The sequence below is a fragment of the Dermacentor albipictus genome, chromosome 6 (assembly GCF_038994185.2).
Source record: "Dermacentor albipictus isolate Rhodes 1998 colony chromosome 6, USDA_Dalb.pri_finalv2, whole genome shotgun sequence".
In the NCBI taxonomy this organism is placed as follows: Eukaryota; Metazoa; Arthropoda; class Arachnida; order Ixodida; family Ixodidae; genus Dermacentor; species Dermacentor albipictus.
The window spans coordinates 72,211,205-72,355,383 of record NC_091826.1 but is presented as its reverse complement, the minus strand read 5'-3'; the positions used below and the strand labels follow the sequence as shown (position 1 = coordinate 72,355,383).

Sequence of the window (144,179 nt, the reverse complement as noted above, 5' to 3'; positions counted from 1 at the left end):
GACTTGTAGAACTGCTGGCTGGAGCACTTTGGCACTGGCGACTTGTCACTTTTTGTTATGTCGTGGTTGACAAGTGTATCACTGCTCTCGGTAGGCGGGTGGTTGCTGTCTTGTTTTCATATGGCGCAAAGTGCTGAAAGATGACGTTTCGAGCAGTACTCGCACTTAAGCCATGCTGTGTTGCGCGTGGCACTTTCTTGCGTCGTGTCCCTCTCTGCCGCACGTAAAACAATTTTTTTCCAGTTAGTCGGCGTCTAATTTCGTCGGATGCCACTGTGATGTGGCAGTCTTTTATAGTGTGGTCACGTGGAATGCACAGTAAGCAGCAAGGATGGTCGTTCGATGCAGATCCTGCGGCCAGCGCTAATGCTGACGGTACTGGTGGTGATAGACAAGGCTGGCATCGCCCTTCTCCCGCGGGGGTGTTTTTCGGTAGGGACCTTGAACGGGAGGCTCGGTTCTCTTCTCTGCTCTCGACTTGCGCCTGCAAGAAATTCATGACCTTTCCACTTCCTCATGCCGCAACATCGAAGTAGCCTAGTCGTCGGTCTCAGTTTCCTCCATGCGTTGACGGTAGAGAATGCTGATATCTTCGAGAACCGCGAATTCTGACGCTAGGCTGGGGACTTAGGCCAGGCAGCTAGGCTAGCCACCGAGGCACTTATGCTAGGTAAGGTAGGCACCTCAAAACAGGAGGTCCCCTTACAGCCTTGAGCTATGGGACCTCCTTCTGTATATTCAACACAGTATTACCACCTTTGTAAATAACAAACATTGATTGATTGATTGATTGATTGATTGATGGATTGATTGATTGATTGATTGATTGATTGATTGATTGATTGATTGATTGATTGATTGATTGATTGATTGATTGATTGATTGATTGATTGATTGATTGATTGATTGAGGCAGCTCGTACGAAAGGGCACCTTTTCGTAGAGTTCTCGCAGCTGCGATAAGGGCGCCTACGGGCGCTATGGCAAGCAAACTGTGGATTGGTTGTCAGTGAGCGAACTAGGACGATCGAGCTTCTCCAGGAGCATTTTCACCGCTAACGCGTAGTTCACTTCCGCCAGGCGCACACCTTGATGTGCACGTTTCGCTGTTCCGGTTAAGTTTGAGCTTAAATACGATAACGTTTCTATGTCCGACAGCTCGCGGTTGTTATGGATGGTTGTCTCTAAATGTTTCCCGGAACCTTGCCACATGCGAAGCTCAGCAAACAAGGGTACCTGTAGTTTCGGTGGAGCAACTCGCGTGTCGGTTATCGGCAACTTCCTTGAGTTAAGACACCTTGGGTCTACAAGGCTCACGGACAACATTCGCGCACAATGGTATGTGTCGCGCTATCTGCAGCCCTTGCATCAGAATCCAAAAGGAAGCAAACCAGGCGCATGTTATCGCGGATCTTGCCGTGGTGCTCGGGCTACGGTGGCTTCCACCTCATACTCGCCACCTTCCTTCATGAGGTTGACAATCTTTTCCTTAAGCGCTACAAGCGGCGAGTTCTTGTCCTGCAAGTCACTCAAAATAACTTGAAGGTCGGACGGCGAAGAATGCTTGGCTCGTAACGCTTAGGTGGCGAACAAGATTAGTCTTGTAGCAGTCGCTCGAAGTACGTCTTTGCGGCGTCGCAGTAGATACATCGTCGGTATAGGATGCCAGTCTTCTCCCGGGTTTCAAGGCACCAAAATTATGTTGTACACAGAGGCTGATGCCTGTCGGATGGAATTTATTAATTCAACTGCCAAAGATAGCACTGGCACGAGCCCTTGCCTTCCGCATTTTAAAACGCCTCGTGTTCTGCAGTTTTCATCAATGATTGAGGACCTTAACCAAGAAAGTGGAAGAGTGGGGTTCGAAGATTAATATGCAGACGACAAATATAACGTTCAATAGGCTGGCAAGGAAACTAGAATTCGTGATCGCCACTCAGACTGCATATCTTGTACAGGTGTACGTTTATCTAGGTAGATAACTCACAGGTGACCCTGACATGTGAAGAAAACTTACAGAAGAATAAAAATGGGTTGTAGTCCATACGGCAGGCATTGTAAAGGCCTGAGTGGGAGCTTGCCACTGTTGTTGCAAGAAAAAGTGTACAATGACTGCGTTCTACCGATGCTCATATAGGGTAGAAACTTGGAGGTTAACAAAAAAAGAACTGGAGAACCAATTAACGACCATGCAAAGACCGATTTAACAAAACATGTTAGGCGTAACGTTGAGAGACAAGAGAGCGATGTGGATCAAAAAGCAAGAATGTATAGCCAATATTTTAGTTGACATTAAGAGAAAGAAAAATATAGCTGGGCAGTCCATGTAGTACGTAGGGTAAATAACTACTGTACCATTAGAGTTATAGAATGGGTGTCAATAGAAGCGCAGCATAGTCCAAGACGGCAGCAAACTAGGTGGGGTGTTGAAATTAAGACATTTGCAGGCGCAAATTGCAATCACCTAGCGCAAAACAGGGGCGCTTAGTAATCGTTGGGAGAGCCCTCCATAGTGCAGTGGACAAAAAAAAACAAGCAGAAATAGGCAGATGATAATTTCTTTATTTATTCAGCCTGCAAAATGATACTGAATTATAGGAATATTGGAGCTCTTCAGGGGAAAAAAAGCCGTAATACTACGTCCTAGTAACTCGGCTTTATTCGAAGAAAAACTAACGGTGTATTTGTAAGTGGGGACATCTAAAGTACGTGAACGATACCCGCGAATGTGCCTGCGCTTGTATCTTTCGCTTCGCGACAGAATGCAGTCAGTTCATTGCATTCTGTTGTGATTTGTTCCGTCGTCATGTTCGAAGTGGTTCGCGCACCTTAAAAGAGGTTTTGAAGTAACGGAGCTATAATTAAAGCAGTAATCGTTGCTGTCCTTTAAACTTCTGATACTCACGACCATCGGTAATTGGAAGGTATACAGATTAAAAAGCGTTAACCTACCTCCACGCCAGGCGGCAGAGTCACGTCGTGATACGTTGGTGAACCTCCTATCTCCACCGAGTAAAAACCTTCATCGTCTCCTGCAATTTGAAGGCTTTGCGGTGAGGTGGTACATTCTTTTGTATGGTGCAAGGAGAGAGCGCACAAGGAAAGAAATCGGATATACGTGTACAAGTGCCTTTATGCCAACTGTTGAATGAATAGGAGACAACAGAACAGTGCACATTCTTCACCATTTAGCAACCTGCCTGCAATCAGCTTGCGTAAGTTTTAGTAAGGAAATTACGTTACTTATGTAAACTTCTTGTCTAAAATCACTTTACGTTATTTTACTGAACAGCAAGAGTCGCTAGTACTTTACAGAGCCGCTGACCTACCTTCTGATAACTTTTTCACGGAAGCAATTGTTAGAGAGAACTCTGACTCTATCGTCTACTAAATAACAGCCCTTCAGCCCACACAGAATTGCTGGAAAGCACGTGAATTTTTCTATACGTCCTCTTTATGGCTTCAAACGGCTTTGTGACTTTGTTATTGCTAATTTTCAACAGTATATCACGTTATAAACCACACAATTAACAATGATTGCGCGTGTATGCCGAGACTAATTGGCTTGCTGTGGTTAGCAAAAAAAAAGATAGTTTTTCTTGGAAATTTAGAGAGATGAAGCGTAACGGGCAACGCCACAAGAACGTCCGAAGCCACAAACACGAAGGTAAGACCAATTCAATGTACTAACCATCATTGCCACGTCAGTTGAGCGATCGTTGCCCCAGAGTTCTCTCTAGTCTACCTACTCTGACCAGAGTACGTGCACCTGAGTGCTCTCGGTTTCTTTGTTGGATACATTCATTTAAAGCAGGCAGACAACGAGTCCCAAGAGAGCATATACATGTTGTGTCTAATTGAATTGAAGAAATATGAATGCGAATAGCACTCTCGGAATACTTCATGCACTTTTTGCGGTATCTATCTCCTCCTGATCGAACCATTTTCCCTTCACGCCAGCATAGGCCCCTCGTTATCTTCCGCTCTTCAATTATCGTCTTTGACGCCAACTTGAGTCATTGGGTATTTGTGGCTGAATAGGTGCCGCTCTTCTTAATAATCACCAAATCATATAAAACGTATCATCACTAATTACACATCAATCGTAAGATAAATTGATAATCGCATGAACGTCGCCAATCATCTCTACAAAAATGGTTGCGCCAATCATTCTTATTTATTCATTTCTGTAAACGTAGCACAAGAAGATTATTGTTATTTCTTCATTTTAGTAAACATAAGCCAGTAAATACTGTTTCCTTTCAATTAAAGTCAACAGTCAATTTCTTTTCGGCTTTCGTAGGCTTCAGGATGAGATAGTTCAAGTGGCTGAGGAGTTCTATAGAGATTTATACAGTACCAGTGGCACCCATTACGATAGTGGAAGAGAGAATAGCCTAGAGGGATTCGAAATCCCACAGGTAACGCCAGAAGAAGTAAAGAAAGCCTTAGGAGATATGCAAAGGGGGAAGGCAGCTGGGGAGGATCAGGTAACAGCAGATTTGTTGAAGGATGGTGGACAGATTGTTCTAGAGAAACTGGCCACCCTGTATACGCAATGCCTCATGACCTCGAGCGTACCGGAATCTTGGAAGAACGCTAACATAATCCTAATCCATAAGAAAGGAGACGCCAAAGACTTGAAAAATTATATACCGATCAGCTTACTGTCCGTTGCCTACAAGCTATTTACTAAGGTAATCGCAAATAGAATCAGGAACACCTTAGACTTCTGTCAAGCAAAGGACCAGGCAGGATTCCGTAAAGGCTACTCAACAATACATCATATTCACACTATCAATCAGGTGATAGAAAAATGTGCGGAATATAACCAACCCTTATATATAGCTTTCATTGATTACGAGAAAGCGTTTGATTCTGTCGAAACCTCAGCAGTCATGGAGGCATTACGGAATCAGGGCGTAGACGAGCCATATGTAAAAATACTGAAAGATATCTATAGCGGCTCCACAGCCACCGTAGTCCTCCATAAAGCAAGCAACAAAATCTCAATAAAGAAAGGCGTCGGGCAGGGAGATACGATCTCTCCAATGCTATTCACAGCATGTTTACAGGAGGTATTCAGAGACCTGGATAGGGAAGAATTGGGGATAAAAGTTAATGGAGAGTACCTTAGTAACTTCCGATTCGCTGATGATATTGCCTTGCTTAGTAACTCAGGGCACCAATTGCAATGCATGCTCACTGACCTGGAGAGACAAAGCAGAAGAGTGCGTCTAAAAATTAATTTGCAGAAAACTAAGGTAATGCTTAACAGTCTCGGAAGAGAACAGCAATTTACAATAGGCAGCGAGGCACTGGAAGTCGTAAGGGAATATACCTACTTGGGGCAGGTAGTGACGGCGGATCCGGATCATGAAACGGAAAAAATCAGGAGAATAAGAATGGGCTGGGGTGCGTTTGGCAGGCATTCTCAGATCATGAACAGCAGGTTGCCATTATCCCTCAAGAGAAAAGTATATAATAGCTGTGTCTTACCAGTACTCACCTATGGGGCAGAAACCTGGGGGCTTACGAAAAGAGTTCTACTCAAATTGAGGACGACGCAACGAGGTATGGAAAGAAGAATGATAGGTGTAACGTTAAGGGATAAGAAAAGAGCAGATTGGGTCAGGGAACAAACGCGAGTTAATGACATCTTAGTTGAAATCAAGAAAAAGAAATGGGCATGGGCAGGACATGTAATGAGGAGGGAAGATAACCGATGGTCATTAAGGGTTACGGACTGGATCCCAAGGGAAGGGAAGCGTAGCAGGGGGCGGCAGAAAGTTAGGTGGGCGGATGAGATTAAGGAGTTTGCAGGGACGGCGTGGCCACAATTAGTACATGACCAGGGTTGTTGGAGAAGTATGGGAGAGGCCTTTGCCCTGCAGTGGGCGTAACCAGGCTGATGATGATGATGATGAGGCTTCATTGCCTAGCTGTTTCCTTCATATGGCTACAACTAACCCCGTTTCATTCAATGTTTTTGTAGCAAAGTCAGTGGCTATTGGTAAATGGCAACATGTTTCAACCTCACTCCAACGTTTGCCTACCATTATTCGGAGAAGTGAGAGGGCCGCCGAAGAAGGGAAGGAAGAAAGCGTTGTTGATGTCGCAGAACAGAGCCAACAGAAGCAGCAGCGTCCAGATGGACCAGGAGTCCATTTCTTTCTTGTCCAAAGAGAAAGCCACGTGGTGCGCGTCCACAGTTTCAGGTTCGGACTGTCGCCGCACTGTTCCTTGGCAACGATTGTGCTGTAATTCGGGTAAAAGCATTCTTTTTCCTATTTTCTTGGAGTGTTAACTTCATGTTGGGCTGACGGATGTGAGCAAACCAAAGGGATGGACGCAACGATAAGAGCTTCGTCCGCCAAGCATCACGCTATTTTGTCGTCGGAGGAGCAGTGTTCAAGCACCGGCACAAGCACAAGCACTCACAAAGAAGCAGAACATCCGCATTGTTCAATCAGCAGATTCGAGGCGGTAGTCGGGCTTGGTTCTCCGAAAACAGCTCGCGGTCCATTTTGTCCACATTCAGAACGGGCGGCTGCCCTATATAACCGACGAAACGCGAATAAATGAGACGGCAAAGTTTGGTCGTGCGACCCTTCATGACTGGCGTGTTGATTCCGCTCGCGTCAACGGCAATTTGCGCGACAATGGACTGCATCCTATCGCGGATGGTTACCGACACTTCCTGTGCACGTCTTGCTGAGCCGCCCGTACTGTAGAAGCGGCCATCTCAGAACGCAAATAAGGCGGCCATACAAACGCACAAGCGGGGTAATTGCCAAACCCTGTACGAGAGACTCCGAAGCAAACGGTAGTGTCGACGATGGTGGTTAGCCATACGCAAGAGGGATCGGCGCTTGACAGGCGACTCGCGCCATGAATCTGCGGCTGGTCGTCTGAAAGAGCTTCTGCGCGTGATTTATGTTTCAGGCATGCAGACTTAGTTAGACTGCATGCGCTGTATTGTGTGTGCCGAGCCGCCCACTTCAGGGGACTGTATAAATCGAAACGAAGCAAGCGGGCGATAATGGAACCAAACTCATTTACGTGTCAGGTCGCCTTCTGTCTATAGATTATTCCGGGGCGGCATTACACAACCCTAGCTTTACGAATGAGTAATGGTTCTTGTAATGTGGCAGTTGCATCAAACGTACGGGTGTTCAACAAAAAAAAAGATAAAAATGAAGACCTGCATACGTCAAAGTATGCATACAGCACGTTTTTGCACAACTACATATGCTGCCTAACCGCGCAAGTGTTATACTGCTTTCACAGATTACTTTTATTATTTCTTATTGCGAATGCCCTTTCATCAAACAAAAATCATGTTTTTTTATTTAAGTTTCTCTTCATATGACTCTTGCGTGAGCACTCTGCGAGATGGACTGTTATTACATTATAAAGCTTTGGCTGTTTTCACGTGTGCGTAAAATTACGACAAACCAAAGGAAGTTTTCACACCTACATCACTACAAGGCATTTAGCACATACGCAATAATGAGAATGTATAGTACATCAGTCTAACTTTGGCGTGAACGCAGCTCTGGCTTGTTCGCAATTATGTTAAAATTGTGTTTCTTCTACCTATATCTTCTTTCTTATTACGGGATAAATTGGTTCCTTGAAGACATCGAGGTCGAAGATACATCGACTACATACTTTCTTTTTGCTGCGCGACAAGACAAAAGTTAAGTGAAAACAATATTCAATCAAAGTGTCCTTTACGAAAATTTAGTTTATTTTTCATGACAAGATGATCATATTACGCAGTTTCCAGTGCAATAAATTCAAAAATTGCAATGTACATGCGCCTCAAAATCCGGATCTACCTCAATAGAAAGTAATTTGGCGAAAATTTGTCTTTCCATTGAAAATAATTGTTCGCGTTTATAAAGCTCGAAAAACACTTCAATGGAAAGAATACCTTGTTAAATTTGATTGCCCTTCGGCATGTAACAAATCTTACTAATTTTTCGTGGAAATATGGCTTCAGAAAGGACATCAGACGTAGGTCATTGCTGCGAAATAGTTATCACCTACAAGACGTTTTTGAAATCGTGTTCACTTTAACACCACTCAGTCCTACTGCGCACCGCGACCATTCATTGCCAGCAAGCTAAAGAAGTAAATTATGGGATTTTGCATGCCAAAACCACAATATGACTATGAGGCGCGCCGTAGTGAGGGACTCCAGAAATTTGGACAACATGGGGTACTTTAACGTGCATCTAAATCTGAGGTTCTCTTAGATGGGAATCTTTACGTGAAATGTGAGGGAAAAAAGGTCGAACTGCTGGGTTTCTTGGGAGGCAACATTAACCTCTTCCCAAAACCATGCGTTTCTTAAAATCCGTCCTTAAATATGGTTGCATGGTTTAGAATCCTTCAACTCGCATATGTGGTCAGAGGTTGTGCGGCCAGAGGTTGTGTTTTGTTGCTATGGCCAGTGGAACTGGCCTACGTTGTCTTTCTATTTTTCTTCTTTATGTTCTTTTCTTATTGCGAAACTTCTGCATATGAATGTCGAAGAAAACCTCTCATAAGCGGCTGACGACGTGCTAGCTTCAATGATGCAAATATATACCAGCATTAAATATTTTCTGTTGTAAAGGTGCTACCGCGTATTCTTAGAACACTGTCTAAGAAATTTTTGCACAAAGCTAAATCTTGCTATCACTTTTAATGCTTAGCCTAACCAATTTTCTTTGTAAATAGTGCATCGTACTAGAACCCCGGATAAGCTGGGGCTGGCAATGCGCTTTTTGGCAGGCTCGGCCTATATCCAGGATAGCAGTTGTGGGTCCGGGTCGGGCACAGGCCCGTCCATTGAGGGGCCTAGGTCGGACCTTCTAACATCCGCGAGCCTGGACCGTAGATGCAAGGCATTCGGTGAGAAGCTTAGGTGAGAAATCCAAGACACGAAATAAGGGACGTTTGACGTTTCAGTTCTTTTTCGTTTACACACTCTTTCCAAAAAGTAAGAAAGTGATAATAAAATACGCTGTTGATACAATTTGAACATTCCCGTGTTTGATAGGGTTGTTTTATCGACGTGGCTAGCATTACGTAGCACACTACAATTTAGAGGCGCGTTTGGTGACTGCATCAAGCGCTACGTCAATGAAAACATCGCTTTTTACAAGGTACATTACCACTGCATCAAAAGCGGCCGGACCTTCAAAGGTCGCCATGACGGCGAACGAGAAGGCAAGTAAGTATCGTATTTACTTTCTCCCATTATTGTAGAAATCGCAGCGCTAGTCTGGTTGTTCTTAGTCACGTGCCAGCTTTTCACATCGTGTCGCGCTGTACCTTGCGCATCTTAGCTGGAAGGTGGCAGAGACGCTAATATGGAACTTTAGAAACAGCATCCCCAAGCCGGTTCGCGGAACCAAAAACCAGAACTCTTTTGTACGTCTTTCGCGTTCTTTTCTATGTCCGACGGCTTGCGTCGCTTAACTTTAGGGGCGCGAAAGCTAACTAATGGTACAGCAGCAGCGCACTGGGATAAATCTGCTTTAGCGTTGAACAGTTTGCCCGAAATACGCAAATAGTGCTCTACAAGCTGTTTTTTATCTATTCACTGCAACTTCAATTCGGGTTCTTTCTTTCCTTTTAGGGGGTGACATAGCATGAGTCATTTTTCTTCGCAGTGCAAGAGGGCACACCATCACTTGGAAGTCCCATGGTGTTAGGAGGAGTTGAAATAGTGGCCAGTAAGAAATATTTGGGGATTGGGTGCCCCTTTAGAGCTAATATTGATAATTCATATTCTGCTCATATCACTGGAAACTCTTAATAAATGTGTTGCTCTGCGAGTTGGTTGCAAACTCTTACTTCATTATGCTGTAGGACCATTGTTGCTAGATGTTCGACCTATTTCAACTACTGTGCTTCTGCTGATACTAATCAGATAGAGGTTATGTCCAGCCAAACAGAGCACAATGGCCCCGTGCTACAGGTGCGTGTTAGCCCACAAAAAAGTCTTGCTTTATGTTTGCGATCATTATTATTAGTTAGTCAGCCTTTAGGATCAATTATAAGTGATGACAATGACACAAATTCATGGATCTGTGCAAGCCTGCCGAAGACCCTCATTCTGGTATCAAAGCGTGAATTTACTGCATCTTATATATTTTCCAGACCTCATATGAATAACTCTCGGCTTTGCACTGCCCGGTAATGAAAATGATGAGATTAAGAAACTTCTGGAAATGAAACTGAACAAAAAACTTGTCAAACGATAGATTCAGACAGAGAATGGGACGATTATGCCGCTCAAGGACCTAAGCAATGTGGCCATTTCCTTTAAAGTAGCAACCCAAAATGATCTGCAGAAAAGAGTGAAAATACATCAAAAGGATAGACGTCCGTATCACTTGTTTAATAGCGCTGAACTTAACTTACTTGTTTAGGTGTAAAGTGATTTATTATGCCTATAATAATTGGAAAATGGGGACTTATATATAAGTGACATAGCGTTTGATCCGCCGTAAAGCTATTTGTTGAATTTAAGTGCAGGTTCTGACTGCCACATCCTTGTGGACGACGAGAGCAAGTTCTAGGGCCTCTTAGTTTCCAGTCAGTAATTGAGGCATACAATAGCTGAATATCCAGAATTCTGGAGACTCGATGCTACATACAAGCTTCTGGACTTTCCACCAGCTATGTACGTCATGCACCATGAAGACAAAAATGGCTCGACAGAAATTGGATGCATCGCCATTCTCATAATAGAATGCGAAAACCACCTGGAGTGGTTGATACAGAAGTTCCACAACCTCAATCCATCTTGGACGGAAACTAGATGCATCATGGCTCTTAATGACTTGCTGGAAAGGATTGTGCTCAAAAAGAAATTCCCTTAGGCAAATATATAATTATGTGTTTTTAACAAGTTAACGATATTCTGGCGTGAAATCACTTCCTCTAAATGCAATCTCTGCAGCACAGCGTGAGCAAACCCTACAATATCTCCAAAGGAGTATGTATGGAGGGTCGGAGGAAGACTTTAATAATACAGAATAACAGCTTGATGCCGCAGTGCCTGGATGTCTAGTAGGATACTACATCAAAAACTGACGATACACTGGGAATTATTGGCACAAGGGGCCGCAGTTCATGTTTGGTAGCTTTAATAAAGCAACAAAAAGCCACATTCTGAACCTGAATGCAAAACTCAACAGTGTTGTCCAACGTTACTGCTACCTTGAGCAGTTTGTGCCAGCACAGTTCAGTGTGCTCAGCATTTTACACGCAAGAGTGGGACCACTTGGCAGCCAATTTAGTTTACAAACGCCCCGCAGATTTGGAAGTGAAGGAACCTCTGCAGTTTTATCAATGCTACCTCACTGCTTATGAATATTCACACGTAAAAAGCTAGAAGAGCTCTCAAGGTCAGCGTTCATCAAAGAAGACAGCCCACGTCTTCGAAAATACCAGGCGAGCTCTGACGAAACAGCTAGAATTATGTCGAGTTGCACATGCTCTTTATGGATCTCTACGCTGCTGCCCTGCCGGCACATTCTAGCTGTGAGAAGATCCGAAAACGTTCGCCTTTGCGAAGAATAATGATGCAGCCAGAGATGGAGCAGAAACTACTATCACAGTAACCACCGATTGTTTGCAGTACTGGAGCCTAGAAGAGACATGCCTGCGATGTCAGGGATAACAGCTACTAAATAGCATAGGCATCTGGCCCAATAACATAAATATAAGCCTGACTTTTTATTATGCAAGTATTTGGTCAAGCTAGCGTCGAAAGATACGAATGATGGATGGTTCGATCATGTAGAAACTTTAAAAGCGGCGATCAAGAAATGGAAACGTGATAAGTGTGCTGGCAATGCACAGAAAAATTGTCGAAGACTGCAAAGCAGTCATGAAATGATTGTCTCCGCATTTGACATCTCGCAAGTGTAGATGCATGGATTAGTGACGTAAAACAAATTACCTTGGAGTACGCTGAAGTGGTAGAGCCTATTCTCACAAAACACGTCATCTCCAAGCTGCATGAACAATTGCCGCCAGTTGCTCTTGAAAATGGTTTCCAGTCCCGTCCCGTCATCGCGAAAGGCCGCAGAAGAGGCCATGATAGTCACAGTGAACCCTGTTGCGACGGTCACAGCGCTCAATTGTCCTTCATTAATAACCACGACACAGTTGAGCCTTCACAGCATCATCCTGCCAAATAGCATAAAACGACGCGGCTACCTTGCAAGGTCCATGAAAGATGAGGTTCCCGAAATCTTTTGTTGATGTGGGTATGTGAAAGAAACAGAGGATGATGCTGGTATGGTTAATTGTAGACAGAAATGGGAAATCTGCCTTGGACAAAGAAATCGCACTGACTGACTGAAATTTTAATTTTGCCTAATTTTCTTTAAACACCTTCTTACTTGCAAATCATTTCAACAGGAAGGTGCAAGTTGGTCAAGCAAAAAAAGGCTCCAGCTTTTTCATGAACTGCCCCCCCCCCTCCTCTTATAAACTCGTAACTGTCGTCTGTGATAATTGATTCCCCGCTCATGCATGTTGCAGATAGCAGAACCATATGGTGCGAGATGGAGTTCTCAAAAAGTGTTTGTGAACCTACATTTCATCACATGGGCATGATTTCCAGTTCGCTTTTGCCGGCAAAGAGTTGTCATTGGGCAGTCCGAGTATACATCTAAACTATCATGCCAACAACACTACGAAGAAAGAAAAAGAAGACTTTCCACCAGGCATGCATGGTGGTATTGCAAAGCACAAAATATTCACTGGCGCCTGATGGCAAGCTTTCCAGTCACTAGAAAGTAGTTAAACTGCAACATACGTGCGAATTGTTACGATTTTTATTGTTCAATGCTCACTTTGTTCGCTTATTTACCATTGTCCTAATGATGGCGAGAGTGACTGCAGTGGTTTAAAAAAAGGTGAAGATAGAAAATGAAGGCAGCGGGCATTGCAACCATGTGGACAATTGAACAGCCTTGCAGCCATTGGAAAGATGCAGTTATAGAATATAAAGGGGAAATTCAATAAGAAGTATCGTAAAAAAAATACATATCTGATTCTAGCGAGTTCTGACCATTGCCAACGCATGGGTTCATGACTGCTGATGGGTCTCGGTATAGCTTCCCGCTCGAGTAAAAAACTAACGACATGGATGCCGGGGGAAGCGTGCTCAAATAACGTCACGTGCTTCGACTGGGAGCACAACGCTCAGTGGGTGAAAGTGTGCGGCCGCTGGCAATCGGACGCGAAGGAGCCGAGGTGGCGTTGTGTAAATGACTTCACCGTGGTGGGGAGAGTGTTGGTGCCCAACTTGGATGTGAGGCAGGTGTTCAACTTGGACGATAACCTAAGAACTTTCTTGAAGTCCCATGTAGACGGAAATGTATCAGCTGTTGACGTCTATTACGTGTTCGGAGGGTACGACAACCACATTCCGTCAGGATGGAAACGCTAAGTAGGCAGTTCGATTACGTTCGATTGCGATGCATCGCTACAAAGAACGATCGCCTGAAGATCTATGACTGGCTGAAGCACTATTATTCGCTGATGATTGGCAGCTGTTCTATAAAACTACCAATAGCTCAAACAACTTAAACGAAGCCCGCGATAGAAAGCGAAAGCCAGGGTAGGGAATAGAACCAAACGTTACAGGCCTGCGCGGCACATGCACCATAGTCACAGTGTAAGCTGGGGAGCGGCTCCGTAGGATCTGCATTTTCGGCACCACGCCCTACAGGGTTTGTTCCCGTAGTTTTCACGAGAACGATCTGAACTGTCAGCCCGCCGTCGACGGTGAGCTGCGGCTTGTGCTGCTCTCTGCACAGTGGTCTACTGAACCCGATGTTGCCTTGTTGCAGCCGCACGCGTAGGCCTACGATTCGCTTCCTCAGCAGCGGTTGGTACCTTGCAAGGATGCTCCGTAACGTGTGCCACAGTATTTAGGCTAAGTGGCGCACATGTAACGTCACTTGACCCCTGGCATAGTTCTTTGATGTTGTTGATGATGCTGCTGCTAATTATGATTGTTTATTGAGATCCTTTGAAACGGGGTGGAGACAAATAGTCGCCTAGCCTGCATGAGTTAACCAGGCGCAGCTACATGCAGCATACAACTGTTGTATGCAAATGCTACGTGTTGGGGCATCTGGTGGGATATAAAGGAAATGCAACGTAAAGTTTGTACGTATCGATGTTACGCGGCGCGCATGTCACATGGCAGGTCAAAGGGCATACGATGGTAATGATGATGATGATCACAGTCCCTTTGAAACGGGACGGTGACGAACAGTCACCTAGCCTGCATGAATTAATCAAGGCATGCCATAGATGCTTTTCATTACACCAATATTTATACATATTCATAATCTTTTCTTTTTCCTCAAGACTCATCTACATTTTACTGCTGTCTGTGTATCGGCTACATGGCGTACCACCTGCTGTAATAATATGCAACTGCAATGCAAGGGTCCGTTGCAGGGTCCGAGGGTCCCGTTGCAGTCTTTGACTTTGCGACCCTCGACTGTATATTGTCTCTTATGAATTCATTGTATTATAGATATAAAGTGAAAGTAATAATAATAATAATAATGAAGTGTGCACGTATGGACGCTATGCAGCACGCATCTCGCATCGCAAGACAATTGGAACGATACGATAGCAATGAATAACGGTGATTTATTGGCATCCCCTGTCACACCACCACGTTTCAAAGCCAGCTTGATATAATTAGTTACACCATGTATGTTTCTTTAGCATTCTTCTGTACATCTCAATGAACTTCTTTTTCGTCCTCAAATCTTGTCTAACTATATTCTTTGTACCGCTACCTGTACCTCTGCTACGTGGTTGTTCTACCTGGTCTAATGATATGCAAAACGCGATGCCAAATGTGCGCATATCGACACTACGTGGTGCGCATGTCTCATGGCGTGTCTTCTCGCGCGTTAGGACGCGTTCATAGGGCATTTTCCCCGCTGCATGCTAGCAAGCGCTGGCGTGACTTAGTAGTAGAGTAGCTGACTCGCTGCTGAGCTTCGATCCCGGCGACAACTGTGCATTATTTTCTCTTTCCCAGCAATGGCTGATGCTAACAACAGAAAACGGTGGCGGCGACGGACGCCATCGCCAATCCAAAGGGCTATGGAATGATCCCATAGCCCACAACAGCTTACACTGTAAAAGCTGTGTCATTCCAATTCAACATCACCACTGGTGTCGCCGTGTGTATATAGCAGCACGATGACATCCTTAGCCCACTGTGACCATATGACATGCTCGAACAATAACTTGGCAGAAACCGGTGGGAAAGAGGGACATAGTTTTTACTTGCTTGAAATGTTGAAGTGTCCAAGGACCCTTAACTTCTGCAGCCTGGGTTTCACACAACACATTCTTTTAGCACCATAAAATTACTGAAACGCTCAACTAAGAGTGTTCTGATAACCAACCTACCCATTTTCACAATCTTCAGGGAAGGTAAGGGTGAAAAAAGTGTGCTTTGACTTACAATCCAGCCTCAAGTGTGTAATTTCTCTGAATGTGCACATTGAATATTAATTAATGGTGCCTGCTGTACAGAATGATAGCCAGCATCCAAACTGCTTTCGCAGTGTTCCCCTCGGGCCTCAAATTTATTCAGGAAACATTCGTTGTCGACTGGGTAGGTTCGGGGTGGAAGCTTATTCCCCACCCACGCGCGTGTAACTCTATGAGAAGCTTGCGAAATTTGCTGTCTAATTTGAAATATAGAAGGAGACATTGCTGTTAGCTGCGATTGCCAGATCACATTGTGATAGCTTGATCATACTGCTCACGATCATTGCCTCTTTTATTATTTTCGTGCTCAATTGTAACATGCGCTTCTCAAATTTCAGATCCTTTCGTTCGGTGTGCAGGTAACAAAACAATGGCTTGAGTGGCGATCGCTAACACTCCCCAGGGTTAAACAAATATAAATATAGAAGATTGTTGACCTGTGAACAGCCCCTGCCACAGCACAATTTGTCGTGCAATGCACGCGTGCAGCGGAGGTTGTGGGTTTTGGCTACCACTTGTGGCAAGTTGCTTTTACTTCCACTTTCATTTCCCTTTAATTTAAAGTTTCTACACTTTAATGAAAAATACTAATACTCACCCTTTGCTTTTCTGGGCTTCATTCTCTGTTGGCTTCATGTCGTTGTCATTAACGAAGAAAAACAGGCCCCTCAGTTTCTCTTCTCATTCATAACGTATTTTTAAGCACTTTGTTGTGCTTATATATTAATGAAAACACCTTGCCCAAATGTGTATAAAACATTATAGTGTTTCCAACGTTAAGTTTACGCAACAGTTTTGTATAAGATGCCCTACAAGAAATATTTACCCTAGCTTTCACTTTTATCGGCTTTTCATGCTAGCTGCACACTTGCTCGGTTGAAGCAAAGTTTTAAGTTACGATACTTTATTTTCACTGCAGATTAATTGTAATATACTACGTAAGCTATTACATGTTTGTCATTGTCCACACTGAGTCTTTTTGACGGATCAGATCAGGTTGAGCCGGGCCCGGTCGTGCAAGCGCGGTGCCGGTCCGGGCCTAGGCGTGGAGCCGCGGGCCCATCCTGAGTTCGGGCTTCAGACGACGGGCCCGAGCCGGGTCCGAGCCAAAAAGTCAGGCCTGTGCAGTTCTCTACAGGCTTTTACTCTAGCGAGGGTATGTTAAAATAAAACATACCGTGACGAGACAATCTTTTGTCTTTGCTAGTGCAAGAACGTTGCGCAGAGTTTAGAAAAATATCATTGGCAGAAGCCGCAGAAACATAGCTGAAACAACGAATGCAGTTGTGCAAGATGTCAAGTCACCAATAGCAATGACATCCCGACCCGTACCTTGTTCACTGACGTCGTTGAGGCAGTGATAGTTGTCGTTCGCTTCGAGTTCACTTGATCAATATTTCGTGGGCTCTTACTCAAAATGTCAGGACAAGTCTGTTCTCTGGATGATCACTGTAATGTGTATTTGTTGAAACTCATAAAATTTATGACTACGCCTATTTTCAATTGTTCTTTTTTTGTTTCATTTATTTTCTCAACAACGAAGAGATAAACCTGCGCTTCTATTTTTTGTTCTTACATTCTTGTTCTTTTATTACGCGAGCTCAGCATCTGAGTAGTAGTATGCCAGGTTCGATTTATGGACATGAGCGGGGTGCTTCCGCGGGAAGTGCAGAAATATAAACGCGTACTAGAATAATTTCACTTTGGCCTAGTTGGTGTTTACTGCATATCATACTGACCGCAAATAAAGGCGGGGACAGAGGCAGAGTACACATAAACAGCACGGGCGCACTTGCAAATGCGTATTTTATTTATTTATGCACGTTCACACGTGCCCAGTGCGAAGAAGTGTACTGTGCTTATTTTATTATTCTCGCTTTCGACCTTTACTCTCTTCTTCAGTGACCAAATACAACACTGCCGAAGGGTCTCCGGAGCCGCCTTCGATTTGTAATGGTGTCGATGGCTAGCTTGAACGGCTCGAACTTGAGCTTGAAGACGTCGAGGATACCCACGCCCAGGCGGGCCAGTGCACCGGACATCCCGCGCACGATGCTACGTAGAGAACTGGCCGACTTGCTGGCCAGGCCGTGCAGTGACGTGCGATATCCTGTCGACAGGCCGTGAAGCAGGCTGTGACACCTTCGCTCGGAACGGATGTCACCGGACAGGATTCGCTTCAGGAGCTTCCGGAACCGCTTTTCCGACTCGTCCGTTCTTTCACAGAGAAAAAAAAGAGAAACTCGTCATTAGCGTTGTTTACTGCAAATTGTTGTGGAGCGCTGTTTACAGCTGATAGGGTAAGGACCAGTCTTTCCCTGTGCGTATAAAATTGTGCTTTCCCGAGAGGCAAGGTGTTTTTACGAGCCACAACCACAGCGTAAGGCAGTATAAGGTGATCTTGAGTTTTACAGCACGCACATTTCGGCAAAAGGCTGAAACCTTCACAAGCCTGCATAGCTCAGACATTTTTTTGAGAGCCGAAGAAACCACTTTGAGGCCATCCCGGCTGGCCTATTTTTTCCCGTCCATGTAAACGTCGGGCATATGTGAATGCACATCACATCGGTTCTTTTCAGTTGTGGTTGCTTCGCGTCTGGGCGTTGTCAATATGTCTAAGCTACTTTATCAACTTTTACACTACCGCTTGTACTAAGACCTAAAGGCAGTCGCCACAACAATGAGTGGTTCATACGTGAAATGAAAGTCAGTAACAGTAAGATTGCTATTCTAATTGCAGTGTCGATGAGAGATGTTTGCAGGGCATTTATCGCCACTTTTATCAGTGCCGAGTAGGAAAGCTGTTTCTCACTTTTTGGCTTCCTTAAAAGCTTTTTCATCTTTGCGGTTCGAACCCACACGAGGGGTGGAATGTGCCTTGTATAGTGCTCGGCGCTTGTTCTGATTATGTCCGGATGGGTTAAGTTATGCTATGGCCATATAGTCAAGAAACCAGATCAGATATAACAATTCTGGTACAGAGCACACAGACCATGAAAAAGAATAGTTCGCTGTATTCTCATGTCAGCAGGATGTTTCTAATAAATTGAAAGAGATGTGGCAGTAAGCTAGTGTCATTGTTTTCTCTGCTTGCAGGAACTCATTTCGGGATACTAAATAGAAACGTAGTAGCTTCCCGCCGAATAATGTGTTTTACAAAGCACTGGACACAATTTGTACAGTCAACCATAAACGTTTACGGGCCACGGGATCTCAGAAAACGTTCAATTTCAGAGCAGCCAGTGACAGTAGTCAGTAAATGTGAACATCACAATGCTGTTCACACGCGCTGGTAGAGGCTGTAAATGCGAATACTAGGTTGCGTTGTGAGGCTGCGCAGATATTCAGCTTTTTCTGAGATCTCGTGTTCCGCAAATTTTTGTGGTTGGATATACCCTAGGCCGAGGGACCTACGATTCCTTCGATTTGCAAGGAAAAAATCGGCGAGGGAGAACGATGCCTTGAGTCCATCCGATTGAGTCTTTTTCAGCGGAATTTCCCCCATCTTAAGAGAAAAAATGTGTAACCTTAGCACATAACGTTAGCCCATAATCATCTAGAGAGCCCCTTCAGTGGCGGATTATGATGCACTGCTGATATATTATATCAGCAGTGCATCATAATTCACCACTGATGGGGCTTTCTAGATCATTAATGAATGCATCACTTTTTTAATCCTTCAGGGTGGATGGTAGAGACATACTGGGCATCGACATATTTTTGTGATTTGCTCAGCTTCCTCTCGTAGTAAATTTCTCAAAATATTTATTTGTTTAGTAACGGCATTTCTCTTTATTGATAAGAGTTATTTAAACATATTGTTACGGGGGGTATTTACTCAGCAGTAAACTGCTTGCACTTCACTCGTCACGACTGCACAAGGCACACCGGCTTTAGCAGGCCTTTCAGTCCGACAGGAGAGACTCTGACCCAGCCCCATTACAACGTCTTTGTCATCGCCACTGTTTGCCGCAATATTTTGACGATTTGAAATTGCAAGCCTTTATATGTATTTCTGTCTTTGTACTTTGGTTAAGGAACATTTAAACAAAACATAATGCAAGGAGTGCGTGGAAAATTCTGTGAGATATTTTTTTTTCAGTATGGGGCTTTTTGACGGAATTAGAGGGTTAGAGTATTCACTTTCGAATGTTTTTCAAGATAAATTTTTCAGCACTTACATCCCAATATGACAACAATGTGCCAAGTGAATTTATGTTCATAAGAACGTTCTGTAAGTAACATGATTTTTAGCTCCGTAGATGCAATAAACAAATTACAATTATTTAGGAAAATTTGGCAGCCAAAAGTTTCTTTGTTCTGGAGATGCTGTTCAATTTGTGAACAGTGATTTTCCTAAGCTAGGCTTTTGTCTTCGGTGTGAACCATATATCGTAAATTGCTTCATGGACATAATTTCCTGAATTTCTTGTCCGACATATAATTTAATATTCTTCCTGGTAATTACTTCAAGCTTCTTTTTTTTCGTTTCGTTGTTTGCGTTTGACCAATGGAGTGAGACTCCAGTGGTCTTCATGGGTGTCGCCCTCATGTGCGCTGGCTGACCATGTTATTGACGGAGAATATGCACATTTTTTTTTCATGTTTGTTGAAAAACGACGCACCAGTGTCTTGTGAGTGTAGCACACGTAAATGAAAACATTGTTCGTATTGAAAACGTTTGTTCATTTGAACGGCAATAAACGCAATCACTGATCTACAAACAAGCGCGCCTCCGCCTATGGTGAGCAATGCCATTTCCGGCGAATATTCACAACCCTGAAAAGCTAAAATCTATTGCGAAGCCTGTTCCTCAATTGCTCAAGCAACATAACCTTTTGCAAATTTCAAGCTCCTTTGAAGAAGAAGAGTGCTTTATTTTTCTCAGAAATATTGCCTACCATCCCCCTTTAAGTCTTTAGTCTCACTGGGCGCTGCAAACGCGGATTCGGATGGCCCATCCGCAGCCACAACTGCGACAATGGTCGAAATCTACGCGGCCATGCACCCTTCACGTACAGCTGCAAACACATTCTCTCCCATATTTCTTGATACGGAAGGCATTCAATTCGTTTGGTAGCTCAGTAGCGAGCTGTACGTGCCTTGAAACGGAGCAGCACGTCGCGTGCAAATGCTTACCGCTACAACCGTTCAAGCCATAGCCTCTGCTGGAAATTAACGCTCGGTTTTAGAATGTATAGCACGCAATCGAAAGCCTTGCATTGATTTTGGTTGCGTGGAACGGCGTTGCTTACACTACAACGATCACATCAAAAAGAGAGATAGGGAAAGGAAAAGACCACACTAGTGCTTGGCTGCATGTGATCATTCTTCGTTATCTAATTTTGTTGCATTTAACTGTTCGACTTCTCGTGTGCTTTGCTGTGATATCCAATTTTCACCATGAGTAGCCCCTAAATATTGGTCGCGCGCTTACTCTCCATTACGCACGATATGAAAATATTTGCAACATTTATGTCATGCTCTTAGTAGGTAATGTAAATTTCTTGTGAACAATTTTCAAATATTTATCGGCACTATTCTCTTCTTTAGTCTTGCTTCTTTTGTCACCTAGTTTCGAGATAGCCGACTTTTTTCAGTAGCCAGACTTCCTCTACTGCTGCAGTTAATAAACAACAATAGTACCTGGTTTTCACTTCAGTGAGAATTTTGTCAATCTTGGCGATCTTCTTTTGGAAGTCGAGCATCTCGCGTCGGGTGTGGCTCTTCTCCATCTCGGTGGTGATCAGCTCTCGCATGCTGGTCAGGTTTTGCTCGAACTGTCGACCCAGCTGGATGTGAACCTCGAACTCGTGGATCACGTGACGCTCCGCACGCAATATCTGCGCCGGCCGCGCCGCATTACATCTGTTACTGCTCGTGCGCGTGGTTCAAGCTATATAATGTTGCTAGAAAAAAAATGCAATAGAAGACTCTGGCGCTGCGAAAGTTCAGCTACCATGGAAATTGTGGTTAGTGCATGCATTTGTCCACTCGTCGTTCTTGTCGCTTCAACCGTTCTTGTGCCATTATTTATTACGCTTTCTCTTTCTAAATTTCCGAGCAGTCATAGTTTGCTAAACGTAGCAAATGCAATTAGTCTCCGCACACACTCGTAATTACTCAAATTGTTTCATTTGTAACGTAATATTCTGTTGAAACATCAATTTGCAATGTCACAAAGCCATTTGAAGTTAGACGGACGAAGTGCATTTCATGCATTCTTCATCATTGCCATGGTGGCTCAACAGCCACACCTCTAGCTATCCTAAACACTAGTGCCAGAGTTTCCTCGAGTAACCTTTTAGGATGCTCTGTGGTTCGAAGAGATTATTAGTGTGCTCTCTATCGTGCTGTCTATCATTTCAACGCAAACTGAGCGGCGAGAACACAGCACGCACAAAGGTATGAGACGTCCGCAAATCGCTTTCAAGATATGGCGCGCGCGACCGTGCGCCCGCGCAAAGTTCGCAGTTCGTGGCAGAGAATAAGCTGCCCCACCTCCTCCCTCTCGCGCCTCCTCCCCACTTTCCTCCCTTTCGCGCGCGAGGTTGAGTCACGATCATCAGTTCCCCTTGCCCACGGTCGCGAAATACGCAGCTCCTGTTGTGCTCCAGCAGGAGAAGTAGATTCTTGGTAATGGGAAGGAAAGCTTTACCCCAACCTTTCCTTCCCATTATCAAGAATCTCCTTCTCCTGCTGGAGCACAACGTCGCCCCCCCCCCTCCTTCCTCCCGCCCATCTCCCCACGGCCTCTGGCGCGACGGAAGACGGCACGTTCCCTCTCCGCCTTCCTTCCTCGCGCGCGTCTGACTGAGCCGTGGTTGACGGCTCCCCTCGCGTGCTTTCACTCGCAGATACAGCATGTGGCTCGCGGCGATGTGTTGTCGCCGCGAGTCTGGAGTGTCATAATTTATATCGCAATTATATTTAGAACACACAGTGCTATACACGATTTTAATACGTAAGGTGTTCTGTCAACGTACCTCTAAAGACCGAACATCGTAGGTCTTTTAATTGCAAATTCCACTGCACTTTTTAAATATTTTTCATGTGTTGAACAGATTCATTAGCGTTAGCTGGGACACATGGTATATCGTAACTTTATCCACGTATATAAAGATGTTGCCTTTAGCATTTAAATAGAGTAATAAACAAAAAATTATTTTCATATTTATAGCATAGTAGTCGATAGTATAAAACCAACTTTTTAAGATGTCATTGATATGTGTTGCGGTGTTAGGAGGACGTACGTCTCGCTTGCACCCTAAACGCATGCTCGTACTTGATAGAGTATCGCTTATACAAAATAACTACACATGCTACTTGTTCAAACAACAATCGATGCGATCACCACGGGTTAATGCGTGCAACCAGTTTAGCGATCTAGACCATGTTATTTATATTTACGCGCACTTATCGGCTTCGAGAATTGATCTAAAATCTGCTTTAGACCAGGTTAGATCACGAAGGTTTCGCTACGGAGTTCCGGTGTGGGAGTAACACCGGAAGTGCTTCGCGTGCGTTGTTGGTGGTCTTAGCCTTCCACCGCAGCACTGTGCTCGACCAAACTCTCTAGTTTACTGCCACTGTGTGGTCACCAGAGCACGGTCTTTCTGTACCAGCCCACGTGTTACCCTTTTTCATCGGCAGTAGCATGATCAACACATAAGCCTTCAAGTATTTCCAACATCCATTACAGAATACCACTCTCTCTTTCTCGCATGCTGGTACACCTAAACTGTATATCCCACCTCCGACGATATCGGTGCTCTGTAGTGGCTTTAGCAATTATTTCTTGAATGTGTGTCTTCTCTAAACGACCGGCCCAATACGATGTCCGCATTGAGCAGGGAGAAGCTCGACCAATGTTGCTACATTTGATGGGTCCTTGCGTTGATTATCGAAAATGTGCGAATATTTGAATTTCTTGTTTTTCTCCCTTGAGAAAATGGGCTTTCTCTCTCGTCATCTCTCAATGTAGTGGTTGAACTACTTATCAAAAATAATTTTCTGATATTAACCTCCAGCACTACAGCTTCTGTAGTAAATATGTGCCTTCCTAGCTAGCAGTAGCGAGAAGATCGCAAGTTCAGCACATATAGTTGTTGTTGTTGTTGTTGTTGTTGTTGTTGTTGTTGTTGTTGTTGTTGTTGTTGTTACCTTATTGACGGTTTTCTTGTAGAAGTGGCGTGTAGGAAGCGATGCACCTACACAAGTTTTTCTACTAAAAGCTCTCTCCCTCTCTTTCTGTCTCTAAGTTTTTCGGTGACACCTCAATCAGCCAAAATAGCAGCATCAGCTGCATCAGCCCGTTACATCCGCTTGCAAGTCGAAGGCGATCTCTAATCATCCTTGCCTTGCATCAGCTGACTCTTTTCCATCCTATGCCTGCAATTTCACAATTCTGCCCCTCCACTTAAACCCTACGCTGCCATCAACCAAGTTGTACTTCCATTGGCACCCGTTCTATTGAGTCATCTGCTCTACCGTACATAGCTTGCTCAAATTGCGCTTTTTCTGACATTTAATCTCATCTAGAATGCAAATGCCCAGGTCGGGGCGGCGATCCATACTGTATAATCCCATAAATGGACACTCGGTGCACCCGAAGAAAAAACCGCCACAACCTTTCGTCAAGGGTGTGCCGGCCACATTTGAAAAAAATGTGCGCCTCCTGCTCAAGTGCGACAACACACTTTTGCAGGTGTTAATGCCTTGTTTCTTTCTGTTTTGTCACGTTTATGCTGATATTGCAGTTTTAGTAACGTGTGCGTCTATTTTTCAGTCCTCGAAGAAGTGAGTCCTTGCACGCACCGGCGTATCCCGAGACTTGCATTGACTCAATGCTGAGTGAATGCAATTCGTGATGTGACAACGAGTCAACACTCACATTTTTATCAGCGACTTATTTTTGAAGTATACGTGCCACCACTGTCAACATTACGCGCCGAAAGCCTATTAACGTCATAAAACTAACACATCAAGTATGGCCAACATCGCCTTTTACAAAGCCGTGTACGTGTCTTTGACAAAGCTGCACATGTCTCTATTTGCACTGTTTCTTTTTATACTCCCGTCCTCAATGTATTGATTTTGGATTGCTTGAACCTACGCAAAAATAAATTATGCCTTACATGACTTCATTCACGCTGAAGAAGTCTCGCGGAAGACGTGCTACAAGTTGCATCACTAGCTTTTGCATCTAATGAGGTCGTGTAGAGTTTGGCCACACTGCACATAAACCAGGCATTGTTTCATTTCACTTGATAGGCTGTTTAGTTCGTAAAATCCTGATGGCAAGTGTGACCCGATCAGATGGCACCGAGGCAGCCTAGCCGACACGCACCGTCTCACCACGTCGAACGGTTAGTCGGCCCCGAGCTCTCCCGTGAGCCTTTTTTCCCGTACTCTCCTCCTTTTTCTCTTCGTCTGTTCCATCATCTTCCACTTCATCTTCTTCGATTCCATCTTCTTCCGTTTCTTCCTCATCCATCCTGGGCTCTTCTGTTTCCTCTGATGGCTCGTCGACCTCTGTAAATTTAAAGTAGTAAAGTTCAGTTGAAATAACACTATGGTGATGTGAGTGGCGTCCGCACAGGCTATGCATAAAAAGCTATCCTCTCAGAATGTGAGACGTCAAATATGGGCTAATTCCAAAAAAGCAGGAAATCGTCAACTATTCCATTATGAATGAATGATGGATTGTTTATTGGAATGTTGTTCAACACGTCACACTGCATCTGTGTCAGTCTCATTTCTTGTTGTTGAAGGCATGGCCTCTATTTTTCCTACCTTATCCCTCCTTTCCGCCTCTCTTTCTAAACCACTATGCCCTCCTTTTAAAAAGGAAAGCATCCCCTGTGCCCATTCTGGTGGAAAGTGCCAGGCCGTCACTTCCCGTGGTTCCTTTATGTATCCTCCTGTATCTCTATACATATATCATTCATAAGACAATGATTAATCATTGTGTTTCTTGAGGCACCTACGAACAATCTAGAGGGTCTTTATGCTCGCACGCTTGGTACAACACTCAAAACAAACTAAAGCAATGACAATATCGAGACACACAAAAAGCAATAAATCGGGCTACTCAGTATACGTTCAATGTACATGCACTATGTATAGCACACACTAACGGGAACAAGAGGGACACTGACTAGGAAGGAAGGCACAAATTGGCATGAAGAAGCACAATTACTACCAACTACGAACCACCAGTTCTTAGTTTGCAATTGTTTGTGTCACTTTGTTTTCCTTCCTAGTTGGTGTCCATCTTATCACCGTTAGTGTGTGCTCTACACAGTGCAAGCACAGTGAACACAGTAGGGATATGCAGATGTGTAACACGTCAGCTGCTGTGGTTTTCTTGCTCAAACAATCGTCAATTTTTTTTTAATCGCATGGGAGTGAAATCGTTGTTCCGCCGTTTAACGTCGATTTCTTAGAGCAAGAAGTTACCTCAATGCCGATGTTCACATAGATAAGTAGGGAGTCGCGAAATTTTTATTCGTTGGTTGATTTCTTAGAGCAAGAAGTTACCTCAATGCCGATGTTCACATAGATAAGTAAAGAGTCGCGAAATTTTTATTTGTTCACTCTAGGACGGATTTCTCAGTTCTGACATAAAGCCGAACAATAATGCAGTAACATCTGTTCAACAGAAATCTTAAAACTAGCAGCATCTTTCCATTCATCCGTCCTGTAAGCGTACTTTATGATGAGTTTGGGTTAGCAGTTGCTGAAAAGCGTCCATTTAGTCTTTTGGAACAGCCTTCTTCAGATGTTGATGTGTTTTACAGCAGATTTTGCGGATAGATATCTCGAAACTGGAGCTTCTATTATGCTTTCTTGTAATCAGGCGGTAATTCTCTAATCTTCGACTCCAATTTTGCAGTTTCAATGTGTGCCTTAAGATGAGCCATTAAAATATTAACACTTCCTAATTACCCATCTGTGCATAAAGTTATGCTATGCGAGTGATGTCCTCCTCTTTCGCTAATGCCCCTAACAGGTCGGTTTCCGCTATTTGCTCCATGCGAATTCTCAAGAGAAGCTTGTATTGGCTCACAAGTGGCGTTGTCATGGTCACGCAAAAAAAGCAGTTGTTCAAGGAGCAGAGCAGCTGTGCCGACGCCGGAGCGTGAATCAGTAGCAAGGATTCCAGCTGCATAGGCGCGCGCTCACGCCACACGCGCAACCAATCAGAACCGTTTTGCTTCCGCCGGGGAGGGAAAGGGCAGGACAGGGTTCCGCGCGCGCTGCCTCCAACTTCATTTTCCTTCAGTCTCGCAAAATGGATGGGACTGCCACGCGTTGTGCGTTCCCTCGAGGAACGAAAAGCCTTAGACGAGCGGCGGCGAGAACTCGCCCGTGAAAGGGCTCGCCGTAGGCGCGCTGATCCACGCGTTAGATCCACCCGAGCACAGGTAATCTGACAGCAATGAGAAGATCCCAAGCTGAGACAGGGGAGGCCGAAGCAATCCGGCACCGTAACCTGTGGGTTACTTAACCATGACGAAGGTCTGGTGCACGCAGGACAAGCTTCGCTTACCCCCATTTTCCGGTAGGGGAAGGATTGTTCATTTTTAAAATTACTTTCCAACTAAAAAATCACCTTGTACGCGCATAAAGGACAGACGAATAAGGAATCTTAAGAAAGCTTCTCACGCTTAAATAATACAAAACCATAAATAGCAGAATACAAAAGAAAAGTGTAATCAACAAGAATAAAAGGAAGACATACATATTCGTGATTCAATTATAGATCAATAGAGAACCAACCACAGTTGATATGTAAGAATTCGTTTAGCATATGCCTTGGTAGGTATATTTTTCGTTTCTTTTTTTGTGTGTGGGACTACGTTGCATTGTGTGGTATGCGAGGCGCTCCCCTTAACACCTTGCCTTACCCGTACGCAGGGGCCAAATGGTACCTTGATCGCCACTTGATCAAGGCCCAGTTCGGAACTTTATGTAACGTCTGCAGACAGAGGCGCGGCGTCTGAAAACGCTAGCCATAACAGGAGAACAAGACTTCCCTTTGCACTGGTACTACCGGTACCACCGATGCCACTAGTACCCCCTCAAAATGGTACGGTACCACTGTGCCGCTTGTACCGCTGTCTTAGACTGTACCATATTCGGGATCGGCCCATGAAGACCGTTAGACACTCACAACAAATCAAGGACGGCATGCAAACATGTCTTTTGTGTTAGAGATAATTGCAATCAATATTCAGTTTTAACTGTTTTTCTACTGCCATCGCTCGAAGTTTAAGAATTATCACATAATATGCACAATTTTTCATCACGGTGCAGTGTAGATGTCTGCTGTTGAAGTTGCGGGAATCGTGCTACTGATGCTGGAGGCTCACCTGCTGCCAAGTAATAGCGAAATCGTTTGACATATTACAGCCAAGCTGTATATGGTTACGGCATTTATGTATTCCAGGAACAACCCGCGAACTAGCTCGTTGGCAGCTCGGCGCAAACGCGCTTGTGCCGAGACTCACGCGTTCGTCCTCGTCGTCTCCTTCCACAGCTGGCTCAGTGGCCGCTGATTGCTTAAAGCTATGTAAAAGGGATATTCGAAATTATAACGTGAGATAGACTGAGGAAACAGTAAAAAATTGACGCATCATGAAATCAGTGAGAAGGAAACTTGGCGTAAGACAAGCCAAGATGGATGCACTGAAAAGCACCCAGAGTAATAATAGCATCAGCAATTTCTAAGATGTCGTAAAAGAAGCGGATGACTTTTATGCTGACCTATACAGTACCTAGAGCAGCCAAGAGGAAACTATCGTCATAGAAAAAGAAAGTCAACAAGAGGGGATACTCAGCGAAAACTGGCAGCATGAAACACGTCACGCCTAGTGTCAATCCTATCCGTTAGGTGACGCGAACATCGGAAAAAAAAAGGAATGTGAAATGAACTTATAGATAACGTTTTCTTTTTTTATTCTTTCCCGATAAAACTGAAAAGATTTGCGTGTAAATGAACTTAGACTTCACCTTGCGTCACCTAGCAACAAGCTAGCGGCACGCCAGACGGGCCATATGCATGTGTCATTTGCCAGACATGCCACCAAAGCGAGCGAGGCCGGCTGCGCATGTGAATCTCGCCTGCTCGGCGACCCGTCCCTTTTGGATGTAGCCCGTTTGTCGGGCTCCCGGCGTTCTCTTGCGTTCCGTCTGCATTTCGACACGGCACCGCTGCACTACTGGACTACAGCAAGGTGAAGAATTTTGTTTGACAGTCTGCGACGCACTTCAAGCACATTTAGCCTTACTGCACAAAACTGAACCTATATAGTGATGCAGTTATCGAAAAACAGCTCCGTCGTCTAGGCCTACTAATTCGAGTAAAGTACTCGCACTGGGAGATGTTTGCGACGCTTTCTCTGAGCCCAAACATTAATATAATTTATATCGGTAGTTTTTGGGCTCGCTCACCGCACCTGGCTTTGAGAGGAAAAGCGCCTAGGACGTGTGACGCAGTTTCGCATGTACAGAATCTTAGCCAGACAAGTTTTGGCGCTTTCTCTGACCCCGGACATTATTATAACTGATTTGGTTATTTTGGGGGTTCTTTACGTAGTGATTCAGTTAGCGAAAAGCAGCTCGACTGTGTGCCGCAGTTTCGAGTGCGCTGAGTTTTAACGCGATAGCGTTAAGGAGCTCGTGTCGCAGAAAAGCCGGTGTCGTCGGCGTCGGTGTCGGGTGTCGGCGTCGGCGGCGTTGACCGTGAGCGATAAATCACGGCAGGCGCTTCATAAATAAAAAGCAACTTCCAAGATTGGCCCGGTGGGAATCGAACCCGGGTCTCCGGAGTGTGAGACGGAGACGCTACCACTCAGCCACGAGTTCGATGCTTCCAAGCGGTGCAAACGCGCCTCTAGTGAATGCGGTGTTGCCTTCGAAACGAGCCGTGGAAAGTTATACTGCGGTGTATATCGGTAATTATGAACATGTAACGTACAGAAGTCACAATTACACGAGTTGCGAAGTGCGTTTCCGCTGCATTTCTTCTGCGCTTTCCGCACACGCAGAGCCATCTTGCGGCAAACACAGAAGACCCCCTCCTCTCAATGTATGGCGCTGCCCCGACAGGAGGCGCGCCGCGCGCGCATTGGGACCGCTGCCAGGCGCGTCGCGGGACTCCCTCTCCCCTGACGACGCTTCGCCGTGCTCCCAGTTTAGATTACTATCTATCTCTCTGCCCGTGCCGATCACGACGTTTGGCTGGCGTAGATCGTTTCCCCTCCGAGACACCGAGTTCTTTGGTTCGTTTCGTTCGCTCAGGCGCACGTTTCGTTGCCGCGCCGAACGCTTCGTTGCTCGACGCTCACCGCGTGATAGGTGGGCGCTAAGTCCGATGCGGGGCGCATGTGCCGTAGCGCATTGTCTTATACCCCTTGGCGGGTCGACGGGAACGCTGTCGCGTCCCACTCTTGAAGGCGAAGCTTAAGCGTCCTCCAATTTTTACTGGGACAAGTTCGTGACGCATTCGCTGACTTCGAAAATTATTGTAATTAATTCCGTAACTTTTTGGGGTACTTTGGGAAGCTCTTAGCAAAAAAGCAAGCCGTCTAGTGTGAGTTTTGCATGCACTGGATTTTAGTGGGACAAGTTTGTGACGCTTTTTATGGCCCTGCAACAACATATACCGTATTTCGGTGCTCACGCTTGTCGAAAACGCGACGACCGACTTGCCGAGAGTGATAACACGGGAGTGTGTTGCTTGCGCCAGCAGGACGCGTAAAAGATAACGCCGAGGAGCTCAAGAACTTGACATCTCCGTTTTCTGAGCGACTGAAAACAGGCTTTGCACCCACTAATTTATCTTCAGTGCGACTAGAAGGCATTCTGCGAGCGTGTAACATGGACTGGCTGAGAGTCTGTGTTGTAGCCACCTCTGTGTACTTGGCGTACCATCGCGTTGACTTAGGCCAAGTTGTTTTGGAAAGGCGCAGTCACCCGTGCATGTGTTCTCTTGAAGTGCAGGAAATAATTCCCGCGAAGGGAGGGATGCTTGAAAATTGGATGTTTCCGTTATATTTATGGCATTGTTTGGGAGGAGTCTATATGCTACGAAATGTATGTAAAAGTGAATTTATCTCTAATGCCACTCATTCCCCACTTACGCATGTTTCGCCACTGCACGCAATATTCCAGTTTGAGCAACATACCAAAACGATACATGCTTGTTTGTAATTTACTTTTTTTTCAGCTAGTGGCATCCGATGCAGCTTCGTACGGCAACGACTGCTGCTCACCTTGTGCCACAACTTTAGATGAATGCACAAGCCCGGAACGAGCATTTATACAGAGCAAAATAAACATTTCATTTCAGAAAACGCCTTGCGGTTACTTTGTGAAATTTCACGTGACAGATTCAGTGGAGGCTTGTAAAGATCGTTCGCAATCATTTTTACTAAACGAAGCGATTCCGCGCCAAGGCCGCACGTGGTTCAGCAGTAGAAGCGAAAAAAAAATGGCTGTGGCTTAGGTAAGGTTAAGCCCAGGATGCGAAGCATACTAGCCTTTATTTTAGTTGTTGAACCACTGTTTAGCTTGGTGAACTGCTGTTGCTTGGCTATATTTGGTTCGGCTAGACGAAGAAACAACTCATGCGTTACTCTGCTTCGCCTTGGACGCCCCGCATTGGACGCGGTGAGCGTCGAGCAACGCAGCGTTCGGCGCGGCAACGAAATGTGTGCCTGAGCAAGCGACGCACGCCTGAGCCTTAGAAACAGCTCGTTTCTAAGGCAACACCGCATTCACTAGAGGCGCTTTTGTACCGCTTTGAAGCATCGTACTCGTGGCTCAGTGGTAGCGTCTCCGTCTCACACTCCGGAGACCCTGGTTCGATTCCCACCCAGCCCATCTTGCATGAGTTGAGCCAAAGCCACTTCTCCTCTGTCGTGACGTCACGGTGTCACGTGGTTTCAAGGCGACACCGCCGCGCCTGAGGAGCTGGGTTGAGCTCTCGTAATATGCTTCGCATAAAAAAATGCCGCGCCGATCAGCGGAGCCGCCGTGGCGTGTACTACGCGGCGTTCAAAACGCGCGCGCCCAGAACCGAAAAGTGTTGATCCTTTCCGCTTGGTGCGCTACAGTCATTTCGACATCTGTGTTCTTTGGGAGAGTCCGCTCGTTGACTTTCTTTGTGCTATCATAATCATCAGTTCAACCCCCGAAACGGCTCGCGCATCCTCGTCGAGGACAAACAAGATCCTCCTACCCTTTCTACAGGACCATATTGCATACCCTAGCTACACTCAAACAAGTTACAAAAAAATATTGCTTCCGCGTTCTTTCTAATCTTTGGTCACAATATCACTCAAGCTATAGCATCTAGTGCGCTGAAGTTTTATTTGTAATTTCCATTAGGACGACGTTTTAATGACATACAGGGTTCCGTACAGATCAATTCTGGGAAGTGCAATTTGCTGCGGATCTGCTGCGCTCGCCGACGTGCGGTATGGTGTGGCGCCGGAAGCGTCTGTGACTCTGCTTAGTCTTCATGGAGGAGGGAAAAATGTTAAGGAAGAACATTACGTCACGCAGCTGCCTTGGCAAGCGAACGCTCCGTGAAGTCGGCTGTTTGCTCAGAGGCGGCCCAATATGTGACCTCCGGCGTCGACATCACGGAGCAGGAATCGAGATTTGCTGAGACGTATGGGCGCGCCTCCTTCAGGCGCTTCTAAGAGCTGGGCAGTGCGCCCGGTCTGCCTGGTGTCTTTGGTTACCTGTCATGTCGCCTTCAGCCAGTTTTCTTCTTCTAGCATGGCAGCGTCCGTATAGATCAGTGCACAGTATGGCGTGGTGTAGTGTGGCGTGCTGTTGCGAACATGCACAACACCCATTATCAGATTGTGGCTAGTATCAAATCCAACCAATGTGCTTTGCCGGTTGCCATTTCATGGTTGCATTACTCTCGGTTACGGAAGAACCAGTAGACACAAAACCCCCATACCTGGGCCGATCCCGAAGATAGAGCAATACCGGGCCGACACGCGGCGGAGGTTAAGCAGGCGTTAAGCACTGCCCATACGTGGGGCGATCCCGAAGACGTACAAGGCCGGGCCGACCCGCGGTGGACGTGACGCAGGCGTCAATCACTCCCCATACGCGGGCCGATCCCGAAGGTAGTGCAATGCCGGTCCGACCCGCGGCGGAGGTGCAGTTCGTCATTAAGTGGCCCACATACACAGCTTCGCTAGTCAACCTTCTTCACAGAGTGGAAGGGCACTGAGTGTTTATTTATTTACGATGGTATGAAGCATTGCTAATGCGGTATTAGCCATTCATTGCCTTACGTTACGGACGCATTTAAAAACAGAGGAGATACGAGAATGTGTGTGCAAACCTATCGTAACGATGATCACCGATCAGGACAATAAATAAGTTCGCACCCTGGTTGACAGGCGCAGGCCTTTTGTATATAGCGATTCAAAGTCGGCCGTTAGGGCCTTCGGGAAGGGCTCGGTGGCAAAGGTTGCTTTTAAAATAATGCAGACATGTGAGATCTCTCAACACTATTTATGTTGGTTCCCTGCTCACCTTGGGAGGATCGAGGGAGCCCTTCCAAATCTCAATGAGTCCGCTCATGAGGCAGCGCGAGATCTTACCCTCCGCTCTGCCCTGCACTCCCCGAGAACATAGACTCCCCTTCCACATACAATGAAATCATGAGGTATTACCTTCTTAATCGCAGGGTTTATAGTTTGCCGCATCCTAAACTAAACAGGGCTCAGGCACTTACATTACGCTTACTACAGACTGGTACTTATCCTTGCCCACGGAGAGTGAACATGTTTTATCCGGAGACGTATACAGAGCCTTACTGCCAAGATTGTGGTGCTTTAGCCACGCGCGAACACATGCTCTGGTTTTGCGAAAGAATCGAAGACTCTGCGATCAGGGATGTGCCCAGGTGGGAGGCTGCACTTCGCAGCCCGCACCTGGATGAACAATTCTGGGGCTGTCCAGCAGGCTCACGACGTGGCCGTGAGGCTTGGCCCTCCGGTGCCGACGTGGGAGCGGTCCGCTTAGTGGTTCATTATCACTACTTGCAGGACCAAATAAAGTTTTCCTTCCTTCAGCATTCAATGTCACCTCTGTGCCGTGTGCTAAACAGCTTCACTGGTCATCCACCTTCACACAAGGGAATGGCCCATGAGTTTTCAAATAATTCAAATAAATTTTTCACCTAGCAACAGTGTAGAATAAACGGAGGTTGGCTGCATACGTTTACGTAATGAGACAACTGTTTTCAAGTTAGAGGCGAAAGAGACGCGATAAAGCAGAATAGCGAGTGCCATCGTTTCTGCTATTAAAGCTTTTAAATGTACAGAGCCAAACAAGCCGAATCTAAACACTAGAATAGACGCTGTTGCTGCGTAAAGGGAAAAAAATTAGTCACATTTGCATACGCCAAAGAAGGTGAAGGCGAAAGCCTCTACGCTCAAGACATTAATTAAATTACGTGACATTCTCATTGAAATGCGTTGTTAAGCTTTAAAAATTAACTTATGGGGTTTTACGTGCCAAAACTACGATCTGATTATGAGGCACGCCACAATGGGGAAATGGGCGATGCCGGGAATTAGGACCACATGGAGTTCTTTAACGCGCACCTAAATCTAAGTGCACGGAGGTTTCGCATTTCGTCCCCATTGAAGTGCGGCTGCCGTGAGCCGGATTCGATCCCGCTACCTCGTGCTTAGCGAGAAGGCCTTGTTACTTACTACTTCTTTTGTCCCACCAAAGCTCGCGGTTTCGAATGTCTTACTTGAGGCTACGCTAATTGATTGTGCTCTGATAAACTTCGCCCTAATTACCACAAAAGGTCCTAGGTTCGACTCCCACCAAAGTTCGAGGGTTCGACTGCCTTAATGAACTCCATATTACTTATATGTGCCTTAACTCCTTAACACCAACGGTTGTGGGATTGACTTCCACATGAGCTCGAGGCTGCGACGGCCACCTAGGTAGTGGTTCGAGTGCCTGAATTAACTATATCTTAATTACCTTTCCCTTTTTTTGCATGATTAGTGGCATCGAAACTAGCTGTGGAAGAACACGACGACCGAAGAATGCGCGTGCAGTGGCGCGAGCACGTGCCTGCACGAGGCGACCTCGCACGACTTTCTGTACCGCAGGCCACGTTTGCCAGACAATCGGGGGTATTAGCAACTTAAAGCTTTCTCCTTAACAATGAAAGCAGAGGAATTGAATAGCGTGTTCTGAAAGGCACACAAACCGATATTGGAATTGCGTATGCCTCACTGGAAAAACGATGATGCTGTTTTGTAAGCATGACCATGCTCTGAAGTTCTCGTATTTCGTGGGATACAATAATCCCTTTGGGGCATGTGGACATTGAACTTTGAACTAATGTTGACGCTGTGGGATTTCATCCTGTACGTGGGCTGGCTCTGCGAGTGTATGCTTATTAACAGAGAGAAATAGGAAGAAATGAGGTGGATGATCACCGAGGCCAATGGCTGGCTACCATGTGTTCTGGAAATTGGGTAAGGTGACGGAAAGATAGCTGAAGGTACAAAGAAGAAGAAAGGGGCAAACTAACCTGTACGTTACATCTTCGCATTACGCAGATGTAAAAGGGATATTCGAAATTATAGCGTGAGCACGACTGACTAAGGAAGCAGTAAAAAATGGACGCAGCATGGAATCTGTGAGAAGAAAACTTGGCATAGGACAAGCCAAGATAGATGCACTGAAAAACAAGCACGGTAATATCATCAGCAATTTCGAAGATATAGTAAAAGAAGCGGATGAATATTATGCTGACACGTACACTGAGCAAAAACTATTATCTGTTCTGCTTTGGAAGGTTCTCACAACAAGTCTGAATTTAAGATTCGTCTAAATAACAGTAACTCATACAGCTCCTGGTGGAATGAAGAATGCGCTCGTGATTATAGAAATAGAAAAGCCACTTGTAAAAAAATAATACATAACTAGAGTCCCAGAAATTGGACCGAGTATAAGTTTTTTCGAGCCGTCTTTAAACATACAGTTTCAAAAGCCAAAGACAAATATGACTGCAATCATTTTGACTTCCTATCTAACAATAGAAATAAACGCGCTTTGTTCAGTTTTTTTCCGCAGTAGGAAAGCTCTTCCACATCCAATTAATATAGACTCCATAGTACTAATGAAATGAAACAGTCACTAGAAGAAATCGCGAAGGGATTCGAAATTAGATTTTCTTCAGTTTTGCCACACTGCTCCAGCTTACGAAGGACATCAGATGATTTTATAGAAATTACCATGTTAGAATTGGCTTAAATCGTGGAGCGACTGCCAGATTCAGCTCCCGGCGCAAATGGCGTAACCTCTGCCGTGATCAAAATTTTATTTAAGGAAGCTCTTGCGGTCCTTTTAGCCATTATAAATCACTGAATCAGATTTTTATGGATTCCGTCTGCATGGAAAATTGCTAAAATAATTCCTGTTCTTCGAAATCATGGGGAAGGATACACAATAGATAACAATAAACCAACCGAGCTGACCCCAAATTTGGTGAAATTAAGTGAAAGAATACTATATGTGCGTATCCTAAAATTTATAGAGACCAAATACTTGCTTAATTCCTGCTAAACTGGATTCCGACCATCATGTTGAAACTGGCATGCTCACCTGGACTTAGAAAGTAGAATAAAATTAGCACAGCGTCAAAGACAGCTAGGTGCTATTGTGACTCTAGGCATCTCCAAAGCCTACGACAGTGTACAATACGTAAATTCATTGGATATATATATATATATATATATATATATATATATATATATATATATATATATATAAACAGGTTTCAGAGTATCCTACCAATAGGAAACAATACGTAATCTACAACGAACACTGTTCTGACACTTTAACTGTAGATCCTGGTCTTCCCCAGGGGTCAGTGCTTGGTCCTCTCCTTTTCCTGATATCAATTAATGATATTGGTAGTAATATTCCTGTTAAACTCAAACTTTATGCTGACGAATGTTTGATTTATTCTGAGGTTGATAACAGAACCGATCAATGTTTTTTTTTAAACAGGGCTCTTCAAGATATTGCTGCTTGGTGTGCATCTTGGCAAATGTCAATTAACTTTCGAAAAACCACTTCCGTGACAACCACACATAAACGAAATTCTTTGAAATTTGTATACAGTGTAATGGTACCCATCTATCTGACGTGAATGCTTATAAATACCTCGGACTCTCTATTACCAGCGACCTGAGCTCGACTAAACACATTGACTGCGTAACTGCAACTACAACATTCAAGCTGTTCTTTCTCAGGCGTGCTCTAAAATTTTCTACTTCCTCAGCTCGTATTCTTGCCTACAAATCAAGTGTTCTTCGTACTCTAGATTACGCTTCTATTATCCGGGACCCTTACACTAAAACTAATATTAAAAGGTAGAGAGGGTGCAGAGAAGGGGGGTAAAGTTTATGTATAGCTTCTTTAAGAGAACTTCTGTTAATGATTTAATAACAAGCGATAACATGCCATCAATCAGTCAAAGAAATCACCTCAGATAACTGAAGTTCTTATTTCAACTAATTAAAGAACGCTCTAAAACCGATCTTTCCGAAATAATCCCCTTCTCAACCGGATATTCTACTAGGCAGAAGCATGCTTTAGCACTAACGTAAGTAATTCACCAATTTCCTGGAAATGAGGCGGACCTCCTTTTGGCTCTCAAAGCCCAGTACTTCCCCACACAGCCATCGGAGCCTCTGCCACCCTACACCGGCACCCCTAACGAGCTCCTAGATGAGGACATTCATCTACATGAGGTAACAGCGGCGATAATGGGCTTGAGACGCCACACAGCCCCGGGAATGGACCAAATTACCAATAAGGCACTCGTAAATCTTGACAGCCCCTCGCTACTAGAGCTTACCGCTCATCTTAATGAAGTATGGAGGAAAGGAAACCTTCCCGAGGACTGGAAAATAGCCGAGGTTCGTCTGATACCGAAGCCCGGCAAGCCACCAGCCATTGAGAACCTACGACCGATCTCCCTCACTTCGTGTGTAGGAAAGCTCCTAGAGCACATCGTTCTCAATCGGTTACAACCATTCCTGGAGGACTCGGGGAAACTTCCAACAACGATGATAGGATTCCGTCCACACCTCTCAACTCAAGACATCCTACTTCAGCTGAAAGAGGAGGTGATTGTACCAGCGACACGCAACTCCCCCACGGCTATCCTCGCCTTAGATCTTAAAGGGGCGTTCGATAACGTCAAGCACACAGCAATCTTACAGAGGCTAAACGCGCTGGGCTGTGGGGCCAGGACGTACTCCTATATCAGAGATTTCCTCTCAGATAGAAAAGCCATCCTAAAGGTCGGGGACAAAGCGACAAACCCCTTCCTACTGGGCGGGCGCGGCACACCACAGGGCGCAGTGTTATCCCCTCTCCTTTTCAATATCGCCCTAATAGGCCTACCGCCGCTCCTCGATAACATCCCAGGGATCCGGCATGGCCTATATGCTGACGACATTACCATCTGGTCGTCCACAGGGTCCATCCGGGAAATGGAGAACCGCTTGCAGGAAGCTGCAGACGTGGTGAGCGACTATGCTAAGTCATGCGGGCTCAGCTGCGCCCCCCAAAAGTCGGAGCTACTCCTGGTCTCACCGCGAAAGAAGCACAGATGCGACTCGCCCACTATCAACATACAGCTGGAGGGACACACCATCGTTCCGTCTCGGAGCGTAAAGATATTGGGAATGGTTTTCCAGTCGGATCGCACCAATACAATATTAATTCAAAAGCTTAAGACTACAACAGCCCAAGTTACGCACATGATCCGGCGAATAACAACCAAGACAAGAGGCATGGGGGAGGCGGACACGCTTCGGCTTGTCCAAGCCTTCGTCGTGTCTCGAATAACTTACGCTATTCCGTACGCACTACTCAACGAGACGGAACTCAAGAAAATCAACACAATGATCAGAAAGGCATATAAGCAGGCGATGGGTCTGGCAATCAGTACGTCCACAGAACGCCTACTACGACTAGGTGTGCACAACACGGCCGAGGAGCCGATCGAGGCACATTTATCCAGTCAGCGAACAAGGCTGGCGATTACGGAAGCAGGGAGGTCCATTCTCTTACGCCTGGGGCTCTCTGCCCCTATGAGCCATCCGACGCCTCAGACTGTGAGCTTACCCCATGCCATCCGGAGAAAAATCACCGTACGTCCTCTGCCTCGCAACATGCACCCAGTGCACCACGCAGAGCGAAGGGAGGCCCGCGCCCTGGCCATACACAAGCGATACGGAACTTTACCCTCTACAGCCTACACTGACGCGGCTTCTTACTCCAGACGCGCAGCCACAACAGCCACCGTAGTCGTCAACACAGAACATCGGAGCAGCATTTCGCTCACACGAAACAATCCCCTCCAGGCCGAGGAAGCGGCCATAGCCCTCGCTCTCTCCCAAACAGAGGTTGAAGTCATAGTGACCGACTCCCAACAGGCGTGCCGTAACTTTGCTAGCGGCAGAATTCATGCCACTACACTCCGGATCATCAATCAAAAGCCGCCAACGAGATCAGTCATGATCATCTGGGCGCCAGCTCATCAAGGCATTCCTGGCAACGAGGTCGCAAACCACGTGGCTCGAGATCTGACCCACCGAGCCGACGCCGAGGAATCTGAACCCGAGCGCATGCACCCTCTAGTCTCTTACCAAGACATCACACAACACTACAAGCTAACCCGCAGAACATATGCACCCCCACACAAGTCACTACCTAGAGAGCAGGAGCGATTCCTCCGGGCTCTACAGGTCAATACATTCCCCCACCCAACCAGGAATCACCTCATAGACCCTACAAAATTCTCTCCGCAATGTCGCTTCTGCGCAGAGCCCGGGTCCCTCAGGCACATAGTAGGAGGTTGCAGAGCGGCACCATTAAATCATCCGAACCCTTACCCCACTAACGAGCTTTGGGAGAGAGCCTTGGCCAGCTCCGACCTCGAGGATCAGCAACGGCTGATTGCGAGGGCCCAGGACGCGGCACGAGCTCAAGGCATTCTGGACTGAGGACGCCTCTCCCTAGCTGCTTCACCTAATAAAAATGTTTATTCTCTCTCTCTCTCTTAGCACTAACGTCATTTCTGCCGCGCAACAACTGTTTTACGTTTTCCTTATTTCCTAGAACAGTGATTGATTGGAATAACCTTAGAGACAATGAGGTTTTGTAGTCATCGCTCTCTTAGTTTGCTTCCCTTCTTAGGTAAGTGTTTGGTATGAATGTTCTTTGCTTGAACATGCCACTGTTTTTTTTTACTTGCACTTTGCTGTGTTGTATTGTGCATTTGATTGTTTTTCTCACCCTGCTAAAATTCCAAAATATGCGATTGCAGTGACTGTATATAAATAAATAAACATTATGAAATCTAGAGTTTCCAAATTACCTTGTACATTGGATATGTGAATTTTTAAATGGGAGGAAACTCTACTGTTCTCTAAGAGGTTTTTTCTTCGAGCAAACATAATCAATCACGAGGTATTCCTAAAAGAGCTGTCACTTCTCTATTATTATTTAACGTTCTAAAGAATTCCATTCCTCGGCATGCAGATGTACAAACATATGTATATACGCGTACGATATTGCTTTCTATGCATCAGACAGCGATATTCACTCACTATATTATCGACTACATGGCTATCTCCACGCCATATAAAGCTGGATAAACAATATTCGCCTTTAACTTAACGTAAGAAAATGCTCGATATTGGTTTTCCCCCTTAACAATGCCGTTAATATATCGCTATCCTACCCTCTCGAGACTATACCTCAAGTGGAGTTGGTGACGTACATAGGTGTAGTTTACGACGGCTTCCTAAGTTGGCTTGACCATATTGACCATATAGTTAAGAAAGGAGCGAGAGCAGTTGGCATGCTACGTAAGCTATACAACAGTCGGTAGGGGATGTAGAGAGACCCACTACTAATGATTTATAAAATGTATATGCGGCCCATTTTAGAATTTTAATGCGTGCTTTTTCCTGCTGCGCCAGCTTATGAATTACGCCCCCTTCTTCTGATTGAGTGGGAAGCCCTGCGATTGTGCTGCAGATTACCCAAATTTGTAATTATTAACGTCTTGCATCAACAAGTCAGTTTGCCCTCAATATTCTGCAAATTTCGGTTGCTGACAGTGTAAACATTCGTAAATAGGTACGATCGAATCCCTTATTAGAAGATTGGAAAACGCATTAATTTCCAAGCCTGCGTCATTTTTCGGAGTGCACTGGCCTCGGTTTCATACGCCACAGGTGGTCTTTGTACAAACATTGATTAACCCATTAAATGTATGTATTTGGGAGTTGCTGCCTATTTGTGATGTGCCAAAGAGTTTACAAATCAGCTATAAGGACATCTGCCCTAACAATGCAAAACTTGTCTCTGAAAATATAATAAATGGACTGTTGCAAGATCATTTATTGAGCATGGAAGAAGATTGGGCGTGTTGGTGGGATACATACAAACGGGGATACATAGCGCAAAAAAAATGCCACAGGCACAAGCAGGAGTTTAGGTCTAAATACGGCCATCGCAACAGACGCCTCACAACGTGGCGAAAAAACTGGAATTGGCATTGCGGCTCCTGCTCTAGATTGGTCATTCTCAATTAGCATTTCGGACTACTTATCCGTATTTCTGGTCGAATTTCTAGCTAAACTGTTAGCCTTACGTAAGCTAAATATATCAATATAGACGGTTGTCATAATAATGCATTTCTTTATCTTTATGTACATCGCTCACAACAAATAATGGTGCGAGCCTTTTACGTACAGCTAATTTTCTAGTGTCTCACCACATAAATTTAATCAGATTACTTTGGGTGACTGGCCAGACGAGATGGTTGACAGTCTCGCGAGAGCGGCCCTCAATGGCTCTGTATTATCATTACTTCCGGTATCAACTTACCTAACTTATACTAGATTCAGGAGATGCGCAATTGCTCTAGACTTTTTGAATCCAGTGATAGCAAATTTTTGAGAATAAATATACCTCCTATTTCTTGGGCACAAAAATTCCTTTCACACCAGAACAACTGAAGTATTTTTTACCCGGTTACGCTATCGAACACCATTATTAAACTTTTATCGTCACAGGGCTGGTCTGGCACCCTGCCCTCTGTGCCCATTCTCTGCAGTAGATGAAACCATCAATCATTTTTTCTTATTGTGTCGCCGTTTTTCCGCTTTAAGGAAAATCATCTTAGAACCGATGTTGACACAACTTGGTTCAAATTTCTCTATTTTAAATGTACTTTCTCTAGGAGCCTCCTCTTTTTACAACTACCACAAGGGATGTCGGCTAATCCGTGAATGAGTTCATAGTTGTTTCACGGCGTTTTTCTTAAGTTCTTCACCCATTATTTTTATCCATTTCCTGACACTTTTACCATGGCATTTTACCAGTTTTTGTAATACCAACATCTTCACAATACCATCCAGCTCTTGGCCGATCCCCCGCAGTGGGTACGCGCCATCGAAGAAGGATATCCAATCCTATCTAATCTATACTGACCTGTACAGTATCCAGAGCAGCCGCGATACTTCCATTCGAAGCAATAATGAACAGGTTACAGGGACTCCTTCTATAACTATCGATAAAGTTAGAAGGGCCTTGCAAGACATGAAACAGGGAAAAGCGGCAGAAGAAAATGGAATAACAGTCTATCTAATCAAAGATGGATGGGACATTATGCTTTAAAAGTTTGCAGCCCTTTATACAATATGTCTCCTGACTTCTAGCGTCCCAAAGGAATTGGCAAATTCCAACATTATACTAGTACACAAAAAGAAAGCTGCTAAAGAATTAAACAGTTGTAGACCCATTATATTACTTCCAGTATTGTATAATTTATTCAACAAGATCAATTTCAATAGAATAAGGACAACAACTGACTTCAGTCAATCAAGATAACAGGCTAACTTCAGGAAGGGATACTCTACAATGTCTCACGTCCTTATCATCAACTAGGTAATACCGAAATCTGCAGAGTACAATCAGCCTCTCTACATGGCTTTCATAGAATACGAAAACGCATTTGTTTAAGTAGAGATCCCAGTAGTCATAGAGACATTACGTAATCAAGGAGTACAGAAGGTTTATGTAAATGCCTTGGAAAATATCTACAGAGATTCCACAGCTAGTTTAATTCTACAGGAGAAAAGTATGAAGATACCTATAAAGAAAGGGGCCAGACAAGGAGACACAATATCTCCAATGCTATTCACTGCGTGCTTGGAAGTATTCAAGCTATTAAACTGGGAACGCTTAGGAGTAACGATCGACGGCGAATGTCTCACCAACCTTCGATTTGCAGATGGCATTGTCCTGTTCAGCAACACTAGAAACGAGTTACAACAAATGAGTGAGGACCTCACCAGAGAGTGTGTAACAGTATATTTTAAGATTAATATGCAAAAGCAAAGATAATGATCAATAGCCTAGAAAGGAAGCAAGAGTTCAGGATCGTCAGTCAGCCTCCAGAGTCTGTCAAGGATTACATTTACCTAGGTTAATTACTCACAGGGGACGCTGATCATGAGAAGTAAATTTACAGAATACGAATGGGTTGGAGTGAATATGCAGACTTTCTCAGATCCTTACTGGAAGCTTACCACTATCATTGAAAAGAAAGGCGTACTATCAATGCATTCTACTCGTGCTAACATATGGGGTAGAAACTTGGAGATTGACAAAGAAGCTCGAGAACAAGGACCGCGCAAAGAGCGATGGAACGAAGAATGCTAGGCGTAACGTTAAGAGACAGGAAGAGAGTGGTGGGGCTCAGAGAGGAAACGGGAATAGCCAATATTAAAATTGACATAAGGAGAAAAAGATGGAGCTGGGCAGATCATGTAATGCGCACGTTAGATAACCGGTGGTCCATTAGTGTTACAGAATGGGGTCAACGGAAGAGAAGCGCAGTCGAGGACGGTAGAAAACTAGGTGGGGTGATGAAATTAGGGAATTCGCAGGCGCAATTTGTACTCGGCTGGCGCAAGACAGAGGTAATAGGAAATCGCAGGTAGAGGCCTCCGTACTGAGGGGACATAAAATATGCTGACGATGATGATGAATGCGAAGTATTCTGCGAATCGTTACTTTACGAGGCGCCGACTCGGGTCGAGCTGGTCTGGCCCTAGCGGTCCAAGAGGCACTCTGTCGTTTTCATAATTACTGTTAGTCAGCGACAACCTATGAATTAGGAACAAGCTTCATCCTCAAAAGCACAGTGTGCCTATTTTTCGCCTCCGAAATATAGCCTAGCCAGCAGGAGCCCATTCCCATTAGACAAAATTTATATACAACAATAAGGTTATCTTATTTCCCTGACTCCAAGTGGTATGTTTAATACAGCTGCTTTCTTTTAGTACAAATTTCTCTGTCACTGCTTTTCGTATGAAATATGACTGTTTAGTGCAAATTTTATGGGTGGTCCTAGTATCACGGAACCAAAGGTAATATTGTAGCTTGGAACAACGAGCTTGTACAGTCCAAACATTCCAGAATTTGCATTTTCAGAGCAAGGTGATTAAGCCGTGAGCGGACTCCAGCTGGATCGGCTCTATTACAGAAGTGAAAGTAAAGTGGACTGTGTTTTGTGGGGGGAACTTGTTGGTAATTCTTAGCCTGGCATCAATAGTGTCTTAGGACGCGAAAGAACGAACGAAACGAAACGAACTGAACTGAACGGAACTTATTCCTTGCCGAGTGATCCACTAAAACATATAAACCTTCAGACATACCATAGCTCAAGCGCAGTAGCAGGTGACGAATGCGATGCCACCAAAGCAAACATTAACGCTCACTTCTTGCCACGCATCAAGGCGGTGCGTTGACACCGCTCGTATGGCTGGTTCTGTACCAATCGTTCCGCGAGCGGCCGCCAACCGAAGCGTCAGCAACTTCCCATCTTTAACTGCAGATGGCCGTAGTTGTCTGCTCGTTGACTCATGAAAGCAGCGAGATACACCCCAAAAGCTGATTTGACTTGCAGAATGCTTCGCGTTAAAAAAAAATATTTTAGAGCGGCTTCTCGAAACGCGAGACAGTGTGCTACTTAGGGCATACAACATGCTTAACAAATCAGGTTCGGAAAATCTGCAATACTGAACAAGGACTGTGAGGGCATTCACTGTTCATTTATTCTGTACATCCCATGAATAAACTACTCTTCATTCTCTTAATATCTACCTGCGCATCATCTCTTACCAGCTATCTGCTTTTCCTTTCTCTCTTGACGTAACGCCTATCAGTTTCGTTCCATCGCTGTTTCTGAAGTGCTTAGCTTCTTGTCATGAATCCATGCTATTCTACAAGTTTCGACCCCTGACATAGGTACTTTTTTTTCTCGTTACATTTAAGAACGTATCTACGCTGCCCACATTCTATCATACAGCTTTTATCTCGTCTCGGCAAGTGCCGAAACCAGAGGATTCGTTTTAAATGTAGATATACCTAGAATTACGCCAATCTATCGCTAAATATTCTGGTATGGAATGTTGCGAACACTTACATACCAAAGCTTCAATGGTGGTCACTTCATTGGTTGGAGTGGTATACTTACCTCTAAACTACAATTTTCTGCCATCTGAAGGTTCTCTCAAATGAAAACACTCACGAAGACAAGAGTATGTCTGATACTACAAGTGCGAGCAATGTCATCCCCAAAAAACCAGGGCACGTAATTTCACAACTGGCATGGTTAAAACGCAAGCCAAAAAAGATTAATTAGTTGACGCAACTGCCTTAGTTTTCTACAGTGCGAGAATAGTGCACCATGCATACACTGCTTGAGCTCACTCCAGGTCTAGGGAAGATCTTGTTTTTATCTTCAGTTCTCATTTGCACGCCTAGAACTTGGGATGTCAGTTCTCTTACGGGTATTACACAGAGACTACGTACTGAGAGACATTGTGCTGTGGTGCTTCACAATGAATTTTCTCAGCAGGCGAAATTCAACATAGCATGTTTCCTACTTCTTTAGCAATGAATGTGTGTTTTTAATACTCGACTTTAGTCCAGGTCTTCACCAATCTCTTCATAAAACGGACTTCAATTGAGTTATTTCTGTTTGAAAACTGTTTGTCGTTACCTTTAACATGGAAGAACTGCTTATTGTTGAAGAAATGTCAATAGAAATGTATCTTTTATTCTAATTTCTCTCCCAAATAACTGCACAGAGAGGGCACGGTGATTTCGTAGAGCTCACAAAACTGCTGTTCTTTACTGTCGGGAAAATCCCAACGCCAAAAGAATCAGTTGCCTTATTGCTTTCTTTTCGAAAACAATGCAATGTCATTAGAATAATGAACCAATGGCTTCTCTTAGAATTACTGAGCAGTGGTGCGAGAACATCAAGTTGGCGTCGCTATATGTACTCCGTCCTTTCATTTTCGAATTCCAAACATGCGCCCCTTGCACGTCTCTGCTGTTCTAGATTTCAAACAATTTAGTATAGTCTAACTAGTCAAATTTCTTTTGTTTTGTCTGAAAGGAGTAACCTAATATTTGTTATTTATATTTATTCTTCTTTAAAGAAATTTGGCAGTCCCTTTAATTTGTCGGCCTTCTGGAAGCACTGCTGGGATGGGCTTCAGCATGATCGCCAAGATAAAGTACGAAACACATGTCCGTAAAAAGCACTGGACAGGTAGTACAAACAGTCGAACCAACAAGTAGAACAAACAACTTCCCATTAGGTTCGAACAGTACCAGCACCGACCCTTCCGACACGCGCTCGCCCTACTGATGGGACTGTTTCTTTTGTGCCAACGTATTTCTAGACTTCAAATTTCACATACTGATTTCTCACAGAGAAGTATCACAGCCCTAACCAGATGAGGCAATCATGCTGCTCGAGCATAACTCTCCATGCAACATCATGCCTAGCATTCCTAAGCATGCGTACCGTCCTCCAGGCCAAAGTCGTCTGGTTCGTCTTCGGTTTCCGCGGATTGAAGTGGGTAGGAGCGTGCTTCGCTGAGGCTGAAGCTTGTTGACAACAGCAGTACAAGTAGCAGCAGCCATCCACGCGGCGAATGCATCGTCAGCTGTCTAGGGAAGCACCCGGCTGAACGTGTCTGCCCGTTGCTCTCTTCGCGACGTCCGTATTGTATACTTCCGCCGAGCTCATATTTTTTTTCCTGAGCTTGTTCTGTTCTTGTGCTGCATTCAGTTAGGAATCGATTGGCAGGAGACTGAAAAATGAGTTTAACCGTGCACTCTTGCCTATTTTCTTTTCTTTCAGTGTACCTAGTCGAAGAGGGAAACGAGGCGGTTAACGCGCCTGCCCTTCATCAGCAAGCAGAAAGGTTCGGGGGCTTTCTGCGTGGTCCAATCACGAAACTGTGGACCGTCGACCTCGTTACCTTACTGCGCCGTTCATCTCACGAAATTTTCATGTTTTCACACCGCGAGTCACAGGAGCCCAGAAAACACTAAAGGTCCACTCTGGCCTCCCCCCCTCCCCCTTTCCGTCAACGTTGCGCAGTCGGGTCACGCACGAGATATATAGACGTCGTTGTTTCTGATCTACTCAGATATAAATCCCCAACGAACTGCGTTCGGCCGCGGAAAATCATTGACGCCTACTCACGCACCGTGGCTACGACACGGGCAGCACCGGGAATCAAGAGCGTGAGCTTGAGACTCCAGCAAACGAGCACACACGGGGTTTGTAGACAACGGCCCGTACGATAAGACAAATGTTGCCATCGGCAGTCAGATTGATGACGAGGTTCCCGTTGTTTGGCTGGCTAGCTGCGCCTTCCGCCCCCACCTTCATCATGTCGTGACGCTGTTATGTCAGTGAGTTGGGACACCCCTCAGAACCATTTCATGACAGCAGCCGCAGCAACTAAATAAAGTTTCCAGTTCGCGAACAAGCGTGCTTTTCCGAAACTCACGAGTATGCGGAATTACTTGCGATACGACAACAGCGCAATAAACTTCCGTTTCTCGTCCAGCTTCTGCGGATTGCCCAGATCCACGCAGCCCCCTTAATCTTACTCGAAGGCGCGGTACGTTGAGTTGGGTACGGCAGAACTCCGCAGTTTATAAATAACCCAGCAACTTCGGACTTGAGGCCCGATTGAACAACTTGGTCGCACGCTACATGCATTTTCCCTGAGACTCGCACTGTTTTAGGGGCTCAATAGCATGTGGCGTCTGGCGAGTATTAAAACCAGCTGTGCTACGCTTACCGACATTATACAAGCTGCATAGCTTACGACTTAGCCTGAGGTCAGATTACGCAAAGCTTCTGTACTGCGTTGCGTATTTTCTGTCAGTATTTTCGCCACCGCGTCGGCAATCTCCTTCCACGCCAAATGACGCCTACGCGTCAATCAGGGCCAAGTTGTGTTCAGTCTGGCTGTCACTTGACGTGGCCACGCGAGCGAGTACATTCGCATGAGAAAGAAGAGTCGACGCATTGGTCGAAAACAGGGCAAGAAAACGTGACATATAGTTTGGCTGCTAAGCGCGAACTCCTGCTATATTACAGTTGCTTTTCACAGCTCACATAATAAGAAACTAGTTTCATCTCCTTGGGCTCCGGAGTTTCAGAAACGCCGTTCAGAACCATAGCGTTGCAGGAGTTGTGACGAAAGGTGCATGGGTCTTAGTATATTTAACAAATAGATGCTTTCTTCCATCGATGGCAGGAAAAAAAAAGACAACGAAGAGAATGCAGGCACGTTAAACCATATTGTTTATTCAATACTGTTTTCTTCCTCTTGCATATAATATGAAGCACATCGCTGTAATGAATGCTATTCAAGATTGCATTATTAGATTCAGAGCCTTGACTTACATTCCCTTACCACTTCCAGTGGCGAGGCACTGGAAGTGGTAAAGGAATACATCTACTTAGGGCAGGTAGTGACCACGGATCCGGATCATGAGACTGAAATAATCAGAAAAAAATTACCGACGATTACGTTACTTCCTAATGCGAAATTTGAGTGCAGCAAATAAGCTGTTTCACCTTTTCTATAGATTGAGACAAAGAAATCGAGCAACACATGTATGCGCTATCACAGAATTTTTTGTTTATTTTTCACACGTATTCCTTTAACAAAGACTCCACTAACAGTTCTTGACAGTCATGAAGGAAGCTTTGTGGTCGGAGAAATAGACTGATATATGTTCGACTTGGTACACCAATGCTTGATTCTCAAAGACGAGATCTATACAAGTGCCTCGCGAGGTTGTCACAGCCGGGGGACGCGTTACGAGCGAGAGGAACGGGATGTTCTCCCGCATAAGTGTTAGGAAATTGCTGTTTGTCTTTATGTCAACATTAAAGTCCCCCACTACTAACATCGGTTTGGATCGATGGACGGTTAATGCGAGTTGCAGGAAGTGCACGACGTCTTTCGTGAGTGCGGTAGCGGACTCACGAAAGCGGTATCAGTCGGTCGCTGCTAGCGCTGGGGGGATGAAAGGGGGGCGGAGCTGGTTACGAGGCCGACGACAACGTCGACGACGACGCGAAACCCAGGAACGGACGCCAAAGAGCCATTTGTGTAGCCAGCCCTCCTCCACAGTCTCTCCTCCTCGCTTCCATCATCCTCCCTCGCCCGGAGAGCCGACAGCGCGCATGCGCGGCGGCGGAGCAGGTTACGAGGCCGACGACAACGCCGACGACGACGCGAAACCCAGGAACGGACGCCAAAGAGCCATTTCTGTAGCCAGCCCTCCTCCACAGTCTCTCCTCCTCCCTTCCATCATCCTCCCTCGCCCGGAGAGCCGACAGCGCGCATGCGCGGCGGCGGAGCAGGTTACGAGGCCGACGACAACGCCGACAACGACGACGCGAAACCCAGGAACGGACGCCAAAGAGCTGCGCTCTAAAATAAGAATGGGCTGGGGTGCGTTTGGCAGGCATTGTCAAATCATGAACAGCAGGTTGCCACTATTCCTCAAGAGAAAAGTATATAACTGCTGTGTCTTACCATTACTCACGTATGGGGCAGAAACCTGGAGGCTCACGAAAAGGGATCTGCTTAAATTGAGGACGACTCAACGAGCTATGGAAAGAAGAATGATGGCTGTATCATATAACCTATACCAAATCGCCTAAATTTCAGTCTTTTTTTTTCAGGCTAATAATTCTTCAGTGGTTGTCGAGATAAACAACGATTAATCTGTGAGCATTTAAGAATAGTGGCTCGATTCTTTTTTGCGCTTTTGTCACTCATACATTTAAATTGTGTTCTCGTAGGAGCAATATATTTCTTGCCTTTTTTTCTCTTTTTCCTTGTTTTCAGAAAAGCTGGCGAGTGGTTCGATCTTCCAGTCCACTCCTACAAGCTTCTCCGAAAGTTCTTCACTAAGACCTTGAGGCGTAAGCTTCACCGCCTCTGTTTATACTTTAGTTTTTATAAACTATTACTTATTTATTTATTTATTTATTTATTTATTTATTTAAAATACCTACAGCACCTGTGTTAGGCATAAATGTAGGGGGGCGGGGGATTATTGACATTCAAATACAAAGAAATTCAAGCACACAAGAAAGCGGAGGTTGGTAACACGTCATTTTGAATTGTCTAAAGAACAGCAACTCTGAAATGTGATTTAAAGATGATAAAAGCTAAAGGATCAAAAAGAGCCATGCACAAATGACTAGGAAGAAGAAAAGAAAGCATAAACAGTAATTTTCAACTGTGCCACGGCTGACATGAAATCAAACTTTGCAGCACAATTGGGAATGTTTTGTGAGAAGCCCCGACAATTTCTCGACGGAGCTTATTCTATTGTTGAATTGTTAATAAGAAAAATTAATATTTAATGTGGTTTATTCTAGAAGCAAACTCGCGCACATTTAATGTGTGATCAGTACGGGCAGGTATACATGTAGGCGTCAGCATGTATTTTTCTTTTTGAAAGCAACACACGACGCCTTTCGGGTGTTGTTTTCTCGCTAAGTCCTGTCCCTGCGTCACTTTGGGTAACAGTGTTAATTATGTCGAACCAACTAGCCCACTGTGGAATGTCCCTTGAGTAAAGGGTCCCAAGCGCTACACGCGTATTCTAATAATGGGCGCACTTTCGACATATACTGAGCTTCCTTTGGACTGGCCGGTGCTTGCTTAATGTTGCGTCTCACAAAGTTTAATGTGTTACTAGCATTCGATACAACGTAACCTAAGTGTGCATTTTATGTTAAATTGCTTGAAAAAAAATAACTCCTAGGTACTTACATTCCTTCACAAGAGACAACTGTGTTGCCTTCATGACACAGCTTGCCATCAGGAGCTGTTTTTTTTTATAAACCTTAACAGCTTGCATTTGAACCAATTGAGGGTCCTGTTCCAAGTTCTTTCGCAATTTGGCAATTTTCGCAAGGCTTAGTCAGCCTCCTTACTCCTCACAGCCTGCAGGCGCAGAAGTGCCCGCCATTTTGTGGCCTCACCGCCTCCATTTTGTCGCTCGCCGCCACCACACTCACCTATATCACTGCCTTGGTGAGTCGCCAGTCGTTCACTTGGCGTTATGCAGCCGACCAGCTCAGCACTCGTCACGAAAAGCGGATAACCTTACTTGAGTATCGTGAGTTCCATTCTCACGCAATAACGTCGCCAAAATGCGAGAATGTCAGCTTGACCCCTATAGTTTCAGTCTGCCATTTCAATATTCCGACGCGAGAGAGAGAGAGAGAGAGAATCAACTTTTGTGCTGAGCCCTTAGTGACGGGTGGTGCGCGCTGGCACCAGATGGGGTGGAACCTTATTCTCAGGTCCCATATGTGTCCAGCAGTTCCTGGCCCCTAGCCGTCAGCGCGAGCTGGGTCGGTAGGTCGGGGCTGGACAACAAGGTCTCCCATCGCTCGGGGGGTTAGGGCTGGGGAGGGTGGGGGGTAGGGATGGTGGGGGGTTCTTGAGCTTAGTGCACTCTGCAAGGATGTGTGCTAGAGTGCCTTTTGACCGTCTGCAAAAAGGGCATGAAGTGTCATGCTCTGTTGGGAACATCTTATGCAAGAGCACTGGATTCGCTAGCGACCCCGCTTGCATGCGTCGCACGATCGTTTGCTGAATTCGGTTGAGTTGCGGATACGGACGGCGAAGCCTACATCTCCCGCTTCTGTACATTTGCGTGATTTCTTTGTAGCTTGTCACGGGGTGCGGTAGCCCTGGCTCGTCCTCGGCCCGGATCGATAGTTCTCGGGCATAGTGGTCGGCGAGTGCGTTGCCTTCCACTTGCGAGTGAGCCGGGACCCACACGAGCTCAACGGCCCGCCCCGGTGATTTGCATTTGTTGAGGATCGCTAGTGCCACGGAAGAGATGTTCCCCTTGCGGTAGCTTGCGTAGGCGGTCTGGGAGTCTGTGACAACGGTCCTCACTCCCGGTTGTGCGAGTGCGAGGGCCACGGCCACTTCTTCTGCTTCGGCTGTATTCGTCGTCCGTATCGACGCGCCTGTGACAAGTTTATCGATGGTGGTGACGACCGCCGTTGCTCTGGTTCCGTGCTTGGGAAGTGAGGCGTCCGCGTAGAGGACCTCGGGGTCCTCTTCGAGCTGTCGAGCCAGTGCCTTGGCCCGCGCAGAGCGTCTCTCGTTGTTCCTCCCCGGCTGCATGTTCCGGGGGAGGGGCTTGGTCTTAATAATGTCTCTCCACGTTGTGGGGAGCGGCTCCGTTGTCGGTAGCTGTTCAATTTGCCATCCTATCTTGCGTAGGACGGCCCGACCGTGCTCTGTCCGGCTCAGCCTTACCCTCTGGTGGGATAGGTGTGCTTCCACCAGCTCTTCCACCGTGTTGTGGGCACCCATTTCCAGCAGCTTCTGCGTTGACGAGTATACTGGGATGGCCATGGCGAGTTTTACTGCTTTCCTTATCGTCGTGTTCAGCGTTTCGCGGTTCACCTTCGCAAGCTGGAGGTACGGGGCGGAGTACGTTACGCGTGACACGACGAATGCCTGCACCAGGCGCAGTGCGTCTTCTTCTTTGATTCCTCTGTTCCGGTTGGTGACTCTCCGGATCATGCTGAGGACTTGCTCGGATGTGGTCTTGATTTTGTTGACCGCTGCGTGCGCCTTGCCGTCGCTGCGCAACAGCAGGCCCAGTATCCGGATCTGCTGCGTTGGTTTGATCTCTGTGCCGTCGATGGTGATGATTATGTTCGGCGGCGGCTCTTTCTTTGGTCTTCCGGGCTGTACCATGAGCAGCTCCGATTTCTGTGGAGCGCAGCTCAGGCCACAGGTCCTGGCATACTCGTGGATGGTCGTTGCCGCTCTCTGCAGAGCTTCCTCCGCCCAGGCATCGGAACCCGCGCGGTTCGTCCACACCGTTATATCGTCGGCATAGAACGCGTGGTCCACGCCCTCGATCTGATTGAGTAGTTCGGGCAGGGGCAGGAGTGCTAGGTTGAAAAGCAGAGGCGACAGGACAGACCCCTGTGGGGTACCCCTGTCTCCGAGCTCCACAGGCTCTGACCGTTCATTTCCTATCCGGATAGTTGCTGCTCTGTTGGTTAGGAAATCTTTGATATAACCGTAGGTCTTGTGGCCACACCCCGTCTTGCGCAGGTTCTCGAGCACGCTGGCGTGGGACACCTTGTCGAAGGCCCCTTTGAGGTCCAAAGCCAGTATACCCCGGGGCGCGTGCCTCGTTGCTTTTTTAATCACCAATTCGTGTAATTGGATCAAGACGTCTTGGGTGCTCAGGTGCTGGCGGAATCCATACATGGTCGCCGGCATCTGATTTTTCTCGTCCAGGTGTGCTTGAAGTCTTCTGAGAACCATGCGTTCCATGACCTTGCCCACACAGGACGCGAGCGAGATGGGGCGCATGTTCTCGATGGTCAGAGGTTTGCCGGGTTTAGGTATGAACCGTACCTCGGCCTCTTTCCATTCTGCGGGCAACTTCGAGCTTTCCCAGGTTCTGTTGATGTGACCCAGGAGCCCACGTGCCGCCGCATCACTCATGTTATTGAGCAGCTTGTATGTAATGGCGTCCGTTCCTAGTGCACTCGCCTTATTACTCTCGTCTATGGCTGTTAATAACTCCGTGATGGTGAACGGTTCATCCAATGCCGGATTTTCCGGTCCCCCGTACTCCTCCGGTATCGGAAATCGCCCTCTCTCCGTCTTGAGGTAGATCGCCTTGAGGTCTTCAATGAGCCTTTGGCCGTTGCCATCGTAAGCGTTCAGAACTTTGGTGAGGTTGCGGTTGGTTGCGGTCTTGCTGCTCAACGGGTCGATCAGGTGTCTGAGCAGGCACCAGGTCTTGCGCGCCGACAGCTTTCCCTGCAGCCCGTCGCACGTACTCATCCAGTTCTCTCGGCACAGCTTGGTTGCGTATTCAGCGATCTGTTTGTTGAGGAGCGCGATGCGTTTGACGAGCTTCTTGTTTCGTCGTTGACGCTTCCATCTTCGCGTGAGCGAGTGCCGCGCCTCCCACATGTGTGCTAGTTTGGCGTCGACAAATGGCGTCTGCATCGTTGTCATAACTTCTTGAGTAAATCTGTCGAGCGCGATCTTTTGTTCTCGCGCCCATTCTGCGTACGTTTGATGTCTGCCCTCCTCCGCGTTTTCTCCGGAGGTCTCGTTTTCTTCGTCCATGTGCTTGCGCATTCGGTCCCAGTCGGTGATCCGGGCTTTGCTGAGGGCTGTCCGGTACCTTGGTCCCTTGATCGTTACACTTATGATACTGTGGTCGGAGCCCAGGTCTACGTCTTCGTTCCGCCAGGCCACTTCTAGGGAGCCCGCCATCCACGACAGGTCCGGGGTGGTGTCCCTGTTGACGCTGTTTCCCTTTCGGGTGGCGACGCCCGGTTCATTAAGGAGCGCCATTTCTTGGTCCTCCATTGCCTTTGCTAGAGCATTGCCTCGTTTAGATTGGTATTTGTAACCCCATGTAGTGTGAGGGGCGTTGAAGTCGCCTAGGACCAGGAGCGGCCTGTTCCCCGCCAACCTCTTCGCCTGGCTCACTGTTGTTTCAAAGTCGTACTGCCTTTGTGACGGCCTGCAGTATGCGCTCATCACAAACAGGTTTCCGGCACTGCCAATAGTCCTTGTGTGAACCTCGACCAGCGTGTGTTCGCAGCCCTTTTGCGCAGTGAGGTGCTGGGTGGCTGCTATGTTGGTGCGCACCAGTAACGCCGTCCCGCCTTCCGTCGGATCCGTGTACGTGATGTAACCCGGGAGTCTGGGTCTGCCGTGTGTCTCATGTAACGCGATAATATCCGGTTTCTGGTCGAGCCCATCTAAGTGAAGTTGTAACTCCGCTTCCTTGGTGCGGATGCCTCTGCAATTCCATTGGCAAATGATCGTTGTTTCCCCCCCGCGGATTTGCTTTTTACTGTTCGGCGTCTGCGCCATCTTCCTTTGACGTTTTGATGCGACCGCGCCTGTACGCGATCGATTCCTTGGCTTTATTGGCGCGTTCTTTCCTTAGTGCTGCGAACTTGTTCTTCACGGTTATCGTCGCTGTCTTTGCCGCCAGTCGTTCGTGCTTGACTGACAGGATCTTTATTTGACCCTCGAAGACCTCTAACCTGGCATTCATATTGTCGAGATTCTCGTTAATTTGATTGATGGCTGCGAGTATCGCTGCCAGTTTGCCCTCTTGCGGTGGTTGCTGTTGTTGATTTGACGTCTGCGGTGCCGCTGCTGCCGTCTTCCAGTCAGCTGTGGTTTCAGCGTCCATCGCTTCTTGAACATTCAATGCTTGGTGCATGGGCTGCGCCTCTCCTCTCCGCTCTCGGCGCGGCGAGAGGGGGTCCCTCCGCGGCACCTTGCGTTTCTCGTTGGCGTTCTCGGGCGCCGGGCTCGTTTTGGTTATTTTAGTCGCTGAGCTGCCGCTAGCTAGCGCGTCTGTTTTACTCATGAGTGCTCTGATCTGCACATTCTGTTCCTGAATCTGGGCGTTTTGCCTTTCGATTAGTCTTTTAAGTGCTGTACATTCGCCGCACTCTTGGCGTGTTGCGGCGTTTTGGCTAGAGGGGGCAGGTGGGGTAGGGTTGAGAGGTGGGAACTCTCTGTCGTCCCCTAGAGCGACGGAAGACCTGTTGGTCCAGCCCACCTTTTTCTCGGCGAGTATCCCTCGTTGGTTGGACTCGACCCGGGTTCTTGATCTGGTCCGGGACCTCGAACGGGATCCCCGGCGTCTTCCGCTCGAGCTACGACTGCCTCCTTTCCCCATCGTCTCCCAGCGGCGGCCGTCCTTGGAGCCAGCCGATGGCGCCTGGTCGGCCCTGTTCGGGCCATCCCGGGAACGGAATCTCGATCGTTGGCGGCTTTGGTGGCTGCCCTTGCGGGCCGGCGTTCTCGAACGGCTCCGCGAAGAGGTGCTGCATTGGGCACGGCCTGCAGGACCTCTATCTTCTTGGCTACTGTCGTCGATGGCCCGGCGCCGTTCCCAGCGCCGGCGCCGCACCACGTACGGCGTCTTGAATTTTGCCTTACAGGCCCGGTCGGCGGTGAGATGCTTGCCGCCGCACAGGCCGCACTTGGGCACACACGCGTGCTCTTTGTCCGGGTTGGCGATGCCGCACCCCCGGCAGATGCGATTTTGGGGATTGGGGCACACGTCCATTCGGTGTCCGACGCGGCCGCACTGGTAGCAGACGTCGATCTGCTTGCGGTGCAGTGAACATTCAATGAGCAGGTTCCCGTAACGCACGTAATTTGGAACCTTGGGTCCCTCGAAGGCGATCACCACGGATCTGGTCTTGCCAATTCGTTTCGCCTGCAACGCCGTCGGGTTGTGCTTGTGCACCACTAGGTCTTGAATTTCTTGGGCGGTGTCCTCTAGCGGGATGCCTCGTATCACTCCTTTAACTGTTCCGTGAGGCGCCGATTCGTAAGTGCTCACCTCGTGGGCCGTTCCTCGAATGTCGATGCGTTTCACCATGGCGCACTTGTCGGCGTGCTCCCTCTTCGAGGTACTCACGACGATTATGTTCTGTTGATGGTTTGGACAAATAATATCTTCTCTTGCTGCAATTGCATCGACTTGGGCCGCCCCAGTAATGGCTCGGCTGATTTCGACCCGGGCCACATCGCTCACTTGAAGCCCGCCGCGTGGCCGCATTACAATCTTCACGTCTTCGCGCGGGAGGTCCGGCATTCTCGCGCCCTTGAGCAGCTTGCCCTTGTTTACTCGCTTCATCCTGTGACGAAGGCTCTTGTCGGTGGTGCCATCGATGTCATCGCCACGTCTGTTGCTGACGTCAACTGTGGCTTCGGCGCCATCTTGGCTTGCGTGGCTCCTTTGCTTCAACTTCTCGCCGGCGGTTTTCCACCCCTCGGCTCTCGTGAGCTGATCCGGCGAAATTTCTTCGCCATCGACCTCAATTCTCATAGCGGTCGACATATTGGGTCACTGTCCGCTTGTCAAATTAGCGATTGGTCGGTAATTGGCTGCGGCTCGATGCGGCCTGAGAGTAGGCCTACCGCTTCCCTCGGCCGAAGCCGAGGCCGGTGGGCGCTCTTCGTGGGTCACAAAATCGGTTCTAATTGCCGAATAAATGGACGCCTACCTCGGAATTGGGTATCCCGGTGGTCCACGTAGGTTCATACAACCGATCGATGCACTTTCATGAAGATCCGAGTTGAAAAATCGGCGCAATTAGTGAAAATTCAGAGAGCTGACGTGGAACACGTTCATTCAGCCTCCGACGCGACGCTCAAAAATATAATCACTCTGAAAGTAATGCTGACTAGCAATTATCTGCTTTATAAGGCACTCACTCCTGCCTCTAAATTATTTTTGGTTACTCAGCGCCTACTTACATAACGTAACAATAAATCCAGAGTTCGATTCTTGCATCTGATTTTTCCTCTCGGGGTTCTCACCTAAAACGAAACCACAGAGTCCTAATTGAGGTCAATAATAAAACATTTCGCCCCAAAGAACTCCGCAAGCGACGTGTTTCCTTGTCCGCATGTGGCAGAAACCTGTCAGCCACAGAAATTTAAGTTGACAATTTTTTCGTTTTTATGAGTGTTACAGCGGCGTGCAAAATGCAGATTACACTGAAATGTGTGTTTAAGAGTCCATCTAAAATCCCACAAACGTGAACATATGAGACTTGCACGAGACTCAATTATGTATTTTCTGTACATAAAAAGAGGCTGTTTCCTGCAAATGCCGCCGGCAATTCTTGTTGTCTGACGTAATAATAATGTTAAGAACAATAAATATTATACAAGAAGAAATAAATAAATGAGTAACATTGATATTAAAGTTTACTAACATTTACTAAAAAATATGCGGATGCCACACTGTGGAAATCGATGTAAGCGAAGCATTCTATGCTGTTTGCTTTGAGGGGCGACAATTAACTGTGACGTTGAAAGCGAATATTTGATTTCTTCAGTGTGTAGTCCAATACAAGATTGGTGAGTTGATGTTACACGCTGCTTTGCGTGCACCACTGTTGCTTGTCTACGCAGTACAGAGAACACATAGGGAACCTCCTTGCTTGAGGCGCTGTTATGCGCCATTGTTTATATTCTCTGAGAGGTTTGAGCATTGTCTTTGCCTTGCATTGATCCTCGCATTGTGGCACAAGTATTAAACTTTAATTGAGCTGTGGGGCTTTACACACCCCAAAAAACATGGGATTATGAGGCACGCTGTAGTGACTGGCTCCAGATTAGTTTTGACACCCTGATGTTCTTTAGCGTGCACCAAATCTAAATGCACAAGCGTTTTTTTTTGTGTGTGTGTGTATTTAGCTCTCGTTGAAATGGGGCTGCCGCGGTTGGATCGAACCCGTATACTCTAGCAATGCCATAGCAGCAAAGCTACCGTGGCGGGCGCAGAAGTGTTGATTTTACGTGCGCGGAGGGTCGCCTACAGACTACCTTCGGTGGTCAGGCGGCGCAGCGATCGGCTCAGCCATCTACGCCACCGTAGATGGCTGAGCCACGTATAAACGCTACGTATAAATAGTATGAACTTGCACTTCGCGTCCGCACCGGTGAACGACAGGCAGTTCTCATGCTTTCGCTCACGCTGACAGTTCGCTAGCGATGCAACACGTATACGTGTGCCAGCGCGCGTCATGCCTGACGCTCACCTCTGTTTTTTTTTTGCGTTCGTCTTCTTCATTCACAGCTGTCGATCACTCCTCAAGCAATCCTAAATTGTAGATTTCATGTCATTACGTCGCCCTCGGTGATTTTAAACACTGCGCTGCGGTGACGTTTTACATTAACCTTCACGAGCGCACGCCGTGTACGTGGGGCCCGAATTCATGGGAAAAACCATCTCCAAAGCCCGACCATGACGGCAAAGTGCCACTGAGACAGCTGTTTGGAGGAAGGATGCCCAGGCTTTCTGTTCTATATGCTTTCGCTACATTATTCCACCCTTTTTATCCTAGCTTGTACTACGTACGCGCTCCGAATTTTTGTGTGTGCAGTCTACACGTGAGGAGAAACGGCTGAATTTTTCGCTTATGCATTACTGCAATCCAAATTTATGAAAAAAAACATCTCTTAAATACTCATGCAGCGTTCATTACTATTCACACGCAGCATAAATGCTATTATTTCACAAGTTGCAATTAAAGCATGCCTTCAGACGTTTCTTCTTCAACGAAAGATTGGTCACTTAGGAAGCAGAGAGGGACATTTTTGCTGTGCAACCTGACATAACAAAGTAAGCAATGTTTTTCTTCCCGCTTTTCTTCTCAAAATCTACTCCTGTGTGAAGTCAAATCAGTCTTTCTGTGTATTATTTTAATGAATCGTGCTGTTTCCTGTCCTGTTTGCAGACAACAACAATCCCTTTGTGGGAAACAAGCAGCCTGCAGAGCTGCCACCTTCCTGCGTAACCCAAAATTTCCGGGGCATTGAATCCTCTTTTAGCATGGTACTTGAGAAGATGGAAAAAAGTGAGGCCGACATCAGGCGTGCCGAAATTCTTCGTGGCATCATTGCCGAGGCTCGAAGAACATTGCTGCGGCAAAAGCTCAGTGCACTGCTTCAGCAACCACACAGACCACCTCACACACTGGGAGCGTCAGGTGACTTCCCCAAAGAAGCCATAGCCCCAACAAACCACCTATAAGGGCTGATATCAGAGAACAGGGGCCTTTACAGCGCGTTTGTTGTATGCAGTGAGTTAACGAGCTCTGCCTTCTGACTGCTGGACAGCCAAGTCATCCGAGGTAACAATGGTTCAAAAAGCATTACATATGTATATTTCTGACATCATCTTTTCGTTATGTTTATGTTGTATATATACGTCTATGCAGGTGGCACAATGAACGTAAAGTGCGCATCAGCAGCACAGCAGCTCATACTATTTTGCGCACCCGCAGAGGCCCCAAAGAGATCCTACACAGCCTCTTCAAGTCCAACTTTTTGTTTCATTCGATGCTACCACATATGGTATGAAGTCGAGGTTTTGACGGAAGCCCGTCTGGTCGGGATGCATCATGAAGAAGGGTAAAACAAAGGACACGTACCACTTGAATGAATACAAGAAAAAACTTTTCGGCTCCCCTGACGGGAGTCGAAACGTCTGGTAAACGTGAAAGGCAAGCTTCGAAAGAAAAAGTTTCCTGGCATAGTCTACGAGATTACATGTGAAGACTGCGACTGCGTATATATCGGCGAGACAGGCGATTTCGAACATCGGTTGAAGCAGCATGTCAACGATAGGAAAAAGAAAAAAAATCGCATCAGACGCCTTGGCAGAACATGCAGATGACTTGGGCTACAGGGTTGATTGGGATAACGCCAAGATATTAGAAAAAGAAAGAAACTTGACTTCAAGACACCACTTGGAATCCTTCCCAATCCAAATGACAGATAGCACCCTCAACCAGAATGACGGAACCCTCCCCCCCATCTACACGCGCTGCTTACGTCAGATTTTAAAGTCATATAAACATTGCATCGCGCATCCTTGATTTCATTGTGAACAAGGCTCCGGTAAGGGGAGCCGAAACGTCTTTTCTTGTATTCATTCAAGTGGTCGGTGTCCTTCGTTTTACCCTTCATCAACATATGGTATGTTTTAAGAGTCTTGGATCTAAGTAATATAAATTACATGTATGTTTTCTATATTAGGAATACGTGTGGAGCCGATGGCCAGGAAAGACTTTGAGCAACAGCGTGGTGCTACGGTGACAGAAGTGAGCACTTGCGTTTTATCTTAACAGCTAAGTACAACCTACTTTGTGATGACAAATAAAAATATAACACAACCATTGCAACCATTTTCAACGACACAATGTTTATTGTTGCTGTACGTGTCGCTTTGTACCCTGCTGCATATGTTCCCAGGCAGCCTTTAGGTGAACTCACAACTTGTCAAAGTACATTGTCAGCTTTTATGCTGATGTGCATGGTGTGACAGTGGACCGGAAAGGAAGGAGAGAGACAAGCGCTTGTCTTCGTCTTGCCTTTTAGTCCTTTGTCGCACTGTGCACCTCGTGATAGATAACCAACTAGTCCTGCTTCTTTCGTGCATCTCCATCAAATTCGACAAATGTTATAAAAACATATAGTCTATTACCCATTTTTCTGTCACCATAAGAAAACGTGAGGAAGTGTTGACAATATTTAAATAAGTAACGGGTAAAGAAATAATCTGTGCAACAATTTTTTCCTGCGTAACGCAAGTAAGCAAAACAAATGGCATTTGAGGTGGTCCTACAGCTTCATCCACAACAGCCCTGATGGAATTTTCCTCTCTCTGGCGAGGCATGCTTGCTGGAGATCAAGTGCCCATATAAATGCGTAGACAGAGGGATTTTTGATGATTCAGGCCACAGCGTCATTGACTATGTGCATCATGTTGATGGAAGCCCCATACTAAGAAAATCACATACATATTACACACAGATCCGGATTTTGATGTATCTGCTTAATGCAAAGCAGTGTTTCTTTTTTGTGTTTCCAAACAAGCAGAACGTGACCATGCTTGTCTGTAGGGATGAGACCTTCCTTCAGAAGTTATTCCAACTCTCGAACTATATTACTTTCAGTGGATTTTGCGTGAACTTGTAAGGCAGCAAAGTTAGTAACATGAAAGATGTCCCACTCCAGAGTGATACTTTATTTATTGACTAGGGTTTTCCAGTGCTTCGTATACAAGTAGAATGCATTTCATTTTATTTAAAGAACATCAGATACTTCTACCACATTTACTAAAGGTGGAATATTTCGGGGTAGGGAGTTCGGGCAGGAAACAGACGTTAAAGAGACAGTACAGTATAAAGACTAGTACAAGTGACCCGTGGCCTCCTGGCAGCTATATCATACTGTATTTCTGTGAATATAACGTCAGACATTTTTCTCGAAATTGTTGGCCTCGGAACGCACCTGGCAAAACACTCAGGTTCACAAAGTGAATGTAACAAATTTCTTTTGTTTTCTTGATTTTCCCGGGCTCTTCAAACTTCACTGAGCTCAACTACTAGTGCCCTGGCAATCGCTAACGTGCACGAAGCCGTGTTTGATTATGCCGCAGACCTTTCTGCAGTGCTGCCTGTTCAACAACTTTTGCAAAATGGAGGCTGAAGTTGCTCTTGCCGATATAACTAAGACGTTAACGGTGATGAGTAAATGATGCCTGCGCTCACCCTTTCACCTTATTTTGCCACGGTAGTGTATAGTAACAATGACCTTAGCGGGCACCATATTTTGTACGTTGTTTGCTATTTTTCCCTCTGTAATCACTTGGCGTTATGTGTGCAGTTATTTTTCTTATCCCAAAAGACAGAGAGTCCTGGCTCACGTTATTTACGTCCAAATATAGTGCACCTTATAGCATGAGCTCTTTGCTGCTATCAGTGAATCACACCCATGACTTTGTGCTCAGCAGCTGCACACCTTAGCCACTGAGTTACTGCACTTTGTGGGCAGCTTAAACATATACTCTTGCAACATGCCACGGTTAGAGAGATAAAATATATTTACAAGCTCGCTACAGGGAGCTGCAACACAGCCAAGACGGTGGGAAGACCAGCATTACAATTCTTGTTCTCTTCCAAACAGTTATGTCTATCGCAATGCTTTAGTTATGCTGTCGCAAGTCTGTTGCAATGCTTACTGTCTATTGGTAAAATTAACCCAACCGACTTAAAATAGCAAGATTTGCTAATGCTATTACAAGAACAGTCTCTGGCTAAAGCCTAAAAGCAGGTATATTTTTACAGTGACTTACAGCACCGCCTAGACAAGAACCACGGATACCCGAGATATCACACTACATAAAGGCTCTAGGTAACTTGATTACTCCATAAAGGGCTAGTAGTTTCATATTGTACAGCTAATATTAGAGATCAGTTGTATTGTTTACTTGTTTATACCTGTCCACATGTACATTTCACAGCAAATTTTTATCATCCATACATCATGTAAGCCTCCTGTGATACAAGTCACCATGGTCAGAGATATGTGGCACTACACTGTCTTTTTTATTCAATGGTATTCTCGGTAGACTGAGGTGAATGCTCATCTTAACCTTCTGTATGCATGCATCTCGTCACTCATGTTAAGTTGGTGTATTTATTCTTTAACGGACTCAAGCAGACGAGTATCTTATTGTGCAAACAATTATTTTTTGTCAAGTCTAATTATGCATACTGTGATCCTCTAGCTTTTGCGTTTCACTTGCGTATTTCCTAGTAAAGCATTCTTACACTTATCAACATTTTACGTGCACATGTGCGTGTAATAAGTATTAGAAAATTTGCGAGGCTACCGATAGCATGTGGAAGTGTGCGCACCGAAATTTCTGGTCTGAGGCAACACCTTTTGCTTTTACATGGTCAAAGAAAACTGTGCCCACATATTCATGCTTGTGAAAGTAAGTGGGAACAATAAAGAGTGATTCTAAAATGTCCACATGTGTCAACTTTTATTGGCCGATTAAGAGTGGGTTCATCTTTCTAATGTCTTAAATGTGTGAACACCGGTGAAAGAATTCAAGCAAGGCCGGTGTACGCTCTTCGACTAGAGCAGTTGCTCAACGAAAGTATCAGCCATTGAAATTCGTTTTTACTGTCCAAAGGTACGCATCTTGAAACGTGCTGCAGACAAAATCCGTGAATAGTGATGTACCGTCCCCGTAAATTTGACATGCGAACGGAAAACAACAGGTCATAACACCTGTTACGTGTATTTACAAAGAGCAACGTGTGAGCGTACTCCTGCCAGTTTCTAAACATGGAGCAGTTCCAAGTGCACTTTTTGCAGTGAATTAAGCTTATTAAAAATGCAGGTGACCTTAAGACAGAACAAGACCTACCGATCTTGTTTTGAAGTTGTTGGCAATTAAATTCATTCTGATAGCGCACATACAACTTCTTATTGTACAAATAGAATACCCTAATTCAGATCCAAAATAATAGAAATATTAAGCGACACACGGTGGAATGTACATACAAAGTAAATCAAAGCGAGTCAATGAAATTAAGAAGGAATAACTGCGAAATCAAGAGTTCAGAACTGCTGGACACCAAAAATTCTGTTGCGAAACTGTACAGACAGACAGGTGGTGGTGGTGATTTTTTGCACCCCCTTTTTAAGCGGAGAGGTGACTAATAGTCCGGTAGTCCGCTTGATTTATTCAGGTATGCTGTACCCATTTTTCATTCTAGCATTTTTGTATACATCTCTTAAACTTCTTTTTCTTCCTTGTAACTTGTCTGTGTACCTTGTATCGCTACCTATGAAACTGGTGCATGGCATGCCAGCTAGTACAACAATATGCAACTGCAGTGCAAAGTGTGCACGTATTGACGCTAAGCAGTGCGTATCTCTCATAGTGTGAGTGACTCGTGCGCTAGGACGCATGTATAAGGCATGTTTTCGCTGCAGCTAGCAAGCGCTGGCGTTACGTGATGGTAGAGTAGCTGACTCCCATGCAGTGTCCGGGTTCGATCTCGGCGGGAAGTGGGTGTCTCTTCTCTCATTCCTGTCAATAGCTGCTACGGACACCGGTGGTGGCGTACACCATCGACGACCGAGACGGCTATTGGAATGAGCCCCCATAACAGCTTACGCTGTAAAACTAAGCACGAAAATGGCGGTGCAGAAACAACTCGCAGCAACTGAAATGATGGCTAGTGATGGAACGAAAAAGAAATGCTACGCATAACCCTGTGAGACAGAAAGAAAATGTAGCTGTGCACACCATGTAATAGGTACATGGTGCGAAATTACAGAATTACAGAAATTACAAGTTACAGTTACACCGCAGACAAGGACGACCTAGAGCTAGGCGGTGTGATGTTGTAAAATTTGCATCCAGGCTTCGAATCAACTAGTGCAAGAGAGGGATAATAGAAGATAGCTGGGAGATGCCTTCGTCGTACAGTATAGACATAATAATAGGGTGATGATAATGGTTGAAAGAGAACTGCCGCCCACCCAACTGTACGACAATGCTACAGAAGAAACTGATATATTTTTTTTAGAAAGCTTAGTAATTGAAGAAAGATGGTTCTCGTTTGGCGACTGAATTTTTTTTCATTTATTAGGCCTCACCAGGAGTATTTTCCGCAGAAATGAACTGCAATATTCAGTGTACATGTGTTTTGATTTTTCAGTTAATTCGGCTTCCTCTACGATCTGCTGGCTTCCTGGTTAACAGATAGAAAATTGACTTCTTCAGAAAGGCGTTGTGGATTCGATCCCAAGACTAGGAATAATTTTTCGTTATCGAAAGCTTCACAACAAGGTGACCAGAATCGACTGTACTGTGTGTGTCGGATACACTTCCCCCATATTCATCTGAGTGGATACAAATAAACCGACAGGATATAACCATAAGAAGGAATTTCGAAGTACACCCGCTTTTGTATTGCGGGTAAAGAGTCCTCTACTTCTGAACAGTTGGTGACTGCTCAGTGCGAATTCCTGGGCAGTCAATTATCATTGAGCAGTCCGGATAATGTGCCTTAAAACAACCTGGCATGGTAGCCAGGATAACTCTAAGTGGAGGTAGAAAAATCTATTGCTCTGTAGCAAATTTCAAGGTTTTGAGGACACTTTTAAAATGCCGTGAGACTGAAGTTTTACTAATGCTCAACAAGGTAGCTAGAGCTTTGTAGCTGATGCCAAATTTCAGTTTCTTCAGGAACAGCAACAGTCGGTCTTCTTTAGACACGTTTCGTTTGCGCTCAGTCGAGATCGGAAACACTCAAGAGCAGGGCGAACGCCAGCTCACTTAGATTACATGAGTACTCATGAGCACTAGTATACTCCTTGAAACACTTTCGTCGCTCACAAAAGCTTGTCCAATGTTCTGGACCACGATGCTTGCTAAGGAAGTTGGGAGTGTGTTGCACTTCACAGTCGCGTGTCTTGTGGTGAGTTATCTGCGTTGACAGGTGGTTGCCTTCGGTGCAGCAAATGAACACTGAAAAGCTTGTAATTGCGCTGCTCGTTTCCGTTGTTTAAGTTTCCCAAGAAGAATTTCATGATGTATTGAGTAACTGCAGCTGTCACAATTTTAGTAATTGGCAGCAAGGGAAGTACAGATTTTGACATGTACTCGAGAGATTAGTTATGTGTCAAATCTTGCAAGGATAACTAGGGTAAAGAGTTGCAACAGTTGATGTACCAGTATCTATATCACTGTATTGCATTCATAAAGCAATGGCTTTCATACGCAGCAGTTGCATTTTATTGTAATGATACAATTTGTTTTCAGCTTCTACAATGACTACCAATCGCTTCTATTTGTGCAAAAGCACAACCCAGAAGACTGAGTACTTCAGAAGATACCCTCATTATTTTGAAATGTGCTTCACAATTGGAGCAGTCAGCAAGGTACTAAAATCACTATCGGTGCAATCGACTCCATATTTTTAGATATGACAGAAATTAGAACCTTAAACAAAGACTCTGAAACAATTATGTAGATCCAAATGCAAATGCTGGAGTAAATATCAAGGAAAATTTGAATGGATTGGTACAAAAGCTGTGCAACTAATGGCATTGCGTGCGATTGTTTACTTTCATCCTATGCAATGTATAATAAAGATATGTTTATGCACCACAAACATCACAATTTTTTAAATCTCTTGCGCCATGTTGCAACTTAATTGTATATGCGTTTAAGGCATGTGTTTGGGGGAGGGGGCGGGGGACTCGTTGCATATCGCTTCCTTATTGTCTTGATTAATAATGATGTGAGTTCGAAGTCACTGACTCTTTTGCGAATGCTTTCAATGTCATAACGAGAGGTAATGTGACTTATCGGACGCACTCGATGCGTTGCTCCATTGACCTCCAGTCTACAGCTTTATCCAAGTTCGCACAATAATCACCGACAGAAAGTGTCCCGAATCTGGCAGCTCGTTAGACGTAACGCGTCGGAGCGTATTTTTCGGAAATGCTCGAGTGCGGGGTACAAGTTATGGTGCGCGGGCTATGTCTCTTTAGCTGCCAAGGCTAACAACGCGCGCAACGGTATCAGTCGGGGTACAGCTTTCAGGTGACAGAGGGGCACGTCGCGCCTGAGCTCGAGTTCGTTACGTGCTCGCTTGATCGGCTGATTTGATACTTCGTCAGCCGCCATGTTTGCGCCGCCGACCTCGAAAGCGCAGAATAACGCAAGCAAAGAATGCGAGTGAAAAAAAAAAAGGCTTTCTTTTCTCGCAAACACTTAGACTCGCCGCTTTTTCTTCGTGCTTTCGTTTTTTTATCCACTTACCGTTTTCATGCTAGGATTCTTGGTAAATGAAAGAGTAAGGCTGAGACACTTGCTCTGGTTAGATCACGCTAAGTACGGAGCCATTAAGGTCATAAGCACTGTGCTACAACGACATTGCAAATCTTCGTGTAAAAAGAATACCGTGACACTGCTTTTCTTTGTTGTTGTTGTTGTCGTCGTTGTCGTCGTCGTTGTCGTCGTTGTTGTCGTCGTTGTCGTCGTCGTCGTCGTCGTCGTCGTCGTTGTTGTTGTTGTTGTTGTTGTTGTTGTTGTTTCTATCTTCACTTTCTCAATATTGGATGCCGCGTTGGCTTTTAGGCGTAGGTCAAAATCAGAGTTCTCTTTTTCTCAGTACTTTAACCACAATCGAAGATTCAGGTATTCTATCGTAGTGCTCGTGGGCCTATAGGAGCCCAATCAGGCGTATGGTAGAGAGATACGAGCTTTAGTAATATGCTAGGGGGGGTTTTAGGCGTACCCGCCGTGGTTGCTTAGTGGCTATGGTGTTGCACTCTAAAGCACGAGGTCGCGGAATCGAATCCCGTCTATGGCGGCCGCATTTCGATGGGGTCAAAATACCAAAACACTCGTGTATTTAGATTTAGGTGCCGTTAAAGAACCCCAGGTTGTCGGAGTCCCCCACTACGGCATGCCTCATAATCAGATCGTGGTTTCAGCACGTAAAATTCAATTATTTAAATTTTTAATTAGGTTTCAGGCGTACGATATTTCGCCTTTAGCTCCAGCGCCATGAAAATCGTGGTGACTCATGCATTGTCAGAATTGTAAACAATTTGTTTAACTTCACTTCTCTGGAGGCAGTCGATTGCAGCAAGTAGAGCACGGATTTAATCTTCGGTTCTGCTTGATCTTGTTTTCAGAATATTTAACATCAAATGAGGAGATCGTCGCAGTAGCCATCATTAGTTATTGCTTCAAAAAAAACCATGCCTGGAGTGTCTCAATCGTAGATAACGTCATAATTATTACGTAATCAATGTTGTCATCAATATCACCGTTAACGTCCGCCTATTCCATGTCCACCGCAGGGCGATATTCATAGGCAGTGATAACAAGTTACATATGTTTTGAGTCGGGCGATTGCATCTTATGCCTATGAATTTGCTAACCACGTCATAAGCACTGGTCGTTTGCCGGTAATACCATAGTGACTCCGTGGCTGAGAGGGACTGACAGGCATCAGTGGCAGGGAGCAGTAGTAGTCCCTGAATCAGCTGCATGCATTTCGCTTAATTAATAACTAACTGGGCATTCGTTGTTGTTTGTGTTTCCTTTGTCTTTTTTTGTTTTTTGAATAACGAAGCAAGCGAAGATGGCAAATTCTTATTGAATGATGTGGACCATAAAGTGCGACCTTGTTGCGAAATCTGACAACAAATCCACGATGAGTGGAATGTTTTCTTTTGAAACTGGTAGAATAAAAGCGCATGTCACGGCACGTACTATGTATTCATAATCTGATCATCTCATCCACGCATTATACATTCATCTTTTCTTTTATTTCCTCACGGAGGTGTCCTCAAGTTTTATAGGCCTAACGACAAATATTTGATTGATTGATTGATTGATTGATTGATTGATTGATTGATTGATTGATTGATTGATTGATTGATTGATTGATTGATTGATTGATTGATCTTTGCCTGATCGGCAGCGTCCGTCGAATGTATCAAGAATCTTCAATACAGTGATAGGAACAAGCTTAAGGCACTCTTCTCTCCACAAAAATCTTTGCCATTACAATAAAGTTTTTATCTCTCCATAAAGACTCCCAATCTGGAGAAGTCGGCGTTAACAAACGTCCTTTCAAAGTGTTACACCGCCTGCCAGTGGGTCGCCGCTAATTTTCTAAACAATGCGGCTTGTGGCAGGTGGCAGCCCCACAGCTTCCCTGTGCACTAGACAAGGACTTCAACGGCTGCACATACCCATATGTGTTATTGACCTCAGGCTGAAAATCGGAGCTACCGCAGTGAGAATACTTCTCCAATATATGCGTAGCTTTTCCTACGAGGAAGACCTGTACTTGCCATATCTGACACACAGAGTTACTGCAGACGCTCGTGTGTCGCTTGGAGATGGTTCTCCAATTGAAACGCCTGTAGGTCGATTCGACGTGAGTTCCAGTAGCTGGAGAGGAAGTGAAGCAATGCACAATGGCCCAGCGCACCACGCTTGCTTGCGATGAACATAAATTTATTGCGATCACGGCGGGACTGACTAGATTCCAGCGACCACGTTGACGCCGGCTTCTAGAGGACGCAGCTTCAGGCCCAGAATTCCGTGGATCACGTTGGCCAGGCCCAAGATGATGCCCTTGCACAGGTTGATGAGTCCGCCGGCGAGTCCCCGGCAGACGAAGACGAGCTTCGCGACCACGGTTCCGCAGAAGTGGTAGATTTTGTCCAGGATGGATCGTGCTTGCCGTCGGTCGCGGATCTTGCCCGATGCGACGCCTCCGATGAACGCCCGGAACTTCTGCTCGGCCTCTTGGTTCCTGTGCCGGAAGAGATTTGCGTTTCCGTGTCTCCGAATGACAAACCGAAAGAACTGCGTGGCCTTCGTCTCAACATCGGTAAACTGCCTTGCCGATGAATGTCTGTACAAAAAAAAACGCTATGCTCGATCTCTCTGTTCCTGTCCCCTCCTTTCTGAGAAGCATAGGCGAGCTGAAATTGATTAAGCTTCCAATCACAACTAGTGGGTAGCATAGGTATAAGTATAGAAGTGCTGGCAGTACAGAGAGTAGAAAGACTTAATGGCACAAGCGATAGAAATCAATATAATTTGCCGCTTCTGTCAGTGTTCGTATTAAGAGCAGCGGTGGTAACTGGTATTAGCAGCTGCTGTCAACAGTCTTAGCACGTAATAAGCAGTTAATATTATGGGGAATTAGTATACATTGTACTAGCTGTTATATACGAACAAGAAACACCACTAGTATGACTGGCTGAAATCACAGAAGTGACAGACACAATTTATTTATTTATTTATTTATTTATTTATTTATTTACTTATTTTGGGCGGAATAGAGCATCCTGCCCGCATGTAGGATGGCGTCAGTCTGAAATCAGGTGCCAAATTCACAAAGCTTTTCTTCGGTAAGTGCTCTTTCCATTGGGCAGCCGTTTTCGATAATCATATCTCCAGCTTCAGGATTGGGTGGAATTTGGTCTTACGAACAACTCTAGCGTGAGTGATTTTTTTTTTTTTTTGGGGGGGGGGGGAATACGAGCTCAGTGAAGTGGAATGATCGAGCTGTTACAGAAGTATTTACTAGCGAGGTTGTAAGAATGTTGTCACTTGCAATAGCGTAATGAAGGACGCAGTAGTAAGTCATTTCCTTCATAACTGAGTAAGCGCGTCTGTATAGAACGATATAAGAGTGAAATGTGGATTACAAATTCGAGAAAACACCAGAATCTGTACTCACAAAAACGTCCTTACACTAAAGGTCTTTTTACGAACAGATGCCAGCTTATCGCGATGTTTGACATAATGCCTGTGTTCCTATGCTCGCCGTGGACGGTAATGCAGACGCATAAGCGGACAGCGGTCATCTTAAATCTCCTTCTGATTCATAAAGACGACAGCTTCGTGAAGCTAGCATCGAAGTCAAAAACGATGCAGACTACGTTGCTGTCCAAACAAGATGGCGGCCGAGACGGAAGCTTACAAACTCGACGGGGAGGTTGTCTGCGTACAAGAAAACGTAGCCACGCTTTCTTGTGCGCTTAACGTAGGTAACGTCATGTTTTTCACAAAATAATTAAAATAATATAAACGATGCACGCTTTCCTTAAATTTTTCTGGTCGTCGCGAGATGACGTCACGTCGCAGAGGGTTTTATTTTTTCTTCATCGCCTTCTAAAGGGTCCCAGACGCGGTTCATTACTACGGCTCGAAGCAGTCCCCTTGGCTGTGTACGCAGACTGTCTCCGATGCTGGCCAGAATTGGGACACGCACAACGTTAGCACTGGTGGCCTGCTAATTGCGGGGAAAACTCACGTATGAAAAGGTCTCTGAATTCGGCCCCGGAGACTGCACATAAATCCACGGGACCTAGCCCATGTGGGTTTCTGTGGCCAACAGGTCAAGGCCTCACGCGGACCTCACTGCCTTTACTTCTCTCTGTCTCTCTTTTAAAGCGAACCTTTCTTTGTCGCCTCTCCCCACGCTTTGCGAGAGCTGCATGCAGCTTTCTTGCCCATAATGCAGCAACTTCGACCTCTGAGCGTCTGCACGAATAGACAGGTAGAACAAGAGGCAAGTGGAGGAGGGGGCAAAAAAACCGGAGTAGGTAGAAAGGACTAAGCGGCACAACATTTGCATTAAGCATGCATTAACATGCATTAAGCGAGGGGCGACGAGCTCCATAATATTGAAGAAGTTGGCGACAAAGGAGTTAAAGTCGTACACAAAGAAATGAAAAATGAGTGGGCTATGTAAATAGACCAGTGTGATTAAAGAAGTTAAGTGAACGAAATCTCACAAGAGCGTTCACTGAACGAGAAGGGTTGAGCTACATTGAAACTGAAGAAAAATAAGTCACAGCATTCAGTAAACATCAACGATGGCTTCACTTGTAACCGATTGCAACATATGCGTGAGATTCACCGATATTTTTTTCCCGTAGTTTCAAATCCTGAAGGAGGGTAATGATTGCGCGCCAGCCTTAGGCTTCCCATCGATACTCACTTTCGGTGTAGTTCGTTGAGGCGCACGTCGAGCTCTCGCAGTCGCCGCCGGATCTGGAAGCGCCGGATGACTCCAATGCCCTTGGCGCCGGACAGCTCTCGGAGGATGGCGATGCGGATGGCCGTCAGGTTTCGCTCCATCTCGCGTCCTTCGTGAATCTTTGCCTCGATGACGCGGATCATCGGAGCCTCTCCGCGCAGTATCTGTCGCTCAGATCGCCGATTGGTCGCACAGATTACCGGAACATACTTGAAATGTGTTATTCCACGAGCTCAAGCAAGAAATTCAGCCAGGCGACTAGATAAGCGGTCTAATTACTCAGTAATTCTTGGGTAAAACAGATAAAGTATGAGATAGAGGCCTGCTACGGTTAGTGGTGAACTTGGGCCCACTTGAATTAACCTTAGTGTGGGTTTCTTGGCGCGCCATGTTAGCCTATCAGTGCATAAATACACAGGGACGGTTGAAAAGACGCAGACAAAACGCTTTGTCAGCGTCTTTTCTGCTGTCCTTTTGTTTTTTGCGTGTTAGTTGACTAACGTTGGCTCATCATCAAGCATTCGCCTGATATTCGTGCTGATTTTGGCCAATAGCGTTAGATATTACTTTACGCCTTGTAACAAGGTATTGCTGGGAGAGTGAATGATTGTTTGAATAATTGATTGATTGCTTCATTGAATAATTGATTTGTGAACTCATTCGTAGTAGGGGTGGAAGCATATGCTTCATGTTTTTGTAGCCGACAGCGACAGCAAACCATTCCATGCGCCAAATTGATCGCCTACAACACGCGCATTTTGGAAGTACTTCGCGATTCGTTAACCAAGTAAGTAAACCAAAGCGACGATGTAAGAAGTAAGTGTAAGAGTCGTACGTAAGCATTTGTGACGTCAAGTGATTCAACGATTGCAACGGAAGACGAAAACCAAAAAGAGAGACGACTTACAACGCACGACGCATCCCACGTACCGAAGGAAGTGACATACATATATTTGAAGAGGCTTGGAGTCCGAATGGTGACAGGATAAAGTAGTGCAAGATAATTTGCTGATATATCGTTAACAACGGTGATTAGCCTGCAAAGCTCGCAACTTAGATGACTCAAAGAGAGCACCATGATTGGCATATTGCAGTACAAGTCATGAAAGCCGAAGCTATAATTTTGAAGCTTCACATGTGTTCCGTATCTTAAGAACGAGGGTATGGAAAGTAATGAAACGTGAGGATATACCTTAATTCCTACGTTGGTGCCGATGGGGCTGATGCCTGGCTGTTGCCAGAATACCTTTCGAAAGGCATCTGATTGCATGATGGTTTGACCTCCTCTGATCCCGGTGGGAATAACTGCAGGCCGTTGCGGTAGCCCACCCGTTTGTATTATAGTAGAACCCGTGCCGTATACAGATGGTTTAATGCCCGAGCCAGGCAGTAACGGGAATTCCCGTGGTGCGCTACCTATACTTATAATAGATGATTCCGAGTTGCCGAAGGTTGTCTTGATACCCAGGCTTCTTTGGTTCAGTTGTCCATCTGATGATTTGTCGTTCGCGCTGGCAGAGGAGCTGATGGGGAGCTGCATGCTGTTGGCTGAAAGTCAGAGAATATGTTCGCTACATCTTACGTCCGAAAGCCTATTTTCAGCTTGCGGTTTAGCTCTTTCTTTGACACCCTGTACAAACAACATGGTTTTTAATAGTTTAAGAATAACGATTACAGAATTCATACCTTGAAATCTGAGTCCTTACGACAAATACCGCGTTACGTTCGTCCAAGATTTCGCGCTTGCAACGGCCAAGGTACAAAGACAGCGTTACATCCGGATTGTATTCAACGTGTTACCAGGATCTGTATTTAAAATCAAGACAAATTGTGAACTACGCAAGGGGCTGTTTGTTTCGGGAAAGCGCTGAGGTACTAGGCACATCTATTCTTTAGTCCCTTGTTTGTTCAAATTCAATAGATGGTCCTCGGGCCCTACAACATAAAACTATACCAATATGATTCTATTCTAATCTCCCGACGCCAAATTTGTGTAACCGCCGACGCAAGCATCAGGTGGTGACCCGCAGGGTTGTCCTAACAGACCAATCAAACACACTCCTTTGTTTAAAAGCGGTCATTTTTGTTTACATTAAAAGCGAATAACATTGCCTACAGTGAGCGGCTGGTCTCATCTAATTGGCTCACAAGAGGCTAGGAGCATACTCAAGTGGAGAGGGACTCGATGGTGCCAAGCCAGTGCAGTAAAAATCGATAACCGGATGAAGAGGGTGGTGCCGGCGTCTGTGGCTGGTCCACTTTCCCTTACTTAGCTTGCGGTGGCTGGTTGCAAATTGCGACGGCATGCAACGGAAGCTTAAGAATAATGCTAAAACTGATCCTCGGTAAACTAGAGTTTGCAGAACGAGGTCGCAAACGTACCGAAAGTGCTCGAAAACGTTACACGGCCACGCAAAAAGTTTTATTCTACGCAAATAAACCCATGCTCTCCGGCACATGCGAGTAGACAGTGCCTGAGCGATCGGCAGCAGCCATCTTTTATTCCTTTCGGAAAGGGGCAGCCTGTGACTATCCAGAGAAAAATTCAGTTTTGTTCGGCGTATTAATGCATCTTGAACGCGTACATGTCACTTTGACGCGGTGAGTTTTCGCGGTTTGACAGGCGGGAGAAGTGGGTGCAGCCTTAAATCTTTTGACAAATAGCCGAGGGCTAATTGTGAAAAAGCCGTCGAATCAGAAATAACTATATTTCTTTTGTTCGGTCCAATGATGCATAGTCAGTCTGTACGCGTTATACCACACGAGGAGTCATCGCGGTTTTTGTGACGTCGCTTGAGAAAGAGGCGAAGTAGGGGCGGTTCAAAAAAGTTTTTGACCAATCGCAGGGCTCCGATTCCAGAATTATAATAGAAAAGTCTGGAATAGCTTTACGTTATGGGCACCCCTTGTCAGTTTTCATGAGCAAAAGAAAGGAGCAAGTGAGAAAGGAACGAAGTGTCTTGACCACAAGTACATTACATCGAGGAACGCATGAATAAATCCAAATTAATAAATTATTATTGTTATTCTTGCAAACGCAACGGACGCATTATTATTCTATAATGACAACATGGGGACTACCGTTTTAATACAGCAGCAAATTGTCCCTGCGAACTAGGTGTTGAAACGACGCACTGAGCGGTTCAGGCGTTAATAGTTCTGCTGTTCGAAAGCAGTCAGCCTTCTTTGCATCGATAAACTCTTACCAGATACGTGGGATTGCAAAATGGCAACTGCACCACAGAAAGTCAGAGTAGACAGCCATATTGGAAGTCCTGGCACCGGCATGCTTCTGGCTCAAGAGTGTGAATTTTACTAGCGCGGTTGGGAATGCGGGATTCTTTCGCTTTCTTTCCTATTCTTTCTCGTCTCTCCGCTTCATAACCTTCTTTCCACCCACACTTTACATCCCGCTTCTTGTATTTCTTACAAAAGAAAAAAGGAAAGAAAATGAGCGACGTGGTTGCGGCAGAGCGAACTGGGACGTACCTGAGCCGCCTTCGAATGACCCATTGTCAATAGTTCGGTGCAATCGGGCGATGAGCTGAAGTCCAAGGTTCAGACAGTTAGAACATCGAAAGCATTCAACTGCTGCACTGCTCCGCCTCCGAACATCACTGTTCGCTGTGTTGTCCGTACACACTTCTCGTTACAGTAGCGTTCGACTTAGGCCGGCGGGGTCAAACTTTCGAACAAAACACTAGGCGGGACAAATCGGCCTTCCAGAGTTGTTGAAGTAAAGCGGGTAACAAACGGAAGTTCTGTGTCGTATCTCCTGTGTTTATCATCGGATAGGACAAAACCTTAGATGGATTTACGGTTATCAGAATGGTACAACTTCGTTATATCTCTAATGAGCACGAGCGCTAGTTTCCCGCATAAGCTTTAATTGCTACCTTACCACTGCGTCGAACTCTGTTTGACAGCGTGGGTCTCGCGGGGCAATACATGCTCCCTGGCCAACTAGCAGCTCTCAGACGACCGTCGCAAATCAGGTCCTGTCACGAAATAAAAAAAAGAAGGAGCGAGTGAGAAAGGAACCAAGTGCCTTGACCACAGGTGCAGCACTTCTAGGAACGCGTGGAATGGCTCGTCATCGTTTCCTTTCAAGGAACATGGCCGCGGCCTATAGCACCCTTGGGCCCGTTTACGTCCGCGGCTGCGTTACAATCAGGAGCAGCACAGGTACTGCGTAAGCTGGGTACGTAGGTGGCTTGGCCTGTTTTTCTTTACAAGTTTTAGCTGAAGCCTAAGCCGCAGTTGAAGCTTCAAACAGAGTCGATGTCGATGCTTGAGCGAATGCCAACTTAGCCCACTTGATCAATATGTTTGCTTGCGTTTTTTTCAGTAATGTAGTTGCTTGGTTTATGTGATCTGGGTGTATGTAATCGGGTTTATGTAATCGGGATTTGAACGCACACTCAGCGATGGTTCCTTTGGACCAAAAAAAAAACAATAAATCTGTAAGACCATGCTTTTGTGTGCTGCAGGTACCAGAATCGATTGCAGTAACCGGAAACACGTCGCGGCTGCAATGTTTTGAACACCACATATTATGGAACGTGTACAAGTTGATTGATAGCCTCGACCAAAAAAATGGGAAGAGCATTCGTGAAAGGGCCAAGACTATTCGGAACGAGTCATCTGAAAACATCGTTCGAACGAATTTTGTGTGTATGCTTTGCCTAGTTTATACCTCGAGTAGCACCACCATTTTACTGTACAACTAAACCCTGTATTCTATAAAATATTCCTTTACTCGACACTGCACCTCAACTCAAGGAAGTAGATAGCAACGCCACCCGACGACAGAAGTGGTAACTTTGCTTCATAATCACCCATGGTAAGTCTGTGGAAGCGTAGTGTCTTGATCAGTCGAAGGGCGGTGGTGTTCCCAACAAGATGGAGTGAAGAGGAGCTTCGAGTCGACGACCGTTTCAGAATGCGGGGTAAGTGTCGGAGTTTCCCAAGGCCAAATGAAAACCGTCCATTTCTGGTGTACGGCAGACCGAGGTGAGCGAAAGATAGCCCTCGAAAATCGTTCAGTGGTAGTAAGAACTGCGTGTGTCTTAGTATGTACGCATGTCTCTTTTTCTTTTTTCTTTTTTGTGGACAAGCACTTACGTCTGTTGAGAAGGAAGGGTGCGCTGGCGTGCGCAAACTCTCATGCTCGCATTCTTTTGTGAACGTGCCTACGTGTCAGTGGTAATTGCTCGCATATGTGTTGTGAGCGTGCCTGCTTGTGTGCGTCCGTACTAGAGCGTGAAGAAAGGGCATTAACCGAAGGGCCGATTTTATGCGAAGCATATTACGAGAGCTCAACCCAGCTCCTCAGGCGCGGCGGTGTCGCCTTGAAATCACGTGACACCGTGACGTCACGACAGAGGAGAAGTGGCTTTGGCTCAACTCTTGCAAGACGGGCTGGGTGGGAATCGAACCAGGGTCTCCGGAGTGTGGGACGGAGACGCTACCACTGAGCCACGAGTACGATGCTGCAAAGCGGTACAAAAGCGCCTCTAGTGAATGCGGTGTTGCCTTAGAAACGAGCTGTTTCTAAGCCGTGCGTCTCTTGCTCAGGCGCACATTTCGTTGCCGCGCCGAACGCTGCTTTGCTCGACGCTCACCGCGTCCAGTGCGGGGCGCGTAGTCGCTGCCCTGTAGCCCATTGTCTTACACCCCTTGTCGGGTCGACGGGAACGCTGTCGCGTTCCACTCTTGAAGGCGAAGCAGTAATGCATGAGTTGTTTCTTCGTCTAGCCGAACCAAATATAGCCAAGCAACAGCAGTTCACCAGGCTAAACAGTGGTTCAACAACTAAAACAAAGGCTAGTATGCTTCGCATCCTGGGCTTAACCTTACCTAAGCCACAGCCATTTTTTTATTAATCGTATCGTAAGAAACAAACAAACACACGAATTAGGACAACACAGGGGAAGTTACTTTTACTTGCTAATTGAAATAAAGAAGTTATAAATTAATGGAAATGAAAGTGGATGAAAAAACAGCTTGCCGCAGGTGGGGCACGATCCCACGTCTTCGCATTACGTGTGCGATGCTCTACCAATTGAGCTACCGCAGTGCCGTCTTCTCATTCACTTTCTGGGGTATTTATGAGTTACTTTTACAACTTACCCCGGGAGTGTTAGCCAGTGCCACCACTTACAGACCTTGGCGGTGGATGTTGAACAGCCTTTCTGCCGCAGGCGTCAGGAGTACGTGATCTTTTCTACACTAGTGTGTATAACTATATACACTACTCTAGCGTGTAATCTACACTAGAGCGTGCAAGTTTTTGAATATGTGCGGGCGGCTTCTCAGCGACCTGGAGTTTAAAATACAGATGACGGTTATTTGAGCACAAAAATGCATGCACGCACCAACCGACTTCGAAAACTGCTTGCATGCAATTTCGAGTGATCCAGTGTTAACTTATTCTAATACAAAGTCGGCCTTTTTACTGGCCGAGGCGCCAGGTAAGGCAAGTAATAAGGAACGTGAGTAAGAGTGTACGAATATACGAAATTGTCGAATAACAAATCGAATATTGTCCGTTCCGATTTGTTCTTCGAATCGAATAGTCTCTGTTCTTAAATACGATTATTTTTATAGCTTTCAGATATTTTCAATTGTCAGACTTTATTAGCCAGACTTTGTCTGATAAACGACTAGCATTATAACTCGACGAATAGTCCTCACTATGTGAACAGACTGTTTATTAGATCCCAATGATTCATTTCTGCTATCATTATACATTGCTCCGTAATGTGCACTGAAATAACAGAAACTTGTCAGTGCTGTGAATATACCAACATACATGTGAGCGTCGTTTTACGTTACTGGTAAAAAAAAACGGCTGCTCGTTATTCGCAAGCTGTTCAAAACATGTTTGATAATGGTTAGATTCGACTCTGGCGCTAATTGATTCGCATTCGATTCCATCTCAAAAGCTACCATTCGCACACCCCAAGAACTGAATGCACTCTGTTTCTTTTATTTTAGGGCTTCGGAGAAATTTTATTAAAAGAAACAGAGCGTTCCTCCCTATCTATACGTGTCGTAATTTTAATTTGCGCACCCGCGACTAGATTCCGGCGATGATGTTGATGCCGGCTTGGAGCGGTCGCAGCTTCAACCTCAGAAGCCTGTGGATCGCGCTCCCCAGGCCCAGGAAGATCCTCTTGTAGAAGTTGATGATGCCTCCCGCAAAGCCCCGGCAGACGGCGATGATTTTCTCGACGACCGTACCGTAGAAGTTGAAGATGTTGCCCAGGATCGTGTGAGCGCTCCGCCGGTCGCTGATCTCACCCGACGCGATGCCGCTAACGAACGCCCGAAACCTTCTTTCACCTTCTTGGTTCCTGCGTCAGAGAAAGAGCGCGCATGCGTCGTGTCTGTATGTGGGGGTGGGGGGGGGTGGGGGGGGTGCAATGGGAGTAGCAATTGTTCCAGGCTATAACGTGCTCCGCACCCGCCGTGGTTGCTCAGTGGCTATGGTGTTGGGCTGCTGAGCACGAGGTCGCGGGATAGAATCCCGGCCGTGGCGGTCGCATTTCTATGGGGGCGAAATGCGACAACACCGGTGTACTTATATTTAGGTGCATGGTAAAGAACCCTAGGTGGTCGAAATTTCCGGAGTCCTCCACTTCGGCGTGCCTCATAATCAGAGAATGGTTTTGGCACGTTAAATCCCATAATTAAAAAAAAACACGCTCCGAAGTTTTGAGCAAACATGCATGCTAGCACAATATGCGAAATGTTGTGTGGACCCTTTTCCACGTAGCGCAATATCTAGAGGTAAGCGACGCGAAGACGACGACAAGCACACAGAGCGCCACTTGCACCAAATATATTGAGAGAAAAAAATTTGAGATAACTTCTGCAGAATAGAAAAGTAGTGTTGACTAGCTTGGTAAGAGAACACGAACTAGGAAGGAACAGCACCAACTGAGACGATCACGAGAGGGAGAAGGACACAGGACAAGCGCTTGTCCCGTGTCGTTCTCCCTCTCGTGATCATCTTAGTTGGCGCTGTTCCTTCCTAGCTCAAGTTTGCACCATCTAGACCAAATGAATGTTCTTCTGAAGAGAACATGATTTCGTGATCGGCAGTCAGCCTGTATAGTCCATGCAGGATCATATCTATCTAGGCCAGTTAAGAGGATCCTCATCATGAGGAGAAAATATACAGGAGAGTAAAAACTGCTTGAAGTGCGCATGGCAGGCATTACCAAGTCATGACCGGGAGCTTACTGCTATCCTGGAGAGGAAACGGGTGCAGTCATTACATTCTACTTGTGCTAATATATGGGGCAGGAATTTGGAGGCTAGCAAAGAAGCTCGAGAACAAGTTGAGGACTGCGCAAAGAGTGATGGAACGAAAAATGTTAGGCGTAACGTTAAAGGGCCCCTCACCAGGCCCCACAGCAAATTTCGGTCATACGCTGGAAGTTGTTACAGAGCGTTCTAGCAGAAATATTTCTTTCAAATCGGCTCATTAATAGCCAAAATAGAAACATTTCAGTGCCGCGAACCCATTATTTCAGAAGGCGAGCTCCGCTGCAAAGCGAGACACTTTCTCCACTTGCCCCCGCAAGCGATATTCCTTCCCTGTGTTCTCCCATACCGGACCTCGAGGATCGCGTGAAGCCTATTTCACACGATGCGATCTTTGTCGCACCGGAAGTGCGAATGCCGTCGCTTGCGACGAAAATCGCAGCCGCAGTGCCGACCCCCCAATTTTCAGCTGCGACCAACCGGTTGATCGCACAGTCGCACCATCGCAGCGATAGATGCGATTTTCCGTCCAAAATTGCGAGGAGAGCTATTTCGCCGGTTTGTTTGGGAAATGGCGTCTCGCTCAACAAGTGCAATGCGTGGAGACGTGGATTACCGAAATCGGTATGTGCGCGAATAGAGAATAAAAAACTTCAATCGCAGTTTTCTACGCGTTCGGTGACACGCTACGCAGCAAATTAAGTGCATTTTCACGTTTGCTTCATGCACCTTTGCGAGTTGCCACGATACGACATAGCCTTTTGGGGTCTTCCCAATTTTATTTTGTTGAATAGGAAACAAAAATCGCGCGTACAGAACAGCTTAAACAATTTCAACATCGGCAAGGGCAAATGACAAGATAAAGTACCCGAAGTTTCAACGTTGTGCTGAACGTCGTATCGTTCAGTTGCATTTTCTTGTCGGTTTTCAAGCGTGAATTTTCCGATGCATCTTGAACGGTTGTCATACCTCACTTATTATATTTGACAGAGCAAAAGTGTAGACTATCATAATGAATCTCCTAGGATAGCATTAAATCCGTGGCTTGAATAAACCGCGTCGTTAATTTGTTTTCGAATATTACATGCAAGCTAGGTTGCACCTCTTCTCTGGAGAAATTTTTTTCTTGCACAGACGCCAATAAACATTGAATAGGTAGCGAACTTTGTATCCTTACTGCACCTGTATTAACATTTGCTTTGAAAGGTAATTAACTCTACAGCTAGTAAATTAAGTAAATTATTCGCTTGCTATAGTGGGACAGTGACAACGTACCCACCTGCACCGTCATATAAAACTCCTGCAATTATGCGAAAAGCAGGCAAACAGCTTGTTCTTGTGCGGATAAAACAGTAGACATGTTAAAGAAAAGTAAATCAAAACTGTGCAGGGAAGTCAGCGAACTGCATCCCTTCCCGTGAAACTTTTAATCTTTTAAGTACAAGCAGTTCTTGCCCATTCACAGCTGATCAAGCATGCAGAAACATCCATGCCTTACATATTTCTAATACAAGTTTCTAATAAGTTTGTGATCACATATATTAGTGTGTAAACCCATATAACGATATCCACTGTGATTACTATCTTTATAAATAATTAAATACCATGCTACTTGCAAGAACATATCACCCGGAGATTTTAGAACAAGTTTATGCAATTCAACTATACACCATATGTGTTTTATTCAATAAAGGACCACTAACTGTTTTTCTGCAATGGCACACTTATTGCAAGTTTTACCTACATACAGGCAAGAAAAAAGAAACATCAGCAGACCAATGGTTCAATGTATTCGCTGCCACTGTGCCTATAGCATTCTGCTGCTAACACAAGGCGAAGGGCTGAATTGCCAGCCATGGAAGTCGCATTTCGATGGGAGCCATAGGTAAAAAAAAAGCTCTTGCACTTAGATTAAGTTCATCATCTTGCATTGAACCCTTAGACTTCCAAATACTCTTGTAAAAGGGGGGGGGGGCATGCTTATGCATAAGCTAGCAGCAATCGAACGCAAAGGGCACAATTCTAAAACAACCGTCTTTCGTGATAATTCGAATGTGTAAACATTCATTGCATCAATATGTATTGTTCAACAGCACTGCACAAATAAGCATAATCAGGTATAGAAAGTACTCTGTCAGGAAGCTGGTTCTACAGATGTACAAATGTGAAGATATGAATTCCCATACTTATCGTACACACACACAAAGAAAACCTTTTTCAAGAGTTGTCCCTTCTGGAGGATATGAATGGGCCATAAGCAGCAGAAACTTTATTGCAGGGCATTGTGTAATACCGCTTGTGAAAGAATGAAGAGAGTGAAGAGGCTTTTAACAGCAGTACCTCATGCTACTCTAATAACAGGAAAGATGCGCAAAAAATTTCTGTTAGAGCACTTAAGTTAAACAGTAACTTTTTGAATGACAGAAAATTCCAGGGGAGAGCTGGAGGTAAATTTGGCCCACCCACACCAACAGCATGGGAATACTACAAGAAGTACTACAGCCTATGGTGTACTACAGGCTATGGGAAAGCTATATTATACAGAAATCAAGAATGACGCAACAAGCTCTCGACAGCACTGCAGACTTTCTTGGCCAGTCTAGCCTCTCGCATTCTGATAAGTCAGTTTACATCGATGTCGGAAAAAAAGACTAGAATCAAGAACTACGCCAGATTGCACATTGTGCTCTATATACCTGGACAAATGTACCTGCAGGTCAACATCCACAAAGGTTCAGCTAGTGTAAGACCAGGACGGCAGAGCCAGCACGTGGGTGAAACAATTATGCCATGCCTGGACGCAAATTCTACACCTGGTGAAAAGAATAACCTTGAAATCATGGGGGGTGGACGAGCGGATACTATGGAAAATCGCAAATGTTGTGCTTGTGTCCAAGGTACTGTACAGTATGAATTACCAGCAGCGCACAAAAAAGACAACTCATCGAATTCAGGCATCGGGTAATAACAGGTCTTTCCAACTTTACCCTGCTTGAAGACCTCTATGAGAAAGAGCAAACGAGCAAGCACCTAGACAGAGTAGAGTTGCAGCATGCAGCACAAATTCCTTGCCTCAAGAGCTCAGAACCTGGTCCCAAAATGCTATGCCAGCTAGCATATGAGATGCAAAGACGACTACCCCTCCCTTCAGAAACAACCTCGGGAGCACCAGAACTTCAAAAGTAACAGGCCCATACCATGAAATATAGGGCCAAACAATTAGGCCACGAGACTATATGCAACTGCCAAACACACAGATGAGGTAGCTAATCATGAAGACGCAAGCAAACATCAGGCACATATAGTACACTGATGTGGCATAGCAGTGTAACAGTAGTATGACACTACACCACTACTAAAGAGACAGTGGCCACGGAGGAAGGTACGGAGGCCACAATACCGACTCACTGCGCGCTGCAGAAACCGCGAGTGTCGGGCTCCTTCCATGGCGACCTTTTTGAAGACGTGGAAGACTCGCTGAACGAGTTTGAACGAGTTTGAGCGAGTAGCAGCTGTCAACGAGTGGGGAGATAGTGCGACACTAGGGAACGTGTATTTCAGCCTCGAGGACGGCGCCCGCACCTGGTTAAACAACCGCGGGGAGGTCCTGACGTCGTGGCGTGAGTTACGTTGGCCACTCTCAGAGACATAGAGTTTCTCACTATAACACCTAGAGAGAAATCTGGCGCCATCGTCTATGGGAGTTTCTTAAGGGGGCACCATGCCGTCATGGGAATGACGGTATGGGAATGACCATGCCGTCATGGAATGACGAGGCTCGCGTTGGCTGGTGTTGTACGGGGCTTCGTCTAAAACGTTGATACGGCTACACAAATAACGAGTTCTCAAAGTAAAATCTTCATAAAATGTTTCCATTCACACATATTACATCTTTACTCCGCTACAGTGCACGATCAAGCGAAGAAAAGCAAGAACAGACTACAAACTGTTTCAAAGCGGGCGCGAACCTTGTCGTCTGTCCTCCAACTTTAGCGGCCCGCTGATACTTTTTTACGTAACATATATTTGTAACGCAATAACAAGTTTTTATAGTTAAACAAAACATGTCTTTGCGTAATAATAGAGCCAAAACAGTTTTTCACGTGCTATTTTCGTAGAAAATGAATCATTGTGACAGACGGAACGGTGCTTGCCAAGCGCGTCTTCAAGGTGTCCTGTCTCTCCGAGAACGATGCCAATCCGAAGTCACAATATACCGGCACTCCCATGCATACCACAGCGCAGCAGCGCCAGATTTCCCTCTAGGTAATGTAGTGAGAAACACTATGCTCGGAGACCTACTCGAGCACTGAGAGCGAGAAGAACGTGCCCTTCTGTCGCGCGCTCAAAAGCCTAATGAAAGTGTGACTGTGTACGTGGCAGACATGTCACGTCGTTTGCAGCGAACCACGCAGATATGCGGCCATTACTTTTTTCTCCATGCCAAAACCAAGGAGGTTTAAGAACCTTTCTTGGCCAACACTCACCCAAACACGTGACCACTGAGAAGCTACAACGGGACTCTGGCCAAGGTTCCTCAGTCTACGGGCCATTTCCGTTCAACCTATGGGTGCTTCCATCGATACGACCACTCTGTCGTGCTCACCGCAAGCAATATGTGTTCGCTTAAACCGAGATTTTCCTATGCTGATTTGTTAAATGCTGGGAAAACATGGGGAAGGAGGGAGATGCACGCAAAGTGCTTCGAGCGGCCAGCCGCGCGGAAATTGTGTGTGTATTAGCTAGCTTATTTCACGCTCGGAGAAAACGCTTTTATGCAGCACGCACTGAGCAGCAGAAAGCTGTAGCGTGAGTTTTTCATGTTTCTCTACAATTTTCTCATTGACGCTTTTATACTAATTATGTTATTCGAGAAGTTGATTAATTAAGAACTAATTGTGCAAGTAGGCGGAATGCAAAAAGTTAGTCTGAGTATCTCCATGTGACGGCAAACTTTGGTTCTGGCCAGCCACGTTGCATTTGCATATTTTTAAATCTTAGTGCGTGATAGTTTGGACACCTTGTACATATTCCTGGCGTTATATGCTACGAATTCCGTTGACCTTGCGGTCATAAGCCCCCATTTACCGCAATGACTTGTAAATGACTAGCAAATAACTAATGACTAGCAAATAAGACTTGTTTCAAGAGCTGTGCGTGGTACTCGAAACTTTCGAATGACGAATCAAGCATTAGCCACTTGATTTGATGTTCGAATCGTACAGTAGCTATTCTTAAATACGAATATTTCTCGCAAAACATTAAAATACTTCAAATTACCAAACGTGCGATGAATATCATCCCGGCGGCCATAGTACAGATTAAAACACAAGTTTCATAGTAAAGCCCAATATGCATCACTCAGGCAGCCAGACTTTACCTGTTAAGCCACTAACGTTAGCACTCACGATAGTATTCTGACTCTGCCAATAAGTTGCTTGTTTGCTCCTAATGCTCCATTTGTGCTTTCAACAAACAAGGTTTCACAGCTTGCAGTATAATAATAGAAACTTGCTAACGTTGTGGATGCACTCGGATGTGAAGATAAGTGGTTTCAAGAGTAGTTCGTTATTCTAAATGTATTCGATTTCTTTCGTTTCGCTTCTGGCACTATCCGATTCATATTGGATTCAGTCTTGAAAATTCATACTTGTTTTTTCATCTGTTATTTCATGTTATGATTTGTTATGATTTGCTAATTATTATTCATTTCGTTTAACTTTCAAGAACCCTCATCTGTAAAAAGGCAACTTATGCACCTGTTTTCTAACTGGTTTTTGCTTACGGAACTGCGTGTTATTTATCTCCTAGCGTTATCTTACTCTTTTCTGTGACTTCATTCACTCCCGTGCGGAAGTGCACAAACGTTTTGCAATATTTGACTGTTTCAATGCTTTCGTGCTTCTAGTTTCGCTTGTCCTGCGAAGAGCAGTGGCTGGCACCATCAAAGACGCCCAACTTATCCTTCAATTACATATGAAGTAAAAAAATATTTTGCGGCAATTTAGCAATAAATGCTTGAGAAATGCGTTAGCATTATGTCGCACCACCTTGAGATCCCGGATCCATGATTTAAACGGCGTTCATCACATCATGCAAAGAGTTGTTCAGGAGCTCGCTCTATACACATCACATCCTAGCTCTTCTAGGACCGAAGTGCAAATGACGGTGGTCCGAAGCAAAGAACAGTCAGTTGCACTATATATAAACACTTCACACACATACGCTTTTTCCACTTTGCCACTACTAATGCTAACGCATAAAAAAATCTCCTGTGTGAGAATTTACGCGCGGTTATAAGTGCACTTACTTTCATGGTTATATTGCGCTCAGTTTTACACAGACGATATTAAGAAAGGACAGGACGTGGACGGACGCAGCGCAAACTACCAACTGTTTAAGATTGTTAAATAAAGCGCTTATATACAAGGAGATATGGCGCGAGGGGGGGGGGGGTATAAAAGATATGACAAGTTCACGGAATGTGATCATAGTTCGGGTCAGGCATACGTGGTTCACTGGCACCTGGTATGCCTGACCCGAACTATGATCACATTCCGTGAACTTGTCATATCTTTTATACCCCCCCTCGCCCCCGCAGGGACGTCTGCGTCAGCAGGCGTTTGGTGTGTTGCGACACCACGTAACCGAGCACACGAGGGTCGGACCCTCCCGCGTGTAGCCGTGCGCGGCTTAGCCGTGTCTGGGGAAAAGGGGATCCTGGGGGTTGAGCTGATGCTGGGTGTTTGGACCTTTAAGGCCCCCCGGCGGAGGCAACACACCCCTTTGGCCTCTGCTTCACATAGACGGCACCCCCGGACTGACCCACCCGGGGGAAATCGGTAGTTGCCTTTTCCTGTCCTTCTCTGCAATCTTCGTCTTTCCCTTACTTTCCACCTTTCCTGTCTTCTTCTCATTTCTTTATTACTTCCGAGCTTCCTGGCAGCAAGGGTTAACCATGTGTGCTGCAATCAACCTTGGTTGTACATGTTTGGTTATAGCGGAAACGTACAGTTGGCGTTCGCAGGACTTGTTTCTTTATAAGACCTGTGGCGTCCCCTTGTTGAGCTCCATGGTGGGCGGCTGCCGTTACTGCCGAAAACTGAACATTCCCTTATGGATTATTCCTTTCCAAAACTCCCTGATCGCCCTCAGAAGCGAGGGCGCACCGAAGAAGTATTTAAATTTTTTGGCCGACACACTGAAAACTTTCCCCGCTATCAAGTCATTCATTCTGAGAAACCTGGAAAGACAACGAGAATGATCTCGCCTTTCCTGGTTTCGAAATGTCTAACTGAAACTATTGGCACAGGCTATAATGCATCTAGGCTAGCAAGTGGCGACCTCCTACTAGAACTGCGTGACAAAAACCAGTACCAAAAACTAAGTAACCTAGTGACCCCACACCGCACCATGAACACCATCCGTGGTGTGATCTCTGAGGACGACCTAATGAACCTGACCGAGGCTGAACTTTTGGAAGAGTGGAAGGATAAAAATATCATCAACGTAAAACGAATTAGAATCAGGCGCGGCGGTAAAGAAATCGATACTAAACACCTAATTCTCACATTTGGCTCCAGTGTACTACCAGAAACAATAGAAGCAGGTTACATTAAGATCCGAGTAAGGCAGTACATACCTAACCCTCTCCGTTGCTTCAAGTGCCAAAGATTCGCCCACAGCTCGCAAAACTGCCGAGGCCAATTGACCTGTGCTAAGTGCACTGCAAACGAACACCCCACTGAATCCTGCGATAAACCTCTACACTGTGTAAACTGCGATGGGGACCACGCGGCATACTCGCGGTCTTGTCCATCCTGGAAAAAAGAGAAAGAAATCGTAGCAATTAAAGTAAAGGAGAACCTCTCATTCAAAGAAGCGCGTAGGCGGGTGTCCAACCTGCCAAACAGCTTTGCTGGTGTGGCGCGTCAGGGGGCAGCGCCACAACGGCTTCCGGCAGCTGTCCGACCCACAAGCAGTGAGTCGGCAGCTACGCCACCTGCCCCCGCGGCGGTTGCAGCTAGCGCTGCTCCGTCACCCCAGCAGAAGGGGCCATCCACCTCCGGGCAGGTGCCCCCAAAGGCCTCGTCCAACGTGCCGAGGCCTTCTCGCCAAACAAAGCGCTCGGAAGAGCGCGTTTTCAGCGCCTCGCAAGAGGCGATGGACACAACGACCAACCAGACGGCGCCACCAGCGCCTAAGGAGCGGCGAGCATCACTCGACCGCTCCAGAAAAGACAAAACTCCCGTCACGGCGCCTGCAAAGCGCTCGTGAACTACTCTCAGTCTCTTAAACACACAGCACCCTACACATAAAGCATAATGGATACACAAATACTTCAATGGAACGTTAGAGGACTTCTCCATAACCTCGACGACATTCGGGAACTCCTACACAAACACAATCCCAAGTTGCTGTGTGTTCAAGAGACACACCTAAAATTAACGCAGACCAACTTTCTAAGGCAATATGCCACTTTTCGCAAAGACCGTGATGATGTACTCTCCTCCTCGGGGGGTGTAGCCATAATAGTCGATCAGGGTGTTGCATGTCAGCAATTAAATCTCCGAACCCCCCTCAAGGCAGTTGCAGTACGAGCTGTGCTATTCGGTAGGCTAATCACGGTTAGTTCGATATACGTCTCTCCTTCTTGTCAACTTACAAAAGCAGAGTTCGAAAGCTTTATCGATGAACTTCCTCCACCATATATAATAGTTGGTGACCTAAATGCACATAGCCCCCTGTGGGGTGACACGCGTTCCGATGCGCGTGGGCGCCTGATAGAAAATTTTCTGTTTTCTTCAGGTGCATGTTTATTGAATAAAAAGTAACCAACGTACTACAATGTCACACATAAAACATACTCGTCCATAGACTTGAGCATAGCTTCGAGCTCATTATTCCCGTACCTGGAGTGGTCTGTTCTCAAGAACCCCTATGGGAGTGACCACTTCCCAATTACATTAAATCTAACAAAACCGGATACATGCTCGCCCCATTTCCCTCGATGGAACCTCAAATCGGCAAACTGGGAACTGTTTCGAGAACTGACATATTTAGGCGTAGACGACATTTCTGATTTTAATATAGACGATGCTGTGGCATACCTAACTGGTTTTATTATTGACGCTGCAACGAAATGCATTAAACAAGTTAACGGACTGGCAAAGAACCGTCGCATCCCATGGTGGAATGACGAATGTCATGCTCTTCAATAACCGACCTGCAGCGAGAAGACCGTTCTCTTTGCGTGCAAGGAACCTTAGTGAGGAAATGGGTGTTCCGGTGCTGGATTATTGTCTTATGTCCCCAGCGAAACTGTTGCCGCCATGGCAGTGGCAGCTGATAGAGTGCGACACATCCTTTGTAGAGATCACTAAACATGCGCCAGAGACACATATCAAAATGCATTTCTTGGAGCTCCAGTACAACTACTCGTGTACAGAGTTCTACACAGACGCTTCTAAGTCGCATGCCGGGGTGTCCTACGCAGCCATTGGTCCATCCTTCTCGGAATCCGGTGTGCTGCACCCTGAAACAAGTATATTTACGGCTGAGGCCCATGCACTGTTGTCGGCTGTGAAACATATCAGAAAATCAAATCTTCAAAAATCAATTATATTTACAGACTCCTTAAGCGTCGTAAAAGCCTTGAAGTCATTCTGTAAACACAAAAACCTTGTATTTTCGGAGCTCTATTCTATTCTCTGTAGAGCGTATATGTCTAACCAGCATGTCATTATATGCTGGGTACCTGGCCACAGAGGCATCGAGGGGAATGTACTAGCTGACGAGATGGCTGTATCAATCACCTCGCAAGCTATTATTCCTACGGCTGCTGTCCATGTGACAGATCTGAAGCCTCTCTTACGGAAGAATCTGCGAAGCCACTGGCAACGCTTGTGGGACATGGAAGCTACAAATAAGCTTCACTCTATTAAGCCAAAGTTAGGTTTCTGGCCCCCGAAAACGAAAACACGACGAACTGATGTCCTGTTCTGTCGACTCAGGATAGGACACACCTATGACACCCACAAATTTTTACTGACTGGAGATGAGCCTCCAACGTGTGGTAGATGTGGTGAGAGGCTGACCGTTCTCCACGTCCTCGTGGAGTGTCGGGAAGCCGAAGCTGAGAGAAAGAGACATTTTCCCCTTGTATATCGCCAGCACACCCCTCTCCATCCAGCAATGTTTATTGGTGAAGAACCGTTCTTGGACACCAAATCAGTTCTAAATTTCTTGAGCGATGTGAACTTGCAAGTTTTTAGCCCCAGATATTCATAGCACATCCTCTTTCTAGAGGATGCCGCTGTGATGGTAGTCTAGCATAGCACATACCTACAGGCCCTTGCATCCCAAGGACTCTGTAAGGCAGTAGTGCTTATTGGAAAAGCATACCAGTGAGATATATCACTAAATCATCATTACTTCACAATGTGTATTTCGTGTCCATTGTACAGCCCATTAACCATCGACATAATTTTATCTTGTATAGGTTTAGGCATTTTAGACCGACTGTTTTTAGGCCCCTTTACAGCCACCGTAACATCTGCCCTTCGTTATTCATACCTCCATTGCGAACGCATTACCACCGGCCTGGCGCTCTTTGGCCACATTTGGCCCTTGCGCCAAAAAACACCACATTCAATTCAATTCCCCCCCCCCCTCGCGCCATATCTCCTTGTATATAAGCGCGTTATTTAACATTATTAAACAGTTGGTAGTTTGCGCTACGTCCGTCCACGTCCTGTCCTTTCTTAATATCGTCTGTGTAAAACTGAGCGCAATATAACCATGAACGTTCACCAACTAGCCCCCTTCATTGCTTTACTAAATGCACTTACTTTCCGTGCAGCAGCCTGATGCGCGATTCCAGCTCTCCCAGTCTCCTGTTCATCTTGGTCCTCCGTATGGGGCCGATCCCTCTGGCGTTGACCATCTCCTGGCGGATGGCGTCACGCACGGCCGTCAGGTTGCGCTCCATCTCGCGTCCCTCGTGCATCTTCGCCTCGATCTCGCGGATCAATGGAGCCTCGTCTCGCAAGATCTGTCGTGTAGATTCGTAATCCAGATAATCGAGATGACAAGACGAAACACAGGTACTGTGTTACTGCATGTAATACTTGCAGTAACATTACTAGTACTCCTGTGTTACCCCTACATGCAGATGCTTTAAAGAGGCTTTTTTTAATAAAACAAAAAGGAGGCAAACGTGTGACTTATCAATATCTTTGTGTCCGCCTGAGATGCGGTATCTTGTCGATATATTCAATTTTATATCATTATGGGCAGATTGAGCGCTGATTGAGTAATTGACGGAGCTTTTTATCGATTGAACATGTTCTTAATTTAATATCTTATAAGCACCATAACATTCATATCAAACGATCCCATATAAACTGTATGGGATCCTGTATAAATTTACCTGCGTTCCCATAAATCGTGATTGATTGATTGATTGATTGATTGATTGATTGATTGATTGATTGATTGATTGATTGATTGATTGATTGATTGATTGATTGATTGATTGATTGATTGATTGATTGATTGATTGATTGATTGATTGATTGATCACTTTCACGTGTTCGTTTAGATATGTATATCTATACGCCTCGCGTAAGCCATCTGCTACAGAGCATAATAACAAGGTGACAGAGAAACACATGCTAGGAAGGTCTACATAGAGCTTCATATAAGTAAATGACAAAATAGAAAGATAAAATTAGCCGTGGAGCTTTACCTGTGCCCCAACACCGTTTACGATGTTGTGGAGACCAAAGCCAGACCCTTGTGGGAATCCGCCAAGCATAATATTCGTTTTTATCACGGTCGAACCTACATCGTTCCCCCTTTCAGGGACGCCGAAACCTGGACGCTGTGGAAATCCAATTGACACTCCGTTCGTCCGTACGAAAGACTCTCCGACGTTGTTTCCATTTGTCCGGATGTCGGGACGCGCAAATTGGGGAAATCCGTTTTGTACGCTTCCCGTTCGCATGACATTCCCTCCGATACTGTTCCCGCTCATTTGGACGCTGGAGTCTGGGCGGTGTGGAAATCCGTTTGGCGCGTTCCCTGTCCGTATGAAAGTCCCTCCTACGCTCGAACCTGGGTGACGTGGAAATCCACTTGGCTCAATGCCACTATGTATGGCAGTCCCTCCCACATTACTCCCGCTGCCCGGAACGCTCGAATCTGGACGCTGTGGAAATCCACTTGGCCGGCTACCGGTTCGCATGAAATTCCCTCCCACATTACTCCCGCTGCCCGGAACGCTCGAATCTGGACGCTGTGGAAATCCACTTGGCCGGCTACCGGTTCGCATGAAATTCCCTCTCACATTACTCCCGCTGCCCGAAACGCTCGAATCTGGACGCTGTGGAAATTCGCCTGTCCTCCTACCGGTTCGCATAAAATTCCCTCCCACATTACTCCCGCTGCTCGGAACGCTCGAATCTGGACGCTGTGGAAATCCACTTGGCCTGCTACCGGTTCGCATAAAATTCCCTCCCACATTACTCCCGCTGCCCGGGACGCTCGAATCTGGACGCTGTGAAAATCCGCTTGGCCTCCTACCGGTTCGCATAAAATTCCCTCCCACATTACTCCCGCTGCCCGGAACGCTCGAATCTGGACGCTGTGGAAATCCACTTGGCCGGCTACCGGTTCGCATGAAATTCCCTCTCACATTACTCCCGCTGCCCGAAACGCTCGAATCTGGACGCTGTGGAAATTCGCCTGTCCTGCTACCGGTTCGCATGAAATTCCCTCCCACATTACTCCCGCTGCTCGGAACGCTCGAATCTGGACGCTGTGGAAATCCACTTGGCCTGCTACCGGTTCGCATAAAATTCCCTCCCACATTACTCCCGCTGCCCGGAACGCTCGAATCTGGACGCTGTGGAAATCCACTTGGCCGGCTACCGGTTCGCATGAAATTCCCTCCCACATTACTCCCGCTGCCCGGAACGCTCGAATCTGGACGCTGTGGAAATCCACTTGGCCGGCTACCGGTTCGCATGAAATTCCCTCTCACATTACTCCCGCTGCCCGAAACGCTCGAATCTGGACGCTGTGGAAATTCGCCTGTCCTGCTACCGGTTCGCATGAAATTCCCTCCCACATTACTCCCGCTGCTCGGAACGCTCGAATCTGGACGCTGTGGAAATCCACTTGGCCTGCTACCGGTTCGCATAAAATTCCCTCCCACATTACTCCCGCTGCCCGGGACGCTCGAATCTGGACGCTGTGAAAATCCGCTTGGCCTCCTACCGGTTCGCATAAAATTCCCTCCCACATTACTCCCGCTGCCCGGAACGCTCGAATCTGGACGCTGTGGAAATCCACTTGGCCTGCTACCGGTTCGCATGAAATTCCCTCCCACATTACTCCCGCTGCCCGGAACGCTCGAATCTGGACGCTGTGGAAATCCACTTGGCCTGCTACCGGTTCGCATGAAATTCCCTCCCACATTACTCCCGCTGCCCGGAACGCTCGAATCTGGACGCTGTGGAAATCCGCTTGGCCTCCTACCGGTTCGCATGAAATTCCCTCCCACATTACTCCCGCTGCCCGGAACGCTCGAATCTGGACGCTGTGGAAATCCACCTGGCCTGCTACCGCTTCGTACGAAGGTCGCTTCCGTGTCGGGACCTGGACGCCCTGGCAATCCACTAGGTCCGATACCAGCACGTATGGCATTCCCTTCCGCATTGTCCCCGCCGCTGCTCTGGACGCCGAAGCCTGGGCGCTGTGGAAAACCAGATGGTGCACTGCCCGTACGTATGGCATTCTCTCTCACGTTGGTCCCACTTGACTGGACACTGAAACCCGGCCGCTCCGGAAGTCTGCTTTCTGCATTTCCCGTCCGTACGACGGTTCCTCTCAGGTTGCTTCCACTTGTTTTTGTGCCCGAGCCCGGATGCAGCGGGAATTCAGGTTGCATGTTATCTGGGCTCATGGCAGACGCACCGACGTTGATCCCACTTGTCTTGGTGCCAAAACGTGATTTCTGCACGTGTCCTCCAGGTGCGTTATTGGTCCCTATGCCTGGACTGTTGGGTATGTGTCCTCGGCCCCCTGAAAGAGGCAGAGGCGTACAGAGTTCTCGTCATCATCAGCAGCGGCCTGTTTTATAATTACTGCTCGAAGAAAACCTAGCCCGACGATCTCCAATTATCCCTATCTGGCTTCCGCTGACTCCGCCCTACTCCTGGAAATTTCCCCACTTCCAGAGCTGTAAGTGGCACCACATTAAATAGGAAGCAGCTGATCAGAACTCTGTGAAATCTTATTTTGTCCTACAAATTTGGACTGTTGTACAAAGTGGGCTGCTGAGCGCACGGTAAAGATATTCCATGTAGATGCAAGAGCTAAACGACAGCTAACAAACGAAATAAAATGTCGTAGGTCAGACCTAGCAAATGTTGCACTAATCGACGCTGCATAAAACTACCAATGGGTTGAGAGCTGCCTAATGGCACAATTATCAGCTGTTCAGTTATATCTACCTTATAAATTTTTACACACTAACATTACGCTTGTTGTTATTGGGGTTAAATCGGTGGTGTTCATCAATGCTGCCTTTCAGAAGCTCGTTTTTGACAAAATGCTCTGAATGATCGAAAATTTCGTACAGTTCTTTTATCATTATTATTAGTAGTAGTAGTAGTAATAGTAGTAGTAGTAGTAGTAGTAGTAGTAGTAGTAGTAGTAGTAGTAGTAGTAGTAGTAGTAGTAGTAGTAGTAGTAGTAATAGTAGTAGTAGTAGTAGTATTGATATGGACATGTCCAACTCCCGTGAGCGATAACATTCCCCAGTTCCGCCACTCGCTGGGCAATTCACCACTCCGTTTTGAAGAGAATAATAACGAGCCCCTTAAGAATGCGTCATGATATGTGTCATCGGTGAAACATTGTTATGTGCACCCATGAAGAATGTTACCGTATCAAGGCTTATTACGATATCGCAACGTTTCACTGAGTTCTACACATCATCCTCGTTCACCGCGATGGTTTGCCAGCTTTGACGCAGCGCTAGTGAACGCGACATCAGAGGTTTCAATGCAGCTACGGCGACCTCATTCAACGGCCGATTCTTCTTCGAGAACACCTGTGTACTATTACTAATGTACACGACACATCATTCCAATAGGATAAAATTATTTCTAAGCGCTCAAGCAGTCTGCATATGATTATTTCATTCATTCATTCATTCATTCATTCATTCATTCATTCATTCATTCATTCATTCATGCATGCATGCATGCATGCATGTAGTGAGTGAGTGAGTGAGTGAGTGAGTGAGTGAGTGAGTGAGTGAGTGAGTGAGTGAGTGAGTGAGTGAGTGAGTGAGTGAGTGAGTGAGTGAGTGAGTGAGTGAGTGAGTGAGTGAGAGTGAGTGAGTGAGTGAGTGAGTGAGTGAGTGAGTGAGTGAGTGAGTGAGTGAGTGAGTGAGTGAGTGAGTGAGTGAGTGAGTGAGTGAGTGAGTGAGTGAGTGAGTGAGTGAGTGAGTGGAGTGAGTGAGTGAGTGAGTGAGTGAGTGAGTGAGTGAGTGAGTGAGTGAGTGAGTGAGTGAGTGAGTGAGTGAGTGACATTGAATATATATGTATTTTATTGTCACTCAAAAATACATTTATGGTCTCTATAAAATGGTCTCAAGATTAACGCTGAAAAAACAAAGGCAGTTTTATTTCAACCGAAGAATAAGAATACCTGTCTTTGTAGGGACGTGGTATTAGGGTCTTCTAAAATTGAACTCGTCCCTTCTGTGAAAACAATCGGGGTCTTTTTTGCTGAAAATATGAGCTGGAGCGATCATATTAATTTTCTTGCAGTCAAATTCTCCCAAATTACTGGACGCGTTTTCTCTATTCGCTACATGCCTCGGAAGATTAAAATGTTAATTTATAATGCTTTGTATGCGAGCCACCTTCATTATTGCTGCCTTATTTGGGGCACCACATCTGTTACAAATATTAACCGTTTGCTTGCAATACAAAAGAAAATTTTTCGCGTAATTAGTGATATGCCCTTTGACTCCCATCTGAGCCCCTATTTAAAACTTCGGGTAATTAAAGTCAGTGATATGTTTAATTACCGCCTCGCGCTTGGATACCTAAAAGAAACCAAAAAGAACTTAAGCCGTATTTCAGCTCTGGCTAGATTAAAACACAACATCCCATGTTATAACACCAGGTCCCCGGAATACTGGCATGTGCCGCATGTGCTTTCAACCTATGGTAACCAAATGACTTGTTACACTTTCCCAATCTGCTGAATAATCTGATTTGCGTCCATCGATGTACCTGATTGTTCTGGCAGAGAACTGTATAATTTCTATTGCCCCAAGAATTGGGTTTAACCATGTACCTAATCGTTTTCTTTTTAAGAGTTTTGTGTATGAATATATCTATATTTGTTTTTCCCGAGCTGTTTCATGTGCGAAGCAAATTGTTTAAGTGAGATCTATGTACTACATGCCATTGCTCTCTTTCCTTTCTCCATTTCCGTTGTTCCTCTTTCCTTTCTTTTTCTTATTTTTTTTATCTCGGTCCTTGCTGTGTGCTGCCTTTTGGACCTTCTGGTTATTAGCACCAGTCAAGTTGCTTTTGTAGCAAATTTTTCCTAATGCCTTGGCACTCTGTACCACTTGTTTTTATGAATAAAGGTATTATTATTATTATTATTATTATTATTATTATTATTATTATTATTATTATTATTATTATTATTATTATTATTATTATTATTATTATTAATCCTATCGTACTAAAGCCATACAGGGGCTATCAGAGGCGCCATAGTGAAGAAATCTGAATTATTTGGCAACATGCATAATTTTGCATTTCATTACAAAGACAATCGAAACACCGTGAAGGACAGGGCGAAAGCGGAGACGACTTTAGCAGCGGCTGACTAACAATCGCTCTTTGTGGCATTTCCAGCTGCAGTATATAAGAATCCTCATGACACAATACATTATATATATATATATATATATATATATATATATATATATATATATATATATATATATATATATATATATATATATATATAGTGCTGCATCGCGTTCGTCCTGTCCAAATCCTCCGTTGACGCTCCTCACCAGCACGAACATAATTGAAATATACGTAGATGGTGATGTTCCATTGACGGCGCTAACCTATGTCGTCCCCTCAAAAACGTTCTTACGACTGCCATCCCGCGAGCCATGCGCGTCGCCAATGGCACCATTGTTGCCGTCCGGGGTATGTGCACTACTCGCATAGAAATTGCTGGCCGCCAACTTCCAGTCCTGTTCACCGTGCTGACCAGTTGCCCTCATGACCTAATCTTCGGGCTCGACTTTCTGACGACGCATTCTGCCCTCATGAACTGTTCCACCGGTACGCTGTGCCTCGAGCTTCCACTTCTTTCAGACGTTCGCCCCGAACAACCGAACACCCTCTGCCCTACAGCGTTTGCTTGCTTACCTCCAAAAGCCCTAACCTTCGTCGAATTGGCCTCATCGGCAACTGTGCCTGATGGCGACTATGTCGTCAGACCTATTCGTGATGTCCTCCTGGCGCGCGACATATCTGTGCCACACTCCGTCGTAACCCTTGCCGCTAATCGGATGTGTCTCCCGTTATCAATTTTGGCTTGACCAAGCCTTGACGAAGTGTTACCTGTAGGCAAAGCGATGGTCATGCTCCGGTCAGGGACAAACGGCCACGTCACTGCTTTTGCAGCGACGCATCCCCAGATCGTCCTGATTACATGCAAGATGCCTTGAACCTCGACGGCCCATTACGTCCCATGATCGCTCCGGACCTCGCACCTGACCAAGCAGCCACCCTATATCGCCTTTTGCTTTCCTACCGCGACATATTTGACACTGACAATCGACCACTTGGTCAGACATTCCTTTTTAACCATCGGATAAACACTGGTGATGCTGTTCCCGTTCACCGCCGACCGTATCGCGTGTCCACGGCAGAGGGGTAAGTTATTCAGCAGGAAGTAAAGAAGACGCTCGTCAGAAGCATTGTTGAGCCCTCGTCGAGTCCTTGGGCGTCGCCGGTCGTGCTCGTCAAAAAGAAAGATGGCACGGGGCGTTTCTGCATTGATTACCGCCACCTAAACCGAATTACTGAAAAGGACATTTAACCTTTACCTCGAATCGACGACGCTCTTGATTGTCTTCATGGTGCCGAATACTTTTTGTCCATCGACCTTCAATCTGGTTATTGGCAGATTTCCGTAGGTGAGCAAGACAAAGAAAAGACCGCTTTCGTCACTCGAGATGGCATCTACCAATACAAGGTTACACCGTTCGGTTTATGCATTGCCCCCGCCACGTTCAAATGGATGATCGACTCTCTGATTCAAGGTTTCAAATGGTCAACTTGCCTTTGTTACCTCGACGACGTCTTGGTGTTTTCTCCTACATTTGAGACGCACCTTGAACGCCTCGCAGCTATCCTTGACGTCTTCCGCAAAGCTCGGCTCCAATTAAACTCATCGCAGTGCCACTTCGGGCGCCTACTGATTACAGTGCTAGGCCATCTCGTCGATGCTTGCGGAATGCAACCCGACCCGAAGAAGGATCGAGCAGTAACGGCTTTTCCTGTACCTCAGTCCATCAAAGACGTCCGGAGTTTTGTGGGGCTCTGTTCTTATTTCGGACGGTTTGTGAAAGACTTCGCAGCAATCGCTCGACCACTCACTGAACTTCTGAGGAAAGACGTGCCTTTTACGGGGGGTTCTCCTCAGGCTGCCGCATTTTCCCGCCTTATCACGATTCTCGCCAATCCACCAGTCTTGGCCAACATTGACCCGTTCGCACCTACAGAGGTCAGAACCGATGCCAGTGGTTATAGGATCGACACCGTCTTATCACAACGCTAACACGGACACCACCGCGTTATATTATACGCTAGCCGGCTCCTGACAACTGCAGAGCGCAACTATTCGATTACCGAGCTCGAATGTCTTGCTCTCGTCTGGGTTGTTTCAAAGTTCCGCCCATATTTATATAGCAAGCCCTTCTCAGTAATCACAGACCATCATGCGCTCTGTTGGCTTTCGTCGCTCAAGAATCCTACTGGCCGTCTCGGTCGTTGGGCCCTCCGACTGCAAGAATATCCCTACACAGTGACTTACAAGTCGGGACGCTAACACCAGGACGCAGATTGCCTCTCTCGCAACCCAGTCGAAGACGCGACCTCTATGATACTGACATCAACGCCTGTGTTCTCTCTGTTTTTCCACTGCTCCGTGTCGCTGACTAGCAGCGCCGTGACCCGTCCTTACGTATCATCAATGACCGCCTGTAATCGTCACTTTCCGACAGTTCCCTTCGCTTACTCACACTTCAAGATGGCGTACTATACCGCCACAACGTTCACCCCGACGGCCCTGCATTACTCCTTGTGATCCATAAACACCTTCACTCGGCTGTTCTCCACGAACTTCACGACCTTCCCACTGCCAGTCACCTGGGTGTGTCACGTACCTACGACCGGATCCGCCGACGCTTCTTTTGGCCAGGGCTGGCTCGTTCCGTTCGAACATACGTAGCTGCGTGTTAGAAATGCCAGTGACGCAAGACACCATCGACGCTCCCTGCTGGGTACCCTGAACCACTCGACATTCCCGCGGAACCATTCTTTCGGGTTGGTTTGGACTTACTTGGCCCTTTTCCTCTTTCTACTTCTGGTAACCGGTGGATTGCTGTGGCCATGGATTACACCGTGCGCTACGCCATTACCCGAGCGCTTCCTACAAGCTGTGCCACCGATGTCGCCGATTTTATTCTACGCGACGTGATTTTATTACATGAAGCTCCGCGACAACTTCTCACCGACCTTGGCCGGACATTCCTATCAAATGATATCGTGGACATCCTGCAGTCCTATGCCACGAGGCACAAGCTATCCACGTCATACCATCCGCAAACAAATAGCCTCACGGAGCGTCTTAATAGCACTCTCACAGACGTGCTCGCGAAATATGTCTCTTCAGACTACACTGACTGGAACTTCACTCTACCGTTTGTCACATTTGCTTATAATTCCTCGCGCCACGACACAGCCGGTTATTCCTTATTTTTCCTTCTGTTCGGCCGAGAACCAGCACTGCCCCTCGACACAACCCTCCCTGTTCACGCGGCACCGACCAGTGAATATGCACTTGACGCCATCGCCCGCTGTGCCCACGCTAGTAAAACTGCCCGTGACCGCCTTCTCAAACCCTCAAAGAGTCAAAGGCGTATGTACGACCGGCGACACCGAGACGTGCACTTCCCGCCTGGTTCTTCGGTGCTTCTATGGTCTCCATCGCGTCAGGTCGGCCTGTCAGAAAAACTGCTATCTCGTTACACAGGCCCACACCGAGTGCTTCGTGCCGTGACTCCCGTCACCTACGAGATCGCCCCTGACGCCCCATCTGCTTCCCAGTCCAGTGATATCGTGCGTGTTACACAACTGAGGCGCTATCACCCTCCGCGACGTCGCTTCTGCAGCCGTGGGATTATGCTATACGCGTGTGGTATCTGATTGTTTGAACGAGGCGCATGGGCGCCGTCACTCGAGAAAAGAGGAGAAAGAACAAACTGGGCTCGCGCTGTGAATCTAACCGGTCAGCGCTGCAACCGCTGTTATAAATATAAACTGTAAATAGTTTCTCGTCTTACTGACTCGTCCTTCGCGTAACAATATATATGACGTACCACTGTCCACTGTTGTCTGCAGTTAATCATACATTTGGTAAGTAGCGCATTTCGCGGCATTGTAAGGATACAGGGGGCACGCTTACACATAAATCACCATGTTCTTGTATCAGGAAAGCTTCATGTATTTCATGAGCACAATGCTCTGGGTAGCGTCCACTAAGCGTACATTCTTCAAGACATGGTGTGCAGCTGCAGTTCGTGTAGTGATCTGCCAGGCTACTTGCGACTGAGCTCCTGAGCTCCTGAGCGCCCACATGAAAACGGCATCTTAAACACGGCTTTACATGCGCAGTTTATAAAAGCTAGTGCATGTTTCGTATAACATTCGCGCATTATTCAACCTTCTTTGTTCACCCCGTGGCAAAGAGCGGAAAACGTATAAGGTGTTCCAGCAAGTACGGATGCGAACACAAGCAAGAAGAAACGGACTGGACAACGCTGGGGCTCCCTTTTATTTGTGCTCGCACACTTGGAACAGGGCTAGTACGGAATGCACCTAGAGCTAGCCGCATGCCAAGGTTATGTAGAAGTTTGCACGTAGAAGCTAATCAGTGGAACCTAGACCGACAACGTAACTACTGTAGTTTTATGTACGCACTTAAGATTAGTTCCAACCGAGAACACCCGTGTTACAAAATGTTGAAGAGCACAGAAACGCAAACCCTCTTTGCAAAGCGGCCATCATTAGCAAAGCCATTTCCACTGAAAGCACTGTCGCTATGTCAAGAAAACAACATATTGCTGTCGGACGTTCACCTACATAACCCTAACGAGTTAGTAGCACCATGGGAATCAGTCACCATACATTGTGACTTCTCGTTCACCGAAATAAACAAAAAGCATACACCCCAAGAAGCCGTAAAACAACACTTCTTATCACTACAGAGTAAGTACAAGTGTCCAGAATTTTACACTGATGCTTCAAAAACTGCTGAAACAACATCATGTGCTGCAATTGGTCCAGATTTTATAGCCCATTTAAGATTAAACAAATACACAAGTATCTTCACTGCTGAAGCTCACGCTATACTCCTCGCAGTTAAAGAAATAACAACAAAACAGATCAATCAGTCAATAATATACACAGATGCTTTAGGTGTGGTCCGGTCAATACACATTGAAAAACAAAGAAAGAATCCGGTGATAAACACTCTCATCAGCAGCTTAACCTTAGCCTACAAGAGAGGGCTACATATTATAATCTGCTGGGTACCTGGCCATACTAGTATACCTGGTAACGAAGCAGCAGACGCAAATGCGGCCTTAGCAGGTCTAAGGCCCCAAATAGATTTAAGTTATGTACCATATACAGATATGAAACCTGTCGTTCGAGGAATACTGCGTCACGCATGGCAAGAAGCTTGGGACACAGAAAACAATAACAAACTTCACATCATCCAACCCTACATTACCCAAACACCTGTATACCGGCATAGTAATGATGTCGAGACTGAGGATAGGACACACACATGCAACTCACTCATACTTGCTAACCGGTAATGATCCACCGGTCTGCATTAGATGTGGAAATCAACTCACAGTCATCCACGTTCTTATACAATGCCCTGGCATGGAAGCTACGCGAAAAAAATACTTTCCTGAACTTTACCGCACTAATTTACCTATGCATCCTGCATTTTTCCTATCGGCTGAGCCGATGTTCCCTCTCGACCGGCTGTTAAGTTATCTTAATGATGTGAACTTTTTGAAGAATATATCTTACCGCTTTTAAACTCTTCTCTACGCTGCCTGAAATCCTACATGATCATCCTAAATTCTCCCAAGAAATGCAAGCCTCATGTTTTTAATTCCTAGGCCTTTACAGCCACCGCAGTACATCACAGGCATTGCAACCCGCTATACCCGCTGACAGGTTTATAACATTGTACTGCACTACTAAACATCGTTGCTGGCGCTCTTTGGCCGTTGTAGCCCTTGCGCCATAAATACTAATTAATTATTAATTATTTGTGCTCGCGTCCGTACTTGCTGGAATCTCTTATACGTTCACCATGAACCAACTGGCCCAGCAAACCACACTAGTAAAGAGCGGAAAGTTTAGTGCGTGCAGTAAATCCAACTTTTATTCCTATTTATGCTGATATCTTCTTTAACCTACGGGAACAGTTTAACCTATTGGAATAAACGTCGTATTAACTGCACTTACTAAACTTTCCGCCCTTTGCCGTGGAGTGAACAAAGAAGGTTCGAAAATGCGCGAATGTGTAAAGAAACATGCACTATCTTTTATAAACTGAACATGTAAATTCGCCTATGAGATACCGTTTTCATGCGGGCGCTGCCACATGGGGCATACTGGCCGACGTATTAATGATCGCTTCGAGAACATGCATACTGGCTCAGGGGCTCAGTCGCAATTCACCTGGCAGATCACTGCATAAACTATGGCTGCACACCATATCTTGAAGATATGTGCGCTTCTGGGAAGCTGCCCGCAGTGCACTCACATACACGCGCACACACGCATATGCACATACGCACACACGCAAAACATCTTCCACGTCACTCGCTTTATACACAACGACTTTACGTCGTTTGCAATGACGCAAGTATTGTATAGTGATGTAGTCGCATGGCTTATATCTAGCCGTTAATCTATAGATGTTGCAAAAGCGTTCATGTACTGATATTTCAGAGCACGTTAAGGAACTCTAAATGAACCGAATAGATCCCCAGTTACTTCCTCCCTCCATCAATTCCACAGCACTTAGGATAACTCGCCTTGTTATCTCTGGATAGTAAACAGCATCTACGTTCGTTAGCATACACAAGTTGCATAATGCCGTCCGTAGGGGGTGTGAAAAATAGCACAGCTTTCTGACAAAATAAAATATGACCGGAAAAATAGCGCATGCAACGTTGTTAAAAGATGTCGACAACAGCGAAAATTCAAATTAAGCTGTAACTTCGAAAATTCGCGTTTCTCTGCGCCCTGTTTTCCGCTGCCATGACAACTAAATTCGTGTGTGTGTCTGTAGACTAATTCCCGCGCAGAATCAAGCACTGTTTGTAAAACCATCGAGTTTCAGATTTTTTTTATTTCATGCTGTCATTTACGCGCTGGCTTCTGCATGAACCGCCAAACATGGCGATTAAGACAAAATTGTATTTATAGAGAGTACAATGCTTTATACTCACATCTGTCCGTACATCTACAAGCTTCCTAGTAGCTCCATATTGTCGACAGTGTCCAACTGCTATTGCCACTCTTAATGACGCTACCTTGCCACTGAAAGATTTTCCTCATGACAATTGTGACCGTTTATCCCCTTTTAATTCTCATTCTGCTGCTTTCATAAATGTTCTAAGACGACTCTTTAGAATGTAAAAAAAAAAAAATTAAACATCGTGAGTTTTTTGTCGCACTATCATCGATGTTAAGAGACATGCATACTCAGAGAAGTGATTTATTTGTGCGTGGAAAATCTGGTTATAATGAATATTCTTTAATTACTAACTTCGTTATGGATAAATGTTATAAATGATAAATTCACACAATGCACCTTAGCCTGCAAAGATAATGAAAAAGAATCAGTATATTTTTTTTAAGTATGCCGTGCCGAATGATTCCACTATTATTGAGCCGTGATTCCCACCGAACTTTAACGAGTAGACTGCATCGAATTGTCGAATAGTAAGATAAGTAGGAAATACGTACCACGGAGAAAACAAAGCACAGCTTTCCGGTCATCACGTATATATGGCTGAAGCGGTACACTCTAAAAATTTTCACACCCTTATGGGTGTAATGCGGGTGTATTCATCTTTTCACCCTTGTAAACACCCTTGAAACGCCCTTTTTAACGAAAAAGGGTGTTCAACAAGAAAACACCCTTGGAACACCCCAGTCTTTCTAATTTACACCCTAATTATAAGGGAGTAAGTGAACAAGCTTACAGTATATGATGAATGAACATTGCCAGTTAAGGCGTTGATATTGGCTGTACATGAAACGCGCGCTACCTGCGCTTGAATCAGGTAGCTGGAATGATTAGATCGGGGCACCTAGGCAGCAGCGCACTGGCTCCGAACAGTGGTCAAAAATGAAGTTTCCCACGAATGTTGATATTGAACGGATGACACCAACGCGCAGACTTTGCATAGCCAGATATCTGCAAAAGGCTTCATATGATCAATAGCAAAATATTTACAATGCTATCACTGAATACTTAAAGGTGTGCAACCAGTTAGACTGGGAATGGTTAGGAGTGAGGGCTAACGGTAAATAGCTCACCAACTTACGGTTCGTAGATGACATTGGCATACTCAGCAACACTGCAGACTATTTGCAACAAACGTTTGAGGAACATGTCGAAGAAAGTGTAAGTCTGACTGAGAGTTAGTATGCAGAAGAGAAAAGTAATGTTCCGCAGCGTGGCGAGAGAACGAATGTCATGGTCGGCAGTCAGCCTCTAGAACCTGCGCAGAAATACGTTTATTGAGCTTAATTACTCGCAGGGGCCTCTGATCAAGGAAATTAACAAAAATAAAACATTAGCTGGAGAGCTTACGGCAGGCATTACTAAATCATGACCAGGGAGCTTACTACTAACCATTGCTTTCTACCGTTACTAACGTATGGGGCCGAAACTTGGAAGTTACCAAAGAAGCTTGGGAAGACGTTGAGGACCGCGCAACGAACGATGGAATGAAAATTATTAGGCATGATGATAATAGACAGGAAGACAGCGATGTGGATTAGAGAGCGAACGGGAATAGCTGATATACTGGTTGACATTATGAGGAAGAACTCGTGCTGGGCAGACATTGCAATGCGTAAGGGAGAGAACTGCTGGTCTATTGGAGTTGCAAAATGGGTGCTAAGGGAAGAAAAGCACAGTCGAGGACGGCAGAGAATAATGTGGACGTGATGGAATCGGGAAACTTGAAAACACGTGGAACCAGTTAGCACAAGACAGGGGTATTGGAGATCGCTGGAGAAGCTTGCGTCCTGCGATGGACGTCAAAATAAGCTGATGATGATGATGATGTGACGACATCCATGCTAGCTTCGCGGCATGTCTTTCATGTTATGTCATGCATGCGTGTCATGCACGTTCTGATAGCTCGATTTCCGTCGATTGCGGGGGGGGGGGGCGCTAGCGGCGTAGCCAAGTGGGGCACACCGGGCACTTGTAACGCTCACTAAATGTAAAATTTTTGCTGCTATGGCAATGGCCCCGCTCCTTCCCCCTCCACGGTCAATTGGGACCCCCCCACCCCCTTACACGAAAAAATTTTCTGGTTACGCCACTGTGGGGAGGGGGGTGTAAGATTGCTCTAGACCCCTCCCCCTAACCGCGGAAACGGAAACGGGGGACGGGAGGGCAGCTGCCGCCGGGCCGCAAACCTTAGGCAGCCCAATTAACGGCTGCATTTCCCTTTGGACGTGAATACTGCATTAATGCCATTACACTGTAGGATTCGTGGCGGTTCGAGGGCATGCGACAATAAAAAAAAACACATACAGCCATCAGAAAGTCTTAGCTTGAGCAGATCTTTGGGAGCTGGGCAAGACTCTCACACAAGAAAAAAAGCTTGGCACCCCTCTTACAGGCATTGTCAACTCTGGGTACCACCGCTGACTGTACATTTCCGGTAAAAAAAAAATCACCCATGAACTCCTCTCGGATTTGTCTAAGTGTGCGTAAGCATTGTGACTCTTCCTCATCCACACGCAGTCCATGTCGTAATCAATGTTATGAGACTTGATCCGACAAGTATAAGCGCCAGCGCTGCGGCGACACGGGCTGCTCTGGTCGGCAGCGCAAGCAAAGTACTGCAGGTGGCGGGGCCAGGCGCGCTGGTGACGTTCCGTTCGTTTTGAGCCGTTATCGCTCTTTAGCCCTCCTCATCCGCGACGAACCATTATCAACCGTTCTCCGGCGGCGGCTGCTTGTGGCACGGCCGCGCGAACCGTATCTTGAAAGCGAACTGCATTGTGGACAGAGTGTGCCCACTGCTGAAAACTTCACGCGCTGTGTTCTCACCGTTTACTTCGCTTTGAAAACAGACGCGCGCACACCTATCTTGAAAGTGTTCTGCGAAAAGCGCATAGTGCGGCATAAGCTGAAAGCTTCGTGAGCGCAGTGTTCTCGCCGCTTCGGTCGCGTTGAAGCCTTGAAGCGAGAGCTAGCACGAAGGTGAATTCACTCGCTGCTGCGGGTTCTATATTGAAAGATATCGTGCGGTACGGACTGACGGACGGATGGTTTTTCTTGTTGGGGAAGTATAGAAATGCTTACGTTATAAAAAAAAATCGCAGGGTTCGCGAATTTCGCGATAAGAACCAACACCAACCTACTCCCCCACCCCCCGCTGAGCGATGCCGTCTTGATCGCCCCCTCCCAACCCCAGGAAAAGGGACACTATCTTTCTATCTCAGTTGAAGAAAGAATGATGAAGGGTTAACAACGACAATAACGGCATTTTCTAACGAGTTGTCTTATGGCCTCTGAGATTTGCGCGCGAAGCTGGCGCGCGCGAAACTGAGAGGCCATAATTGGCCGCTTAATAGCATAAAAAGACAAAGATAATGCCAAACGACACAACTAAAAATTCAAACAAAGAACTGATCTTAGCTATACTGTTTGGGGAAAAGAAATAAAAAATTAGACAGCCGCAACACACGCCACTAAAGCCACCACCGCCGGCATAACGCGGAACCAACTGTTGGCAACATTCATTCGCGCGTCATTGCTTCGTCCGCGTCGTCTCCGCAACGAGAGCCGCCATCTTCCCGCGCCTAACGTTTTGTATGGCTTTGTTCTCTGCAATCCGCGAACACAGCTCATCGGTGGCTGCACGTCTGCTCGGCGTCGCAATGCGGCCTGCGTCATTTTCTGGTGCTCACGCAATCGGTGTGAAACATGTCGCATGTGAAATGTTTGATAGAAGTGCCTCACGTCCAAGTCAAGCCGCCGTATGGGTGTATGGCTGTGCGCCCCGTTCTCGGAAGCGTCGACGAGTTTCCGGCATGCGGATTTCGGGTACGTGCAAAGGCGTTTCGCCCTCCTATTGAGCTCCGGAGCAAAGCGTGCAATATTTCATGTGAAAGATGCAGTGCCCGTGATCATGGTGTGAATTTCGAGCGGCAAACGAGAACTTTGGCACTTAGAGCACACCGCGGCTGCTAAGTCAGCGTGGAAATTGTTTTACGTTACCGTAATATGTTGCTGTCAGTCTAATCTGCGGCTTGTGGATAGCTAGCCCATTGACGTTTGCTTGTGGCAGTGATAGGTGTATAAATGGAAGCGGTAATAATTTTCGAGAGCAGAGTTTTTTCGCTCGATGTTTGGTCGTGGTTATGGCGTTATGAAAGCTAGAAAACTAAATGGCTTGATCGTGCTTAGTTCCAACTCTAAGGGGCGTAACGTTGGCGCTGTATATGTTTGTTTTCGGTGTCACGAGTACCACTTTCATGCTTTTGTTGCATGAGAGTGGTAGCTGCTGCGTGCCGTCTGGGTAGAACACAATAAAAGCAATTTCCTCACTCATACGTATGCAATGTGAGGTAACAAAATTTCCAGCGTTTTATTCGGAGCGTAAATATCCAGTATAGTTTAGTAAGAAACTCAAATTCTGTGTTAGATTAGTAGGCGTGAAACAAGTGAAACTCGCATTCCTTTTTGAATTGTTCGCCCAAACTGCACCGCCCCCAGATGCGTCATCGGGTAATTGGCAGTAGCTTCGCTACGTGAGTTGTTTTATGCGCCTATATTGCCCGGTTAAGTATCCTGTTCATTTATGCTGACGCTCGTTCTTCTTGATTTTAAGCGGTTACTATCCCCGAGTACTGGACGATGCCAAACTTGTGAGGTGTAGCAAACGCGGGAAATTCAAAGTGGCGTGGCTGCAAGGCCCTGTTTTTACGTTTCTTGCATTCAAAGCCAACAGACACAGTATCACTGATTTATTTTCCATTTCTGCTGTTCTTGATCAATCTAATGTGACAACTGCATCTGCTCTTTAATGTTCTCCATTTACTGTGTATTCAGCTTGGCTGCCACCTTCTCTTCAGAGGATGCCGCTGTGATAGCTCTTTCGTATAGCACATGCCTCTAGGCCCGTGTGTTTCAAGGGCTCCCGCGAGGCAGCAGTGCTCCAAGTAATTTTACCATCCTATATATTTTCTATTTTGCATCATTCTTCCACGATGGATTTTAATGTTAATAGTATTTGTCATTAGTCATCGCCATAATGTTATAGCACGTAGATTTTACGCACTTCACATCGACAATTTTTAGGCCAGTTTACAGCCAAGTCACATCTTCCATAATACATCGTCAACATTACCACTTGTCATGGCGCTCTTTGGCCAAAGCTGGCCCTTGCGCCATAAAACACCACACATCATCATCATCAGCTTGGCTGCCAGAAAATGCTTGAATTTCTTTCAGTATCCAAGTGACGAAATATTTCACTGACGGCCGTGTGTGAAACACGCAAGATGACAAAACTGATAGCAAAATGATGAGATATTTCTTTTATAGCGTTTGGACTCTACTTTTGGTGAGGATGTCGATCGACCTTGGGCCTGGCGACAGCACACCCGACATCGCCAAAGTGCAGCCTATCAGTTGAGTGCCCCCGAATGGACCATCAACATTGGAAAATGAAGCAGAGCCAGGTAGGGGCAATTTTTACTTTGTAACAGAATACTGAGAGCTGCCTCTTTTTTTAAGAACTAAATAACATATTTACAAACCAATCCTTTCTCTTTGTGCAGCCTACATAGAATTGTTTTTTGCTTGTTGTACAGACCTTCAGAAAGCAGTTCTTCTGAACCATTTTTGCATGCACAAATAAATAAAGAGGAGTGCACTTTCTGAAGAAATTGATGCACTGAAATGTGCGTTCGACACACAGTGAGATGCAAAATAACCAACAACTTTAAAGCGGTAAAAAAATTTGAAGCATGTTCTAACATCATAGCCCGCCTTGGCATACGGATCTAAATATAACAGCAACGGAGGTGCATGCAGAGAAGTGTTTGTAAATGTTTGCAAGATATGTACATTGTCTAAGAAATTGTTTTTATTTACTTGGAGCTTCTTGGTGCCATGGCAGTGCAGTAAAAGCTCAAAATGATGCCCCTGCTCCTAATAAAGCACTTTTAGATTTTAAAATTAAATTATGGGCTTTAGAATTAAATTATGGGCTTATGGGCTAATTATGGGCACCAGGACATCCCAAAACCTAAAGTTTTGGTAACCTGGCTTCTTTAATGTACACCTGAATCTAAGTGCATAAGCGGTATTGCATTTTACCCTCATTGGAGGGCAGCTGCCATGGCCTAGATTGAAGCTGGGACCAGCATGACTGAGCAGCATGGCATCATAGTAAGTGGGCTATTACACCAGGTCAAAATGAGAAATACTGCTTAGAACTACCAACTTCTTGGCTCACAAGCACTTTGCACTAAGTTAAAGGAGTATGTAGTACTGTCAGTGGCCGTTTATGTACCAATTTCTTTTTAACCTGACTCCATTATTAAAGTGCGAAGCTTCAATTAGTCAAAACCAGCCTAAATTACAGAACCAGCTCAAAACACGCAACATGTATAGCTGGATTTGGACATGAAAATGGAGTCAATTCATGTTGTCGAAAATGGCGGTGGCAGTCACACTATTTCATGCATTTTGCCTAAAACATAGTCAATAATAATAAATCAATTTCTAAAATATTCTTTTCAAAAAGTTTTTTTCAAGCATGAAAGGAGGAGCCAAATGGTGTTCAGGTGCTCGAGCAGTTAGTTGCACGGCACTTCTTGCATGTGTTCACTGGCTTCTTTCTAGCTTGAAAGAAAAATTTGTTGCACCTATTGAGCAGTAGAAAGCTGGATTGGGAATTTTTCAGGATGCTCTACAATTTTCGCACTGACACTTTTGCTTTGAATATAATATTTGAGCAGTTAAGTAATCGTTACTAACTAATTAACTAATTAGAAGAAATGTAAGAATTGGTTTCACTTCCTCAAAACGATGGCAAACGACATTGCCTTGGTGCTGTCCAGCTACGTGGCACTTGTACATATTTAAAGCTTGCACATGTCATACAGACCACCTGGTAATTACAAGGCATATATAGAAGTGGCTAAGTTGTGTGAGCCAGCCATATGTAGCAAATCATGAGAAACAGCCATGTTTATTTCACTTAAGGGCATGATAAGATTTACATGCTCGACACCTTGCATCAGTGTGTTCTAGGCCTGTTCGTAGTTTAGCTGCTACATAAACAATATTTCTCCACATGTAAGCTCATATGCATCTTTCAAGTATATTGACCCGTGTGTCCAAAATAAACCATCCTCGCACTTCCTTCATTAAGTATACATCTGTTGCTGTGCTAAATTTTTAACATGCAACTGCACAAATTTTCATCTAGTTTACATATTTCCTCGTTGTTTGGTGGCTTTATTTCTGAACAAGTTGTTTTCGTTAAACCCTGTTGCACACAGCAGTACACAGCATTTCTGCCTAGAGTGGGAATTGTCTTTTTTTTCAGATTGACATAAATACACCTTGCCTGGGCAATGTAAGGCATTCTACATAACACGGCCCTGCAATAATGTTTCATATTGCATTCCAGCATCATACAGAACTGTTTACTTACCAGATTAGAATATGTATACGTGTTGGAAGTAACAGAACTGGAAGAAGCCAGCAGATAATGAGGCCAAGGAAAGCATAGAGGAACATGTTTTAAGTTTTTTATATGAAGTATAGAAATGATGAATTCTAGGTAAGTGAAAGTGGATTAAAAGATATCCACCTCTTGGTGGGGAACGGACCCATAACCTTCACATTACGCATGTGATATACTAACCACTGTGGTACTACGGCCGTGTTTGAGCGTCGACAATCTGAGGGGCCATTGTGGACGGTTGAATGCTGCCTCGGTGGCACAGTGGTTAGTGCATCGCATGCCTAATGCAAAGGCTGTAGGTTCGTTCTCCCCCCATGCCTGTTTTTTTTACCATTTTCATTTCCTTTTATCATTTCTACATTTAAATAGAAAATTACAAATAAGTTTCCACGTGGCTTCCCTGGCATCTTCCAGCTGTGATTCAGAAAAATTTTGACCCTCAGTATCCGTTCTTCTCGTTTGGAAGAACAGCAGCTTCATTTTAAAAATAATGAATTCACCTTGTTCAGCATCTCAATGTGGTCTCAAATCTTATCACAGCATGTGTATTACTAAGTGAAGTTTTTGTTAAGATGATATAGCATGGGACCTAATTAGTAGCCTTTGTGTACAGATATATGACTAGTCTAATAAATAGGAGGATTTTAAGAAGCACTTCTAACATGGTCTGAGCATGTGTTTAAAAAACTAATCTAGCATGATTTCAGGCATAGCTGTTGCCCCTGAAAAATATTTGGATCATCTGCATTGGCATTGTTTTTAGAGAGCACCAATACTGCTTTGATAGAAGTAGCCTCGTGGAACATTAAGCATCGCTTCTTGCTTAGTCAAGGAAATATTATCTGCATATCTGACGTGCATGTGTCATATGCTCGAATGCTGTTTAAAGGCTGCTAATAAGAAAATTACTTCACTTGCCTTCCAGAGATTGCTTCAGTAATCTATGCTACTCGATCATAAACAATTTACCAGAGTGAACTTTCATCACAGTTGGCTTTGCAATGTTTATGCAAAATACAATTGCCTACTAGACATGTGACTGCACTAAAACTTTGAATTAATGACCAGTAAGATTTATGGGACCAGCAAAACTTAGTTTATTACTCCAGAACAAAATGCGAGGCACTTCGGTTATTTCTGCCATAGAGTTTCTTACAGTAATTACCAGAGGGAACTCTGGCGCTGCAGTCGTACCACCATGGGAATGATGGGAAGCACATGGATTTGTCTGATATTCGTGCTTGGGAATTCAGACGTTCTTGTGGCTTCGTATATTATACGCTATATAAATCTTATTGTCGTAAATTTCAGCGCAGTCTATACTCTTCGAAGTGCAGAAGACGGCGCCAACACGCACAATTGCTATTAATTGCAACGATTGAGCTTGTCCAGGTAGCCAAATCGAAGGGCACCAAGCGTCTCAAGGCACTAGTATGCCCGCGATAAATTCATCAGGGCGTTGCACTCGCTTGTCGTTACATGCCTCCGTCGCTTAATGGTTTCAATATCAGACTTCTGTTCTAGAGTTCCTGTGTTTGAATCCTGTCGTCGGACGATTTTAATGTTTATTTATTTATTACACAGTATATTGTTGAAAATGACTAGAATACAAAGTCACAAAGCCGTTTGAAGCCAAACAGACGAAGTTTAGGCAAATCCATGTACTTCCGATAATTTCCATGCTGGTACAGCCGTTCTTGTTTGATCTCCTGTGGACACTAACGTCAGAGTTCCCTCTAGTAATTATTGTATGAAACTCTGATTTCTGCGCCTCGCTCGTGCAGAAGCGGCACCACACCTGCTGCGTAAACATGCACTGCCTTTCGGCCGAGTGCAGGGAATGCTGTGAACTCGCCATGTACATAGCCTGCACTAAGTAAAACAAATCACAACGTGCAGTTGCTACCACGTTGAACTGGTGGAATGAGTAGTGAAATGCAGTACCTCCTGAACTAGTTCAGAAAGTGCAGGTTAATCAAGTGGAGATTATATAGCAACAGAAGTTGAGTGATTCTGCATTACATTCACGAAATATACTTCATGATACTTTTCCATTTATTTCCTCAGTTATTAAGAATCCCTTTTGCATTGTTGGACAAAACTACAGAATGCCAACATATTTTCCAGCATTCACTGGTAGCAAACATATCAAAACATGTTTTGTGTCTGGATTGCCGCTTTAGCTGTTAACCCCCAAGTTAATTCCGGAAAATGTACCAAATGTTTTACGTACTCAATTTTCGGTGTCATTCTCTTTCTAAAAATATATTACTTCATTGGTCTCTGGTTAGAAATAACACAAAAATAAGAGCTGCTCTTGAGGGCAGCTTTCCCTCAATGCCGACTGTAACTCATCTTTGACAACAAGAGCAGCATAACTTCAATAAAACTTGGTGCTGGGCTAGTTGGTGATGCATTCTTTAAAACTGATGGTAGCGCTAAAAAGGAACGGACACACGAAGAAAAGACGACACGACGGCGTTTCCTCGTCGTCGTGTCGTCTTTTCTTCGTGTGTCCGTTCCTTTTTAGCGCTACCATCAGTTTTAAAGCAGCATAACGTCGGGCAGAAAGAGTGCAAGTAGTCATTGGCGATATTGGTACTACCTCCAGTCACTAGTACAGCTTGTGATCAATGGTTAAAGGTCGCGACTTTGTTGCTGCCCAATTTTAATTCTGCAGCTGTTACACTTGGGTGTAGCATGTGTACGTGCGTGTGCATGCATTAAAATGACTTCACGCTAGAGCAAAGCAACTAGTGCAGAGAGGCATTAGTCATCTTTATGTATTTGCTTTGTAAAGATGCACTAACTTTATCTTTTGCAATATAGACTTGGCGCTCATTGGCCAAAGATGCCCTTGTGCTACTAAAACCTACCAATTAATTCGCTTTTTGCAGTAGCAGGTGCTTATTCCTTTTTCAGGATCGGTCTGTGAGTTCTAATTTGTTTTTCTTGAACTGTGCAATTCCCACTCACAGGACTGCATGTCATCTAAGGTGTTCCTTTTTCAATCAAGAATGTTGAGGTTGTGTTTGTGAAACTCGATTTCTTACCTCAAACGAGCTTGTACAAACTGACCAACCTGATAATTCTACCTGCTTATATAATAAATGTGTTGCGGTTATGAACCCTCATAATGAATGACACACAGTATAAAAATTTTATCTAATAAAACAATTTAATGAAAATTTTCATGTTTTTCGCGTTCGTGTTCACTTCTCTACTCTCGTGTCCTGTCTGCATGCCTCACCTCTTTTTTTGCATATTAAATATCGTATAAACTTAACCATGCTTTTTTACCACAATGCAGGGGGAAAAGGTTCCGGTAACACTGCATTCAGTATGGTGGCCCAGACGTGTATGCAAGCAACCTCCTTCATGTGGACCAAGAACTACTCTGCAGTGTCTCACAGACTTCCATGCGACCCCTCAACATTCTCGTCTCAGTGGAATGGCTGCTCATCTATCTGCGTGTCCATCACCAAGATGGCCAGTTGTAAAGCTCCTGTACCCATTTAAGACAGCTTAATGATTTTTTTATTTAGTTTTCATGGTTGGCCGTAGAATCTTAACATTTTTGATGTTTCTGTTTTTACCTGGCCCAAAGTGGTGCAAAAACTTTAAACCAGTGTAATGTATTTATGTGATGCTCACTCTAATGCCTATCTGGTTTTGTTTGTGTTTAAGAAATTTGAATGTCTGATGAGGTAACAGCATTTAAACTTGTCATCGTGGCTCTTTTCAGTGAGCTGCTAGGAAATAAGATGCAAAACTTATCACATGCCAGTTGTAGCATTTTTGTTTTCAAGACTAAAGTATACATGTTTCAAAAGATGGAAAGTGGGGAAAAAATCCTCAAGAACATAATCATCCTAGGATTGTCATGTCCTTACAACTCTGCAATGACTAATGCCTCATACATCTTGGGAGCACATTGGTCGCAATGCCTACAGGTATACTTGATAAGAGAATAGCTTGCACTCAGATTTGCCACGCAGTTGATGGCTGATAGCTTTTGTTTGTCGTCTTCATGTTACTACTATGTATTCAATATTCATTTACATGTGCTGCGGTTTATTGCAGTCACACACACACACACACAAACACACACACACACACACATACATATATATATATATATATATATATATATATATATATATATATATATATATATATATATTTCGTTTCAATAAAAATTTAGTTGAGAGTTAGCGCTCATCCTGTCTGCTTCTAGTCTGTGTCCGCATCACTTCGCGCTACAATCCAAGATCAGGTTACTGTACCAACTTGACCAACTTTTTATCCTTGTGTTAAAGACACACTCAGACTTGTTCTTAGTTATGTGACCGGTTATTTTTGTGCTTTATAATAAGATGCAGTGCTTTTCAAATGAAAACATGTGATAGTTCGTAGTGAGGTTATTTAAAAAAACTGTTCTGCTTAAAATTTAATTGAGCAAGCCTGTGCCATTATTCGGTGCTTATGTCTTTGTATTGGTATGGTTTTACTCATCTTCCTTTTTACTTTTAAAATGTGCAAACATTATTATGTAACCATTTCTCTTGAATGAAATAAATACTTCTGACATTTCGTCACAAATTTTACAATGATTTTGTTCAATTAGGTAACCTTAGACTAGCTGATTGTTATTCTGGTAGCTTAACTTACAATGCCTGTAGAATATTCAATGCAAGCACATGGTTGGGTATTGCACATATTGGGTATTACAGTTATTGGGTATAAGCAGGTCACTGTCAGTAAATGGAGCATACGTATATTTCAGAAAATAGTGCATGCTTACATATTGAACAGCATGCGCAGCTACACATGCTGTTTTGTTCGTAAATGCTGAAAGATTATTCGACGTGGAAGCACTTTGTTCTTGGGCTTTCAGTGCTACCTTTAAGTCATATATGTGAAGGTACTAGTAGAAGCATCCCGTGGAGATAAATGACAACTTTGATGAATAGAGGTATAAAATATGTGCTTAAAACGGCAAAAAACTGCTTGACAGGCAAACGTATGCTTCTGTAGTACTGCACTTGTTACCGTCGCCAATACATGCATTGCTTGCGCTCTATTGCATTCAATATGAGCTACAGCAGCGAGCAGTGGTGTCTTTCCCTCCTGGTCGAGCTGGTGTTGCGAAAATTTTTGACCAAGAAAAGAAGGTTTTTAATCAGTTCTGAAATGCATGTAACTATGCTTTTGGCTGTGTGCTGTTTCCACGGAGTTATAAGTACTGGTGCACCAAGGTGCGGGAGATCCTGTGTCCTTAGTGCAGCGCGCATTGTTATTGCGCTCTGCATCCTGCCGGCAGTGTACTATCACTGCAGAGGAAGATTACGAAAGCATGGCGTGTGTGCCTTGCTGCAATGGCGAAACCTTAAATTGTTTTCCTGAAAGGGCCGCACGTTATGCTACCACATGACGGACCAGAAGCGCAATATGACGACGCCTCACAGATTCTGGCTCATACTGAACAAGGTAGTACTATAGCTAAGGCTAGGCAGCATTCACAACAGCTAGTCTGCCCATTAACTACATGGCTGTAGTGAACGCTAAAATACTTGCAGGGATAACACCCTTTTGGAAGGGTGTTGTCACATGCTACACCCATATTGAAAGGGTGGTTGTCTGTGTTACACCCCATATAGAAAGGGTGTTGTTTGCTTTACACCCATAGGTGAGGTGACGTCATATTAACACCCCTTCTTTTGTGGGGTGTTAATGTGCACCCTTTGCTTGGGGTGTAGCAATACACCCAAAAGGGTGTCGCCCATGGGACAAGCCATTTACACCCTTAAGGGTGTTAAAATTTTTAGAGTGTAGCTAATGAGCCAGAAGCATTCAAATCGCTGTTGTCTGGTTTTAGATAGCAAGAGCGAACAAACCAATAACTCCACTGGTATGAATTGCTCGGTTCTTGCTTAGCGTGCTGCTGTCATGTCGCCCACGTAATGCTACATTGAAATTTTAGAACCGCACAAAATGTTTTTACAATACTAATGCGCCCGCTCTTTAGAGGAAAGATTTGTTACTGCACGCTATAAACAACATTTTATCTCTAGTATCAGAAGGCTTATGATCGTAATCAAGTTCGGTTGGCGCTTACCGGCTACTTGGACCTGGGAAACGACTCCCACGGCGCAGGCAGCCACGGTGATGAGCCATGTTGGCTGCCGAGGTGGCAGTGGCATCGTCGTGGGTTCCCGCCGAAGTGCGAGCTTCACTCTCGAGCGAGTGGCTAGTTTTTTTCACCTTTCCTCCATCTCTGCCATGCCTTCTCTCCGCTCGCATTTTATATTCGCATTCTTTTGCGTTTCTCGGAAAAGAAGGAAAAAGAGTGTCGAGACCAGTCGTACAGCATATCGAAGTATGCACGTAAACCTCAGCAGCGCCCAATGAGACGTTGTCAGTAGTTTCGTGCAGTTGAGTGGGAGGTGTCAAGCCCATGTGATCGACGGCGCCTCCATGCAGGGCATGGGGTTCAGTCTTTCTCACTGCAGCCTTTCTTTAGGTTTTCTCGAACGGCTGAGGTCGGTGAGGTCAGCAAATCGTACGCGAGGGGTTCACACACGAAAGGCTAAACAAATCGGAGAAGCACACGTTCAATCAGTAGCGCACTATCCGATTTTCTAAGTACATCAGGGAACTCGGGAGTTTCTGTAGGGTGCAACCGGCACGTTTTCCTCACTCTCTTCGCGTCCGTACTGCTGCATCGAACTCGTGGAGCAGCCTAACGTTCGTAAGGCAGCGAGGGCGGTTTTCCGGCCAGCTTGTTCTCCTACGTCCGTCGCTACTCAGGCCGTGTCACGAAAAGAACTTGACGAATCAAAGTGGCTTGACCGGCCTGAACACAACAGCTGTTACTCTTCTTGGAACGTGTGAAACATCCGGTCTTTGTTTCCGTTCAAGTGCATGGTGACTCGGTAACGCGAGTCAAAGCGTGCTCTTCAATCAAGAGGAGCCCAGCACAGGTGTTGAGGAAGTGAAACCAATGTGTGACGGACACATCTATAGGCTCACATGCTTCAGTTAAAAGAAAAAAGATGTGATGCTGCGAACATCTGGGCCACTGATAACAGCAGCCCTGTGATTATTAACTGCGTCTGCTAAAATTAGTGCACTACTGTGCACCGTTCCAAAAGCCCAGGAGTAGCGAGTTACCGAAGACGGTGCCACGTGTCCAGGATGCGCTTTCTCGCTTTAAAGGGCTTGGTGCATTTTGGTTCACCGAGTTCTACCTTTGCGAGTCAGCGCTCGTCCTGCGTCATTTCACTGCGTCGTCGCCTTGTTCGCGCTGTTCCCATTATGAGTTGTTTATATTCAGTGCTTTCCAAAAGGCGTGGCTTCAAGGACAGCGGGAGACACACGGGCAACTTCTGTAACGCCACACTTAGATTTAAAGAAAACGCTCTTTTACATCTTTATTTTTATTTTGCTGCCCCTAATATAATGCAAGAGTTGTCAGTGCGTCGTGTGATATTGATTCTGCAGTTTCACCGACAAAAACACTTGCGATCACACTTTTTTTCTGTCAGCTATATCGAGGAAGAAGCAACAAGAATAATAGCAGTGCCGACGTCAATTGCACTTTGTCGGCTGGGTTATATGGCTCCTAGTATAGACGTTGCGTGCAAAGTGTTGGCTTCTCCACAATGCTTTGGAGCCCGTTTCGACCACGTGATGGCACTCGGCGAATAGCGACGTTAGAATCACTGGAAGCTGCTCAAGTGGCGTGAGGAATCCGCACGGTGGCGCAACTCTGGCTCCCATGCCCAAGGGAGTCATACAGTAGCTCTACTACGGAATAAAGTGCCTACTACGGAAAGGAGTGCGGCGCCGCAAGTCGGCTAAAGAAGTCGTTACGCCTCAGTAACGCTCCTCGACGAATAGTGCAACAAAAAGCGTCTAGAGAAACGATCCTACTGGCATTGCCCGATTACGACACTATGTTAACAATACTCTCGGGAGCGTGTCCTTGCATAGCTCCTGAGATTGTGCGGAGCTCGCTCTCTCGGAGGTCATGGTTCTTGATATCCAGTTGTTTATGTACTCGATAGGTAGGTAGTGCTACCCTCCACTCCGAAGTAGTATCCCTGCACATGCTCCCAAAGGGAGTTTGGAAGCATTTTCGATGGACACGACACGGAGGGGTCGAGGAAGCCGCGTCCGGGTCGAAGAGCGTTTTCGAATATGGGTGTTATACTTTCAAGCTTCGTCGCAAGTTTCAACTTTGTGGACAGCATTACTTGCGGCTTTTGCATCATTTGACCTTCTTCATCAAAGTATAATGTTGAGTAGAAATAATATACTGATTGATTGATTGATTGATTGATTGATTGATTGATTGATTGATTGATTGATTGATTGATTGATTGATTGATTGATTGATTGATTGATTGATTGATTGATTGATTGAGAAGACCCGTTTAAGCGCATATATAATTGAAAAAACTTTAAATCTCTCCTACGTTCTGAATTTCAATAGTCACACATTTATGCATTTCCTGGCGTCTGTTACACAAGGATAGCTAAAAACATACCATGGACTTATGTGCTCTCACGCACAGAACCCCAATGAAAAACCGGCGTGCCGACACTTCGGAATCCATCAGCTTTATTTGTGCCTAGACCGGGCTGTGGCTGGAATAGACTGCCAGTGCCATCTCCTGACTCAGCGATCCTTCAGCCTGCAAATCTGTAGCTTTTCATCATCATTTGTTGTCATTTGTTGACGATGTTGTCAATGTAAGCGAATTGCCGAGCCCTAGGCCAACTCCTGGAAGGCAATCGCTGGCTTCGCTTTCGAATTCCGCCTCGCGGCTCTGGCGGCGGACGCCTAGCTGATAAAATCGCGTAAATATTGTCACGTTCGCCTACGATTCCTCGCGCCGCGGCACAGCTAGCTATTCACCCTTCTATCTCCTCTTCGGCCGTGACCCGACATTGCCTTTCGAGACTCTCCTTTCGACCACGCTCGACTCGCCGACAGAGTACACTCCGAAAGTCATAGCCACAGCGGCCTAAGCACGCCAGATTGCCCGCATTCGTCTTTCTGCTTCACAGACACGCCAGAAATGGCGTTACGACCAGCGTCATCACAATGTTAACTACGAACCAGGTGCTCTTGTGCTAGTTTGGTATGAAACTCGGCGTGTTGGTCTTTCGGAGAAATTCCTCTCGCGATACTATGGCCCTTACCGCATCCTTCGCCAGGTGACCCCTGTCACATATGAAGTGTCTCCGCTGGATGCCATGGTGCCTTCACCTCTCTCTGACATTATCCACGTTAGCCGTCTCAAACCTTACCTTCCTCAGACCGATGAGCCGCACCAATAAGGTGCTTTTTCCGACAGGGGTGATGTCACAGTCGGTAACGTGGGAAGAAGAGGGCGCTGAAGGTGGTCTTGGAGACAACGAAGAAGAGTTTAGTATTATCGTTGCTCTACGCTTGTTGGCTCAGCCATTAAAAGCCATCTGTAAATAGACACACGTTTCTTCCTTCCCGTAACAATATATATGCGTCAAATGTGCTTGCTACTGAAGTGTTTTCATACCTAATGCAACAGAAAAAGGAAACAACTTTTACTGCCGGAAAGAAATGAAATTGTTTTGCATTTTTCTTACCTCAGTTGGAAACTCGGCACGTTTCGTCCGAGACGGCGAGACAGCCGACGGCTGCTCAGCTCGACTGGCCGAGTGGCTCAGTTGTCAGTATTTCCGAATGCCGTGCGCATTGTCCTTGGCCTTGGTGACAATTTCCGCTCTCACTGGAAGAGCGACTGGGGAAAGGAATTGGCGCTGATTGTAGGCCTGACGTATGCTGTGAAGCGATTTGACGATATCCAATGACGAGCTGAAAGCTTAGCCCCGGCTAGACTATTAGCTATATTAAAGGAATGACGCGCTTGAAAGCGCACTTCTTTTGCATTGAAAATAGTTAGGTAGCGCTTCTTGTTTCGTTGTGTAATTGCGTAGAAAAAGGAACCGGAAACCAGCACGTCCGTGACGGTAGTACCGGTGCGCGATAGCGCGCATGTGTCTCAAAAAGCTCGTTCGCATTCGGCAACGAAACATGCCTGCAACTCGGTAGCGCGAAGGGACGCGTTTCCTTTGAATTCACGCCTTTGTATCGGGGGTGAAATTCCGACCCGCATGAACGAGGGCGAAAGAATGAAAGAAATTTATTCGCTTTAAAATGCTACTGCCTCTGATCGTGTGCGGTGACAATATTCACGCCGCCGTGTCCGCCAGGACGGGGTGGCGTAATTAAAGAAGAAGGACGAAACGTAGTTAAAAAACAAGGACAAAAACGTTATTAAAGAACAAGGACCATGCCTGCGCAGCAGTGCTTTATTGCGACAATCAAGCTAGACACCGGCCAGCAAGTTGACGCCCGCCTTCAGTGACTGCCACTTGGAGCCGAGAAGTTTGTGGAACGCGTCTCCGACGGCCCCCACGACCTTTTCGCGGAAGAAGCTCGCCACTTTCCCGAACACTCCTTTGGCGGCTCGCGCAGCGCCCGCGACTGCTGTGCCGGAGGAGCGGTCGATGTCGTCCAGTGCTGAGCGCGCCTGGATTTCGTCTCGGATGTCGCCGGAGTCGACGGCACCGACGAAGCCACGGAACCTCTGCTGGGCTTCTTGATTCCTGCGAGCATCGTTTTGTAACCGGTGCCCATAATCGCCCCGGCGAGACGCTCGACCACTCGGAGAGAGTATGGAGGGACGACACACGTCAGGGCTCCATGAAACACGAGAACTGCTGACTTAAAATTCTCGGTTTTCTTCGTTTTCTGCGCGAAATCACCTAAAGTCCATGGCCTCGAAACTAAAAAAAAAAAGTGATGGCGAACCTCAGAGCACCCTTAATAGTTTACATATGCTTCAGCTTTTCCCCTGCTTCACCTCGACCTGTTATTGCACGACCTCCGGGATCGGCCCACATTTTTCGTCCATGGGCGCGGACACAAAAAATGCCGACCACCGCGTCCATGGGCAGAAAATGTGGGCCGATCCCGGAGGTTGTGCAATAACAGGCCGAGGTGAAGCAGGCTTCAAGCACTCAGCATGGTGAAGTACATACATCCTTTGGAGTCACACATACAACATGCGAGCAGCATTCGTTTCAATACAGAACAAGCGCAAAACAAGCATAAGAACCGCACAGTCGATGATAAAGCGCTCCTGATGACCATGCGAAGCACGTAGTGCTCCCCGCATATGTTTCCCGGTAAAGAGTACTGTTGCGCAAGCTGCTGCGACGACGGCAGCTTGTGACGTGGGGAGTGACGTCCCTAGCCTTTCGTATGTAAAAGATCCAGCAACTAACTTCATTGATGTTTCAGCACCGTTATGGGTAGGCAACGCATAGTTGGGACTCCCGAGGAACAGCGTGAATACGAGGAGTGGCAAAGGCAAAAAGAAATGGCAATACGGCCAGCGGCGGGGTGCTGTCAAAGTTACCATTACCCCTATTAATGTAAATTATCATCACAATCATTACTACAAAGCAATAAAGCATAACATACCCCTCTCAGCAGTTGTAATGGTGGTTTTCAACAGCTTCGTGTCCTGCACGTAATTTAAAAGAAGTTTTCTCGCCTTCTTCTAACTTACCTGCAGAACACGGATTTGGCCTCCACATGGTGACCTTAGGAGTGACTATTTGTAAGTGTGAGGCCTGTGTAGGATTTATGTGATTTATTTATTTTAAGTGACACTACGGTGCAGCAATTGCCGGCAGCAACTGCAAGTCTAATCCCACCAGTAGCCTACAACCACTCAACTCAACTGTCTCATGCTTCGCTGTTGGACATCCACTTTCGCAAGACCGGGCTGGAGATTCATTTTTTTTTTTTACTAACCAGTTTAGATTTCGTTTCTCTGGAGGTGTATGATGGCACCATAACGCAGGACATGGTCACATGGCAGCAGAACATCGCTACGCTTTAGCTCTAGCTCCAGCTCGCTCGATCGCCTTAAGCAGCCTAGCAAACAACCGAGCTAACCGGAGTGAGTGAATCTAAGCACAGCTTTGATGTTTACACATTATTAGATCAACTTCCCAGACATGGCCCAATTGCAGTCTATTTGTGAAAGAAGATTAAAAAAAGTTTATAGAAACCACGCGATATGAGGCTAAAATAGTAAAGGTAAGGTGCAGAAAACCAAGACTCAAGAAGAAGAACATAAACGACAGGACCAGCGCCTTTCTGCGCCTTACCTTTACTACTTCAAGCATGAACCAACTAGCCCAAGCAAGAGTTTTACATGAGGCTAAATTGGTAGCATATTCACTAGGTTTCACAACGGGTAGCACTTATGCCACTTTCCAGAGCTCTGTAATGTCACCTGTGCTATATACGCGTTGTTGAAGCAGACAACAAGTTCTTTGTTTTCGCGGCTTGGGCAGGTTCGTGAGCAACTTATTACTGATGAGGTCAGGGCCTACTGCACAACATCGTTGTAGGCTACTGAGCACTGACTCCAGCTCCCTAAATGGGAAAGGGACGTCCATCGGTATACGACAAGGAATCGGCATGGGGCCCCTGGCCTCAGTTGAACAGTGATATGAGTAGGCATTTGCAAAATCTTCCGCTAGGACCGCTAGAGTACGTCCGAGCTTCAAGGCGAAGGCTTCAATGGTCTTCCTGTGTGAGCCTCTCTAGCAAGCCTGACAATAATTGCCCACACTATTGTCATGCGGATACACATCGACAAGCTTACGCAGAGTACCACCCGCTGTTCCCTCCCTAACATTTTAATATGCCTACTAGTCGCGGCATCGAGGCAATTAAACACCGTTTTCAGTGCCGGATCGCCCGCTTTTCTCGACATCATAGGCTCCGCTCTTCGCTTTAGGCGACCCAGGGTTTCCGTAACTTTTGAGTCTGGAGCAAGGAAGTTATCCGGCAACTTCATTAATTTGACGCCCGCCTTCTCGCTCTTCGGCGTCTCTACAAAGAATTCTCCGACGGGCCCATCAAGAACTTCTCGAAAAGTACGCAACCGTGTAACAGAGGAGTACCTTCGTTCGCACTTTTGGTATCCAGTAACTTTCGTGAATCTGTGAAAGTGGTCACTGCCCACTCGACCTAAACTTCTGTCGTCGACTAAACTGTGACGTCTACTAATTGAATCGCGAGATCAATGAAGCTTACAGGAAATAATTTGAAACCCATGACTTCGCACTGAAGTAGTGGTGTAAGGGTTCCCTGCGCTAAATCTAGAAGATGGAACTCTGACATTCATTTTATCATCTAAATTTCAACCCATTTCCAGCACAATATTAATCGAAATACTACATACAAGGAATGCTTCATCGGTTTAAACTAAGTTATTGTGTCTATTGAATGTCCCCTTAGTACCACTGTACCTGCCGTACCTTACGAAAGTAAACGAGCGTGTATCGGAGGTGCAATGCTAGGCGTACGTGCCGCTACTCACTTGGCGTGCAGTTCGGCGATGCGCTGGTCGAGCTCTCGGAGGCGCTTCTTCATCTCGATGCGCCTTAAGTGTGTCGCTTCACCGGTTCCGCCGACGCCGGACATCTCCCGTCGGATGGCGTCGCGGAAGCCCGTCAGGTTGCGCTCCGTCTCCTTTCCCTCGTGGATCCTGGCCTCGACGTCCCTGATCAGGGGTGCCTCCCTTTGCATGATCTGTGACGTGTAAGTGTGAAGCCGTTGCTACGTTCACTGACAGACTAACTGAACGGCAACGCAAACACGAGTGCGCTACGTGCCGATTAGTTGGAGCAGGTTTATGAACGTAATATATATGTATTAAATACGTGCACTAATCAAGCAAAGTAGAAACTATGTAATCCGTTCTTTGTTCAAAAGCTCAATTGACGCCATTTTATTTATATATTATTATGTAACCAAGAATAAGAAGTCCCGCTGCAGTTTCTAACTGTGGGACCTCTTTGTGTACAACTTCTACTGCATACCTGTACCACTAATGAATGAAGCAATAAACTTGAACTTGAACTTGAAAGCAAGCACGCTCGTGTGCCATCGTTCGGGGCCACGTTAGAGAACCTTACGTAGTGAAAATTATTCCCAAGCTTCCCACTACGGTGTCCCTCTAACTGTGCGGTTTCAGGACTTTATAACCTTCACAATTTAATGTTATTTTCTTTGAAAGGAATGGGCAACGTCATTCGCGGGAGTTGCGTTGATAGAAATAATTGTATATCATTTTGTGGCGATCAGGTACGCGTCTCGATCGTCTTTGTTGTGCGCAAAGTTGTTCAAATGTTAACTGTTAAAAAAATATACTTGCATTTATTCTAGGGTCGTCAGTGTTCTCACTCTCGATTGAGTTTTGTCGCGTTTCATCGCCAGATATTTCTTTGTCGCTTTCGTTCTCTCTTATATCGTAGGCGGAACGCTGCCCTGGGTCGCTTGCTGCAGTCTCTGCCGGCTCCTCGATGTATTGCTTGCTTTGTTCTGGCTCATCTGCACGGGAAAAAAGTAGGAGAGAGCAGTGTTATTAAACTGTAGCTTCATTTGTATTATTTTTATTAGAAAACACCGCACGGGCCTCATGCGGACCATTGAATAAAGGAGAGGGGGAGGGGGACATATAAAAAAGAAACATGTGAACAATTACACAATCGCAGGACAATTAAGCAAATTACAGAGTAAGTACGGCAGTGCGTCGAGACACGAAAACGGAAGAAAGTGTGTAGAAGACACAATTACACGTCAGGGTTACAAGTGAAGGAACTAAGAAAAATACTAAGAGTACTCAGATTTAAAAAAAAAGAAGTTCATTTCGTGGTAACGTATAACACACCGAGTCATTTCGCATGTCCATTGCTGCTCGCTCATATAATCAGTCATATAGTATAAATAAAGAACACGTCGTCTGAAAAGCAGAAAAAAGCCAGCATGACGTTGCATGGCATGGCGATACGTAGTTTAAACGCAGTTTACAGCTTTGTTTTGTTTTTTTCACAAGAAACATCTTGATAGAACGAATGGAAGTTGCTGTAGCATCTGATATCATTCGTGTGAAGCAGTTCACTTTCAACAACAGCTGGAGCAATATAAATCTGACCGGTACGTAGATTCAATATGATATTCAGTGATGTACAATTGCTTATTACTTACACACCAAATTCAACTAAATTCGAATATATTATACGGAGTTTGTTTGGTCGCACAAAGGAATATATATAACGATAAGCTACGTCTATGAAAGCTGAAATCATCACGATGCCGCAGCATTGCGAAGGCTGCGATTACAGACAGAGTTTGGCTTTTTTATTCACCGTATTAGTATTACATAGTTTCCTAATAGAAGAAATTTTCGGTGCTACAGGTTCCGTAAGTCCAACAGTCCATAGCAGTCATTTTCAAATACAGTCATTCGAAACATGCAGGGACCACTTCTACTCAACTCAAACCCTGTACGGACTTTTACAACAAGCGGTTGTCTGGCACTCTACTAAAGTACGTTCGAGTTTGTTCTTTTTAAACCATTAATGTTTATTAAACGCATGCATTTTAAAGTTATTGTGCAGCCTGATTTGTGGTCTAAATGACACGTTATAAGTATAATAACCATCCAGCAAAACTGCGCATATCGGTTATTTTGGTAACATATTACACACTCTACCCAGTAGCTCTCTTATTATTGTATCTCTTATTACAAGAATCACAATGTCGCTTTTTGACGTACTAGCACGTCGAAAAGCGCGCACTTACTTTTAAAATGAAAATATACGGCATCGTTTACCGGGCTTTGTGAGCGAAACAATGCCGCCTCGTGAAAACCGCTCAAAAAACTACTCTACAAGTTTGTAGTGTAGATAAATCCTAACTCTTCCTTCCTGCATGGTTGAAACACTTGTCTCTCCTCTATGGTTCTTCCACTGTGGTCGAAGTTGACAACAAATATGGCCGCCACCTATGCCTCGTGATTTACCGTAGTCTGCAGTTGGCCTTTAGCACTCTAGGGCGACGCTGTCGGCAACGTAAATTGACCAGAAAGGAAAGTCACTAAAACGACGCGAACGCTCCAAAAAGACAAACTTATCGTTAAGGTTACTACTTAACTCGTTAAATTTAGCGACTTTCTCGCTAACTTACCAACACCGAATCAAACCACGGCACGCTCTGGCCTCCAGTGCAAAATACCGAGTCCCGCGTTTTCGCAGCATTGCAGCAACCGACCCGCCAGTATATCTTCCTGCCGCTCCCGTCGTCTATACTGCATGTACACTGCGCAGCCTAAATTTACAAACAGAACATCTTTGTTGATGCGCCTCCCCCGTTCCCCTCCGAGCAACGTAAAGTGCGAATTTAGTTAGTTAGTTAGTTAGTTAGTTAGTTAGTTAGTTAGTTAGTTAGTTAGTTAGTTAGTTAGTTAGTTAGTTAGTTAGTTAGTTAGTTAGTTAGTTAGTTAGTTAGTTAGTTAGTTAGTTAGTTAGTTAGTTAGTTAGTTAGTTAGTTAGTTAGTTAGTTAGTTCGCATAGTGAAGCCCTAAGAGGGCTACGGCAGCATAGTGAGTGCAATAGAGGACTGACAGAGGACGAACATCAACACGAATGGTACAAAAACTGTTCTCATCTTTTTTTAATAAGAACAAGAAAAGTACAACTATATTACTAACATTTTTTACGTTCTAGTGTGTGTGGTTTTTTTTCTGTGATTTCACAAAGATAACTCGCTTATTATTTTTCTGTAATGTTACTGATCAAAAGATGTAACATAGGTTATTTCGTTAAGGGATGTAAATCTTTTACTTTCCCCATGACTGCAGCTTTCGTGGGGTACAAAAGGCTCGAATGCTAGGATGCGGTCGTAACAGATCGTAAATGCACAGATAAGCACACTTACGTGTAACATGTGAGATATGACCGCTCCTTGGCAAGACGTGTGCCGCTGAGACACCCGGCACTACGCGGCATATCCAAGCATTCATTCTACGATTTTATATTGCCATGCTACGAGCGGGATCAGTAGCCCTAATATTGCAGCTGTACTTTATTCAAAAAGTAGTACCACTTGGCTTTCGCATACGAAATCTATCTACCTATGCTTGCTTGACTAGTGCAGCTGCTCACAAATGTTAATCGAGGATAGTAAAGAAACGAACATTGCGCTCAAAGCATTGATGCCACATTTTTTTTTTTCACTTTTTACCGTGTGGAGACCAATTATGTTAAAATTAGGAAAAGTCTGTCTAACCATAAAGAATTACATTTTAAAGTGAAATAATCTTCGTTTCTTCCGTTGAAATACATATTGTGTAGTAAAAATAAAACTTTTCCGTGTTTTCTTTGTTTTTCCGCATTCATATATTACAGTGTGGGTAACGGAATATGACGTGTTAGAATCAAGTACAGAAATATGATCGTTAGGGGAAGGAGACGCGCATTACCAGGTATCAAATTCCAAAGTTCAATCGTTCAGGGGTAAAATGTGTATGTAAATGCATTATGCTTCGGGAGAAAGATTACAAATTAAGCTCGTAGTAGTAACTTCTGGTAAAAGTTTCTTAGCGAATGCTAATTGCACCCAGTCTTTTAGGAAATCCATATCTTGGCGTGCATATAGTGGAGTCAAGTTCAAGGAAAGAAGAGCAGCAGAGGGTGAGAAGTATCGGTAATATCTGTGACGTTCAAAAGGCACTGATCTTTTCTGAGTGGATACGGTTTTACTATTATCACACTGGTTGAAAGGACACCAAACAACAAACCCGTAACCAAGTACGATCAGCGTTTTATACAAAAGTAGCTTCGCATATTCAGGAGCAGCCGAAAGCTAGCGCTATTTATCTAAGTTTTTGAAGTGATTTACTAGTTACCGTATACAGGATATTTCAGCGAACACTTCCAATATTTTTTTCAATATTACTTGCCGTAGATAGCACAATTGCAGCCCTTGAGCTGGTTTACTCGAAGAGGCGGACATTACTGGCAAAAAGAAAATGAAATGTATAATCGACTAGTTCACAAAAATTGAGAAATTAAGATTTTAATAATTACTTTATGGCAGATATTGCAATTCACAAATTCTAACGGGTGAGACTGCAAGGCAAATTCACTTGAAAAGAAATGTGTGGGATGACCCCATTTACGAGATATGCGCCGTCAAACTTGCGATAAAAATGCAGTCATTCCACTTAGTTTATTAACAAAACGTCTTTTAATGCATTGATGCACTAAAGTAACCGGAACGCCAATGCATTTCTTCGCAAAGTTCGGCAATTAATATCTCGAAACTGGTATCGTATTGACATTCGTTCCAAGCTAACTGCCCGGCTAAAATTTGTAAATTACCATAAGTGCCATAATGTAATTAGTTAAAAACTTAATTAGTGACTTTTGTTAACTAGTCGACTACACACTTTAATCTTTTGCGCAAGTAATTTCCGCCTCTTCGAGCATACCAGCTCATCGACTGTAATTGTGCTATCTGCCAGAGGCATTCTTAAAAAAACGCTTGAATGTGTTCGCTGAAACACTCGGTATATATGCTCTGAGCATGGTAGCGTATGTGTAAAAGCAACACCAGTTTAGTTATGCTTATGCACTCAAGCTAACGAGGAGTTGTTGAATGAGTAGTCCAAATACAGCAGGTTTGAACTGGCACTAAAAGACATTACTACTGTTTCAGTAAAATCATTTCTAATCTGCTATGTTTCGCACCTGGCGCAGAACATGCTGAATGAGTTGTCAAGCCTCTGTTGGTGTTCTGGTGACTTCATTACATCACATAGCACGTAATCGTCTACATATAGACGGACTTTAAAAGCTATATGTTATTGGCGAAATCAATAATATAGATGATAAGTGGTAACGGCCCGTGTGCTGAGCCCTGTGGGATATCGGACGATACGCTAGCGGTGGGCCAGTTCACAGAATTGAAAAAAAAATTGAAGATAGCCTAATTTGAGTAATTGGTAAGAAAGCTAGAAATCCAGTGTGACAGAAATTAGGGATCATGCTTTGCCCTCCCTGCCTTCCCACACACACCACCACCACCAACAGTTAAGTTGATGGTGGGGGGCCCTGACCAGCGTATGAGACTTTACATATTGTAACGCCTTACTACGTGCACACATCATGCAGTCTTGAGAGTGAAACTGCGTTTTCTTTTCTTTCGATCGGAGCCCCTCCTTTAGAGACGTAACAAATACGGCATGTTCGCACATCTCAAGCCATATTCAAAGCCTTCTACATCGTGCAGGTATCCGCCAGTTGCTTACCAAATGACTGGCCCCAAGCAGCAGCCAATGCAGCCAATATTACCAGTAAGTGGAAACATCTTACTTTCCTGAGGGATACCATGGCTGGCAGCTTTTTCCCTCGAACGATGGTCGAGGCAGTTGTCCGCTCAGTTAGCGGCGACCCATGCAGGTGATTCCCTGTTTCCTTGCCTGGACCTCTCTGTAGGCACTATTCCCACCCGCGCACATTGTTTACACGTCTATGAACTTTTCTTGCTTCATTTTTTTCGAAGTTGACGGAAGGATCAAAGAGGCCGCGATTGGCTTGAATCGTGCCATGTGACACTCAATTAGCGCACCCGGCCGTGTCGATTATGCCGCCAGGCAGGAGCCTTTCTTGTGCGACACAGTGATTCATTAGCAAGTCGCCGCAATTTGTACTCTTATAATCTGTGTCCCAACAGCACGAAGGCGCCAAAGATAAAAGCAAACTTAAGCAAGCTCCGCCGTCAAAAGCGCACCAGCTGCCCATGGCTATAGTGAGCGCGCACAAAAGCCTTCTCATTCGCCTTTGCTGAGTGGCGTGACATTATTCCGTGCCCAAGGGCCTTCCTCCGTATATCGGCGGGATAAAAATCAAAGGACGAAGAATATTGTCGATTTATGCCACTCGAATGATTACTGAATGAGGGAGAAGGGAAACCCTGAGAGAGGGTGGTGGGGGGGTGGGGGGGGCGATTGTCGTCAGTTGCAACCACACGAATTAAGCCAACTGTTGATGAAACCAAGAGAAGCATCGGGTAAATTATTTATCGATTTTATTTAACGGAAGTGTAGAAAATTATAAGGTGAAGAGAAACGAAAGTGGACGAAAAGAAAGCCTGCTCCTGGTGAGAGCCGCGCCCACAACCTCCGCGTTCTTCTCCCGGCGTAACGGCAACTGAGACTGAAGAGTTTTAGCAGAGTCATTCAATACTTTGGGACTCTGGCTTTATATAATGTGTACTAAAACATCATACCCCAACGTATTGATTGAAGGTGGTGGGAGTTGTATGAGGGCATTAGACATTGTGTCCCTGCTAACGTTAGCCACAAAAAAAAGATTTAAACAAATCATGTGCAATATACCATTTTAAGAACGACGGTGTTCAGTCGTTCTTAAAATAGCTCCCCCAACGGAGAATAGCGAAGACTGTGGTGACATATGGTAAGTGCAGAGCAATCCAAAAGGAATCCTTCTCTCTCTGCAAATTCGAAGGTATTCATTTAAAACTAGGGTGACTTAAAGGAGCACTCTAAAGAGAAACACCAAACCAGCTCAGACTGATAATTTTTTTTTTCAGAACACTATATTCCTCAAATTTGCGGTAATAGGTTGATTGTTATGCGAAAGCAAAGAAAGCGCAAAAGTTCTATTTCTTATTGCGCCGGAGCTCCAGCGCCTGTACGCCAGTGTGACATCCCGTGATCAACAGTAGTTGAACAAGGAGTGTCGCTTCAACCAACGTTTCAACAAAGAGTTTTCTTCTCCAGGGCAGCAACAGTTTCAGCATTTGCTGCACCTGGCGAAGACAATTGCCCTCGTCGAAGATTTGGCTCCTGTGACTCCCTGTTAAACCAGTAGCTGTGGATCACTTAAACCTTCTATCATCCTGCTTATTTTCGCTGCTACACTGTATAAAAGCGTCTAATTGAATTTCGAAATAAGAGAGTGTGTAATAACAGCCTATCCCCGGCTGTCAAGAATCCTGTAGGCAATAGGCTTTTTGTAAATTTTTTATATTTTTTTTATTTCTTACAGTAGAGCTGCACTTACTTGGACTGAAGAAGATGTGTCAGTATTTCCTTACGTTTGCAACCTCGCCAATAACTTTTACTTTTCTTATTTCACGGGAAACTCGACAGTTATAGACACTCCAAAACGCGTTCTCTCGTAATTACGGCAAACAGTCATTTTGTTGTTCGCACACTTCTTAAATTTAGCGAGCAGTGTAAGCATGCGCAAAAACGGGCCCTTCAGTAGAATATAGTGGCACATAAACAACACGACACTTGAAGATAGCTGCCCTTCGTACAAACATTGATTCCGTGCTTGTTCTCCTTCTGTTGATCAGTACACGGGGTGATCATATTGAAGTTTTAAGGTATTTTTAAGGATCGCCTGTTGCAGACAACATAATTATGGTCCTAGCTTGAGCTGGATTATTCAGATTGGCGGACATTACTACCAGTAGAAACAAAAACGCATATTCAACTATATTCAACTAAATAACGAAAACTCACAAATTAATTTAAATTAATTTCTTTACCGCACACATTACGATTTACGAATTGTGGCCGGTGGGTTTGCGAGGCGTACTTACTTGGACATAAATTCCAGAATGAAACCTGTTTGGTGGAATGCTCTATCAAACTCGCCGTAAAAAATTAACTGCTCCACTTCCTTTTTTTAAAAAAAAACGCTCCTTTATGCATTGAAGTACAAAAGTAACTGGAACGCCCATGTATTTCGGCCCAGACTTGGGGAAATGACACCTCGAAACTGATGTCATCCTGGAGATTGATTTAAAGTGGATGCGTCTTGTGAACTCAGCTGCTACAATTCGTAAACTGCTATATGTACCGTGAAGTAATTAATTAGAAAATTTAGTTAGAAAGCTTCTGTTACTTGCTTGAATGCGTATTTCGATTTCTCGTGCTATAGTGATGTCTCTTCGCCTCTTCGAGTACTCCAGCTCAAGGACAAGAATTATGCTATCTACCCCGGGCGATTTTTAAAACTTAAGAATGATCACCCGTAGATCTAGTTATACTGCATACTATATATATACTATATACCCCCTACAAAAAGCTACACTTTGTGTATGTGCTACCAACTGCTTTGGGGACTACATACAGTAGTTGTAAAAAGGTCCAGCACGCATGCATGGACAGCTTGCCACCTATATTTCCTTATAGTAGTCCCCTGGCACGAGCATGTCATGGCCGCACCGCGTTTACTACATTGCATAGAGTACATTAAAGAGGGAAGAACAGGACATTTCGTGTCGCGTTTATTTCCTGCAAGCAAGTGTCATTCTAAAATCCTGCGTCGAGGTTGGGTCGGACCTCCACATGCGGCATCGCGAATAAGCGCCCCGACGACCCGCCGGCCAACCTCCCGAAGAGGCCCGTCCAGAACCTCACGATTCCCACGGCCAGCGACACGGAGGTGTTGACGTAGCTCATCACCACGTTGGTGTAGAACTGCACGATGCCTCCCAGCATGCTGCGCGCCTTCCGCGGGCTCCGTATCGTTCCCGACCTGATGCCGCCGATGACGTAGCGAAACCTCCTCTCCACTTCGAGGTTCCTGCGACGACCGGTGGAGTTTCACAGGTAAACCCTTACTAAAATTGTGCGTGGCATTTAATTGCATCTGAACGGAAAGTCCATATATATAGGCAACAAAAATAAGCCCTTTTGAAGACAATACGGGGTGCGCATTGACGTCACTGCGGCCGACATAATGTTGCATAGCCGCCGGAATGAAAAGCTTGGCCTTATCTTGGTTCGTTTATCTTCACCAGCACAGTTGAAGGCACGTGGAAGCTGTGGATAGGAGGACAATGGGGCGTACGTAACGTCGCGTGAATACTCCGGATAAAATTCCTGTTCGGGAAGGGTTGGAAGCACGTTAAAATTGTGTTTCAATTCGGAGAATTTTATTGCGACCGAAAGCAGAGAAATTGAGCTCCACCATCTGTGGTCCTTTGGCTAGGACACTGCTCGATTTTCGGACAATAATTGTTTCGCCCATTCAGGCGCTGGCTATATATGTAAGTTCACGATATATATATATATATATATATATATATATATATATATATATATATATATATATATATATATATATATATATATATATATATAAAGTTCACGTTCTCGTGACGCCTGCGGCAAAAAAGACGTTCCACGTCCGCCGCCAAGGTCTGTGAGTGATGGCGCTGGCTAACACTCCCATGGTTCTACTAGGACACATAAATACCCAAGAAAGTGGATGGGAAAGCGACGCCGCGGTAGCTCAATTGGTAGAGCATCGCACGCGACATGCGAGGGTTGTGGGTTCGGTTCCCACCTGCGGCAAGATATATATATATATATATATATATATATATATATATATATATATATATATATATATATATATATATATATATATATATATATATATATATATATGTGTGGATTCAGGGCTGGGCCTGTTACGAAGTGTATACGGTCGGATTGATTGCATCCGATACGATGATCGCCCTTTGTATGTAAAGATACTTCGAACATTACTTGATTACCTGATCGTCCCCAGCTGCCTTCCCCCTTTGCATAGCTCCCAAGGCTTTCTTTACTTCTTCCGGCTTTACTTGTGGGATTTCAAGTTCCTCTAGACTATTCTCTCTTCCATTATCCTCATGGGTGCCACTGGTACACTATAAATCTCTATAGAACTCCTCAGTCACATGAACTATCTCATCCATATTAGTAATGATATTGCCGTCTTTGTCTCTTAACACATACATCAGATTCTTGCCAATTCCTTGTTTAGGCTTGACTGCTTTTAGGCTTCCTACGTTCCTGAGAGCATGTTCAATTTTATCCATGTTATACTTCCTTATGTCAGCTGTCTTACGCTTGTTGATTAACTTGGAAAGTTCTGCCAGTTCTATTCTATCTGTAGGGTTAGAGGTTTTCATACATTGGCGTTTCTTGATCAGACCTTCCCTCTCCTGCGATAGCTTACTGGTATGCTGACTAACGGAGTTACCACCGACTTCTATTGCACACTCCTTAACAATGACCATAAGATTATCGTTCATTGTTTCAACACTAAAGTCATCTTCCTGAGTTAAAGCCGAATACCAGATCTGTAGCTTGATCCGGAATTCCTCTATTTTCCCTCTTACCGCTAACTCATTGATTGGCTTCTTGTGTACCAGTGTCTTCCGTTCCCTCCTCAAGTCTAGGCTAATTCGAGTTCTTACCATCCTATGGTCACTGCAGCGCACCTTGCCGAGCACGCCCACATCTTGTATGATGCCAGGGTTAGCGCAGAGTATAAGGTTTATTTCATTTCTATTCTCGTCATTCGGGCTACTCCACGTACACTTTCGGCTGTCCCGCTTGCGGAAGAAAGTATTCGTTATCAGCATATTATCCTGTTCTGCAACGTCTACTAATAAATATCTCCTGCTATTCCTAGGGCCTATGCCATATTCTCCCACTGGCTTGTCTCCAGCCTGCTTCTTGCCCACCTTGGCATTGAAGTCGCCCATCAGTATAGTGTATTTTGTTTTGACTTTACCCATCGCCGATTCCACGTCTTCATAGAAGCTTTCGACTTCCTGGTCATCATGACTGGATGTAGGAGCGTAGACCTGTACGACCATCAATTTTTACCTCTTATTAAGTTTCACGACAAGACCTGCCACCCTCTCGTTAATGCTATAGAATTCCTGTATGTTATCAGCTATATTCTTATTAATCAGGAATCCGACTCCTAGTTCTCGTCTCTCCGCTAAGCTCCGGTAGCACAGGACATTCCCGCTTTTTAGCATTGTATATGCTTCATTGGTCCTTCTAACTTCACTGAGCCCTATTATATCCCATTTACTGCCCGCTAATTACTCCAATAGCACTGCTAGACTCGCCTCGCTAGATAATGTTCCAGCATTAAATGTTGCCAGGTTCAGATTCCAATGGCGGCCTGTCCGGATCCAGGGATTCTTAGCACCCTCTGCTGCGTCACAAGTCTGACCGCCACCGTGGTCAGTAGCTTCGCAGCTGCTGGGGACTGAGGGCTGTGGTTTGATTGTTGTATTCATATAGGAGGTTGTGGCCAAGTACTTCACAAGGGTGGTCAATCCTGCTCTGGTGAGGGAGTGCATTACCGGTTCTGGTCACCGGGATCAGGCCGCACTCTAGGCCTGTTTATGCAATTTTATCAACACGCGGAATTTTTTTTTCAATCCGGTGGAAAATTGCGCGGCACCGGATTCGAACCACGGTCCTCTTGCACGCGAGGCGGATGCTCTACTTCTACGCCACCACTGCACTAGTCATCCCTAGTCATCCCTACACTGGTGCTATAATCAGTAATTCAATAATTTTCGAAATATATTTGCATACAAAGAGGGAGCATCGTATGCCCTGTACTCTGACGAAGGCTGGTCCACCAGCCGAAAACATTAAGTAAATACGTCTTGCAAAAGGTCCGTCGTCTCTTTCCTGCGTATGTTACGTCGGGTCCTGCGTGCTGAACTTTGAAGAAACCCCATATATATATATATATATATATATATATATATATATATATATATATATATATATATATATATATATATATATATATATATATATATATATATTGCACCAGCACGCCTGAAGAAAACCAGACGTTTGACGCGAACATCTATACCGCACAGAATGCGCTTGAAATTATTTCGTCACCTATCAGGATTGCCAGAGTGCTGCACGATACATACCACTGTGATATAATGAAATTTTAAAACTGCGAATTTCTACCACACCAAGTGCACTGAAGCTTTCAGAGCTTGTTGGGGAACGTGTTGAACGCGTAAATATACACAATTCAGGCTCGAAAGTTTGGTGTCATGGCCCCTTCAATTTGGAAACTGTGGAGTTGAATGCCGCTACGTTGTATATTATTCACGTTCCTGTCAAGTTTGTTTAGTAGAAGTACGAATTAACCCAAATCATCGCCTCTTAGAATAAGCTTTAAGCAATTTGCCAGCCTTGAGTAACTATGAGCGTCATCGTGGATATTGCGATATGTGTATCTTAAGGCATACGATACTTCAGATGGTGTATCGAAAATACACACACACAGGTATACGTATTGCCGCAACTTTCATGATACAGATAAATTGTACCCAAGGTGCAACTTAATATAGTATCTACGATGTACATATATCCGATATACTGTCCAGCTCTGGCGATGTTTCAGCCGCTGACGAGAACGTTCGTAATGCTCCACTTATTCGTTCATGTGTGGACTCGTTGACAGACAGACCGACCAAGTGTGTGTATGTCGGTCTCACTTATTTATTTATTTATTTATTTATTTATTGATACGCTCCTTCTAGGTGCAGAGCATACGACGCAGTTCAGCTGAATGTCAGATGCTCGATAACATTATCCCACGCTTCCTTGGTATAGCGATCGCCCGCTTAGAGTTGACTGCAATGATATGGGTTAGTGTTCTCATGCAGCCGTATGATAAAGCTGCGCTCTTGCGGGCAGACTCACTTTTGCCGCAGCTGACTAAGGCGCTTGTCCAGCTGCCAGATTCTGTTTTCCATTTGGGCGCGTTGGTCGTCTCCCACTCTTCCAGAGCTTTCGGCTTCCACCAGCTCCCGGCGGATCTCTTCCCGGACGGTGGTCAGGTTGCGCTCGGCTTCGAGCCCTTGGTTCATCCGCACCTCGATCTCATGGATCAGTGGCGCCTCCTGGCGCAGGATCTGCGGCGTAGCGTAAGAGTTCAGCGTCCGTACACGGTGCTTTAAGGGGCGGGTTTATAAACGACACGCGGGCGTCTCCTAGTGACCATTTCATCATCACCACCACGACCACGTCATAAGCAGCACCATCGGCATTACAATATGTCTTTAAATATTCGTACTGTACCCGCTTGTAATAGCTATACGCGCATCGTGTTTTCGACAGTCACCATTGTAGTTCATTGCTAAGATGATTACACGCAAGTCAGACCTGCACCATGTCAGCAACGCTCTTCGCGCTCATTCGTGCTTTTCGTATTTCTCCTAGTTTTATGTATCTATACTGAAGTAATAGAATAGGTGCTGATATAATGGAAACACATGCAGAGGGCGGCAGAAGGCTTAGGTCATGGGATTATAAGAAACTTGTAGGCATGGAATGATTTCTGTAGCAGCTAGGAAGCAACTGGACATTGCTAGGAAAGGACTTCGTCTTCCAGCAGGGTTGTCAGGTCTTCGGGAGAAAAAGTAGCCGAGAAATTTAGAAAAGTAGTCAAGAAAGTCGCCAACTGCGGTTAAAGCTTTAATTGGTAGCCGAGAAAGTAGCCACGGTGCGATAAACCAAGAATTGCCAGATTTGGACGAGAAAATGAAGAAGGAAAACGCGAAAGATACCTGTAGTTTCTTGGTGCACTGACAGAAAATGAAAATAACAGAACAAAGTGAATGTTATTATATTGCAATTTACCATAATGACCAGCTGACGTTCTGTGATCATTTTTGCCGCACGCTTGCGTGCTTTCTCTTAGCCGAAGTGGTGTCGCTAGTTTCAGTAAATAAGCTCGCTTCACGCCGTCCTTGCACCACTATGACTTCACTTCAAACGTTCACGTGCAAATTGTATGACGTCACACGCGTTCTACTTTCCCTGGTACGTAGTCGCAGAGTTACAATACATCGGCACCTGTAATGTCATGACTGCTATCACGTGTTTCCGGTTGTTGCAGCCGTTTCTGGCGCCAAAAACGATGGTCTTCGAGATTCTCTATAGGCTTAATCTTCGCTGGGGGTGATATTAGGACGCCATCTGTTGCTTCTGTCCTAAAAAGGACGCAAAAGCATTGCTTTTAGGATTGCCTAATTAATTTTATACTCAGAGGGAGGGAGGTGTCTGGGCGCTTTCAATTATCCGTCCATCCGGAGGCGTTGATTTCAGCCAACGAGCGTTGCATATCAAGCACCTCGGGCAGTCCTGCGCAGCCCAGGACGACAACCGGAGGCTCACTGACCATATGGCGGCTATGGTATATATTTAGCTTCTGAATTTCCTTCCAGAGTTTGCAAGACACAAAAGCATGGCCCTCATGATCTGGCGTTTGGAGCTGTTGCTTAGAGGGGGCCGTTGGGGAGAGTGCGATTCGGACTCTACCTATACGAATTACCAACGCCAAACGTAGCCAGAAAGTTGCAAAGTCGCCAAGCATGATTTTCGGTCGCAGAAAGTATATAGTAAATTCGGAGAGAAATCGCCAAACCTGGCAACTCTGCTTCAGGGAACACGATGACGATGATGATGCTTGTGGCTGTTGAGATGGTGATTATAATAAGTATGAAGAAAAAGAATACAATGACTCCTAGCGGGCTGCCGTTAACCAAGCGACGCTGTGGAACTGTCGGCCGTCGCTGCCTGTAAGCTAAAAGGAAGCTTTATCGGCGAACCCCCTTGGCTGCATGCAGCTGTCCTGCCCAACAGCTCAACACAGGACAGCATATATATGTAACGAATTGGCTTACATAGCCACCTGTGCTGTCATCAGCAGCAGAAACAGCCTTTTTTATGTTCTCTGGGGGGCAGGACGAAGGCCTCGTCTGCGATTTCCAATTACCTAGCTGATTACGCTAGCTGGGTCTTACCCTAGGTCTTAGGCTAGCTGATTCCAGCTTGCCGTACTAAGCCCCTATAGTTGTGCCAGTGACCGGCTATTTTCCCTAGACGGACTTGCGCAATAATACATACTAATGATACCGAGGCCTTAGGCATGGCACTGCGGACGCGAGACAAAAAAATTCTCGATGCAGGTACACGCTGCGCACGGTGTATCACTGTAGCTCTATTTGTACTGTGTCCGGTGCTCTACGCTCTAGGCCTTTAGTATAACGCGCCTACAAGCCGAACGTGCTACCACAGTCAGTCAAATAGTACCGAAAGAGCCTTACTGTAACAAATATAAGTTCTCAATCGCATAATTTATTAAAGCGACGCTTTCGTCCTGGGGTGTCGTGCGTCTGCTATAGGTCGGATTCTCACCAAGCGAATTGGGCCGAACCGGAAGAAGCATATTAGGGAAGTGGGGCGATCCATGGAGACCGCCCTTTCTTTTACTTTGGCCAGATTTATTATTTAGGAAGCTCATGCGCCGTTAAGCACCACATCGATAAGGGCACCCATCACCCGCTGTGCCAAAGTTTAGGTGCTATACATTCGGGACATTCTCGATTTCCGTCATATCGTGAAACTGTGTAATGGCGGCATTTTTAGCTAATCACAGAAGTCGTAGCAGCCCTCTCAGCCAATCAGAGCTGACATGATGGCGAATTTGACAATACGGCGGAATATGTCCATGCCCAGGATAGCACTCATTCTATCGCGTATCAGCTTCGGAGCGCCGTGTCATTAACGAGCAGATCGACGAGATTATTCGTCATTCGTGAACGTGTGGGTCACGTGGGTCACTTGGTGGCGGTACTCGCGTCTTGCCATCCTGCCGGACAGGCACGGTAATGCTACAAAAAAGCGGTGCAGAATATGCAAACAGTTACGTACACGCTACGGCGAAACCAAGTGCCGCAAAATTTTTGCTATGGCAGAAGAACGTGAACAGGTCCTTCTGCATGCCTGGGTATAAAACGAATTTGCGGCTTTCATGTGTGTCTTTGCATAGCATTCCTTTGAAACGTTTCAACCAAAGTTTCAAGTTTCGCTGAACGTTGATTCCCACAAGTGCATGCGGATCTGCCATAATTTTTAAACATGCGCGCGATCAAGTCGGAAACGAAATGGCTAGAGAGTGTGTTTCCCAAACTTTCCGCACCAAAAGATCATTGAAAATGAAGCGCAGCAGATCGCATGCAATGCAAGAAACGTTGCGATTCACCTGCACGCCGGTGTCGCTGTCACTGTCGCCACCGAAGCTTGTATGAAAATGCTGCGTTTCCGTTTGTCCAAGAAAGCCATTGTCCATAAAGCGGTGCGTGTCCCCTGAAAGTTAAAATACATTTCCGCGCTGAAAAAACATTACAAACGGTCGGACATGCTTTTTTGGCTCATAGGATCCCGCACTTTACTCGACGTCACGTGAGAGGGAAATAACACAGCTGGGATGTCGTTGTCATTCACGTTTCCCGTTTCCCTCTTTCTTTGTCAGATTTAGTCCCATTGTTCCACATTTGCCCTGGTTCTTTGCTGTTATCATTTCATCCAAGAAAGAGAGACAACAAGAACAGGAAAGGGGCAGGGAGGCTAACGAGACGCTCGTCCTGTTTGCTACGCTACAAGGGGGGGGGGGTGAAAGAAAGGTGGACTATTTAAGACGAAAATAGGGAGAAAGAGGACAGGGCGCGTACGCAAGAGGTGCACAAGAGGGCTGTAAACGGCCAGTGATGCTGGTGCACTTGAAGAACTGCGCTGCTGCGCGGATAGCTTTTCTTGCTCAAGCAATGGTGTGGCCGTCGTCCCGGCATTTGTCTATCAGAAAATGGTCTGGAGTCAAGCCAATTTAAAGTTGGCCGTTGAGAGAGGCGTTGGACGTCGTGCCGTGGACATGTACACAACAGCTGCTCAATTGCTTTATTGTAGGCACCTTGCGCGGACTGATTGAACTACAGCCACATACATATGCTTTAGCAACGATGCTCTCACGGAATGGGACCAAAACAAAAAAAAACGAGCAGCGAGGTTGAATGCGGTCGGACATTGCAACTCCATTTCTTTCCGCAGGCAAGATATGCATGTATATTGAAGCCGCGTATTTGAGGATACAGCGAACAATTGAAAGTGATGCACTTCCGGAATACCATCAGAAGGACATCCCTTTAAAGCTGGTCGGTAGAAGGATGATGTTTTCGGTGGTCTTTTGCGAGCGTCAGCAAACCTCGCGGCCGTCGAGTATGCGCTTACATACATTGTATACGCACTCGCACTATTGGTGTAATCACGTACCTCGGTTCCCGTTCAGTAGCGCCCTTTTAATTCCAGCCAAGATGGTCAGCAGCGTCGCTTCGCTTTGGCCACAGAACGCGCCGAGCAGTAGCATCCACATCACGACCGGCGTCTCCATGTTGCCCACGCAGCACAGGTCGGCAAAGAGGCAGCGCTCGCGGACGGCCCAAATATCGAGCCTCCGTAAAATGCGACGTTGTCAAAGCGAGTGCCTATATTCCCTAGCGCGCAGGCCTGACAAGTGCTCAGAGGTTTACGAGAGCCCAAGAAACGTGCGATAAAACTGTTACCGTGCCCCTTCAACTGCCCTCACTTGTACTGTGCGCGTTAGGCGTAGACCCGGCACGCAGACGACGCCGCAGTCGTCTGCGTGCTTTGAGCAGTACGTTATACGAAACTAACGGCAGTGCCAGTGTATACCACGCGTCAAGCAACAGCCTGCGGGCCACTGCATCATCTGCATGCGCGGCTGCCAGTTTTACGAGATGTCGAGGGAATGCATTCTCTCGAAGCGATTGCGGACGCGTATGCGCGCTTCCGCAATGACCACAACGACAAATGTCGAGCAGATGAAAAAGTGATTGAGAAGAAAAAAAAAAGCGAAACGAAATGAACCAGCTGGACGACGCTCAGGCTCGACAAAGTCGTCGGCATGGGCCCGCTTCCTCCGCAAGTCTCGGTACCGGACAGCGAACTTGCGCAATCGGTTTTCGGCTTGTCACGCCTACATGTGGGGAATGCCACGGTCAGTACTTATGAGCCTCTTTTGTCGTGACTGCTTCGTTATCGAACACGTGCGCACATTAGGCACGAATGTCGTGTAAGTCCACCAGGAAGAGGAGCGCAGCTGCTGAGGTCTTGCGTGTGAAGAGCAGTAGAAAAAAAAAGGATGAAGTGCAATAGGCTCATAACTTCTGCGTCGCATTTTTGTTTTGCAATTGAATAATTATTTTGTCGCCGCGTATAGACATCGTCATCATCAAATTTTCCTTCGCCAAGTGCAGCAGCCGCAGCCTCGATCTTTTGAGCCATTTCAAGACCAAAGGCCCTTTCCCAGAAACCTACATAGACCCCTGTCCGGAGTCAACTGAAGTAACCCTATACATATGTGGGGAAAGATTCAGTTATCTGATCTCACCAATTAATTATCCACAGTCGTTGACCATGTTTTTCGATGAGTCCAATCTGTTAACGGCGCTCTGAAGAGAAACACTAAGTGCAGCTGTGTACCTTGCTGTACATATATGTGTGTATATATATATATATATATATATATATATATATATATATATATATATATATATATATATATATATATATATATATATATATATATATATATATATATATATGTGTGTGTGTGTGTGTGTGTGTGTGTGTGTGTATGTGACCGCGAACAATTGTTGCTGAAGTGGCGGCGTTATGTGAGTGTATAGACGACCCCATAGAAGGAGTTCAATTTCACAACCTATGTCCTCTTGGTGGGGTAATCTTCCTTCGTGTAATTGTCGCGCACTTTGCTATCACTAATACTGCTTCGCCTTTCCGGTGGAACTGCAGCCTCTCTCTCTCTCTCTTCT

General features: G+C 45.5%; 6 protein-coding genes across 6 annotated transcripts in view; all 6 read right to left on the bottom strand.

Moving 5' to 3' along the window:
• Positions 1 to 6,546, bottom strand: part of LOC139046907 (uncharacterized) — a 19,272-nt gene extending 12,726 nt beyond the window's left edge. Inside the window, exons 1-2 of the mRNA XM_070520835.1 lie at positions 6,056 to 6,546; positions 2,952 to 3,031 (exon numbers count right to left, since the gene is read on the bottom strand). Coding sequence (XP_070376936.1) covers positions 2,952 to 3,031; positions 6,056 to 6,278 — 303 coding nt within the window. The 5' untranslated portion in view covers positions 6,279 to 6,546. The remainder of the gene's footprint in view (positions 1 to 2,951; positions 3,032 to 6,055) is intronic.
• A 10,791-nt stretch (positions 6,547 to 17,337) lies between these two features.
• Positions 17,338 to 46,749, bottom strand: LOC139046906 (uncharacterized). The gene is made up of 4 exons (XM_070520834.1): positions 46,540 to 46,749; positions 24,898 to 25,082; positions 21,195 to 21,391; positions 17,338 to 17,765 (listed from the first exon to the last, which is right to left on the bottom strand). Exons 1-4 carry the CDS (start codon positions 46,673 to 46,675, stop codon positions 17,447 to 17,449), a joined length of 837 nt encoding a protein of 278 aa, XP_070376935.1. The 5' UTR covers positions 46,676 to 46,749; the 3' UTR covers positions 17,338 to 17,446.
• Positions 46,750 to 69,461: 22,712 nt separating this feature from the next.
• On the bottom strand, positions 69,462 to 75,382 carry LOC139046905 (uncharacterized). Its single transcript, XM_070520833.1, has 4 exons — positions 75,231 to 75,382; positions 73,217 to 73,572; positions 71,986 to 72,188; positions 69,462 to 69,783 (listed from the first exon to the last, which is right to left on the bottom strand). The coding sequence occupies exons 1-4, from the start codon at positions 75,310 to 75,312 to the stop codon at positions 69,507 to 69,509; spliced, it is 918 nt and encodes a 305-aa protein (XP_070376934.1). The 5' UTR covers positions 75,313 to 75,382; the 3' UTR covers positions 69,462 to 69,506.
• Positions 75,383 to 79,074: 3,692 nt separating this feature from the next.
• Positions 79,075 to 117,968, bottom strand: LOC139061180 (sericin 1-like). Its single transcript, XM_070540831.1, has 4 exons — positions 117,813 to 117,968; positions 92,048 to 94,386; positions 91,149 to 91,351; positions 79,075 to 79,382 (listed from the first exon to the last, which is right to left on the bottom strand). The coding sequence occupies exons 1-4, from the start codon at positions 117,895 to 117,897 to the stop codon at positions 79,106 to 79,108; spliced, it is 2,904 nt and encodes a 967-aa protein (XP_070396932.1). The 5' UTR covers positions 117,898 to 117,968; the 3' UTR covers positions 79,075 to 79,105.
• Positions 117,969 to 122,022: 4,054 nt separating this feature from the next.
• Positions 122,023 to 131,087, bottom strand: LOC139046904 (uncharacterized). Its single transcript, XM_070520832.1, has 4 exons — positions 130,927 to 131,087; positions 125,989 to 126,164; positions 125,152 to 125,363; positions 122,023 to 122,353 (listed from the first exon to the last, which is right to left on the bottom strand). The coding sequence occupies exons 1-4, from the start codon at positions 131,006 to 131,008 to the stop codon at positions 122,074 to 122,076; spliced, it is 750 nt and encodes a 249-aa protein (XP_070376933.1). The 5' UTR covers positions 131,009 to 131,087; the 3' UTR covers positions 122,023 to 122,073.
• A 2,818-nt stretch (positions 131,088 to 133,905) lies between these two features.
• LOC139046903 (uncharacterized) lies at positions 133,906 to 142,981 on the bottom strand. The gene is made up of 4 exons (XM_070520831.1): positions 142,600 to 142,981; positions 141,536 to 141,639; positions 138,190 to 138,401; positions 133,906 to 134,239 (listed from the first exon to the last, which is right to left on the bottom strand). Exons 1-4 carry the CDS (start codon positions 142,715 to 142,717, stop codon positions 133,966 to 133,968), a joined length of 708 nt encoding a protein of 235 aa, XP_070376932.1. The 5' UTR covers positions 142,718 to 142,981; the 3' UTR covers positions 133,906 to 133,965.
• Between the last annotated feature and the right edge of the window lie 1,198 nt (positions 142,982 to 144,179).

Coding starts and splice junctions, on each gene's coding strand:
- LOC139046906 (XM_070520834.1), bottom strand. CDS start 46,675: ATGCATTCGCCGCGTGGATGGCTGCTGCTACTTGTACTGCTGTTGTCA. Junction 25,083..46,539: donor CGACTTTGGCCTGGAGGACG/GTACGCATGCTT, acceptor TTAAATTTACAG/AGGTCGACGAGCCATCAGAG. Junction 17,766..21,194: donor CTCACTGAAGTGAAAACCAG/GTACTATTGTTG, acceptor TCTCTGTGAAAG/AACGGACGAGTCGGAAAAGC.
- LOC139046905 (XM_070520833.1), bottom strand. CDS start 75,312: ATGCCGGTGCCAGGACTTCCAATATGGCTGTCTACTCTGACTTTCTGT. Junction 73,573..75,230: donor TTTGCAATCCCACGTATCTG/GTAAGAGTTTAT, acceptor TCTGACTTTCAG/CCAACAGCATGCAGCTCCCC. Junction 72,189..73,216: donor GCACCAACGTAGGAATTAAG/GTATATCCTCAC, acceptor TCTGAGCGACAG/ATACTGCGCGGAGAGGCTCC.
- LOC139061180 (XM_070540831.1), bottom strand. CDS start 117,897: ATGCCACTGCCACCTCGGCAGCCAACATGGCTCATCACCGTGGCTGCC. Junction 94,387..117,812: donor TTCCCAGGTCCAAGTAGCCG/GTAAGCGCCAAC, acceptor TGCCTCTTTCAG/GGGGCCGAGGACACATACCC. Junction 91,352..92,047: donor TAAACGGTGTTGGGGCACAG/GTAAAGCTCCAC, acceptor TCTACACGACAG/ATCTTGCGAGACGAGGCTCC.
- LOC139046904 (XM_070520832.1), bottom strand. CDS start 131,008: ATGGTATCCCTCAGGAAAGTAAGATGTTTCCACTTACTGGTAATATTG. Junction 125,364..125,988: donor CTGACGACCCTAGAATAAAT/GCAAGTATATTT, acceptor TACACGTCACAG/ATCATGCAAAGGGAGGCACC. Junction 122,354..125,151: donor ATCGCCGAACTGCACGCCAA/GTGAGTAGCGGC, acceptor CGATGCTCGCAG/GAATCAAGAAGCCCAGCAGA.
- LOC139046903 (XM_070520831.1), bottom strand. CDS start 142,717: ATGGAGACGCCGGTCGTGATGTGGATGCTACTGCTCGGCGCGTTCTGT. Junction 141,640..142,599: donor GCTACTGAACGGGAACCGAG/GTACGTGATTAC, acceptor TTTAACTTTCAG/GGGACACGCACCGCTTTATG. Junction 134,240..138,189: donor CTTAGTCAGCTGCGGCAAAA/GTGAGTCTGCCC, acceptor CGGTCGTCGCAG/GAACCTCGAAGTGGAGAGGA.